This window comes from Podarcis raffonei, chromosome 1 (assembly GCF_027172205.1).
Source record: "Podarcis raffonei isolate rPodRaf1 chromosome 1, rPodRaf1.pri, whole genome shotgun sequence".
NCBI classification, from domain to species: Eukaryota; Metazoa; Chordata; class Lepidosauria; order Squamata; family Lacertidae; genus Podarcis; species Podarcis raffonei.
Genome location: NC_070602.1, coordinates 79,277,869 through 79,399,764, shown reverse-complemented (window position 1 = coordinate 79,399,764; position 121,896 = coordinate 79,277,869). Strand labels below are relative to the sequence as shown.

Sequence of the window (121,896 nt, the reverse complement as noted above, 5' to 3'; positions counted from 1 at the left end):
ATGACTAAGCCGCTTCTGACAAACCAGAGCAGCGCACGGAAACGCTGTTTACCTTCCCGCCGGAGCAGTACCTATTTATCTACTAGCACATCGTGCTTTGGAATTGCTGGGTTGGCAGGAGCAGGGACCGAGCAACGGGAGCTCATCCCGTTGCGGGGATTCGAACCGCCGACCTTCTGATCGGCAAGCCGTAGGCTCTGTGGCTTAACCCACAGTGCCACCTATTTGAAAGTCTTATTCCCTCATATGAAGCTCCCCAACATTTGAGATCTTCAGGGAAGGCCCTTCTATTGATCTCGCCACCCTCACAGGATCACTTGTGGACAGAGCCTTTTCGGTGGCTGCCCCCAGATTTTGGAACTCCCTCCCTAGAGAAGCTACACTGGCTCTCTCTCCTTGTTGCCCTTCCGCAGGCAGGTGAAGAAGTTCTTGTTCCAACAGGCTTTGAGGAATCGATTGCTTTTAATGAAAGGGCTGGTGCTATGCTGTTTTTTTTGTAATTATCTGTATGTTTTTAATGGATTTTATATATGTATATAGTTTTGTTTTTTCTGTGTTTTTAGCCTTTATTAGTTTTAATTGTAAGCCACTTTGAGTTGCATCAGGGGAAAAGGTGAGGTATAAATATAACAACAACAACAACTTTAAAGCCATGCCCCCCTGCTGTAGTATCTGCCATCCATACAATTCACTAGTACATCACTTTGTCTGCCCTCCTGACATGTGGGAGTTCTAGACATTTGGTACACTTGTAGGAGCTCTCCTTATATGCACCAAATGCACAGCTGGCAAGGGATGCAGTCCATACATCTGTCAGCAGCAGATGGCCCTGCTTACCTGGTGACACCCTGGTCTCCTGCTCAACATGTGGGAAGGTTGTTTGTAAGAATTCTTCTAAAAGGAGAGGCCAATGGATGGCAGGAAGGGATAAGTAAGCAAAGGAGCTTTGGATGCTAAGGGGCTGTGGTAAGAGATGCCAGAGAAATTGTTTGAATTAGCCAGGCATATGTTTGTCTGCAGTTCTCACAGAATAGCTTTGATCCAGCAGAGCACTTTATGGATCTGACCTTACAGTGTGTTTTGAGAAGAAGCTTTTAGGCAGAGTAACTTTTTTTTAGTTTGTTTAGCTGTTTGTTTTGAATCTGACATGTCACCCAGACAGGAAATGAGTGTAAAAGTTCCATTGGGTAACTACCCGGGCTATCACTTGTAGAAACCCAATTACGTCAGGCAAACTATGCAATGCCCTGTAAGGAACTTTGTGCAACAATGAGGAAAAGCAAACTACAGAAATATCACCTTGTGGTGAGTCTACAAAGTACTTAAGAGATTAGGAGAGCATAACCCGCGTTTTGAAAATGCCTTTAAGAAAACCAAATCACAGTAAAATGCTATGTCATGTTAAAGCCAATCAGAGTATTAAATATTAAGAAAGCAGAGCTACACAATGCAGAATTAAAACCACAGTGGGAAGTGCCACAGAACCCCACTGGAAGATGAACCAAGTAGCGTTGGTCAATTACTCATCTTACATGACTCACAGGGGTGCTGGTAATAATTTGTACATTTCCTTGCACCAGTCCCTTTGACATAGGTCAGAATTAGGAAAGGTAATGCCTGCCACTGCCCTGTACTGTGAATGAGGAGCTATTGCTGCTACTCCATAAACCCTAATACATAAGTTGCTGTATACAGTGGTCAAGGTACTGTACTGCTGAGAAGTATTGGGCCACTCGTTGGAAGTGTCTATAATGTCCAAAACCTGTATTGATTTGCCGATCCAATTTTTGTTCTCCAGGCCACAGATGCCGCTGGAAATGCTGACACTCTTATTTGCCAGAATGCAAGAGCCTTGCTGGGTCAGGCCTAAGGCCCATCTAGTCCAGAATGCTGTTCTCACACCAGCCAGCTTGAGCCACTGCCTCCTTTTGTTGTTCTTCTACCAGTTCCCTTAGCCTCTTGGGCTGTCTGCAGGCAGGGATATTGGAAAGCAGTCACCTTGGTGCTGATTTGTTGCCTCAAAAGTATTTAAACGTATGTAGGCACCACCTCACAAGGACCAGACCACCCTACACAACAGAGAGAACATTGTTGAGGGTTCAGTCCCAAGACGAGAAGCAGATGTCCCTCAGGCACTGAGCTGAGGTGTCAGAGGAAAAAATTCCAGAAGCTAAACACAAGAAGGCAAATGAGGGGGAAAGATATCTCTGTTGAAATGCCATTACGGAGACTTTCCACTCGCTATAACCACTTCAGCCCCCTTCCAGCTACTGTGCAAACACAACTGGTAAACAATGAGGCTGACTGGTAGGTCTGATGACTGTGGAAATCTAGCCCTGCCCTTTGCTGCAAGTTAGTGAAAGAGTGCTGCTTGTTTTTAAACAGGGGCCGAACTAGGCAGGGTCATTAAATACCGTATGTCTCTGCCCTTCCTGTGTAATTTATTATGATTTTTAAATGTAAGCTGCAGCAGGGCTGGGGAATTGTCCAGATTGCAGAAGGCAGAAGTAGGGAGCTTTTCCCCTCCCTTGCTGAAGTCCTTTGATGCTATTTGCATAGGGAGGGGAAAAAACCCCTCCTTTGGCGCCAGAACCAGGGGCATTTAACCTCAGGTCTAGTTAAATATCAGCAGTTCCAAAAGACAAGCAGAGACAATAAAAACAGCCGGGAGTCCTCCTCCTACTCAGCCGTTTCCTAATCCCCATCCATGTCCCTTCTCCTGCCCCCAATCCCTCATGTGTGCTGTCAGTCCCTATTTTGTCCTATAACCATGCCCAAAAGCTGAGCTCACAGTGGCCTTTCCACATTCTGCTCATTCAGGAATCCACACACTGCTCTTCATGTGATGAGGGGAAAGCCAGCATGCTGCAACTTGGGCATGTGGGATTTTTTAAAAATAAAAAATAGTTAAACAAATCGGACCGAAACAGCTGTAGAATATGCAAGGGGGTGGGGGGAACCAGCAGCAGCTGAGCAGAAAAAGCCCCCACATATCAGGAGAAAAGAGAAACACACTTCTTGGAAACAAAATCTGCCCTTTTTCCCTTATGGGGTATCCAAGAGCCTGTATAGAGTTCTTACGTGGGTTCCCTATTGGTAGGAGATTTTGTTTCCCTATTGGTTGTTGTTTTTCCTGTCTGTCAGGTTATCTGATAATGCCTTATCTGATTGCCTTTCCTGGTAGTCTTCCCATTCCTTTGAGATGGTGATTTCCCAATTCCTGAGACAATGGGAAGGCTCCCTGACCCCCCTCCCTTCTTGCAGAGAAAACATTTGGTCAGTTTGGGAGTCAAAATGGTTTCAGGTCAGTTTTCCTGTGCTGATCTATGTAAGTGCTTGGTTGGTACATTTATGAACATTTATTATATATATAAGACCTTAAATTTTATTATTACACACTCTTCACAAGGCAGAGTCTAGATAGCTTCGTCACACCAAAGAGCACAATTTGGTTAAGAGCTCAAATCTATAAAAAAAAGTCTGGGTCTCACATGCAAAAAAAGTAACAGAGTTCTTTGTCCCTTTATTTTGGCATAAGCTGTCATGTGGGAATCGCCAACGGCGTGCCCTGCAGATGTTGCTGAGCCACAGCTCTCAACCGTGTGGACAATGCTCAGGGATAAGGAGAGTTGTGAGTTCAGCAACATCTGGAGAGCAGGAGCCATTTTTGTTTTGCTTTGGCTAATGTTTATGGGAAGATTGCCAGCAGTCCTCTTTGGGAAGGGGTGAGGCAAAGTGAGGGGGAGAAAAGGGACATCATCACTCCTCACTGAAATGTAAAGTTGTGTGCTAAATCCAAGTTAATTTTTGGTGTACTAACTAAAGACAACTAATCTCAGATTTCTAGTAAGGAATTAAAGGACATTTCTTCAGTAGCTGATTGATAGGGGCCCAGACTACAGGACATTCTAGCAAGACCTATTTATTCAGTTTGCTCTAGGTTTGACATACTTAACAAAACAAAGTTTTACTCTCATGAAAAGCCTTTACGCTACAACATTTTAGAACTCCCCTGGTGGTAGGGCTCTTGCGCTGGATTATCTCCTCATAACACTAACTCTGTCAGAATAGAATCTATTGATGAATCTTGTTTCACCATTTTGGAAACATTGTTCCACATAATATACCCAATACCATATACAATTGCCAGAAGGCCCTTGGAACTGGACATCAGTGTCCTGGCTGAATGATGAGGATGGAGACGCTCCTTCAGGTATACAGGGCCGAGGCTTGAACAGGCTTTCAAGTCCCCTAGCTTGGAACACTTTGTTAAGCTAGATGATACACAAAGGCAGGGGTGGGAGATGAGTAGAACAACAAGAACAAAAAGTACTAGACTTACGGCAGGCAATCTACTGCATTTGCAGCACCCTTTCTTCCTCAGTCTATCCGCTGAGAGACTTGGGTGCCTTGTCCTTAAACCCCTTACATATTGTCGAGTCCCCTAACTTTTGGAGTCGGGAGGCAATTTGGAAATCTAATAAACTGTTGAGGACACAAGAAGATACCCATTTTGCAGAAGAAAAACTGGTGATGTTCAGAACTCCTATGTAGCAGACAAAACACCTACACATCCAAAGCAAGTAAGAGACGAAAGAGGAAGAGACAACCCCCCAACAAACATGTAACTTCCCCAAACAAAAGCAGACACAACGCTGTTCATAAATAACTGGAAGGATTGAAGACCCCAGTTATAGAGGGTTCAACAGAGTGGAACTATAGCATGGAACTTCAACCGGTGCCACGCAGTTTGATCATATTACACCAATTTTGCATCAGACACTTTAGTTACTCATTCCCAGGCTCAACTGAAAGGACTGGTACTGGCCTCTAAAGCCCTGAATGGTGTGGGACCAGGTTTGCTGAAGGACTACCAACACCAGTGATGGGGAACCTCCATTCACAGCACAATGCAAGCCCCAAGGATCAGCTGATACTTGGGTTTGAGTGTTTTGCACATAGAGCTATACAAGCCCCACAAATCAGCTGATGGTCAGAGATCCCCCCCAAAAAAGTTTTTTAAATTAGGTTTCTTATTTGCTCTTCACTGTATGGTTCCAGGGTGGGTAACAGCAGTACATTCATGCAAACAAGTAGAACAGTTTATATAATATTATAAAAACCAAATAAAACGATTTCAAGCAAAAGCAATAAGCTTCAGAAAAATGTCAAGGGACCTAGGAATAGAGTTAGAAAGCCACTACTCTCTATCTTTCACCAAAAATCATTATTCCACTCTTAGGTATATTCCGAATAAATGTGTAGTTTTACTAGCTTTCATAGGAGGATACAGTAGGAAATTCAAATCTGACTTATTGCACACTTGGCCAGTTTGTAATGAGAGTACTTCTGAGTAGTTGCACTAGGCCCCTTAGGGACTGACTGTTCCATCTGTGTGCATCTTCATACGCATTTCTGAACATGTCAGCATATATTACAAACTTTAGCTAGGTATAAAATCATTTTTTATCAGGTGATATTAGTCATTCATCGTATTATGGAGCCGGCAGACATACGGTAATTACCATCTTGCCAAGGCCCTCTTAGGCTGGCAGGCATTCATGCTGTAGCACTTCCTCAAGTCATGTGCACAGAAGCAATACTAACCCTCTGTAATTATCACTAGGAGACAGAATCACAGAGGAGCACAGTTTGAGAGAACAAGAGCTGCAAATTCAGTTTAGCAAGCGGTTGCTGATGGAAAGAGCTACATCTCACTCTTCAGAAACTCATTTGTGTGAGCGGCAGATCCTTCATGACTGGGTTGGTGCAAGGCACACACACACACACACACACCAGTCTAGGGAGTAAATGGTAGAATCATTACAGAGTTCTTTGGAAATGCAAAGGTTGGCAAAAGGACACTCAGTGCCCAGGAAGCAGTGCTCCTGTAGAGAATTGCTGTGCACATCCTTTCAAAGCAGCTCTAGGGGGAAAAGCAAAGCACCTTCAATCCTGTGCCATTACCAATGACTTCCAAAAGAGCCAGTATTTCAGTTGCATTACAACTGAGCACTTGTTATTCACCCAAAATTGTGTAAGTAGCAGAGAATAAGGAAACACATTCCATCAACAGCCTTGACTCAACACCTGCAGTCTTAATGCAGATTAAGTACAAATTACATGGGAGCCTCTGTGGTCCAATTTATGCAGACAAAAGGAATGAAAGATTTTTGTTTTGTTGATGTTAAAGGAGATTCATGGGATTAAAAAAACCACATTGTACAAAAAATATGTTTCCAGTCATCTGACAAAAGGCCGTTCTTTCAAAATCCATAGTGACTGATTCAACTTTTTCCTTCCTGCTCTTCTGGCTATGTCATTATGCCAATTCGGATTTCAGCTGACGGGACAAGATTCCTCTGACACAAGACATGAACATTACTTTGACAAACAAGGAATTGTTATGAATGAGTGGGTTGTTGCTCCAAGGCCAATATGATAGCCATACCTTCAATTTTCTAAGTCCACACGCAGATACAGAATGTAGCAAATTGAGGAGTTAAAAAGGAAGATCTCTTCTTTGGGTTGAGACCACCTGCTCTTCAAAACACCAAAAATCTGTTCCAGGACAGGGGTGTACATGTGTACATTTCCCTATGCCAGCAGATATCCCTAGTAGCATAGGGTGGCTTGCAAGCATTTGCCCCTGAGGGGGATAGAAGTATGTTTGCCAATGCAACACAAGAACCACCTGGCTCCTTTTGCCTACTAGTATCACACAGTTGCTAGTGCAAGAGGAGTCTGTGACAGGCAGCAACCACAATCTGCACAGTAGGCTACTGGTTTTTTAGGCAGAGGTGATGAATGCATAATAGAGAATGCTGGAGAACTTACAATTCCAATAGAGTCCCCTACTTCCAAAACAAATAAAGCAATGAAAATTACCGTATTTTTTGCTCCATAAGACACACTTTTTCCCTCCTAAAAAGTAAGGGGAAATGTGTGTGCGTCCTATGGAGCGAATGCAGGCGGGAGGCTCTGCTCAGCGCTCCCTTTAAAGAGCCGTGTGGAGCGTGTGTGCGGCTTTTGGGGGCTTTTCCCCGAGGAGGAAGAAGGACAGCTCTGCTCAGAGCTCCCTTTAAAGAATTTTTTTTTCTTGCATTCCCCCTCTAAAAACTAAGTGCGTCTTATGGTCAGGTGCATCTTATGGAGCGAAAAATACAGTAGCTACCAACTGATTGATTAATCTCAAGGCTCACTTTTATAGCATGACCAGTAATATAATATTAGTCTGGATTCACAACTTTTCATCAAGGTTTGCCTAGCAACACAAATCGTGTTTAGCTACCTTCTGTGCCTAATTGCTGTTTTGGACATTGAAACTGAACCCGCCTGCTAGGACAGCTCTGGGCTTGTCTCTTCCAAGGAAATGGCCTTGGCATCCTCATGTCGGATAATCTTTGCTACCAAGACAAGGGCATTACTTCTTGTCCTTTAATACAGCAGTCCCCAGAGGCAGTTTCAAATAAGAAAAAACACATTTGTTGCAATTATCACTTTAAAACCCTAAAGCTAGCTACCTTCATGTAAATAAAGCCAAGGCAATACTCCCATTAGACGGAGCCATGAAAAGTGAGTTTATGTACTGCCTTTGTCAAGATGACAGATTTCATCCTCCTCAAAATTTCAGAAATAACCGTGTGAGCTGTAACATCCCTTGGTTTTACTGCCTTTCTAGGAAAGTCATCAAAATATCTGTCTTTTATTTACTTGACTGCAAATGCATGTAACCTTTGTATGTCACACTGAAATCTAATTTTCTGAAGAAGTGAATCTGCGTTCTGATCTGGGCAGGTAAAAAAGGCTTGTCCCCAAACTACCGAAAATTTGAGAGGATAACATTTGGGAACTGTGTGCTAAAACTAAAGGATGGTAGTAGTTACATAAGACCAAACCCACTTTTTTTTAGAAAGGAAGAGGAAGTCCCATAAAGTATTAATATAGTTTAGTCTGGCAGTGATCCCTTTGGTTCATACTGAGCAAGAATTTAGTTCACATCATTCTTGCCCATTTGTTTACTTGTTCAGTTATTCCAACTACTGTCAGCTTGTTTTTTCAACTGCCCTCTTTCTCTCTCACCATTAGCTTGGAAGAACCATTTGTGCTGGTGTGAAGTAAGAAACAGTTATAAACAGTCTATTAGGACCTGAAGGCACAATGGGAAGAGATAAACCTAGCCGTATTGAAGTCTACTACAACCTCTTTCTTCATCTTAGTTGGAAGATTCGGTAAACACCTGCACCTACAGGGAACCAGGCAGAGGGCCTTCTTGGTAGTGGCGCCCGCCCTGTGGAACGCCCTCCCATCAGATGTCAAAGAGATAAACAACTACCTGACATTCAGAAGACATCTTAAGGCAGCCCTGTTCAGGGAAGTTTTTAATGTGTGACATCTTTGTGTATTTTTGGTCTTTGTGGAAGCCGCCCAGAGTGGCTGGGGAAACCCAGCCAGATGGGTGGGGTACAAATAATAAACTTATTATTATTATTATTATTATTATTATTATTATTATTAATTATTATTATTATTACATCCAAAATAAGCAAAGCAAAATTGCCCTGGTTATTTGGTTTTTTTAAAAAAAATTCTTGACAGTTTCAGCATTTAAACCTTTATTGCACAAGATATAAAACATTAAAATACCTTACAGATGCATTTTACATAGACATGACAGACAAAAAACAGCTGAGCGCCATAAGTGGTTCTACACAGCTTCAGTGCTTCTTCATACTGTTAGAGGCACGCAATGCTGCTTTGGTACCTGGAAGAGGTGGAGACTGCCAAACAGCTGAACTTGTGCGCTTGAAATACCTCGGCTTACTTTTGTAGAAGATAGCTTCTAGTTTAGGACTTAAGATTACTCCAAAGAACTTGTTGATGTCTGGAGGGTTGTAGTATTGGTATGTAACAGCTTCATTAAGCTGAAGACCTGAGGAAACAAGCAGTTATTCTGTGAGTAATCCTTCAAGTAGCAACACATCTCCACTTGAAGCACTTCTACGTAGGGGGAAAAATGTGAAACCCAATCTATGAGTGGACTCTAGCCAGCAGCTCAATTCAGCTGCAGCACTCAACGGATCTAGGTATGGCTCGGCCTACATACGGAATACCTCACTGTAATTATCCAATAGTCTCCACCACACAAGCAGACTTATCATTTTGATTCAAAAAACCCCAAAGGAATTAAAAAGCAAGTTTGTCAGATGACCAAATAGAGGCAGGCCTGTAGAACAGAAATTATATTTCAAGCTGGGCAAGTTGGCTACACGATGAATCCCGCCCCCCCCCGTAAGATTTTATTAAAGCTTTTTCACAATACAAGAAACTAAATAAAAACAAAAACAGAGGAAGAAAGAAGAAAGTGCAGAGTCTTCTCTCAAAGGTAGTTCTTAACCCTTGCCACTCACAGAAAGCCGGGACACCCCCCCCCCAGCTCTCACCTGGGGCTTTGCCTTTCTTCTCCCAGTCTCTCACCCCGGGAGATCTTCCCTTCCTTGGATCTCAATCAGGGTCCTTCGACCAACCATCCACCATCCAGAAAGAGCATCTCATAGAGAGCAATGAAGCCTACATTGACTTTGCTCTCTCCGTAAGGTTGTGTAAAGGCTCTTGTGTTACCATCAGGGTCTTGTAGCAGAACTGAGCTCTGAGAGATTTGTTTATGTATTTATGTATTAGGACAGATCCAGCAAAAACCGAGAGGACCGTCAGAATCTGAAGCAAGAACCCTGTAATTTCAGTGATACCATTTTGCGGCCACTGAAAACTTATTCTTACCAGTGGCCCATGCAGGGATGGGTTTCCTGGGCTCGCTTTCGTCATCCGTGGAGTCATCGCTATTCAAGTCCATTCCATAGTCATTGTGGTTGACTTTGAGGGACTTGGTACCTTTCAGACCTTGGGGGCTCATTTGACTAGAGCGGCCAGCAGGAGATTTCTGTAATAAAGACGAGACCTGAATGGATTGGTTAATGTTACAGGTGCAGCAATTTGCCAACAGGGCTCTTTGGCTATACATCTTCCAGTTCCAATGTTTCGACCTGTGCCTTTCAAAGTTTCTTATTATGCAACCATCTCAAATGACACTGTGGATATGTCCTCTGGGATCATTAATCACTATGGAAAGCTTATGATTACCATACCTAGAATATTTAATATGGAAGATGGATGCTCTAATGAGCTTGAAGTTTTTTATTTTATTTTCAGTAATGTGTGTATATTATTATTGTTTATTAAATTTATATACTGCCCTTCATCCAAAGATCTCAGGGTGGTTCACAAGATAAAAAAACAGAATACAATCACAAACAAATAGTTAGAAACAAAGCAAAGCAAAACAAAAACACTCATCCCAAATACATTTAAAAGGCCATAGAATATTAATCAGCCCAAGACCTGGTTGAAGAGAAACATTTTTGTCTGGAACCTAAAGATATATAATGACAGTGCCAGGTGAGCTTCCCTGGGGGAAGCATTCCAAAAGCAGGGAGCCGCTACAGAAAAGGCCTGTTCTTGTGTTGCCACCCTCCAGACCTCTTGCAGAGGAGGCACACAAAAAAGAGAAGAGAAGAGTAGTTTGGGATTTGCTATCCTGCTTTATCACTACCCGAAGGAGTCTCAAAGCGGCTAACAATCTCCTTTCCCTTCCACCCCCACAACAAACACTCTGTGAGGTGAGCGGGGCTGAGAGACTTCAGAGAAGTGTGACTGGCCCAAGGTCACCCAGCAGCTGCATGTGGAGGAGCGGAGACGTGAACCCGGTTCCCCAGATTACAAGTCCACTGCTCTTAACCACTACACCACACTGGGCCTCAGATGATGATTGCAGAGGCCAGGTTGGTTTATAATGGAAGAGGCAGTCCTTCAGATATTGCGGGCCTGAGCCATTGGTGGTACACTCCAAAAGATAAATAGCTAGGGAGATGCTGGTGACTGCACCACAGTACTAAAAGGCACCAGCTATGTAAGTTTCTAAAAATTAAGGCCTGAGATTGGTAGTTCCAGTTTGTGTATCAGAATATGCCACCAGGGAATGGGTACTTCAAGAATGAATACACGAATATACATAATGCAAAAGCAGCCAGTTACATTATACATCGGAACTGAGCTTGTTCCAACATGCTGACACTTTGAAACACCATGAAGTCTAGAACTTCATAGACACACAAGGGCATTACTATATATAGCACTCACAGCTTCCTCCTTAACTGGCTGAAAGAAAATAACTCCAGGTCTAACCAGAACAATGCTGAACTGCATTTTTGCTGGCTTCTAGTAATCAATCCTTCTCCTGCGCTTTTGTGAGTTATTGGAGCTGCACACCAGATACTCACAAGGCAACATGGAGGGATTATGAAGCTTCACCTCCCTCATTCAGGTTGCTGCCAGGCTAAATGGAATAGCATACTGGTAAGTGTGTGTGTAGGGTGCGAGACACCATTGCTCCAAAGTAACCCCCTCAGTATTAGGAAGCACTGCTTCTTCTAAGTCCTTCCTATGGTGGTGCTACAGCCAGTACTTTTTTTCCTTAAAAAATGTTTATGGGTTCTCTCATTTTGACTCAAGAAAATCACCATTTTATAGTTCAAATTGGGAAAAATAAATACAGTAAATGGACAAAAGTACAAAGATTCACAAAATATTTAGGGGTATGCGTCCCCCCAGAAAAAAGGACTGACAACAGCCATGGAAGGCTGCCCTTTACAAATATTCCCAGTCTTCTTTGATAACGGCAGTCAAACAGTTTAGTTCTTCATATTCTCATGCCCCCTTGTGCTCATTTGTCAGAACTGCAGCACCTTTAGAATTCATGTCCGCCTATTGCAGCATAAACAGCTGTAGGTTTCTTCCAATATGTATTCAAAAGAGTGTTATTTTCGATGCCTTGTCTCCTTCAAAGAGGAAGGAAGTGTACAGCCTCAGGAAATGCTTAATGCAGCATCTGGGTCACAAAACTCACTCAAAACCCTATGCCAGTGACAGCTAAGCTGCTGTGCTAGAAGGTGTTGGTAGGGTGAGGGGAGAAGAGAAATAAAAGGTCCCCAAGTTGGAGGCATTTAACATTCAGCAATATACCACCTGGCTGTTCTTGATCTGCTTTAATCACAGTGTAGGCCCTACTGATGCTTTGAGGTACACTACACAGCAAGGATACACTGCAGGACAACTGCTTGCTCTATAGCCAACAAGTGAGGGGAACTGCAGAAACAGACACCGCCCCATCCCCAAGTGCTTACTTAAGAGGCAAAGGGAAGGGAGGGGCAACAGAAGGCAATTTTGGACTGCGTCTGCCCACTGCTCAGGGCATAGGCAGAGTGAATATATCTCCGAGCATAAAACGGAGGACTGCTTTTAATTTCAGTTACTGAAAAGGTGTCACAAGTTTGTGAGATACTAATGGACATCCAAGTCACTTTCCAATTCAAAGCCCAGGTATCTGACCACAGGCCTCAACTATCTATCGCTTACCTGGGCAGTTATATTCAACCATTTATTAGCAGCAGGAACTGTGTCCACCTGCACAGCTTTCTTTTCTTGCTGCAGCTCGTCTAGGCGGGTAGAATTCTGTTCATCCTATTGGCAAGATCAGATTTATTAGCTGACCATTCTACAATGGTCTTTGATTCCATCCACTTCACCCAGTTGCATTGAAATTTAGTAGGGTTTAAATTGCATTGAAATTTAAATTGCATTGAAATTTAGTAGGGTAGCCTCTTCACTAGAAGGCAATAGCAGCTATTTTTTGTAAAGATGCAGAGGGTCTTCGAAAAACAAGTTTCTTTTCAGAAAAATCTATTAAGATGCTCCACTAATAAGTCCATTAACTCTTCCCACCTGCTCCCCCATCATCAGTGAAGCATAATTATGATTGTTACCTTTCCCCTGGGTGACTCCCCAGACACCCATCCCATTCCCTGAAGAACAAATATAAGTGTAAACTCAGTTCTCTTGTAGAGCATATCGTGCAAAAAATGTGCACAAACTTACAATCTGGTTCAGTATGGTGGGAACATAGCTGCACAAGATTAACCCAACACTTTACAGAATTTAAATGGTGTCAGACAAGCAAATACTCAATTCAAGCAGTTCCCATCAGCAGTACAAGGGTCAAGTTGATGTCCTGCATTTTGAAAATGCATCTGCTAAAATTAGAGGGCTTTGTTTACATAGCTGCTGGCAAGTGGGGCTTTATGCACACCCCCACTTCAAATCCTGGCTTTCCAATTCCTTGGCGTACCTTCAGATTTTCTTCCTCTTCTGTAACTACTGCTAGCTCCTGGGGTCTCACCAATTTCTCTTTATCATGCTGTCCATGGTGTCTAAAAAGGGAAAGGAGAGCATACATAAACATGTTTACTTGTGACTAGATTACTAGCAAGTGTGTGTTAGGACTGCAGCTTTAAGCAGTTTCCCTTAATTACAAAATGCATATATTACCCCAAAGAAAGCCATATGGTTTTAGAACTGGCCCTTTTACACACAATTTTGGGAAGTCATCAGAATTGCATGTACACCATTCCATCAAGTGTCCTAGGGTCATCCAACCTTGTAACCGAGGAAGCAAAGTCCTCACCCTTTCCCCTGTTTTGTGCAATTGTGCTCCAGCATTTTCTTAATTTCTCCAACGGTCTTCCACTCTCGAAGTTTGTGCCCTTCATCCTGAAACAAGGAGTACAGAATCAGCACCCACCATAAACATGAAGTGCAGGCAGGGAAATGCCAAGTCCCTGTAGTGCAACGAAGAGAACTCTGCCCCATTATATTTAACTGCTGCTTATGTACACAACAGGAATTGTATTAAGAGAGGTTTTATTGTAACAACAAGGTTTATTAAAAAACTAAATAGCCAAGCAGAATGCTTTAGAAACAAACCAAGCAGTTCAGACAATACTTCTCAATTCTCACCCATACGTGCAGCGAAAACCGCAGTGGGACTTGGGTGCTTTTTTCATGGCTCCTCAGGAGATACAGAAGGTAATGCCTGAGCTAGCGGATTTTGCATTTAATATCTCTGAGGGCGTGTGGTAACGGTATTACCCCTTACCCGCATGAATGCTAGGAAGCTAGATGCAGACATTCGGGTAGGTTTTAAAAACCTACATATTCTCACCACCAAGAGTCCTTCCATATTTTGCTCACTCTTCACCCCTTCTGACAACTCCTTATGGCCTGGCTTTGTTAATAGGAACCAACAGGTCAGCGGAGATTTAAATGCATCTTCCTCTTTCCAAGGAGACCTCCAGGGTTTGATACTTCAGGCAACAGCAAATGCACTTTTCAGGATTACAATAAGATGTTGCTCAGGAGTTGGACTATTTCAGTCTCCAGAATGCAGGGCTTAATCCTCCGCCTCAGTTTCATTCTCTTCTATACACCCTTTCACTTGACATTCAATACAGTGCTCACCATCTGAAGTACCTTCTGTTTTCGCGCTTCTGCTTCCCCCATTTTCTTAGTAGATATTCTTTTCTTGGTCTTTTCCTCTGCTACTTTCTCTTCCCGCACCTGTGTGAAAGATCCTTTCATATTTTAGTTTTCATATTTCAGACCTCAAGACCATACTGAATAACAATTCATATAGTATCTGGGGGGGGACAGAATTCTTTTTTATATATATATAAAACATATATATATATATAACATATATATAACACATATATAACATATATATATATAACACATATATATATATATAACACACACCAACTACTTTGAACCGCAGAATGTTAAGAGAATATATTTGACGTTTCCTCCAGTTAAGAATTGTCTTTTTTAAAAAATAACATTTTATTGATTTTCCAAAAATAACAAAAATAAAAAACCATAAAAAACAACAACAATGCAAAACCAAAACAAATTGACTTCCCTCTAATCCCTTCCTTGGTTCTATTATTTGTCAAGATACTGCTTGTCCATTGTTAAGTTTATAACATATTTAAATCACCTATTATCCATTAAAACCCTGCTAATGTATCCTCCAGTTAAGAATTGCCAACCCTACATGCCTGTGAAGTACTGATTTGAGTTTATGATCTCAGTGCCGAGTACCAAGTGCGATCCAGAAGTCAGTGCCAGACCAGAACTGAAGAGACCCAGGTTCAAATCCCCACTGGGTGTATCTCATGAGGTGACCTTGAGCTAGTTGTAGTCTCTCAGCCTCCCTGGCCTCGCAGGATTGCCAGGAGCAAGGCTAGGGAACCAAGTGCCCTCCATATGTTCTTGGACTGCAACTCCCATCATCATTACCTTGGATCACACAGGCTGGGGCTGATGTGAGTCAGAGTCCAGCAACATCTGGGCAAAAGTTCTTCAGCTCTTGTTAAAAGGCCAAACCAAGAGTAGCCAATGTGGTGCTTTCTGGATATTGTTGGACTGCAACTCCCATCAGCCTCAGTCAGCATGGCCAATAGTCAGGGATAATGGGAGCTGTATTCCAGCAACATCTGGAGGGTACCACATTAGTGACCCCTGGATTACATATACAGTGGTACCTCTGGTTACGTACTTAATTCGTTCCAGAGGTCCGTTCTTAACCTGAAACTGTTCTTAACCTGAGATACCACTTTAGCTAATGGGGCCTCCTGCTGCTGCTGCTGCGCTGCTGGAGCACAATTTCTGTTCTCATCCTGAAGCAAAGTTCCTAACCCGAGGTAACATTTCTGGGTTAACGGAGTCTGTAACCTGAAGCGTATGTAACCTGAAGCGTATGTAACCCGAGGTACCACTGCATACAAAGAATTAACGTTGGGATTGGTAGCCTATTTAATAAAACATAAAACCACATCTCTCAGAATGGATGACACAACATACCAATAGGAATCCGCTTACATGCTCTGACTACTGTCATTAAAAGGCTAGGAAGAAAATGGGACAATCTCCCACCTTCTCGCTCCTTTCTTCATGTTGAGATAACTTCTGCTCCATTCTCCTTCTCTTTTCTTCCCCCATCTGCTCCACCCGTTCTCGAGCTTGCAGTGTCTTTCTTAGCCGTTCTTCCCGCTTTCTGTGAGATACAGAGAAACAGGTGTGTTTATAGTAGAGTTTGGGGAACCTTAGGCCTAGCACAAGCCCCAATTTGGCAAGCGATGCTGCTTCCCCAAACCACATCCACCAAGCCCATACCTGACATGATATGTGGTATCAGGTATGGGGCAGGCAGGGAACGCGCCACAGGGAACCTTAACATGCACTCCCAATTGTTCATTAGCAAGGAAGGCTTGCTATCATGGCCAATCAGCCCACTGGAAGTGGCTGCAGTACAGAGCTCCCCATGGGGAACTTGGTAGTGCTGCCAATCCTTGTAGAAAGCAGGGCTTGAACCAGCTGATCAGTGGTAATTTTATTATTATTACTATTACTATTACTTTTATTATTATTTACTTATATCCTGCCCATCTGACTTGCTTGACTTCAATTTTCCTTTGTTAGCATGCTGTACCACCAAGGAAAAATGGTTCATCTGACATCATAGTGATCTCAAGTGATTGAGTTTCCCCCACCCCAATAAATATAGATGAAATAGATTTTCAGTGCTGTGAAGAGTTTACACCCGTACGTCCTGCCATATTTGAAGAGAGTTCTCTCTTCCTTTGGCATGACCTCCCCCCACAGGCCACCTATGGTCCGCCTGCCCATCACCTGATGCCACCAGGCTGCTGATTCTTCCCTAGCTTGCATTCAAGCTGGCGATGCAAAGGAAGAATCAGGTCCTTGCTGAGAGTGCACTCCTGAGTCGCCTCCTTCCTTTTAGCTGCAACATGAATTTCCTCAAGATGGACATCATATGCCAGGCTTGGGAAAGGTGGTGTAATTTGTATAAATGGCCTGCCATGGCTAGCTTAGACTGCAGGCTGGACTTCTCTAGGTGAATGGCCCCCAGTTATCCAAACGGGACTGAGGGTGAACAGCTACCTACAGCCTTATCTCTTCTAGTCGCCGCTTTTTTTCTTCCTCAACTTTCTGCTTCCTCTGCTGCTCAGCTTCTTGCTTTTTCCGCAAACTCTCAAGACGCTGTCGCTCCTTTGCCTATGATGTGTAGAAAGTTTAGATTACTTCCGGTTGTGGCAACCATTTATTATTATTATTATTTACTATTTTTATTTATTATTGGCCCACTAGCCAACAAAAGCAATGTTTTCTCCAACCTCACTACCACGAGTTAAAGCCAGATCAGTACACGTAGCTGTACTTAGGTACGTGAAACACCAAAACCTTCCGAAAAGATCCATATGCAGCTAAAATGGGTAGTGCATTTAGGGCAGTTAAGTCTTTAAAAATAAATAAATTCCCAGGCCACAAAATGAGAAAAGTAGTTACTTACAACAAACTCTCCCTTTGGTAGGATGAATATGAAAAGGAAAGGAAAGACAAGTTACTTAGTTTCCAAGTCTAAATGCTAACTAACCAGTTCATTAGAGTGATTCAATAGCAGTTCCTTCTGCCTTAGTAAAGGAAAGGCTTGTGAGAAGATGCAAAATGGCCCCGGGGCCCAGCAAATAACCTCTTTACCTTATCAGTAATAACAGAGGAGAGATGAGGCAAACAAATCCCAATTTGCTGCCTTAAGGCTATCAAAGATCCCAAGTTCCACAGCAGGAATGGGAATTAAATTAAACCAAACCAAAGCTGGGAAGTCCAACAAGCTTAATTTTGAAGAGACTTCAGCCATGCTTCAGATAGGACAAAGGGCAGAAGATGATGGCTTGGTCTGACTGGTGACCTCCCAAATTGGTTTCCCCAAGAGTAAGGCAGACCAATCGAACCCACATGCACAAGTGGAGGAAGAAAATTCTCTTGCTGGTATGCGCTGGAAATTTCCCACGAGGCCACTTACAAAATGACAGTGCTAGCCCCAACCTCACATCTCTCAGTGTGATAAAAGGATGCCTAAGCCCACACTCTTAGTTCACCAAGCCCAATCCAGCTGGCAGCAGTTCTGCAAGGTCTCATGCTGAGGTCCCTTAGCCCTGCTACGCAAGGTAACTGCAGCTGCCAGGAGCTCAGTGTGTAGCAGACTTTTAACTTGAGCAGCATCCTTGACACTTACCTTGGAGGTAGGCTTACTGGGGGTGCCACGTTTGATGAGATTTTTCATGACACTATTGTGGCCTGCAGACCCTGGGGATTTGAGTAGCTGGCTCTTCTGTATTGTCTGGAAGAAGTTTTTGAAAGGCCGTGCGATCTGTCGGAAGAGTATGGATGTTCTTAGCGGCTGGCCAGTGATGTGGCATCAGAAAAGGGCCATTATGTTGTCCTTGGCATTTATTTACCTTGCCTGGGCCAGATAAGGGCTTGTTTGCAGGAGATGTGGGTTTGTGACTAGGAAGAGAAGCGCCTCCATCCTGTGTCTGCTGGGCAGCAGGCAGCTCATCCATTGCTTGTTTATAACTCTGGCTCCTGAAAAGAGCATGAAGTGTACAGTGGTACCTCGCAAGACGAAATTAATTCGTTCTGCAAGTTTTTTCGTCTTGCGAATTTTTCGTCTTGCGAAGCACGGATTCCCATAGGAATGCATTGAAAAGAAAAAGGAAACAAACTTGCAAGACGTTTTCGTCTTGCGAAGCAAGCCCATAGGGAAATTCGTCTTGCGAAGCAACTCAAAAAACGAAAAACTCTTTCGTCTTGCGAGTTTTTCGTCTTACGAGGCATTCGTCTTGCGAGGTACCACTGTATACATAGCAATCCCAATTACATAAATTATCCTTGTTGTCAGAGATCTGAAGACTCCCAACGATTCAGCAGGATCAAAAGGTTTTGGGCCTCTTACTCAATGTCCTTTTAGAGGTCAAGGTGCCCTATAAGCTCTCCAGTGAAGCTCAAAGAAAACTGGGGAGGGGATTACAGAGGAAACCACAAAAACAAAACAAAAACCTAGCAAGCACAAGAAACAAAAAAACCCTTCTATATATTTTTGAATCCAAAATTTCGGACTCTTCAGATTAGAGTAAAATAACACTTTGATATAGTAACATGTTCAAGAATATACAGTTGTCCTTGGAAGTAGAACGGAATCTGTTCCAACTTCCAAAACGTTCGGAAACCAAAGCGTGGCTTCTGATTGGCTGCAGGAAGCTCCTGCAGCAAATTAGAAGCTGTGGAAACCCCGTCAGTTCGCAAACCGGAACACTCACTTCTGGGTTTGTGGCGTTCGGAAGCCAAAACATCTGAGTACCAAGGCATTCGGGATTCAAGGTACGACTGTATACTGTTATGCCACATGGTTTCATGATAGCCAATTTTGCATGACACTTCCAATTTTGTGTCAATGTACATAACACGTGTTAAGCTTACCCAGCTATCCAAATTCCCTCTGATCTGTTATACTAGGAGATGTTCATTATGGAGCTTTTACCAGTAAAGATAATGGACTGCATACTATTTCTAAGTCCACCCACCTGCCAACGGTGACCCACTGAGTGGGGGGATAAGAAAAGAGAGAAGAATATGGCTAACTGGCTGGACCCATGCTGGAAGAACTCATCTCCCAGAACAAAGGTAAGCTTTCATCAGATATACTTGTGCAACCAATCCCTAACACAAGGCATCATAATACCTTCCAGGAGAACTCTTTCTACCTGAAACAAACTTTTGGTAACTGCATTGACTGGAAACCGAGGTGGATTAAATCAAAGCTGAAAGGAAAAAAGAGAGGCCACACCAGATTATGCTCCCAAAAGAAAACATACCGTATATTCTGCAATTGCTCATGGGGACAGTTCTGGGCTGAATAGTCAGCTCCACAGACCTGGGTGTCAGTAATTTTAGTTTCAGCTGTTTCTGTGGAGAAGGCACAATTAGTTCAATGAAGGGTATTTTCCTGAAACAGTATCACAAAACCCACCCTCAACTGATGGCAGCTAAGGTTAGGTGGAAATCGTACCATGGGCACAACGTGTACTCTAGACAATGCTAACCTAGGCATAGTAACACTATGCCAAGATTCAGGTCTCTTGTGCCTCAATCCTTTCCATTGGAAAGACAAGATGCTAAGCATTTATGCAGGTTAACTTATATGACAGTTCCCCTTTATTCTAAACTTGGAAACACAACCCATATAATTAAAATTCTAAAGAAACAAAAATAGATTTTTAAAATAAAAAGAAAATGATTCAAACAATGCTATAGTGGGTTGATGGCAACTTCTACTTTCATTTGTTTCACAAAGTCCTATGCTGCGCAGGCAGCTTTGATTGCATGAAGCTGTTTACCTTTACTGAATGATTCCCCTTGCTGCATCTCAAGTGGAACTGGACTTTGCAGAGTGCAACAAATATTCAGACTAGGTGCACCCAGAGCACAAGTCATATTTCGTAGTGTGTTCAAAGCCTATAGGAAAAAACAATGTTTTAACACACAGTGACAGTCTTTCCACAAGGTTGAGCAAGCTGAATCCTAGATGAAGCACATACATAACTTTTATTAAAAGGTAAAGGACCCCTGACAGTTAAGTCCAGTCGCGAACGACTCTGGGTTGTGGTGCTCATCTGGCTTTACAGGCCAAGGAAGCTGGCATTTGTCCGCAGACAGTTTTTTCCAGGTCCTGTGGCCAGCATGACTAAGCCGCTTCTGGCGCAATGGAACACTGAAACCAGAGCAACTCACACAAACAGTAAAATAAGCACATGCCATTTTTTACGTAGAAAGATGAAAGAGAGAGAAATATTAAAAGGCTATTTCCAAGAAAGCAGCTATATAGCACCCAGTGAGGGAACCCAACTGAAGTCAAGGAAATATTCAAACACCAGAAGCAGGAGTCTTGGGATCAGTTTATACTATTAGAAGATCAAATAAAACTTTCTTAGACTAGTACTACAGGCAGTGGTGTCATGGGGGACTAAGAAGAGAAGGCATGCTTATTCAATTGCTCTCCTAAACAAAGCCTTCCTCCAATATCTGGGCAAAGGCTTCAGTGTGGTCATGTAGGTTGGGCCTACCTGGCTTAGAAAAGACACGGTCAGAGATATGTAAAGTTGAAAGGGACCACAAGGGTCATCTAGTCTAACCCCCTGCAATGCAGGAATCTTTCACCCAACACGGGGTTCTAACCCAAAACCCTGAGATTCAGAGTCTCATGCTCTACTGACATAGCAGGGGTGGTGTCTTGTTTTGGCAAATTAAGGTGAAAAATATCGCAACACAGTAGCAGCCGGCAGTACAGACTTAATTACTTGCATTAGTTAAGATGGATAATGTCTGTTCAGTTGCACAAGGGGTGATAGTTCTATCTTGACACAAGAAACTATGTCCCTGCAATGAGATACTTTTACAAGTCTAATCTGACACCCAAAACAGAAAACGGGGGTGGCAAATAAAAACTTCTTCCCAAGACCACACACAAGTGTTAAGACTCGGAACCTCCAAGAGGCTCATGTCTAAGGCCCTAATTTACCTCTCTACCCAACAGATACAACACTTAGTTTTCCTCTGCATTTTGCACAAGTCTCCAAGTTTTGTTTGGATGCCTTTTAACATGGAGCATCTATCACTAGCCATTCTGACAGAACTAACTGGCCGGTCCTCTGATCCAACCGACAGATTCGTACAAGATTATGAGGGAAAGTGATCTGAACTAAAGCAGGTGCAAGGAAAGAGCAGGCAATTCACCAGGTGTAACCCAGTGGATAGCTTATCAATACCTTACCTCACCGGTTTCAGCATTCTGTGCCAAAAAAGGCCTAAAGAGAGGCATTTGACAAAGCGTTACCCATCCCAACAGAGATCAAAACAATGGCTGAATGAGCAGATTAAAACCTTAAGGCACTTCCAAAGAACAACTGACGGGCTACTTGAACAAAAGTTGAATCTTCTGATAGAACAAAGCTGAAAGAACAGCATATTGTGTCCCCAGGTCTAGCAATCTACTTTTTTATGCCCTTCAGGGTACAACATCAGAAGTTTAAACTGAACATAAGGCTCCAAGGAAAGGTAAAGACTTTTTGCAGAGCCACTGGTCTTAAAGTGGACAGTAGAAAACAGGAATGGAGAGCATGTAGACCTCCACATGTTGTTGGACTGTGGCTCCCATCATCCCTGACCACTGGGCAATGCTGGTTGCAATTGATGTTGCAATGACATTAGGAGGCCCACAGGTTCCCCAGTCCTGGCGTAAAATGACTTTAAGCTATACGTTTATTAGGAGCCTCATAGTTGCCAAGGGAACAATGACCAATCCTTTGGTCAAGTGTGCCAGAAACACATCCAAAGTGTTAAATAAGCACCATTCAAGCATATATCACAACACATATGTATGCAATGAACCTCTTTATACCCTGGGAACATTTTACCAGTAGATTCCTGAGCTGAGGAGCAGATCGCCACATAAATCTGGGAAGGCGAGGAGTATAGGCCAGACAACTAGGGCTTTCTTGTCAATTAGGACCAAAAGCTCCCTCTGCCACTTGTGACCTTAGTCAAGAACCAAAGTGCAACAGAGCCTTGAGACTGAGGCTACTCCCAGTCTTTGCTCTTCCACTGTAAACTACAGACAGAACTGCAACTCATTTCCCACATTATGAGTATTTTTCTTCAGTGTACATTCCACTAGGATCCACCCACACTAGAGGGCATGACATAGATGCTGTGGGTAGGGTGTTTGATGCTCAACACACATTAGCAAAACACTTGTGATAGGTGCCATTTTATGACCCTGTTTGTTTGTTTTGTTTTAACTGCCACTAAGAAAATTTTCCAGGTAGGGGTGATTTTGGGTTTGGTATTTTTTTTGTAATGAAAGAGATATAGTGCTAACACATCACTATGCTATACTGTTAACATTTAAAATCAATCAAAAGAAAAACATATTTCCGTGATTTCCATTTTAGCAACCTTTATCATGGCACTGGTCAGAAATTTGTTTTTTAAAACTCTTTTTATTATTATTTAAAGTTAAAGCTATAGTAGAATCTTCCAAAGGGCTTTGATTTCTGTCTGTTTGCTAAAGCTTGCTCACCTATGTTTGCTGGTTTCATCATCTATGAATATATCAATGGAATTGTGGCCTGGAGAATAAAAAAGTTAAAGAAAACCATTAGTTGAACAAATGCTTGAAGGGTAAAAGTGTGGTTTGCTTCTATTCCTCCCATTAGCAACTCTGTCAGTCTAAGAGGCAGAACTTTAAACATATCAACAAGTTCTGCTACAGTGAAGGGTGTATGTGTGTGTATTCTCTCTGGTGTGTGCACATACACATGGACAGAATTAACATACCAGCCCATTTGCTACTTGTCTTCATTCAGCACTTTCACTGTGCATGACAAAGAGCATAGTATGCCACAGGTTTTATTAAATCAGTGTTAGTTAAGGGGAGATGTGAGGCGTGAATTATTAAGGAATACCAGTGTACTTTTCAGCGTAGTTCCTAGCCTGAAAAAAGAAGGCAAATACACTGTGTGTACCAGGGTTAGATATCAAGGGTTAGATGAAGGCCCTCCAATTAGGAAGTGACCCCGCACTTTCTATATAAGCAGCATATTGGAGATGCCAATTTCTTTCCCATATGTCACAAACTTAAGGCTACATATTGACAGCTTGCAGAGCCTTACATCCCAGAAGTGAACTGAATTGTCTTTACTTACAGCTTACTTGGCTAGAGGTAGATGAGGAGTCCCAAACTGCTTTCTTCTGAGCAACGCTCTTGTGGATGGATTTCCGAATCATGCTTTTCCTTTTGTTGGCTAGTGAGTATTTCTCCGCGAGTGACACCCGCCTGCTCTTGCGAGGTCTATTTGGAGGGGGGTGGCTTGACTGAGAGTTTGCAGAAGTTCCAGTGTTGCTCTTTAACCCTCGGGAAAACTCTCCCTCGGGCACCATATTAGTGACTAGTTCTTGGGCAGGAAAGTCTTCAATTTCACACATTGCTTTTTCATTCAAAGAAGTGTTTGGAGTGGATGTACGCATTGATCTGACAGCATCTTTTTCTGTGTTTCCCGGATCAGTTGTGTCTGTCAGCACCAGCGCAGAGCTATTTGCTACACCTACAGCCTCTGTAGCCCCAGGCCTAGCAACTGAACAGCCACTAGAACCCACAGTGATGATTTCAGGGTCTCCATTCATCTCCTCATTCAGTTTTCCTGATAATTCACTATTTTGGCTACAGTCAGTACCAAGTGCTCCACCACCTGCTGGATACATAGTCAACTTGTCACACTGTACTTCTGAAGTTGGTTTAGCAGCAGAGCAGGCCGCAAAACCAGACATGGATCTTGCCATCCCCACATCAATTTTTTTCAGTTTCTCTTCACATGGTGACAGACACTGAGAAGGTACTATCTTTACACTGCTTCGTCTTCTAGACAGTCTTAAAAGAGAAACAAGCAAATAAACTTATTGTTAAAAAAATTTAAAATCTAAAAAAAAAATGTTTATTCTAAGTTAAGCCACAGGGTGGCACCAGATACTGGGATTCAAATTTCAGATATTCCACAGAGCTTTTCTCCACTAGAATTGAGTGTGACCACACCAAATCCCTCCATTTTCTTTGTAGTGTTATAGACAGAATAAACCTAGAAATTAATGAATGCTAGGATTTTGGTTATTTGTGGTATGAAGGGAGAATGCAAGCTGCAAAGGAATTCCTGGGCTGGCTTATGCAAACCAGCCTGGCTGTGAGAAGAGGAGACTTGCTAGCATTACAAAAAGGTGTTGAGGGGCCACAGAAGGATCCTTTGGCCTGGGGAGTCAGATGTCACAATGGTTGCCAGGGTAACTGTGAGGGGCCAGGAAAGGGGAGTTTTGAAACAGGGGCTTCTGGGCAGAAGGAGGAGGAAGTAAGGCTGAGATCCACCTTAGAGAAGGGGACGAAAGGTCGCCTGCAATGCCGTGGGCCATGCTGTACGATCTAGACTCCCTCTATGCAGGCTGAAGGTGTAAATAGGCAAATAAACCCTATTTCTTAAAGCATGACAGTGTCTGCCGTGTCTTCCATTCTCCAAAGGGACACAGACCTTGCATGTGTGCCTGTGGCCCCATGCGCTCTTGCCACTGCTTGGCAGAGAGAGGGGCAGGCACTGGGCTTTTGTAACAATAGGTTACTCCATTGAATAGTCATTGTCCTTATTAGGTGCCGAGCAAAGGGTAAAACTAAGGCTTGATTTAAGCACTGTATGGTGCCAGCTGATGAGTATAATCTTGAAACAGAGAGAGGAACATGATATTAGCAAAACCTGGGGACAACCACTTTAGCAAGTTATAATTCAGTCCTAGGCAAGTACAGAATTGATATAGCTCTTTTAAATACACATAGATGAACATCTAAAAATATTATATCTCTGTGACCTCTGACTGCAATACCTTTTTCTAGTTATTTCCTTATATTCATCCTTAAAACATGAAGATCGTTTCTTCTTCCGATACTTCTTTTGAGAAGGCGTTTTGGGCATCAGCTCAGGCTCAGCACTGAAGTTGCTATTAAAAACAATCTACTGAATAATTGAACTGAACCAAAATCAAAAATAAAGATTGCAAGTTGCATTCAACGTTTGGCATACTCAAGAGGAAACCCACTGAAATTAATGGACATTACTAATCCATTGCTCCCAATAGGTCTAGTCTAGCCTCAGCAAAGTTTAGTTGGATTCAATACTATACGCTGGTCCCTGTTTCAGAATAAAATCTTAAATATTATACTGCCATTCTAGCAGGCCAGAACATGTTGCAATACCAGCCAGTTGATAGTAAAAGAATATATTCATATGTATTTATCACAGTGAAAGCCACTGAATCCACATGCAGAAAAGCCCCTCAAACAGTCAGTCCTAAACTTCTGATGCAAATACCCAGCTTACGCCAGGAGCAGAATAAAGCAAAAACAAAAACAAAACCCACATGCCAGAGAGACAGCTTTGGTTTCCATCAGACTGGTACTCTGCATTTTTTAAATCTCTTAAGAATAGTGCAGAGCTTATGGCACTGGTGGAAAAAGTCATACTCCCCTTTTATAAGATGCTTGGGATTCAAGGGTCAAAGCCTAAGCCCACCTATCAAACATCTTCAGGGCTTCGTCCTCGATTTCCCGCAACCACACCAAGCATTTATGTTCAGCATTGAACAAGAATTCTGTGAACTTCCGACTACAGACATCTAGAAGATGAGTGGGGCCTCCTGCCTCAGCCATGGCACTGGTTAAAACAGGAGAAAAATACATTAATCATTGCATTCTGCATTTGATTACATAGTGATTTCCTCCTAGCAGCAGATAATATTGACAGCCAACCAATTTTCTTACAAACGTGCTTGTCTGAGTCTACTATGGAAACTGAAGCTGAGCGAGCACGCTAACACACCAGCAAGACAAATGAAGAGTAACCATCAACTTATACATATGTAATGTTAAACAAATTACATCATGCAAAATCAGTAATAGGGAGAAACTAGGAAGCCAACGCTGCCCGGGTTTTCAATACGGTTAGGAACGGTTACTTTTCAACTAGCCTGATTAGATTTTGCTTTTAGAAGAGTTAGATTAAGCGCCATTACGTTTGCAAATTGTTTAACTCCTTTGCTGCTTGCCAGGGGCTGAATGGGGAGAGAGCTTCCAGGCTAATATAAGAAAGGGAAAAGAGGATGAGCGCAAGCCGCTCCCTCCCTACCAAGATAAAGGAGTCGAGCAAAGCTAGAGGAAAATGCTCAAAACCTGCTAGTTAATAGCAAATCCAAGGAAACAAACTTAAGTTCTCCCTTAACTTAAGTTCTCCGTCGGCTGCCCAGAAAGAGACAAACTGCAAACCCTGCACCCTGCAGGGAGCACACCTAAAACTTGCACGGTAAGTGCCTGAATTCTTAAAAACAACACAGCAGAACGCCCCCCGCCCGCCTCAGCGTTCGAAGCGAGCGCCCGCCCCCTCACCCCTTCTGCCGCGCAGCTACGTCGCGGCTCAAGCGCAGAGAGGGCGGGTTATACGGATAGACGACGCCTATTGGCTGCAGCCCTTGTAAGTTAAATCTTAAAGAGGACGTTGCATCCCCACCCCTTTGAACATCAGCCGGACCGAGATGAACAGGGAGACGGACTCTTTCCTAGTCTGTCAAGCCCCGAACTCAGATTTTTTAAAATAGTACAGACTGACCATTCCTTTGTTCGATGACGGGACTATTTGCTTATTTTTGAATTTTGATGCGGGGGGCGGGGGAGGAATGAGGGCACAGCTACTTATTGGAGACAAAGGAGAATTCTGGGACTTTATGGGAGCTGGGACTGGGCAGCTGGACCAACAAAGAAAGGAGGTCGGGCTCTTGTAAGCTCACATTTGTGTCCGTGCGCGATGGAAAAGAAACGAGAACGTTGTCCTACCAATGCAAACGTAAATATGTCGGGGTTGTTAAAGCCCTTTTAAAGTGCAGCGGTGGTTTTCTTCCCAGACCTGCCCCATTTTTTGTTATTTTCTGCTGAAAACTCCCCAAAAGCCAACAGCCTCAGGTTGCAGCAAGCACGAACGGCTACCTCCGGTTTACCCGCGCTGATGTTTAAAACCCCCGTTTGAACGCACCATTCACCTCCACGCGCCCGCCCTCTCCCTCCCTCCCTGCAGCACGAAGCGGAAACTCAAAGTCAGACAGTGAGCCGGTGGAAAGACTTCCGAGCCCTTCCCCTCCTGGCTCGCCCAGTCGCGTCTGAGCCAATAGCAGGCGCCGCTCTGAAAAAACGCGCTTCCCATTGGAGCGCGGCGGCGGTGACGCTCTTTGAAAATAGGAGCGGGCGACGTGCCTGACGTACCGAACCCTGGGCGGTTTTTCTCGCTTGGCGTGAGGCGCTCTCCGGCTCGTGCGGCGGCCGGACAAACGGGACCTGCGGCGGAGCGACGGGGGCCCAGCCCAAGTGAGTTTACAAGCCGTTGAGGGGGAGAAAGGGGGCGCGAGGGGAGGCTTTCGGAGGTCGGTCTGCTGGGGACACCGGCCGTTGCTCGGCCGGCTGCGGCAGAGAGCCGGGGAGAGGGTGTAGGTGGCGTCTTGGCGGGCGTGGTGGGAGTCTGGAGCGGAGGGGCGCCTGAGGAGCCTTACAGAGCTCTGCGCGCGTGGGGCGGGGTTCAAATGCGGCCCTCCAGGCATCTCTACCCGGCCCTCGAGGCGTCATCCATTCCGCCCCTCTCACTGACTCTCGTCCATGGCCTTTATGCGTAACACCAGTGTGCTACTGACCAGGGCTTGTGTTTGGGAATGGACAGGAGCTTACAAAAACCTGTTATTTTTGCATGGCTCGAATGCAAATTGGTGCGCGAAGAGGTCGTAGCTGCTGCTGGTGCTCCGCCTCCTTTTTCCTCTGGTCGCTGCAGGATGCTCTCCTTGGGCTTAAGTAGGTTTCCCCACCCCCACCCCACCATTCACCTCTACGCGCCCGTGGTGTTTCCCCAGAGGGGGCTGCAAAGGCAGAAGCATCAAGTGGTTATCCGCGTTGAGATTTTTTTTAAAAAATATAAAGTGGTATCGATATATAATAATAATTATGTCTACTCAGAAGTAAGCTCCACCCAGTGCAGGGGAACTTTCTCATGGGTAAGCGGGTCTTTTATAGGGTTGCAGCCTGGGAACAACTCGGAGGGGATGCCAGGCTGCTTGGCGACTCCTTCGGGAGCTGGTGGGCTGATGGTCAGACCAGGCTGCGGGGAGGTATTGTAAGCATACGCAAGTTCAGGGGTATTTACTCTCCATCAGCTCGTTCTCAGTAGCAAGAGAGTCCCTTAGTTTCCGTATTTGGCTGCCAGGTACCGTTTGAATTTAGCAGGGCAAGCCCGAACAGGAGGAATGGGAGGAGAAAAATTGAGATATCAAAAAGGCAGAGTGAATTTGAAGTTAGAAAAAGTAGCTTCCGTATAAACCATTATTAAGTCTCACTTTCCTGGGGAAATTGGAATCATCCATAGAAATAGAGAAAGCTAAGTTGTAAGGTAGTTTTACAACAATTCTGTAGCATTTTCCTATGGCTTGGTGAAGATTAACATACTTTCTGTTAAGAAAACGTCTCTCAAGTCATTTCCAGCACTCAGCTTCATGCCAAGGCTAGCATTCCTTTGATTTGCATACAGAGTGATTGTGCTTTTCAAAAACTGTTCTTTTAAAAAGTTTGCATATTAAATAAGATTCAGACTAGGAAGAATGGGGACTCCTGTCTTTTCTGATTGACTGCTTTTTTATTGGGAGGTACCTGTTCCCCAGTTCATTATGGTAGCACCTGAATTTCTCCTTTGATTACTATTAACTGCTCCCATTTCAACTGTGGAATAGGTTTTATCTATTTAAAATATAAATTTGTGGGTATGTGTGTGATGTTTTTGAATTTCTGGGAAAGCGGAAATGGCAGTAAGGAGGTGGGTGGAGGAGAAGCATGCAAAATGGCCATAGGGAGGGGAGGAAAAGCTAGCGTTGAAGGAGGTGTAAAAGTGGAAAGTGTAGTGCAAAAAATAGGTTGAGTGCTTGCTTAATATCCACTGGATATTAACATCAGGAGGAGCATTTATGAAAAAGACATTTGCACAAACCAATGCTAGCTAAAAACTGAGATTATTACTGCATGTATCTTGTATGTAAGTTTACAACTTTGCGCTACAATTGTGTGTGTCCTTATTCAGAAGTAGTTATGTGTTTAGTGAGGGCCTTAATACTCAAGCAAGTGCATTTAGACAGTGTTAGAAACTCAAAAATATATACTAGGCACCAAATGGTTCCTTAAACCAAGGTTACAGGCACCAAAATGGAATGCCCAACTACCATTTTGGGTAAGACAGCTCTAAAGTCTTTCAAAGGATTGGCTGGCTGTGATTATCAGTGAAACATCTGGCTAGTTCTGATGACAAACTTGAGCTAGGTTCAGAACTTTGAGAACCTAAAGAAGAAAAGTCACTTTATCCAGGGATAGTCCACATATATATGGGCCTATTTTTCTTAACAGTGACACAGACCATTCATAACATAATATTTTTCACATCTGTGAGCAGGGCAGTGTGGTGGGGTAAGTGGAGGCAAGCTACAGCAGTTAACTACAGTGGTGCCTCGCAAGACGAAAAGAATCCGTTCTGCGAGTCTCTTCGTCTAGCGGTTTTTTCGTCTTGCGAAGCAAGCCCATTGACGGATTAGCGCTATTAGCGGCTTAGGAAAAGGGGGGGGAGGGGGAAAAAACTGCAGGAACTCGCAAGACATTTTCATCTTGCGAAGCAAGCCCATAGGATATTCGTTTTGCGAAGCACCTCCAAAACGGAAAACTCTTTCATCTAGCGAGTTTTCCGTCTTGCGGGGCACCACTGTATAGCATAGTTCACCACTCCTGCTCAGGCTGCACAGCAAAAGCATTTTGGTTCCTGAAATTCATTCTGATTGTACAGATAAAATATAACTGATAGAATTCTATAGGATGTGGTATTAGTGTGTGGAAACAGTCAAGATCCAAAGATCCCCAGACATGCACCTCCAGATGGTGGCGGTGTCAGGTGCCATCCTGGCATCTAGGCATCTTCACTTGGTCGCAAGTGGCCAATAGGTGCAAAATGCTCGGCGCCTGACTAATTTTGAACACTGTAAATTTGTGTCTAACTTGGAGCAAGACCAATTTTACTTTGTGGCATTTAGGGACATGGGATTGCAGCCTCAGGGCTGTGTCACACATTACAGAAGTATGCGTTCCTCCTGTCCCAATGCATATGTGACAACATGTATTTTTAAAAAATTAAAAATGATGTATAGTTGGGTGCCTACCCTTCTCTCTGCCGAATGGTGGCAAGAGTCCATGGGGCTCCAGGCACTCACCCAGTGTCTGTGTTCCTTTGGAAAATTGAGACATGGCAGAGGCTGTTGTAGCTTTAAGAAATATGGTTTATTCACCTATTTACACTTTTAGTCTGCATGGAGGGATTCCAGACGTTACAGCATGGTCATTTCAAAAGGAACTTGTAGCCCACAGCAGTGCAGCCCTGGAGTCCAAGGCATCTCTCCAACCCAACTCTGCAGATAGCCCACCCAAAGATAGATCCCAGCCCTCTTCCTGCTTCTTCTTCCCAGTACCCAATGCTACCAGGTTCCCTTTTCCTGTTGCCTCAAACACAGTTGCCATGGCAGCCTTCCAAATATCTTTCTCTGTTCGCAACTCTGGACAGGTGTTTTTTTTAGTAGCCCTAGCTTGGCCAGGTCATTTTGCATAGGCTAGCTCAGGAATTTCTCTGCAGCTTATATTTCTCCCTTCACATTCCAGTAATCAAAATCCAACCATTTAATAATTTCTAGGGTATAGTTCCCCACCACCACTATAACAATATTTAATGGGAACATGTGAGAGGTTGCAGCAGTTGAGACACTGGCTGTCTGAATATATTTTTTGCAAGAGATGTGTAGTGAAAGCCACAGACCCCGCTGCCTTTTGCTCACTTCCGTTTTTAAGATGTAGAGTGGCCTTGAGGTACAGGAGGCAGGCAGAAGGTTGAGAAAACCATTTGAGTTTTGCAACATGATGCTGTTTTACATTGTTGCAATATACTTCCTACCATTTTGTGGGGAGATCAATGGATTTTTGTTTTTTGTGTCTCGAGCAAGAAGTCTCTTTCATTTTTGCAGGCCAAGCCATGTGGAAGATGGGGAACCCAGTGATGCCGGAAGAACGTGCAAGGAAGAAACTTGCTGAATTTCTACAAAATATTGACAACAATGACTGTGTGTGGATGGATGAGATTATTGAAGAGGCTAAAAAGATGTTTATGAGGTATGAGCAAGAGATCTAGAAATGGTGCCCCAAAGCATGAGTTTTTTGTTCTATGAATCCATTGAAATCACAACAGCCCATAAACTGTGTATATACCATAGGTTAAGACTAGGTTTGTCACCCATGCTAGATTAATTTTAAATAAAGGCAACGGTAAATATGCAAGGAAAAGATATTTACTTTATTTATTTATTTATTTTACAGCCCACCCATCTGGGTGTCTTACAGCATATCTAAAAACATAATAAAACATCACATATTAAAAACTTCCCAATACAGGGCTGACTTCAGATGTCTTCTAAAAGTTGTGTAGTTTTTTATCTTTACATCTGAAGGGAGGGCATTTCACAGGGACGGTGCCACTACTGAGCAGGCCCTCTGCCTGTTTCCCTGTAACTTCGCTTCTCGCAGTGAAGGAACCAGCAGCAGACCCTCGGAGGAGGACTTTGGTGTCTGGGCTGAGCAATACGGGTAGAAATGCTCCAGGTATACTGAACCACCCTGAGACCCTTGGGTATAGGGCGGTATATAAATTCAAATTATTATTATTATTAATACTGGGACAAGGCCATTTAGGGTTTTAAAGGTCAGCACCAACACTTTGAATTGTGCTTGGAAACGTACTGGGAGCCAGTGAAGATCCTTTAGGACCAGTGCTATATGGTCCCGGCAGCCACTCCCAGTCATCATTCTAGCTGCCGCATTCTGGATTGGTTGTAGTTTCCAAGTCACCTTCAAAGGTAGCCCAACATAGAGCACATTGCAGTAGTCCAAGCGGGAGATAACCAGAGCCTGCACTACTCTGGCAGGACAGTCTGCAGAGAATGCTTCTGGTTGGATGTTAGCTGGTTGCCATAAGTCAGTGGTGTCCAAACTTTTTTCAAAAAGATTTGATGAAGTGAAGGGCCGTGAGGGCCGAACAAAGTTTTTTTAGGATTGAAGTTGTTGAGCTTTTTGGTTTTACCCCAAAACAAGATTACATACTTGGAAGCTAAAGCTACAATTGTAGGTCATATAATTCTCATATGCTATATTATTAGAGAATATGTTACAGTATTAATGTGTTTTCTCATGTGGGAGTATACAACAAAGTGATTACTCCGTGAGATGTAGTACAGTACAGAATTTTATTGTATCAGGCTACCATCTTATTCAGTGTCATTAGTCTCTGGGTTTCAGGAAGTTTGATGCTGTGCCAGGGTCAGAATCCAGACTGGCTTTGGTAAAAGAATCCCAAGCTGCAAACAATAACCTGAACTTCAAACAATGTTTTTTCCTATTCTTTACCAAAATGAGAACTTGAATGATGAACTTTGAATAAAAGTGGGATACCTGCAATTTTAACCTGTCATCAAGCCATTGCTTCTGAGGAAAATGTTGACATTCTCGGTCTCCAATAGCTTGACCTCTGTAGGAATCGATACCTTGATTGTTCCAATCCTACAGCATGAATTGTGTGAATTGGTCTGAAATAAGAAATTGCCATTCAGTGAGTAGTTGGCAATATTCCTAGGTAAAGGCACTTGGCAGACCAGAATTTAAACTACTGCTCTTATCTCAAAATAGTGGCTCCAGTGATGAACCTGAGCTGATGCCAAAAACACCATCACAGAAGAGTCATAGGAAAAAGAAGCGTTTTTCTTCTGTTAAGAATGATCACTTTGCTACAAAGAGGTAGGGAATGTATTTGTGGGCTAAGTAGCAGGGAATAATCTGGAAGATAATGTTTAAAATTCCTAGTTGTTACTTCAGGAAAATGTCTAGATTGGGTTGCAATGTTTATTTGATTAGCTAAATATGTTTTGAAGATTTTAAAATGTGTCCTTTTGTAATGAGGGATGGATTGTAAATGTTTTTTAAAATTAAAAATAATTACCGCCAGGAGATCTCCACACAGTACCTCACAAAGCACAACAAGGATAGGCCTTTCCTAATTCCATCTACCAGGTGTCCCAGGACTGCAAATCTGAAAGGAATCCCTCTCTCTATCCCTGTCCATCACCCAGTCTCTTAGTCTGTTGTAAGCAACATAGTTATCCTGAATCAAAAGATAAGGTATAAATCTTTAAAATAAATATTGATTCACAGTAATTTCATCAGCCCAAGGTTTGAATGATATATACCGTATTTTTCGCCCCATAGGACGCACCTAGACTTCCCGCCGGGCTCCCACGGCTTGCGGATATCTGCCTGAAGCCCAAACCAGGTCGGGGAACAGCGGGATGGCGGCGCTCCACCTCCCCGCTGTTCCACGAGCTTGTGGGGCTGGCGGCGGGGAGAAGCGCTCTTCTCCCCGCCGCCAGCCTTCAGACCAGGTCCAGGGACAGCAGGAAGGCGCGCTGCGCCTCCCCACTGTCCCCGGAGCTTGTGGGGCTGGCAGTGGGGAGAAGCGCTCTTCCCGCCGCCGCCAGCCTTCAGACCAGGTCGGGGGACAGCGGGAAGGTGCGCTGTGCCTCCCTGCTGTCCCCGGAGCTTGTGGGGCTGGCGGCGGGAGAAGCACTTCTCCCCGCCGCCAGCCTCCAAACCAGGTCGGCGCGCCCCGGGCTTCGGTCTGCAGCCTACTGCCCGCAAGCCTTGCGAGCCCGCGGGAAATCCCACCGGGCTTGCAAGGCTTGCAGATAGCTTCCTGAAGCCTGGAGAGCGAGAGGGGTCGGTGCGCACCGACCCCTCTTGCTCTCCAGGCTTCAGCGAAAGCCTGCATTCGCCCCATAGGACGCACACACATTTCCCCTTCGTTTTTGGAGGGGGGAAAGTGCGTCCTATAGGGCGAAAAATACGGTAAGTGGTAAATTGTTGATGTAACATTTCTCACTCAGTTTTTCTAGGATTTTTCAGTTCAGCTACGCTATTGTCCCTTGCAACACCAAATTGGTTTTATGACTCCATTTCTGCCAGCTTTGGCATGCAGTGAGCTTAGTCCCCATTGCTTTCCTTACAATGTGTTTCTTTTATCAGGTTGTCAAGAAGAGAGAGTACTCGGTTATTTTCCAAACGGATTACCCGAAGTCGGAAAAACTTGGAAATTAATGTAGAGAATGCCTCCCCTTGTCATCGTGTTACTAGATCTCGGGCTGCCTCATCTGCCAGCGTCTCAGATGCTCCTCTTAAGAAGCTATCTTTCAATTTAGCCAAAGATCGGTTACCACTAGTAGTAATCAGTGCTAATGAGAGGCGTAGTGCAGAACTGCAGGCAAAAAAAGTGGTACCTCAGACAGATACAGCTGATTTGACTCTTAAATTATCTGAGGAGGGGTCTCCTATAAAGAGATCACCTTTGACCAAAACTTGCCTTGTGGCGAAAGAAACTCCTGAAGCCGAAATAAAAGAGGGACGGGGAATATGCAAGATGAAAATAGCAGAAGTACCCGGTGCCGCTGAAAACAAAGAATCCAGCACTCAGAACCAAGAACCAAGTGCCCAGAACCAAGAGGACAGCTGGGCTTCTGAATCAGAGGCTGCTCAGAAGTTAAACCAGAGCTCACAAGCACCCACTACTTCAAAAGCAAACTGTCGCTCAGTCCGCCTAAGCAGGACCTCCAAGTCCTCCAGAGCCTCTATGGCTGAGAGATACTCACTCAGTACTAAAAGGGAAAGAATGATCCGGAGATCTAGTCGGAAGTCTTTGTCAAAGCGGAAAACATCCCAGCAGTCATTATCTGCTAGGCACGAAAGTTGTAAGTTTCAATAATGTGAGATAAGAGTACAAAAAAAGTGTTGCTGTTTTTAACTTGTAGCAGGCTAGCTTGATATGAACTGCAAAATGCTTCCAATATTTAAGATTTATTTCTTTATTATTTTGGTTAGGCTTCTTTCCACTCTCTTGATAACCTCCTTTGTAGTTCCCAATAACTCAAGGCAAAAGTAAGGTTTAAAATTGAAGGTGATGTATTGGAATAATTTTACTCTATACTCAGTGAGACTTTGTCTTGAAACACCTGCTTCCTATTTTTTAAACCTATCCTAAGTCATGTGGTGCAGGCCTTAAGTACATCTAGGGGAAACCTACTGCTATCATTTAGGTTTGGGGGCACTTAGCAATAGTTGGTTCTTGGGATAGGTGGATGCTGCCAAAATGTCCCATACTTGCTGCCCATCAGTTGCCAGCTGAGAAGGTAGGTCTTCTGCCAGTTTGGGGCGATGCATCAACTTTGTATCTCAGAGGAAAGTGATCCAGAGACATGAAGCTGCTGTGGAACAATCACTGCCAGGTGCTTACATAAATGTGTGCATAGCCAGAGGCTCCAATGAGGAAGAAGAAGAAGAAGAAGAGTTTGGATTTGATATCCCGCCTTTCACTCCCTTTAAGGAGTCTCAAAGCGGCTAACATTCTCCTTTCCCTTCCTCCCCCACAACAAACACTCTGTGAGGTGAGTGGGGCTGAGAGACTTCAGAGAAGTGTGACTAGCCCAAGGTCACTCAGCAGCTGCATGTGGAGGAGCGGAGACAGTGAACCCGGTTCCCCAGATTACGAGACTACCACTCCTAACCACTACACCACACTGGCTCTCCAATGAGAAGAGGCATGGTCATAAAATGTTTGGGATGCCTGCCAGTGATGTGTGTAGATTTGTGTTAATTTGTAACCTGCTTTGGAATTAGCATGTGCAGTGAATAATGGGCAATAAACATTTTAAATAAAAGAAAAATAGTGGCCACCAGGAGATCTGTATACACTGCCTCACAAAGCACATCACAACATCCTACTCTCATCCTCCAGCTACAAAAGGAGCACCTGCATTCTGCTTATTGCTTGCTGACAATTTTGTGATGTAGGGAAGCTAATGCATTCTGTATATGCTACAGAAAGTAGTCCTGGAGTATAAATTAACCATTGTCAGGTGTCTGTCTGAGAACGTGTTTCAGACTCCTTTCCAGGCGGAATTAGCGAAAACTTTTCCAGTCACAGCAAATGATTTTTCCAGTACTGAAGATTTTAAAATTTGAGCACTTGTCCCTTAGCCCATGGTAGATCCCAGTGGTGCTTAAGGAAGTCCAGGATGCTGTTATATATTGTGAGGTGCAGTGTAAGAGCCAGGATGCTTCTGCGGATGTTTGACTTTGTTGGAGATGTAACCTCATGTCTCTTCTCATTCAGGTCATGTTGCTGTGGCTGAAGAAATTACTGAATCTGGGTGAGTTGGAATTAGAATCTTAGATTATTATTTTTTAAAGTGATGAATTTAGGAGACGTGGCTAACTGAGGAGCTAAATGGTAGCATGACTACCACAAGAAGATAAACACATCAAGTGGGCTTTTAAAAAGCGATTTAACATACAGCAGTTTACAGCTCCAATAAGGTAATGCTCCGGGGACTATAAAGTCCAAAAAGCAAAATGCTAAAACTTGATTTAAGGGAGGAAGCATCTGTTCTGAGGGCTTGGACAAGGCCTCAGACTCTCAAATGGCACATCAACAAAAAGGCAGGAGCTCAGCTTTCTAAATGTGGGATGATAGAGTCTCATATGCTTATATAACCTAAATCCAGCAAGTGCTAGCTTCAGACTGGGGAACTACTCTAGCCCCCTTTGAAAGATGGTTTGACACGCTATCAGGAACCTTAAAGAAATTTCCAAAACAACTAATGAAGCTGTGAATACAGCCCTTGAAAACCAGTCTGAAATTCAATTGCTCCAAATGACAACTGATTATCTATCACTTAGGCTAGAAGAATAGGTGGAAAAACCTTAACATTCATTATTTACCTGAAAAAAGAGGGAGGGGGAGGTATGGATGCATTTATAATCAACAGGACCATGAATCTCACTGTCTCCAGTGGATTTAGAGTGGGCTCATAGACTCCTGAGCAAGTGAAACTCCAAGAGACTCCAAGCCTGTATTCTTGGCAAATTATGTTTACAGAGTTCACTATTTTATTTATAGATCTGGTCAAAGTCTAGGTACTTATTCTGACAGTACAAGTCTTACTATTCTCGACCCTATTAACAGCCCCTCATGGTAGTTCTGTCTTTTCCTTCCTTTTCTTTTCTTTTCTTTTCTGCCCTACTGAACTTCCCTCCACATTATGGTAGAACCTTATAGATTGGTGAAAGTGCAATCGCTTAATGTAAAAGGTTCAGGTGCTGCTGTTAAAAGAGCAGAGGTAGACTCTATCTCGCAAAAGGAAGGAACGGACATTATGCTTTAGGAAACTCTGAAGCTGGGTAAAGATTCCACAAAAGTGGACTTGTACAGACCAATAGCACTTATAAATGTGGACGCTAAGCTTTTCGCTGCCATTATAGTGAAGTACTTGAATGTTTTTATAACCGCCTACATCTCCCCTGACCGGCCATGCTTCATGCCATTTTGAAGCATTGCAGGATCGGTAAGAAGGTTTCTTGATATAATTTATGAATTGCAACCTAAAGAAATGCCAGTATTGTTACTTTCCCTGGATGCCTTTAAGGCCTTCAATACAACATACCCATCTCCCTTAACTGTTCCTCATAAGGCTTGGTTTCCAGACCATTTATCATCTTGGCCACCCTCCTCTGCACAGGTTTCAAGTTGTCAGTGACACCACATACACAATGTATTTTTTGTGGAAATTGTATTAAATAACTAGACTTGTACCCAGACAGAAGAGAAAGGAAGTGGTGAATCTATTTTTGAAAGCATGACAGCAGTGAGGTGTTGTATGGGCTTTCTGTAGTCTAGTATGAGCTGAGGCTAGAGTTCAGCTGATAGGTTGATAACTTCATTTCATTACTTCAATGCATTTAAAGATACAATGAAATGATAAGACCAATTAAAATTCATGCTGCAAGATAGAAGCATGAAAGGAATTTGCAAAGTTTTTACTTTTAAAAATATGCATACCTTTTCTCTCTTAGATTGATGATAGAGCCACCATCTCAGAAGGTAAGTTCTAAAGAAGACTAAAAGAAGTTTAAGGCCACAATCCAATACCCATTTACCCAGCAGTAAGCCCCACTCAACTCTATGTGACTCATTTTTGGGTAGAACTGTGTGGTTAGCAACCATCCAGACTCAAGCAAGGGGGAGTGTAATGTGCATGGAAGAGTTGGATGGCATTCCATGGTGCATCTTCAGGGTACATCTGTCCTGCCTCCAGACCTGCTCAACACTGACATGCTGGATGAGATGTTTTGACAGTAACTGCACGTTCAGACTTAATCTGCAGTCAATCCTTTGAAGTTCATGATTGCATCATTTGAGCCTGCGCATGTTGGATTCCACATTAGTGAACCTGAGTGCTGTCCTAGAATGCCTTCTTTCCTATGGCTCTCACTGAAGTGCCAACATCATTTTTAGAGATACTCGAAGGGGCTTAGTCTGCCTAACATTATTTGTGCTAAATCGTTAAAGGGCCCACTTAGTTGTCTAGTGATTACACATCTATGGGAGGGGCTTGTACTGAGAAGGAATTTGCCTTTGCTGCAGGTTGATGAGAACCCTCGCATGTCCCTTCGTTCTCACAAGGCCAGTATGCAAGCAGTTATCAAACCTGTGGAACAAGATGGAGATGACAAAGGTCAGTATACTCCTTGGCTAAGTAGCAGAGAAGGTCAACGGTGAGTTGGATAGAATGTATTTTGAGGAAAGGCAAGTTTACAAGCCTATTATTTGCAAGATGCTCAGTTGCTCAAGCAAAAATAATGACTTGACTGGCCAATGTGGTATAGTAGATGGTGTATTAGTGTTTGACTGAGAAGTCCAGGTTCAAATCCTAGTTTGGCCATGAAGTTAATGAGGTGAGCTTCAGCCAGTTTTCTCTTGAACTAATCTACATTGAAAAAATGTTGTGAGGAAGCACTGTATGCTGCCATGAGGTCTTGGAAAGGAAGGGTCCTATAAAAAATCATAGCAAACTTGGCTATGTCACATACACAGGCATTCAGCTGGATCTTTCCTCCACTTACGTTTGAGTTGTCCCCCAGCTTGTTTCCTTGCCCTAAGCTCTGGAGTATACTAAGGAGCCAAACGAGCTCCATGAAGTGGCGCTCAGGGGTGATCATGTTAAGAGCCTGAGCCATTCAGATTTCCAGAGGTCAGCCAGAGCTTTGACAGGAGCACACGTCATATCAGCCAGAAAATCCCTTGGAGCAACCTGGAAACCTACTGGATCCATCAGCTTCCAAGGCCAAACCATCCTCATAAATCTCAACCGGAAGTGATCTGACCATGACAAGGGACTAATGTCAATATGCCCAACTTTCAGATCAACCTCTTCCTGCCCAACTGAAAAAGGGTCTTGCGTATGTCGGAAGATGCCTGCCTGCTAGGCAGGTGCTAGGTCCCAAGAGACTCACAGAATGTATTCCTGCATATTTGCTGAATAAGGATGAAATCTCGTCATGTATTGGCAATATGCTTAGTCTAAAGTAGGTTTCACCTTTTGCTGTTCAGTATAAACTTGGAAAGCAAGTGAAGAAACCCATCTGGGCTTCCATTAATATGCATAAGACAGGCATACCCAAGAAGTGCTCCACCAAGTCACTTCTGCAAAATCCAATTACTACTATTCTGTTTTTAAAGAAACATTTCATTAATACACAGCCCAATGTACTGAGTCTACACAAGCTTGATTTGCTACATATTGAAATTCTAGAAATCAGAATTATGTCTATAAGGGAAGTACCGTATTTTTCGCACCATAGGACGCACTTTTTCCCTCCTAAAAAGCAAGGGAAAATGTGTGTGCGTCCTATGGAGCGAATGCAGGCTTTCGCTGAAGCCTGGAAAGTGAGAGGGGTCGGTGCGCACCGACCCCTCTCGCTCGCCAGGCTTCAGGAAGCTATCCGCTAGCCGTGGGAGACCCAGCTCTCCCATGGCTAGCGGAGCGCTGCATTAATCCCGAAGCTTGGGGCGTGCGGAGCTCAGCGTGCGCCAAGCTTCTGGGTGCCGGCAAGGTCTCCGCTATCCGTCTAGACCTTGCCGGCACCCAGAAGCTTGGGGCGCGCTGAGCTCCGCAGCCCCAAGCTTCGGGATTAGCGCTCCGCTAGCCGTGTCTAGGCTGCGGATAGCAGCTTGCTTCCCGGAGCGTCGGGCGCCCTGAAAGCAGAGCGCCCGGCGCTTGGGGAACACATCCGCAGCCTAGGCAACCCTGCGGGAGATCCCGCAGGGATGTCTAGGCTGCGGATAGCAGCCTGCTTCCCGGAGCGTCGGGCACCCTGAAAGCAGAGCGCCCGGCGCTTGGGGAACACATCGGCAGCCTAGGCAACCCTGCGGGAGATCCCGTAGGGATGTCTAGGCTGCGGATAGCAGCCTGCTTCCCGGAGCGTCGGGCGCCCTGAAAGCAGAGCGCCCGGCGCTTGGGGAACACATCCGCAGCCTAGGCAACCCTGCGGGAGATCCCGCAGGGATGTCTAGGCTGCGGATAGCAGCTTGCTTCCCGGAGCGTCGGGCGCCCTGAAAGCAGAGCGCCCGGCGCTTCGGGAACACATCCGCAGGGTGGGGAGCCCTGCAGGAGTTCCCCGCAAGGCTCCCCATGCTGCGGATAGCAGCCTGCCGCCCGGCGGGCGGGGCGCCCTGAATCAGAGCGCCCCTCGCGCCGGGCAGACATCCGCAGCGTGGGGAGCCCTGCAGGAGTTCCCCGCAAGGCTCCCCAAGCTGCGGATAGCAGCCTGCCGCCCGGCGGGCAGGGCGCCCTGAATCAGAGCGCCCCTCGCACCGGGCAGACATCCGCAGCGTGGGGAGCCCTGCAGGAGTTCCCCGCAAGGCTCCCCAAGCTGCGGATAGCAGCCTGCCGCCCGGTGGGCGGGGCGCCCTGAATCAGAGCACCCCTCGCGCCGGGCAGACATCCGCAGCGTGGGGAGCCCTGCAGGAGTTCCCCGCAAGGCTCCCCAAGCTGCGGATAGCAGCCTGCCGCCCGGCGGGCGGGACGCCCTGAATCAGAGCGCCCCTCGCGCCGGGCAGACATCCGCAGCGTGGGGAGCCCTGCAGGAGTTCCCCTCAAGGCTCCCCAAGCTGCGGATAGCAGTCTGCCGCCCGGCGGGCGGGGCGCCCTGAATCAGAGCGCCCCTCGCGCCGGGCAGATATCCGCAGGGTGGGGAGCCCTGCAGGAGTTCCCCGCAAGGCTCCCCAAGCTGCGGATAGCAGCCTGCCGCCCGGCGGGCGGGGTGCCCTGAATCAGAGCGCCCCTCGCGCCGGGCAGATATCCGCAGGGTGGGGAGCCCTGCAGGAGTTCCCCGCAAGGCTCCCCAAGCTGCGGATAGCAGCCTGCCGCCCGGCGGGCGGGGCGCCCTGAATCAGAGCGCCCCTCGCGCCGGGCAGATATCCGCAGGGTGGGGAGCCCTGCAGGAGTTCCCCGCAAGGCTCCCCAAGCTGCGGATAGCAGCCTGCCGCCCGGCGGGCAGGGCGCCCTGAAGCAGAGCGCCCCTCGCGCCGGGCAGACATCAGCCAGCCCCACAAGCTCGGGGGACAGCAGGGAGGCGCAGCGCCACTATCCCGCTGTTCCTCGACCTGGTTCGGTTTCCCTGACCTGCTTTTGGGGGGGAAATAAAGGGAAAAATTTTTCCCTTTATTTCCCCCCCAAAAAACTAGGTGCGCCCTATGGTCCGGTGCGTCCAATCGTGCGAAAAATACGGTAAATAGTATATTCCAGAGCTTAGGGCAAGGAAACAAGCTGGGGGACAACTCAAACGTAAGTGGAGGAAAGATCCAGCTGAATGCAACCAAACAGTGCTGAGGGTTCATCGTCAAGGCTACCTAGTGACAGTGAAGGCAGCAAAGACAACATAATTTGCTGCCTCCATTGCATCCTCTTCTGGGTAGTGCAGGACCTTTTACATTCTGGCCCAAAGGAGGTGGTGGAACCAACAGTAGCTGACAGTGACCTGTTTGCAAAGCATTTTGGGGATAAAATCTTGACTGCTGTTACAGCAGATGAATCTCATGGGGTGTCCAGAGCACTGGCTAGTCCTATTGTGTTGTATGAGTTTCAGTTGGTAAAACTTGAGGATGTGGACAAGGTGCTTGGATTGGTCAGGGTGACATTAGGGCTCTTACCCTTGTCCCTCTTGACTGGTTAAAAACTAGCAGGGAGGGGAAAGCTGGCTGGGCCAGGGAGGTGATTAATGCCTCCTTGCGAGAGGGGGCTAGTCCCTGCCTACTTGAAGGAGGCAGTGATGAAACCACTCCTTAACAAATCCTCCCTGGATTTGGAAAATCTAAGTAACTACCAACCAGTTGTTTGTGTCTCTTTCCTGGATCAGATCCAGGCGCTTATGCAGGAAACTGATTTTCTATATCTATTGGGGGTTTAGGCCCAATTTTGGCACAGAAACTGCTTTGGTTGCCCTGTGTGAGGACCACTGTCAGGAGAAATGTTGTCCCTGTTAATTTTCTTTGACTTCTCAGTGGCTTTCAATGCTATCAACCATGGTATCATTTTGGTGCAGCTGCCCAAGCTACGGGTGGGTGGCACCACTTTGCAGAGGTTTTGGTCCTACTTGGATGGTTGTTCCCAGAGGGCATTGCTTTGGGAGTGTTCATCAGTTCCATGGAGCCTTCAATGAGTGGGAGCCTTCTCAAGGTTTGATTTTATCCCCTGTGCTGTTCAACATCTACATGAAACCACTGAGTGGAGTTATCCAGAGGGTTGGAGTACACTGTCAGCAATATCCTGGTGACACACAGCTCTACTTCTCCTTTACATCTGGAGGAGAGGTAGTGGATGTGCTGGACTGTTGTCTTGCCTTAGTAATGGACTAGATGAGAGGCAACAAACTGAAGCTCAATCCAAATAAGACTGAGACACTGTTAGTGGGCAGTTCCCTAGACCAAATGACTAGGATGTTGCCTGCTCTTGATGGGGTTACACTTCCTTTGAAGGAGTGGGTATGGAGCTTGAGGGTGCTTCTGGATCCATTCCTATCTCTTGAGACTCAGTTGGCCTTAGTTGTGCGGAGTGCCTTCCATAAGCTTCTGCTGGTGGCCCAGCTGTGCCCCTATCTGGACAGCGACTGCCTAACTACTGTTGTCTATGCTCTGGTAAACCTCTAGGTTAGATTATTGCAGTGCTGGACTGTCTCTGAAGATGGTTCGGAAACTTCAGCTAATGCAGAATTCAATGGCATTGGCTGCCATTTAGTTTCTGGGCCCCATTCAAAGTGCTGGTTTTGACCCATAAAGCCTTCAGCAGCTCAGAACAGCAATACCTCAAGGACTGCCTGTCTCCATATGAACCTACCTAGACCCTGAGATCATCCTCTGAGGCCCTTCTTTATGTGCCTCCACAAGAGGTCCAGAGGGTTACAACATGAGAATGGTCCTTTTCTACAGTACTGTACTCCCCATTTGTGTACCTCAAGGAGGTACAGTTGGCACCTTTATTATACACCTTTAGGTGCCAGGCGAAAATGTTTCTCCTTAACCTGGCCTTTGGCTGATTACCACCGATTCCCTTTTAAATGTTTTGTGGAAAGGGGGGGTTATTGGTTTGTTTCTGTTCTTATTTTTATTATGTATTTTGCCTTTTTTATATTGTAACTTTATGGTGTGAACTGCCCTGAGATCTATGGTATAGGTCTAATAATCATAATAATTAATAATAACTCTGCCCTGACAATTATAAGTATTCATCCATTTGTTGACTAAACAACTTTGGCTTCAGGCCTTTGCTACATGAAACACTTTCACCATCACTAATTGTAGCTCTCTTTCTCTTTATGCAGGGGGAAATTCTGAAAGGACTGATGAGGTGCAAAAGCAGCCCCAGAGTGCTAGGTATGTTTTCTTCGGACAAAACCTCCATGGAGCAAAACAAGATGATGATATCTGAGGATTAAGTGCTTAATTGTTCTGTTTGGTTGACACCTGTATGCAGGTTGAAGGTGCTAGGATCTAAAAACAGTGGAAGAATGGAAGGAGAGGAAGTGAAGGGAAGATACAAGATGGGTATTCTTACAGTTTTTTTCTCCTGTGAGGAGAGAGAGGATTTTCAGAGAAGACTGTAAGCATCATGAGAATAGGAGAGCAGGTCCATTGGCTGGTTGATGGGTAGCTCCTATGTGAGAGGATAGTTAATTAAAATACTTAACTGAGCAGCTATATTTCTTCTGGCCTCAAAGGACCCTAAGCAACAGAGAATGGAGCCAGAGTCCTGTACTTCCCATGGTAATTCTGAGACAAGGAGGTGGTTGATTTCTCTGCTGGTGCATCCTATGAAATGAGCCCTGTATTAATATTTCATATTTACAGGAGGAAGCCAAGCTATAAAAGAGCAGTTTATGAGCAAGATGAAGGACAGCACTCAGAGGAGGACTTCTCCCCTGCAAGGAAAAGGGCTGTATCTCCTCAGTGCCCTGCCAGCAAAGTAAGTCGAGAATTCCATCTTTGGGAGTGAACCAGGTCCCATCATTTGCCTTCCAAGGACTGATCACTTCCTGTATTTTTCAGGTTGTCCGTCCTTTCAAGACATTCTTGCATACAGTGCATAAGAACCGAGTGCTCATGATGACCCCTGGCTCTTTGAGTCGAAGTGCAACCATGAAATCATTCATCAAACAAAACACTCCTATCCAGGCCACTCCCCAGGTAGAGTGAAGTCCTGTTTTGTTTTGTTTTGTTTTGTTTTGTTTTGTTTTGTTTTTAAATCCATGTATACCACCTTGAGTTCCTAGGATGAAAGGATGGATGTAAATGTAAGAAATAAATTGTACAAAAACGTCACATGGGCTTAAGGGAAGGAGGAGCTGTAAGAGTAAGAGGGCTTAAGAGACTGAAAGGACTGGCATTGGATTGGATGAGAGCAACATTTCTCCTTTGCGTTGAGCTAACCAGCTTATGTCTTTGACTACAGGTTGTGAATTACTCCATCCCCACTCCATAGCTTAACTTTTCAGTGATATTTTAGCATAAGTTTATTGCATGCTATTTGGTTAAATCCATTACTTCTTCTTGGGTTAAACAGGGCTTGACTGGTGAAGCATGGCAGATTGCTGTTATTTGGTGAAGAGAGTTGAATAGGGCAAATCCTATATCAACTAGTGGTCTAGTCCTTTTGTATTGTTGGCAATGAAATACTGATAATTTGGGTGCTAACTTCCAAAGGCATTAATTATTTCTCAATCTTCTCTTCGTACAGCGGGGGTTTGTTGTAAGTAACAACATTTGGTCTCACAGTAGCTGTATTTGTATATCATTAACATGGTGTGTTATCTAATGGCATTCTTAACCTGCATAGTGACTTAACATTGCTTCCTCTTTTTAAGGTGGAATTCTAGCATTTTATTTAGTGCTTATTAGGGTAATCTTACTAAAAAGTAGATAATGGGTAGTAGCACTGTGTTATTTTGTTTCCTGTAGTAAGAAAGCCACAACCATTTCAAAACACGATAATCAATAACTGCCATTCCTTCTCTTGAATGTCTTAACATTTTTTCTGTTTAATTATTTTAAGTTTAGAATAAAGTGCAAAAAAGAAACTAGATGCATTCTTAAGATCTTGGTTCAGTTTTCATTGGTGGACTTGGCCTTGGCTCTGGTGGTCCAGAGCTTTTTCACTTCCATTATGCACACTTACATGGTATGATCATTGAATTCAGGGAGACTTCCTTCTAAACAGGGATGCCTATTTTCCTCCTTCCTTATGTTTGTTAGAAAGTAACTACATAGCTTAATTTGGGCAGATTAAAAGGCTAAGGTTAGCTATCAGCTTCGTTTTTTTCATCTAAGGCAGTAGATCAAACTTTTTTTTTTAACCATGAGCTAGCCCAATCATATTGGCTGCTGCATTTTTATACTCCTTACAAGTTCTATTAATGCATGGATATTGACAGAAGTACCCAAAATGAAAGAATTTTTGCAGGTGTGTTGCTTCTGTCAATATTGTGTGATGGTGATAGTGGAAATAGCATCTGCTTCTATGTAACTGAAGGCAAAGGAGCCCTGTCTTGTGCTGGATCTACCTGTCAAATCACTTGATGGCTTGTCTGAGGTCTGGGCATTTCTAGACTGCATGTGTATTAGGAAGTGTAGGGTGCAATACTTCAAGAAGGCAGACAGAAATTACCAGTGTGTTGTTGCTATGTGATTATTCCTACCCAATCCACCATAAGGTGCATCAAAGCCTTTCTGAAATAAGTAAAAGATGCATGCTCTAGGTCTAACAATGCATTCAAGTACTATAGAGAGTGTTGTCCAATCACTAACTGTTTGCTGTGATTTAGCTGGGGGGGAGGGAAGAAGTGTAGAACAGGCATTGTGAGGGATTGAGCAGTTCTTGCCTATCTTGCTCTTGGGAAAAATTGGTGGCTAAATTTGTGCTCTCTTTTTGTAGCTACTACACTTTCACTACAAAGGATGTTTTCACTGTTAGGAACATTTGCCACAGTGGAGAGAATAGTTCCTTCCAGTTCTGTTGCCTGTCTTCTACCGGGGGTGGGTTTCCGTATTACAGTAACTGTTAACAGACACATCATTCTATTCATGTGTGCTAATGAACTTCCGTCCCTACCTAGCAAAAGGAAAGAGAACGGTTAGAGTCTCAAAGAAAGAGGGAGGAAGCAGAACAACTAAGGAGGCAGAAACTGGAGGAGGGGAAAAAGCAGCGGCTGGAGGAGATAAAGCGGTATGCATCCATAGACATCCTTCCAGTTACTCCTTTCCTAGTTCTGCCTTGGAGCTTTTTCTAACTGAACTCCTGTGTGCCATCAGGAAGCGCGAAGATCGCCTTCGCAAGGTGTTGCAGGCTCGGGAACGGGTAGAGCAGATGGAAGAAGAGAAGAGAAGGCGGCTTGAGCAAAAGCTTGCTCAGCATGAGGAGAAAAATGAGAAGGTGAACATGAATATGGCCAGAGAGCATTTTGGAAACGTGTGTTCTTCAGAGTTTAATTATCTATTTTGAAATCCTAACCACTCTCATCAGGGGAATATGCCCCATTGTATTCAGTAGGACTTAGTTTCTGAGTAGACCTGGTTAGGATTGTGCAGATAGTCTTATCAACCCAACAAGTCCCTACCTCCGTGTGTTTGTCTTGTGAAAACAGTGAAGGGCTTAGAGTGTTTGGTACGTTATAAAGGACATATCTCTTATATTACTGTGTTAGGCTTATCTTGTTTTTAAAAGAAACATGACCTGTATAATGACATGATATACACAACCTATTGTAGGTGCGTGAGGAAAAACTGGCAGAGGACAAAGTTAAGAAGAAGGTAGCTGCCAAGAAGTTGGAAGAACTTGAAGCCCGGCGGAAACAAGAAGAAGATGCCCGTAAAAAAAGAGCTCTGCAGCTGGTAAGGGCAGGGGTGTGGGGATGGCTGGCCATGTAGGACAGTAGGCACACCCCTGTTGAGGCTAAATTCAAAGCCATGTAGCTGCAGGACTTGAAGAGGCTACTCTTTCAAGTATTTCTATGTCTTTCATGGTCACCAAATCTGTAGTGATTTTTAAGGTAACTGCTACTTTAGCATAGTATATAGCTCCAGTTAAGGATCTTAAAAAAATAAATAAATGTCTGCCTCTTCATCAAGCTTCAGAGGTTGACAACTTGAAGGGGAAACTTTACTAGAAATCTAAGTCTAGTTCATAAGTTTGTCTTGCCTGAAGTATTCACTGTTGCTATTCACCTATGAAACATAGGTGAATAGCAACTGAATACTTCAGGGTGGTTGTCCCAGGTGGAGTTGAGGATTTGATTCATGCCATGCAGATGTTTATGCATAATCTATATGACTTCACTACAGCTCTTTAGGTCATTATACTAAGAGGAGTTGGAAAAGTTTTTTGTTTTATAAGGAGGGCCCTGCTGGGTCAGATCAAAGGCCTGTCTAATCCAGTATCCTTTCATCCCAGTGGCCAGCCAGATGGGCGGGGTATAAATAATAAATTTATTTTTAAAATATTATTATTATTATTAGTCCCAAAGCAGGGCATGAGTGCAATAGCACTAGCCTGCTGTGCTTATCTTTTCAGGAGGAAGAGCGAAGGCACAAGGAGCAAATGCAGAAAAAAAGGGAAGAAGAGGAACAAGAAAAGGCTAGAAAGATTGCAGAGCAGCATCAGTTGGAACTAGAAAGGGAGAAAAAGCTGTTTGCTGAGAGAGAACTAGAGAAGAGGCGAGAACAGGAGAGGCTCCAAGCACAGCGGTAAGAACAGAATGACTGAGCAACCCACTTGAGAAGGCTTCCAGTCACTCAGCACAGCCAGTCCATATAGGGCAGAGTGAAGACTTGCTCCTCCTGGTCTGCCGCTGATGCCCTGCCCCCTTCAAAGGCTAATACTGGCCAGTTTAAATTTTAAAAAATGGCAGATGATCCCATCATCCCCCACTGCCAGTCATAGCTGAAGCCAGCAGCTAGCACCAAAGGGAGGATGGGGCTGCTCTCCCACCCCCAGGGAGCTGGGCCAGGCCGCAACAGTCGCCCACCCCATGAAAGGGTAGGTGTTCTTTTCACCAGTCTAAAAAATATGGCTATGGATGAAGCTGTGAGGGGGGAATGATTTGAGCCCCAAGGTGTATGCCACAGGCTGTTGGGAGTGCTGCCCAAGATAATGCTGGGTGTACAGGTCATGCTTAAGGTCATGATCCCCTTCTTTCTTTGGATGGTAATGAAGTGTCTTTTGTCTGCAAGGGAGCATGAACAGAAAGAGAAGGAGAAGGCTGCTCAGCTGCATAAAGAGGTTTTAGCAGCAGCCAAAGAGAAGGAGCGACTCAGAAAAGAGTTAGAGGAAAAGGAGAGGAAATTGGTAAGTGGTTCTCATGTTTCTATCACATGAATATATTCCTTATACTAAAAGGTATGTTTTCAGCTCCCCAAGTCTGGGTCCGGTTGCTTTAGGGGAAATTTAAATTGGCAGACCCTGTATGCTTCTTCCTGGAGTGCACTGTGTCATCAAGTGTAGGGTGGGAGCAGTGACCTATCAACAGCACTGTGTGGCCTTTTTGTGTTTTAGCAGGAACAGCGGCAACAAGAAGAGAAGCGAGAGAAAGCAGCTTCTGAGGCTGAGGCCAAGGCTTCCAGCAAACAACTGAATACAACAGTGGTTATCGAGGTGAGCTACAAACCACAGATCAGGCGTTGAAAGGAGCATGTGCTGCAATGCACAGGCCTACCCACAGAAGCACATTACCTTCAGTGTGCCTTGAGGCCACTTAATAAAGGCTTTGAACGTAAAGTCCCACATATGTTTTTCTGACCCAGTTATTTCCAAGTCTGCCTTCTGCAACCTGGAGCACTAGATTGACTGCAGCTCCCATGATAGGAGTTGTAGTCCAAACACCTGGAGGGCACAAGATTGGGGAAGGCTGCTCTTATGTGAACAGCTACATTAAATGGAGCAATATATCTTAAACCCTGAAAAGGGCAGCAGGCCAAAATCACATACTTTTCTGTAAAATTTTATTGCAAAATATTGAGGTGCTGCTCCCCACTTTGTATGTGTGTGTGGGGGAGTTCTTTTGTTGCTGACCCTATTTCCCCTTCTTGGTAAACTTACTGCATACATGTGAGAATTTTGAGAATCTTACCATCTCTTCTCCCTCACCCCCTTGGATTTCGTAGGCAGAGACATAACATGAAAGTGCAGTGGCAGAATTTAAAACACACACTCCAATAAAAGGAGGAAGTTGTGAATGAGGAAAAATATTTAGACACATGTTACACATTGGAGAATACGTACAGATCTGTTGGCAAGTGGGGTTTGCTATAGTTGGTGTGAAAATAAACTGTTAACGCTAACTGGAATTTGGAATTTTTGCGTCAGCTTCTTGCTGGTTGACAGCTGGTTATCTCAACGGAGAAAGCTGTACTGTATAAAAGAAGGGGCCTTTAAAGAATAATGATGTGGCCATTGTCAGAAAAGTTGTGCTTCTTTAACTTTGAAAAGAGATTTGTTGCTGGTGGAGCGAGAGATCAGAGGGCCTAGGGCATGATTGGTTGCAGTGTGTTTTGATTGAGGGGGGCATGCTGCTGGGTGAAGCTAGCCATATTGACTTGTAGTTTGTCAGGTGGTGGTGATTCATCATGCTCTTCTGATAGAATAAGTTCTTTCCTAAAAGGCTGTATTGAGATTCTAGCGCAGTGCAACAGCACTAAGTTGGTAAAGCACGAGACTCTTAATCTCAAGGTTGTGGGTTCAAGCTTCATGTTGGGCAAAAGATGCCTGCATTGCAGGGGTTTGGACTAGATGACCCTTGTGGGTCCTTCCAACTCTACAATTCCGTGATTGTAACTTTGCCAGCAAAATCTGGTTCTATACCCAGTGACTTAGCTCTCTCCTCATCTTCTTTCCAGAACTCTACTAGCTGTAATTCCTACCCGATGACACCACAAGGCCCTAAACAGCCCAAGATTGATGTGAATAATTATGGAATGGATTTGAACAGTGATGATTCAACAGATGATGAGAGTCAACCCCGCAAGCCCATACCTGCTTGGGCTACTGGTTTGTTTGAATCCTTTATAGCTGATCTTTCCTTATATTATTGTATGGAATGGGCTGCTTCAAGGTGTGATGGTGAAGGTGCGAAGACCACTAGCTTTTCCTCCATGAATTTGTCTATCTGCTGCTATTAGTCATGATAGCTGAATGGAACTTGTGTGTTCAGAAGCAGCATGCCCCTGAATACTAGGTTTAAAGGAGGAAGAGGCATTTAGCTGGCCACTGGATGCTGGGATAGTCGAACCTTTAGTCTGACCAAGCTTGCAATGCTGTCTACTTAATGTTTCTGCTCAAGTACTTGAGTGTTTATTAATATCTTCTTTGTTCTCGGGGGGGGGGGGGGATAACTTTTTTCAAACTTCCAGCCTGCAACTTAGGAAAGTGCTAGGAATCAGGTGTTGGTACTTCCAAGTCGTTTGAGAATATATAGCACATCATCATCTTATTTATTTATTTATCTATTTATCTATTTATTTATCTACCTTTTTATTAATACAATAAACTCACTATTTATGCACATTTAACTTAAGTGCATTCAGCTTTATACACATCACAATTTAAAAAAATTAGAAAGGGGGCAGGGTTCTAGGGAAATGAAATTGGCAATCCCACCCGGCATTTAACCCAATGTGTTTTGACTAGATGCAATTTTGGCTTTAGGGATGTAACCCTTGCATAAGTTGTGGGCTTACTGTATAGAAAAGTAGAACACATTATAAAAATTACATCCCTGTATTGATGCCCAGTATTTCTGTTCTGTAAAGCTGAGTCTGGGATATAATGAAAGGGCACCTTTCTTTTTTTTAAAAAGACTATTCAGTCCATGCTGGCCTTTTTTTAAAAAAATGGACTGTGCTAATGGAAAGTCTTTCACAAGAGCAGTGGAACGTCCCCAGTTGCGAGAAACCATAGTGCTTGAATCCTATTTGCTGGTTTCCCATAGGCATCTGTTCACTGTGAGAACAAAATGTTGGACTAGATGGGCCATTAGCCTGATCCAGCAGGCTCTTAGGTTCATTGGATGCAACCTACTATCTTTGAGTTGAGTTCTTCATGAGCATTATTAATGGCACATAAAACTTGGTTAATTGGCTTCAACTGACTACGCTGTTCTTCTTTCCCTTAGGAAATCTACTAAGCCAGGCAATTATACATCAGTATTACAAACCAGTTGACACCACTGCCCTCTTTGGAGTTGTGAAGAGCCCTAAACTAGAAGAAATATTCAAGAAGAGCAAGCCACGTTACTTCAAACGCACCAGTTCTGCAGTGTGGAACTCTCCACCATTCCCAGGTGGCAGAAATGTACCATATGCTTTAAAGATATGATGTTTTCTAGATTTCATGGATGTGTGGTATTTTTGTTCAAGAAATGTATTTCTGTTTTAAATGTTGAGTCCCTTTTTTCTTGTTTATATTAATAAATGTTGCACTTCTAAGGCAGTTTTTGTCTCTGTGATGGGGAGAAAAGAGTACAGATTGCCAGCTGAAATTGGCAAGGATGAGTGAAAATCATTTGGCCTATATTTAACTTACTGAACTGCTAGGAAGAGTCTGTGTGGTATAGTAGGAATTATAGGTTCAGATCTCTGAATGCAAGTTTATAATTTAGAGGAAACTCCTAAGTCTAATGGTCCAAGCTAGATAGAATCAAGCTGCTGATACCATGATAGATGATGCTCTGAGGCATTTCCCAAAGGAGATTATTATCTACATAAGGTCCACTTGACAAATTTTGACAGTCATTATTGCATTCTGTGCAAGGCCTTGTTACTATTTTAAAAGAACCTGAAAAAGTAAAAAATTGAAAAGGTGGAATGAAGAACAGGTTATCTTATCAAAAGAAACATGTGGAATTGATGTAAATTCTAGACGTACTCCTTTTTAGCTTTCCTGTGTCACAATTTAATTACACCTTTTTGTAAATATGATCACACTTATGTATTTAATGATAATTGAGATTTTCTTGCTGCATGAGGCTAAAGATGGAGAAGACAACAGACTGGAAAGGAGAATTCTGTTTGTCACCAGCAGCAATGAAAAAGCTGCTTTTTTCTTTTAGGAAACAAGGTTGAAGAAATGTGAACATGTGCACATATACTTATCATAAATCTCTAAACAAAATTTAAATCAAATACAGATAATCAAACTATCATTTTAACAGAATAGACAACCACTAATTAACTTTATTAGAAAAAAGCAAACCCACCTTCCCCATGTTGTAGGCCTATAAGCTTATTTGTATTCTAAAGTTATGCTGCTTCAATTTTCTAATCCTGCTTCGTTTATCAGCTTCCAGGTACCTCTTCAAATCATCGTTATTTTGTAGATCAAGCTCTCGCAGAGACTGGTTTGTTTTGAGAGCTGCCAAAAAGGCTTCCCAACATGCCTCTGTCAGTCCACATGAATCCAACCTAGATAAAAGTTCATAAGGAAATGGTTGCTGTAAATGAAAACCTCCAAGGTCAAAATCTATTGCAAATAACTCTCAGAAGGACAGTTGTCCTAGATGACTTTGCATTCTTCTAACTGAAGTTTTGACTGATTTGCTTCTATTGTAAGGAAGCTTCTCATAAGCTATTGGCCTATTGTTTTTAGTCCACCTTTGCTATCTAAATGTGAGACCCTCCCCCCAAAATGTCTGCAAAGATATCCAAGATGATCGCTCTTCCCACTGTAATGGTTTCCTTGAAACTAGTCACTTAAAAATCAAGTGTTAAAAACAAATGAACATAAAATGCAATAACAGGATCAGTTAAGGAATAACAATAAAAATACATGTTAAAATCCTTTAAGAAAATGGTTCCGAGTTCTTGAGGGCTTCATATACTTACAATCTGCCCCAGTAATAAAGTAGCAGCCAGTGCAGCTCTCCAAACAGAAATGTAATATGATGACAGGGTGTCAATCTTGTTAGTGCAGAATGCAGTAGTAGTAGTAATTTTATTATTTATACCCTGCCCATCTGGCTGGGTTGCCCCAGCCATCCTGGGAGGCTGCCAACACATATAAAAGCATAATAGCATGATTGCTAACTGCAGTTTGATGAAAAATGTTGATCCAGAAGTACACCAGATTATATCTGCTCATTTATGGAGAGTGCAGCTTTGTCTAAGGCAATTGGTCTACGTTTTCAGACACAAACCAGGTATGGCCAGGATCTGCATTGTTCTCCTGATACTATGGGCAAATAGAGCTGGGTGCTTTAGCATACTGATGGCACCATGCCCCAAATCTCCTAAAATCTGTTGGAAGCAATTCTTATCCAAACTCTGTGTACAGCTGATAATTAGTATCTTATTCCCAATGTAGTTATGAACCACTTTGTCAAAGGTTCCCATCACTGTTCAATTTGCTTTTAACATCCCTATGATATTTCAAATACTTTGAAAGAAGTACCTTAGCGAAACTATTTTGCAGTTTGGATGTTGAAGGCCTTCGCATAAGAGCTGCACGCCAGCCTCTCCCATTTCTTCATTATGGCCTAGAGACAGCTCTAGCAGGGACTGGTTTTTACAGAGAACAGAAGCAAGATTCACACAGCAAGCAGCAGTGAGATTGCAACCAAGCAAGCTGTTCAAAGAGATGAAAAATCCATTACAAAGTTATTTACATGGAAGTAGCTTTAACAGGCTTTAAGTCCAGCGGCAGAATATTTTTACAATATCTGCCTTTGCAGGGTCTATAACTTATTGCAACGAAAATAAAGTGAGTCCTGTAGAAGAAAGGTCACTTTATGTACTCATTGAGGACAGCCCCCACCCAAGATTTAAGACTTTGCATCCATTTCCCAATCTGACTAGTTTGGCTGACATTCCCTATCAGTGGTGGCTTATGATGGAAATGTCTCTGCTTGCAAGATGTGCACCTTTCCCTGGTTTTGCCACAGTCATGATTACGCTAGGCTACCTGATTAAATGGTCCCATGTTGACAGAACTACTACTGCACCTTCTCAACTAGCCTGTTAGGAAGAAGAGATATAGCAGAATCTTGCCCCCAATGTGCTGTCTCTTTGTTATAAAGCAATATGGCATTTATGCCATCTGCAAAGCGAGTCTGCTTAGAAATTTGAGCCTGCTTATGGGGTGTATTGTCTCTGACAATTATTCATTTTATTTCTATACCACTTTATATTTGAAAGAAAACAATCTGGTTTGCAACACATTAAAACATTAGATAAAGCATTATTGGAGAAAGTCAAATATAAAGTATACATTCAAAGCAACATAATTAACAGGATACTAAAATATTACCTAAAGATGTCAAAATAAAGCATTACAAAGGTCAACAACGGGATGCATATTTAACGTAACAACCAACCAAAAAAAATTCTTAAACATTTCAAAAGAAAACATAACTAAAGGAAGTCAAATACAAAATGCACATTTAAAACAGCATAATTAACAAGAGAATGAAATCTCAAGCATTGAACATACCTGTTGCTGCCAATCCTGCAAGGGCAGGTGGTGGCTGTAGAAGCTCAGGCTTGCTGACTTGGGTCTGCACTAAGAGACAGCCAAGATAGTCTCTATATGGTTCTGCTGTATTATGTCGTAGGAATGCCAGATCAAGTGCCTGGAGGTCCTAGTCTTTGACAAAAACTCAAATGATGTGTGATTTTCTCCATTACAGCTATATTCCAGAGTGAGCAGTACCAAGTGTCCAGTGTAAGAGTTGGGCTGTTTTCTATTGAGCTGCAATTACTATTTCATGCTGCCATCGTATAGAAGACCAATTCTTTTGACAATACATTTACAGTGTATCATCAAAAATCTTCAGTAGCATTAATTTCAGGCAACAAACAATAATTTATTTAGTAATATTTGCTATTTTTGTCAAAATTGAGTTGGGGCAATGTGTACTGTGCTTAGGAGAAAATCTATACCGAGCCAGGCAATTCAGATGATGCTAAGTTTTTTTTAAAAAAGCCAGTGGGGGGCTGTGGCCTCCAGAAGCTGTTGGACTACAATTCCCACATCCCTAGGCATTGGCCATGCTAGCCAGTGCTGATGGGAGCTGAAGCCCAACAGTACATGGAGAGCCACAATTTGCCTATGATTGCAATAAGCCATTGGTCACTTACCTGAGTACCTGCAGTTGGCAGTCTGGATGCACCAACATTTGGCAGAGCTCTATTAGTCCAGCATCCCCTATATTGTTAAAGTCCAAATAAAGCATTCTCAGGTTCTGGTTTTTAGGAACAATAGAGGCTAATTTCTCACATGACTTGGGGCTGAGGTTACAGCAACGTAATCTGAAAGGTTTAAGTGTTCAAGAGGAATTAATGATGACAATGTATTCAGTAAGTTGACTGTGTTTCAAAAGTAGGTCACATTTTTTAAAAAAAACCAAAGTAGAAGTCCCATTATCTTTGGCATTTTCCTTATCTGTAGTGCTTTGTTTCCTTTGTCCTCAGAAAGTGCATTAGAGATGGGCTGACTAGCACAGTGAACAATATTCTAGATGTGGTTGCTATGCCAAATACTTAGATAATAGTATACATATTTACTAATGTGTTTTAATTTATTTCTTATTCCAACCACTGAGTTTGCCATCACATTGACTATCCACTTACCCTCCAGTGACTCAGAAATATAGATCAGTGGCATGGAGATTTGCAGTGTCAGGACTCGGGGCAGAGCATCACAGACTACAACTATGTCTTCCAACCAGGCTGGGTATCCTTTGGCACAAGAAGGCCATTTTGGATAGCAACCCTGGCAAGTGTAACCCAGGTTCTGCCCTTACGATTTTGATAAAAGGCACCTATGAGTACTCGCCTCAGTGTCTGCAGTTTGCAGTTGGGATGCTTGAGTGCTTGACAGAGTTTGATCACTCCCACTTCTCCTAGGTCGCTTTGCTGTAAGTTGAATTCTCTGATGTGTTGATTCATGGTGAGGACAGAGGTAAGAATCTCAAAGGAAACAGCTCTGAGATTACATCGCTTAAAACTGAGGAAGAAATAGGGAGTCAGTCTTCCCTTTCCCAACTCTTTGCAACTTCTTTGGGATAAGCTTTTAGACTGTAGGAGCCAAAGAGAAGAAACACCATGGTGCATCTGCAGCAGCGCAACCAGATGCCTTCATCTGCTGCAACAAAGCACGTCTCTTCTGCATTGGTCTCTACCGCCACAGCAGGCACTGCAACCATCCAACAGCTTGACCTCACCCCCAAAAGTACACTCCTCCATTGTCTCCCTAGACAGATGGGTGCCAACAGGAAGTGAATCATACTAAGGCCCACGCCTATACTTTTGACTTTTAACTAGATTGACATGGATTGGCAGTCCCTGATAACAGACTTCTCCTTTTTAAAATCAGCTTTGGAAATGCAATCTACTCACTTCAGTAGTGACTTTAACTATTCATGTGATCATCAACAGAATCTCCTTGCACATCAAGGGAAAAGGCCAGGCTGCATAGCCCTATCTATTAGCCAGAGATGGGGCATCTGCAGGGAGCTGGCTTTCCCCCTCCCTCCTCAAAAGACTCTTCTACTCCAACTTCCCACTGCCTTCATATAACCAGAATGTCACACCTTCCAGTCCTCTAGATTTGACTTGCTGCACATTTGTCCAAAAAGTTGGCTGCTGCTATCTCCAAACAATAAAAAGGCCTTTACAATGGATGCTACTTTAAATAACCTAAAGCTGCAAACCTAAGAAAAACTATTCCTATCCAAGGTAACAGTTGCCTACAGCAACCCTAGACTTCTATATGGTCTCATATATATTATTTTTAAAATTGCATTTATTTCCTGCCTTAATGGTGTTAAATAGAGAGCCATGTACACCACCTTCAGTGCCTCCCTCCACTCTCAAACTCTGTCCGTTGAAGATGAAGGGCTGAAGGGACATTCCAGTTGCATTTAGCAGAACATACTGAAAGGCCTTCCTGGGGGTGGGAACCCTAGTAATACAAGCTTCCAGATCCTGAGGAGGCTTCCAGCTGAACAGGCTTAGAATCTCCATACAGTCATGTGGAGAGATGCTGGGGTGGGCGTAGTGTGTACAGCCCTCCCAATCCCTATCTGGTTTGTGTTCTTGGGCATTTGGCTGAACCCCCGACAGGGCTGAGGGCATCTGGGCCCTGGGCATGCCAACGGAAAGCTGCGTGAGATGAACTAAGGCAGAGGTGCACAGGACATGAAAGAACAAAAGTATCATTGCCAGCTACATACCAGATCTCTCTTACATTACACCTTGGATCCTTCAGTCCTTCAAATAGGAGAGGCAGGTTTTCATCCACTCTTCCATTAAAATATAAGCTAAACAAAATAGAAAACTGTGTGTTGGATATGCTATGCAATTGGATCATACAGCTGCAGCAGACAACATTGCATCATGACCTGTGAAGTTGTAGGGCCTGACAAGATGTCTCGGGAAGTGTGCTGTCTCCCCGGGGCTAAGATCCAAGATGTAACTGAACGACTGCAAGGAATCATAAAACCCACTGACAAATACCCCTTCCTCTTGGTTCATGTGGGAACCAATGACACTGCAAGCAATAGCCTCCAGAAGATCAAAAGAGACTACGAGGCTCTGGGCAGGAAATTGAAGCAATTAAATGCACAAATTGTCATCTCATCTGTCCTCCCAGTTGAACGACGTGGCCCAGGGAGAGAGGGAAAAATAGTGGAAGTGAACAGCTGGCTTCGCAAATGGTGTAAACAGGAACGGTTTGGATTCTTAGATCACGGACTGCAGTTTCTTGAAGATGGACTTCTGGCAAGCGATGGGCTGCACCTCACAACGGTTGGGAGGAATGTTTTTGCCAAAAATCTCAGAAACCTCATCAGGAGGGCTTTAAACTGACTAATGTGAGGGAGGGAGACAGTGCTCCTGAAGGTAGGAGTCTATCAATTGATGAAGATGATCATCCAAATGTCATAGACCAAATGGAGCAAACAGCACGCAGACCTAGTGGTGGGAGGAAAAAATCCTTAAATAAGAGACACGGGGGAATGATTAATGGACTTCAATGTCTGTACACTAATGCGCAAAGCACGGGAAATAAACAAGATGAGCTTGAGCTCTTGGTACAGCAAACTAAATATGACATAATTGGCATCACTGAAACCTGGTGGGATAAGTCCCACGATTGGAATGTAATAATGGAGGGATACAATCTATTTCAGAGAAACAGACCAGACAAGAAAGGAGGAGGAGTGGCGTTATATGTCAGGGATGTGTATACCTCTGAAGAGATCCAAGATTTAGAACCTCAAAGCCAAAGTGAGAGCATTTGGGTCAAAATTAAGGGAGAGAAGAATAACAGTGACCTCATTGTGGGAGTTTACTATAGATCCCCAAGCCAAACGGAGGACATAGATGATGCCTTCCTGGAACAGATGGCCAAGCATGCAAAAGGAAGGGAGATAGTAGTAATGGGGGACTTCAATTACCCGGATATTTGTTGGATGTCAAACTCAGCCAAGAGCATAAGGTCAAACAGATTCCTCACTGGCCTTGCAGACAAATTCATTGTCCAGAAAGTGGGAGAAGCAACAAGAGGAACAGCCATTTTAGATCTGGTCCTAACCAATGTTGATGACCTGGTTAGTGGGGTAGAAGTGGAAGGATCATTAGGCGCGAGTGATCATGCTCTTCTGAAGTTTACTATACAGCGGAAAGGAGCAGCCAAGCATACTAGGACTCAATTTCTTGACTTTAAGAAAGCCGACTTCATAAAACTTAGGGAAATGCTGGGTGAGATCCCATGGACAGTAATACTAAAAGGAAAGGGAGTTCATGATGGCTGGGAGTTTGTTAAGAAGGAGATAGTAAAAGCACAACTTCAGGCAATACCAATGAGACGGAAACATGGAAGGTGCCTAAAGAAGCCAGGGTGGCTATCTAAATAACTTTTAACTGAGTTAAGATTAAAAAAGGATGTGTACAAAAAATGGAAAAGGGGGGAAACCACCAAAGAGGAATTCAAACAAATAGCCAGCACGTGTAGACACAAAGTCAGAAAAACTAAAGCACAGAATGAACTCAGGCTTACTAGAGAGGTTAAAAGCAACAAAAAAGGCTTTTATGGGTATGTTCGTAGCAAAAGGAAGAACAAAGAAACAGTGGGGTCACTCAGAGGAGAAGATGGTGAAATGCAAACAGGGGACACAGAAAGGGCTGAACTCCTCAATGCCTTCTTTGCCTCAGTCTTCTCCGATAAAGAAAACAATGCCCGACCTGAAGAATTTGGAGCAAATGATTCAGCAGAGGAAACACAGTCCAGAATAACTAAGGAGATAGTACAAGAATACTTGGCTAGTTTAGATGTATTCAAGTCTCCAGGGCCAGATGAACTGCATCCAAGAGTATTAAAAGAACTGGCAGATGTGATCTCAGAACCACTGGCAGTCATCTTTGAGAATTCCTGGAGAACAGGCGAAGTCCCGGCAGACTGGAGGAGGGCAAATGTTGTCCCTATTTTCAAAAAGGGGAAAAGAGAGGACCCAAATAATTACCGCCCAGTCAGTCTGACATCAATACCAGGGAAGATTCTGGAGCAGATCATTAAGCAAACAGTCTGTGAGCACCTAGAAAGGAATGCTGTGATCACCAATAGTCAGCATAGATTTCTGAAAAATAAGTCATGTCAGACTAACCTGATCTCATTTTTTGACAGAATTACAAGCCTGGTAGATGAAGGGAACGCAGTGGATGTAGCCTACCTTGATTTCAGCAAGGCATTTGACAAGGTGCCCCATGATATTCTTGTAAAGAAGCTGGTAAAATGCAGTCTTGACTATGCTACCACTCAGTGGATTTGTAACTGGCTGACTGACCGAACCCAAAGGGTGCTCATCAATGGTTCCTCTTCATCCTGGAGAAGAGTGACTACTGGGGTGCCACAGGGTTCTGTCTTGGGCCCGGTCTTATTCAACATCTTTATCAACGACTTGGATGATGGACTCAAGGGCATCCTGATCAAATTTGCAGATGACACCAAACTGGGAGGGGTGGCTAACACCCCAGAGGACAGGATCACACTTCAAAACGACCTTGACAGATTAGAGAACTGGGCCAAAACAAACAAGATGAATTTTAACAGGGAGAAATGTAAAGTATTGCACTTGGGCAAAAAAAATGAGAGGCACAAATACAAGATGGGTGACACCTGGCTTGAGAGCAGTACATGTGAAAAGGATCTAGGAGTCTTGGTCGACCACAAACTTGACATGAGCCAATAGTGTGACGCGGCAGCTAAAAAAGCCAATGCAATTCTGGGCTGCATCAATAGGAGTATAGCATCTAGATCAAGGGAAGTAATAGTGCCACTGTATTCTGCTCTGGTCAGACCTCACCTGGAGTACTGTGTCCAGTTCTGGGCACCACAGTTCAAGAAGGACACTGACAAACTGGAACGTGTCCAGAGGAGGGCAACCAAAATGGTCAAAGGCCTGGAAACGATGCCTTATGAGGAACGGCTAAGGGAGCTGGGCATGTTTAGCCTGGAGAAGAGGAGGTTAAGGGGTGATATGATAGCCATGTTCAAATATATAAAAGGATGTCACATAGAAGAGGGAGAAAGGTTGTTTTCTGCTGCTCCAGAGAAGCGGACACGGAGCAATGGATCCAAACTACAAGAAAGAAGATTCCACCTAAACATTAGGAAGAACATCCTGACAGTAAGAGCTGTTCGACAGTGGAATTTGCTGCCAAGGAGTGTGGTGGAGTCTCCTTCTTTGGAGGTCTTTAAGCAGAGGCTTGACAACCATGTCAGGAGTGCTCTGATGGTGTTTCCTGCTTGGCAGGGGGTTGGACTCGATGGTCCTTGTGGTCTCTTCCAACTCTATGATTCTATGATTCTAGGGTGTGTTTTACACAACCCCTCCAGGGCACGGAGCAAGATTGTTGATCAAGAGCTATTTTTAGCCCTCAAGGATAAATGTTGACTGTGCTCAGTCTGGGTGAAATCACTTCTGAAAGAGGTTGGCATTGTCGTAAGCAACAGAAAGGCACATTTTAGAATATGAAAAGTCAAATTCACATTGAGCGAAACTTTCCCTTGATAACCAAAACTAGGACTCATTCATGAAGTATGCACCAGCAAAGCTGGGTTTGCCACCAAGTATATGCTCAAAAGGGAGAGATGGCCATGAATGAACATGTACAATATAAATGTTTGCAAACACCTGTTTGTTGCATTCAGTTTGAGCTTTAGCAACTAAAATTTTATGTGCCCTGGCTTAACAAAATGGGGTCTTTGGAAAAATCTGTGCCCTAGATTCACTGCTACCCATGCTCTAGTTCCCTTGAACATACCTACATACAACATAGAATCTTAAATCTGGAACATTATTTGGCTTTCAGAGAATTACACCTTTTCTTAATTGTTTTTTTTTTCAAACACAGATATATTTAATCATTTTATAGACCACTTGGTATACAAAACAAAACCCAACCAATTGTAAGATACAGAATATAAATAAAATTAAAATACATATTGTCAATAAAAACCCAGAATCAAAATTCTAACACAAAACACTCAGCACAGCAATCTAAAAATGAACACTCAAGAAATTCCTGAAAAAACACATTTGTTTTAGACGCCTCTTAAAAACGCATCTCAGTTGATGCCTCTGAGATTGCACAGGGGAGTATATGCAACTGTGGGGAAAACATGACATGACAACCTCGTCTCAAGTTGTTCAGGGCTATATTTGTTTATAACAGAACCTTGAACATGGCTTAGCACCTAAAAGGAAGCTAGTGCAGTTCCTCTGACACAGGTGTTATGTGTGTATAGATAGATACCCCACTCAGTACCCTAACCACTGCCTTCTGCACTAGTTGCAGCCTTAAAACCAAGCCCAAAGGTACCCCCATATAAAGCACATTATAGTAATCTAACTATGAGGTTGCCATTGCATGGGCCATAGTGGTCATAATATCCCAGGAAAGGGCATCATTAAATGGACCAAAGTTTTGGTTTGCACTTTAGCTAAAAACAAAAAACCAAAAACCCTTAACTGATCTGAACAGTGTCTTCTGATGGGTTCACATACCTTGACAAAAAAAGTAGATATCCAAGATGGAAGGACTGTTCTTTACGACAGTGTCTCAGGCAAAATGAAAGAACCAGAGAGTTGAATGCGTTCCCTAGGCAGTTATCGTACAGCTTAATCTCAGGAATACAATCCATTGCTCTTCCCACAAACTCTTCTTCTTGAATTTCATATAAGCAACAGAATATCTCAGATTGCTTTTGACAGCTCTTTGATGCCACCTCAGCTTCGATCCACTCCAAAAGCACTTGTTTTGTTTCTGAACAAATTTTGCAGCCTAAACTTTTCTCTATGGTTTTCTTCCTTTTCTCATTTAAAAGACCAAACAGAAAGCGGACTGTCAACACTAAGTACTCATTTCCACCTTCTCCAAAATCTTTTAGCAACTTTCTCACGTCGTCATAACAGCTATCTGATTTGTCGGCCATTTCTGGTATTTCCTCTAGCACGTAGGACAAGGCTGCAAAAAACTCTTGGAAACTTAAGTGGATGAAGCTGTAGGCAGATTGGCAATCAATATCTTGCTGGAAAAGTTTCTTGTGAAGGAAGAGTGACCGGATGTCAGCCTCCTTTAAGCCATGTTTTTGGAGGTCATCATCCTCAAAGAGTATTTTCCTTGTCAAGACTCCTTCTCTGGCTAAGAGACAAAGGTTTTGGAAATGTTTCTGTTTACCTCTTTCCAACACTGGACTGTGATCTCTGAGTAAGCTAGTTAAATAAAACATGTATACACAAGTAGTTGTTTTTGAAGTCTGCACGAGATCTTCTCCTCTATCCATCTGTTGCTTCAACACAGTGCAGATGATCCAACACACAATGGGGACAAAGCACATGGTGAAGAGCATCTCATTTGCTTTCACAACCCCAAAAGCTTGTACCGCTTGCCTCTCATTCCCAAAATACTTGTGGAAATACTCTTCCCTGTCCTTCTCAGAAAACCCCAGGATCTCTATGTAGCGGGGATACTTCAGACACTTCTGCAGTTGCTCCAGAGCAATTGGCCTTGTAGTGATGATTAAATATGATTTGGGAAGAATGCTTTTCCTGACTAAACTTCTCAGTACAACTTTCACCGGCTTCTTTTGACTAGGATCGAAACACAGATGTTCCTATTGGATTCTAAGGAAAATTTCAGTTCATCAAGACCGTCGATTATGAACAGGAGCCTCTCTGGGTTTGCAAAAATATCTTCCAGGGGAGCATTTCTCTCAGGACAGTTCCAAAAGATTAAATCAATCAGACTCTGCTGCTCAGTCATCAAGTTAATTTCTCTGCAGTTTATGTAGAATGCATAATCAAACTTGCCTTGGTAGAGTTTGCCAACTGCCCAGTCCAACATAATCTTCCTCGCGGTCATTGTTTTTCCAATCCCAGCAGGTCCTTGGAGCACGACAGTTCTAGGGTTCACTCTGTTATCGTCGGGATCAAATAAAGCTGCAATACTACCTGGACTGGCTTGCTTGCCCATCATATTGGCATGTTTCCTTCCTGTGGACATAATTTCATGCTGTTTCTCTTCCAGCAGGCAATGTTTCTGAATGATCAAGAGTTGGGTGTATCTTCTGTTTAGGTTCACCCATTGACCAAGGAGGGCATTTTTGTCTTGAATTACTTGATATTCTTCCCATACATATTCCCTGTATTTAATCCTGTAATCTAATAACAAGAAAGAAAGCAGTGGGGGAGAGTACATGAAACAATGCAAACGAAACGTTTAATGATATAGTTCCCAGGAGCAGACTTTTGATCTTGGTTTGGGCTTCCCGCAAATGGACTCCCCCCCCCCCCCGCAGACACAGACATCCACAGAGGTAAAATGCTCCATTTGGATGAAGTGGTTTGAATTAAAACAATTTCAAAGAGCTTCCCTGATAATCACTGATCAGCTACTCAGGAATGTCAGCAACTCAGGAATATTAAGTTCTTGATTATTCATCTGTGCCTGTCCCACACCTGGCATCACATATGATTTCAGGTGTGGGGCAGGTAGAAAACAAATTGGGACCCTACTGAGGCCCGTGGATGCTGGGCTAGATACTGGACTCAGATCCAAGACGCTTGAGTGCTCAAGCCCTAACAAAGGAATTGCCAACATATTACCTTCCTGATGCTGTTGCCAGCACAGTTAATTGTCAGGGATGATGGGAATTGTGATCCATCATCTGGAGGGCTACAGATTCTCCACTCCAACCCCAATACCTTACTGTGGCTGGAGTCTCTGTACAGGGCTAGAAGGTGGGGTTAGCTGCCTTGTTTACCTGGATTGCAGTGGCAGGCAGGCAAGTCCTGAGAGGCTGCATGTAGGTGTGGCAAGGGTGTGACCCATTATTGAAATGGACTGCTGGACTAGGTGGGCTTTTGCTTTGGTTCAGAGAAGGCCTGCCCTGCCCTTATATTTCTATGGTCTGCTTGTACACAGGGAGGAAGGCCTCAGCACTCTACCCTCCATATGCAAACAGGACTCTAGATCATTTCCATAGAAAGGAGTGCTGCTGCCCTTTATATATATATTGTGCAAGACCATGTTCACCACTTTAATGGAATAGCAACCACTCAGATCCAACATCCAAAATCATGTGCATTCAGCAGCTCTCTCAAAATACTTTCAAGTGAATCAGATTTGCTAAGGTGTTAAACCCAAACTTCTAAGGCTTTGATAAGAGGAATGACCTGCTGTGGGTTTTATGTACCTTTTGGTGATATCTCCAGTGCTTTCTGACCGGACACCAAACCTGAAAGGAGAATTGAAATTGTTCTTAGAATACCTGTTTAGTTTAGTGTAATCTGACACATGTATATTATTCACAGAGGGACACCTGGTGGCCCAAAGAAGGATTATCTCAAAATGCATTGGGCTTGAAATAAATCTTTCTTCAGGCATCTGGAGTTTCTTCCTTTCTCTGCCCCCCAGCTTAGGCTAAAAGACAATGTATTCCCCAAAGCTATCTGGTAAATGTAATAGTTGAGTCCAACTGAGATTCTCACATACAAAATCAATGTTGCAACCATTGCAGTGGTGTGCTGTAGTAGATAATTCTGAGCAAGTTTGCCAGACTCAGTACAGTAAGTGTAAACTCTTTGTACATAATCATTTCATAACTCTTTTCTAGAAGACACTTGCACTCTGGCAGAAGTGGTAAGTAGAGCTAGTTGGATCACCTGTGTTAAGCACAGCTTGCTCATGGAGATGCATGGAGGGAAATGAGTTGCAGGTTTTCTCAGAGTCCCTTACCTTTCTCTTTCTCTTTTCTGAGTTTAGCAGCAGACTCTTTCTGATTAATATCCGAGAGCACTTGTATGGTTACATCTATTGCGTCATCTCCACCATAACACTTGAGCAGGAGATTCTTGGTGTCTACCCTGTCCACGTTCTCTAGCCGACTTCGGGGAATTATGAAACGCTTTCCTTCGAGGTCTGAATAGGAGAGCTTGTCTTTAAACCTTTTGAAGTCTTCCTGAGAAAGGTCATCGAGCACAAGTAAGAGCAGGTCACTGATTCGGCTGCTTTTGTTTCCCATCGTTAAGCATCAAAGAACTAAACTGAAATATAAAGAAGCAAAGTACAAATTTAATTACATAATTTAAAAGGGAAATTTAAAATAAACATGGTGGATGCGATTAGTTGCCTACAGAAAGGAAAATAAATGGCTGCATATCCAGTGCTACACTCTCAGACTGGGGAAACTCACTCTATACTAATGTGTGCATGTATACTTGTCTATGTGTGCACTGTCTCTGTTAGTTTTGAGACATCAGAGTTATTTTTTGGAATGTTTATTTTAATATGAATCAGTTTATAAAATGCAGTGCTCACAAACTGCTCCAAAATTGCATACCTATGCCTTGAACGCTGCTACTACTACAACTAATGAGGATTATGGTGTTTGAAAATGCGTTAAACACTGCAAGGAAGTGAAAGGGGCTACTATGAAGGCTCTACCCAACTCTTGACACAATGTAGTTTTAAAAAATGTTTAAAAATAGGATAGAAACAGGAAATTTAAAGGAAGATGTTTTAACTAAGAACATCAGCAGGACAGTGATGCAAGAAAAACTGCTTACAGTCTTCAAGCAGTAGCGGTAGTTGTGGCCACCAGAGAGCCAGGGTGCTGAGGATCAGCTGCACAGCTGGCTGACGTCAGTAATGGCCTTAGAGGTTTCAGTTCACATCACGAGTCAATGGTGATCACTCCTCGTGGCCCTCCATGGGCTGCGAGGAGGTTCAGGCAGGGGAAAACCAGGATTTATGAGGTATAAGCCCTGCTGGCAATGTTCCCCAGTGCGGTCTGGGGAGTTTACTGCATCCCACTGTAAGCCCATTTCTGCCAACTTGAAAGGCAGAGCAGGTGTGACCTGGCAGTGTGTCCCTGCCATGGACGAACCTCCGTCTTCGGCATGGCTTGTGGTTGGTTCCTCTATAATTAGGACAACTGGCATTAATCAAGAGGCGCTCCTGGCCCACCAATTTCAATCCTAATTCAGTGTCTTTCTTTACTGCATTTATACTTCCCACCCCCCTCCTCACTCCCCAGTGGCCTCCAACCTGCTGCACACGAGTCCGCAACGCAGAGACAAAACGAGACAAGCAACAACCCCCTGCTGAAAGCAAAGTATAATTAAACAATGGAAACATAAAAATAAAGAGCCATGACTGTTAAGTATATGAAACATAATGAGAACATTGTAGAACACTGTAGGGCGGCTCATAACTCAATGGGAAAGTGAGCTAGGTACTATAAACAACATTAAGATGACTGATGTGCTCAGTGCCTACTTTCACCATATCTGAGCTGTGCCCTCACTCACTCAAGATGGGGCATCTGACAGTGGTATTTTCAGGGCAGCACAGAGGTCCAGGGCCTGTTTAAAAGTGTGGCACTTACTATAACAGCTACAGTGGTACCTCAGGTTACAGACGCTTCAGGTTACAGACGCTTCAGGTTACAGACTCCGCTAACCCAGAAATAGTACCTCAGGTTAAGAATTTTGCTTCAGGATGAGAACAGAAATCGTGCGACGGCAGCAGGAAACTGCCCCTCTGGCCAGTTTCATGACCAATTGTCTAGGGCAGCGGTTCCCAATTGCGTAACCCACCCAAGGGGTCTGTGGCACCATCCACATAGCAAAAACTACCATAGAGTTATCAAAATTTTCAAAAGGGGTCCATGGCTTGGCTTTTGAAAAATGGGGGGGGCACAGTACTTAGCTAATTGGGAACCACTGGTCTAAGGCACAGTCATTTCTGATATCTAGAAATGTTATATCTTTGTCATTACTGGAACTCACACCTACCCAGTCTGTGTGGGAGTAACTGAAGTCACTACAGCCAGTGCTCCCCCCCAAAAAAAATGTTTAGGGGTACTCTTATTTTCCTACTCGTGTTGAAATACTGCCCCTCAATGAGGCCAAACTTAGATTCACAAAATGTTTAGGGGTATGCATACCCCTGCGTACCCCCAGAAAAAGCACTGCCTACAGCACTTCCTCCTTTAGATGCCTTCCTAATTTCATTCTCCATCTCACAATCACCCTGGGGATTTTGGACAGGCAGACAATAGTACACTCCCAGTCCTAAATTACTCTTGTGGCCTGATGTCAACACCCACAAGGATTCCATGGGGAAATCTGTCCCTTTTGGGATTTCTAACATGGTGGATTCTATGTTGTCTTTGACCTACAGTGTGAAACCACTCCCAGTATGCTCTTTCACCGCGGTCCCTCCTGTGGAGTTTGTCTTTAGAGAGATAACCATGACCCACTGGTTCTCTTCCTTCCACAAAGTTGCCATTATGCCTACTATATCTGTGTTCTTTACTTTTCCAGAAACTGTCTCACCTAGACAAAAACTAATGACAATGTGAGGCAATAGAATATTTATTGATACTTAACTCTAATACTTAACCTTGAACATCTGTAAATCTAAATCTATAGGCATTTATCAGTGTTCAGTCCTATTCAGGATATTTCGCCAAAGTAGCTGTTCCATTTAAAAACAAAACAACAGCAAAACTTTTCACCAGAGTTAGGACTTCATATGCAAAGCCCCATTGAAATATATGGGAATTAAGTTATAGGTACAGCTCATTCTTAAGGCGCTTGTGAAGAAGTTTCCAAATAGCAAACTTCATAGATCACAGTTGGCCTTTCATCAACACTATGATTAAAACCGGCAAATACTGGAAGATAATAAAGAAAATTATGTACTTACCATTAGTTAGCAAGGATAATGCTGTAAGAAATCTGGCTATGCCTTGGATTCACTTGGATCCACTTTCTGAGCATTCAGAGGAGATTCCTACCTTAGACCCCCTGAAGAGGAACTAGGAAACATTTACATCATACTTGATTGTTGCAAAACTGTCAAACCCAAATCTTTCCTGTTTTCTGAACTGCCCTAAATGCTGTCTGACTGATATAAAAGGGAATGTGTGTCTTGTTTAGTGTTGTTCCAGTGTGTGCTCAGTTTCAGTAAAAAGAAAATACTTCTCTATTCTGTGAATTTTACTTCTTCGACTTAGCAATTGCTTAATGGAGTGTGTTCCCACGGTGCCTGTTGTCTCCTCAATTATTACTCTTTTGGCTTCTGAAAGTTCCAGGAACCTGGGGTCCTTTGTGGGCATGCACACAGATGCATGTGTTTTGTCTGTGAAATTGCACAGCAATACATCTTACCAAAGCGAACCTTTCAAAAATGTCCCATAAAGAACCAAATGTTCATTAAAAAACAATAATTCTTTATTTATTTACCACTTTTGCGTAAAAAAGAAGTTTCAAGAGCCACTAAATTCTTCCAGCTCTGTTCTTTTCTGGCCATGTTGCTGTTAATTGATTCACCGTTTACATCATTAGCCAAGTCCTGCTGCTTCTGCCCGGAGAGCTTTCCTAGGCAAAAAAGAAGCCGGGGGGGGGGGGGCGCTAAAGAAACGGGGAGATTCTTTTTTCCACTCTCCATGTGTCCAGCACAGGGATCCCCCCCATCAAATAGTCCATGGATTCGGGAAATCCAAATTAATTGGGCAGAAACTTCAGGCTTCCACCTGGATGCTCTGTTTACAACATGTAAAACATACACACACAAAATGCATCAAATCCACTTTAGACTGCCATGTGTGTACACCCTAAGAGGAAAAGAACAGCATAAAACCACATGCTACTCAAGTGTGTACCCAGAGAACTGTATTCTGCGGGTGGGTGGTGGTTGTTTTAATGTGTGTAGTGACATTTTGCTGGGTGGCACCTGTGCTTCTATTTGCTAGTCACCTAAGCACAACCCGGGACGCGGGTGGTGCTGTGGGTTAAACCACAGAGCCTAGAGCTTGCTGATCAGAAGGTCGGCGGTTTGAATCCCTGTGACGGGGTGAGCTCCCGTTGCTCCGTCCCTGCTCCTGCCAACCTAGCAGTTCGAAAGCACGTCAAAGTGCAAGTAGATAAATAGGTACTGCTCTGGCGGGAAGGTAAACGGCGTTTCCATGCGCTGCTCTGGTTTGCCAGAAGCGGCTTAGTCATGCTGGCCACATGACCCGGAAGCTGTACGCCGGCTCCCTTGGCCAATAAAGCAAGATGAGCGCCGCAACCCCAGAGTCGTCCACGACTGAAACTAATAGTCAGGGGTCCCTTTACCTTTAAGCACAACCAAGCCATCTTGTTTCTAACAGCTCAAATGATAATAATAATAATATAATAATAATAATTTATTATTTATACCCCGCCCATCTGGCTGAGTTTCCCCAGCCACTCTGGGCGGCTCCCAATCAGTGTTAAAAACAGTACAGCGTTACATATTAAAAACTTCCCTGAACAGGGCTGCCTTAAGATGTCTTCTGAATGACAGGTAATTATTTATCTCTTTGACATCTGATGGGAGGGCGTTCCACAGGGCGGGCGCCACTACCGAGAAGGCCCTCTGTCTGGTTCCCTGTAGCCTCACTTCTCGCAATGAGGGAACCGCCAGAAGGCCCTCGGCGCTGGATCTCAGTGTCCGGGCTGAACGATGGGGGTGGAGACGCTCCTTCAGGTATACAGGACCGAGGCCGTTTAGGGCTTTAAAGGTCAGCACCAACACTTTGAATCGTGCTCGGAAATGTACTGGGAGCCAATGCAGATCTCTCAGAACCAGTGTTATGATGTTGCGCAAAACAGCTGTATTAAAACTCGAACTCAAATTGGTCCTTGTTGGGCTACAAGGCAGGAAAGGGCGAAGGAAAACAGTGCGTTTCCAAAGCCCTCTCCCCAAATTGCTGCCTGCCTCTTGCCTTTACTGCTTATGTTCTTCTCCAAACAGCCCTCTGGCTCTCCATGTGTGGAGGTCTGGATTTCAGCTCCTCCACACACATGGGAGGTTGATGGCAAACCCAAGGCAAGGCAGCGTCCTGGGTTAGTCACTGATGACCCCTTTTCCTCTCCTAAATAACAGCAAAGAAAGAGATTTCTAGAAAATGGGCAGAGGGGACCTCTCAGGTTTCATACATTTCATTCAGAGGAATAGTACAGCCCCTCAACAGGATTTCCTTCTTCCATTCAGTCATGCCTGCAGTTTTGCCTGAAATCAGAGGAATATTGCAAGCCTTGTAGAATGCATGCCAGTTATTTTCAGCCCAGAACAGTAGGTTCCCTTCTGGAACCTTATCAGCAAAAGTAAAGCTGCCCCACACATTTTTACTGAAAGCTCTGAGTCTGAGGTCCCTGCTTGGGGGCACCAATGAAGGCCTTTGTGGGTGCCCAGGCATCCATGAGCACAGCATTGGGTGACTCCTGTCAGTTCATTTGAGGCCAGTTCATATATTTACTCAGCTCATCAGTTCTCTTTGCTTGGGGGAAGAGTGGGTTGGGTAAGTACATGAACCAGACCATAAAATCTTTTCTGCATACTTCCTAATTCTCAGGTGGATACCGTTGCATAATAGGGGGAGAGGTTTACTCCATTGTTCATTTCAGTAGATTTCCCTGTCAATATTTATTAAAATAAGAAGATAAATGTTGCAGAAAGTGATTGAACTAAGACTGTTTACGATTTGGCGGGAAGTCAAAACCAAATGTTAAAAGGGCAGGTCATTTTGCTGCCAACACCGTCACTAAGTGCTAAGCTCTTATACCGTTAGGAATTAGCACTGAACAAGTGCCAATAAATTATTTGTTTAAAGTCATCTTAGTTTCCCTTTAATGGTGGGCAGTGGTCCACTAGAACAGTATTAATAATTTCATAATTACTGAAAACATGAGTTATTGGTTAGAAATGAACTGGTCAAATTCCTATTAAGAACAATGTAACCTTTCAAATGAAGAAATTTGAGTTTGACAGAGCTAGAAATGTCAATTTATAACCCCAAAGGGTTATTTCTAGATTCGCTTAACCTAACAATAGTAATAATGTTTCTGGCTAGTAACTGTCAGTACTTTAACAACTTAGCCTAATTTTTTAATAACAGCTGTGATTATTGTACCCTGGAATGCTCACCATTTTGGCTGATTCAAAAGTGACTGCTGGAGTCTGTCCCTGGGTCATTCTTTTAATGGATAAACCCACAATTAAAGGTTTTTATATATTTAATAAAAAGTCACCTGCTTCTCCAAAATTGCCCAAACCAGTTTTGTTGTTTTATAGGTTCTTCAGCTGTCACTACTGACAAATTTTATCTAAAACAGAGATTAAGGCTTGTTTCTGCGTTATTGGTCATACCTGAACTGGACATCAACTTCTTTGGCACTAATAAGCTTTTCAGTTCCTTTTACATTTTAATGTGATCCTACATAATTCATTCTTCTTGAAACAACATGCTTCACTTCTCCAGTTTGCGAAATATTCATTATCGTTTTGCATTTGTGCATAGCAGGAACAAGTGGCTTCTATGGGCCACTTCATTCTCATGGGAACAAGATCAAAGAGCTATAGTTGTACTTTCCCCCTGCCCCTGCTCTGGGAACCTACTTCATGAACAAAGATGGCTTGAATTACATTTCTGAAGAATTTATTTCTGTAATTTGACACAAATTCAGCTGGGTGGAAAGCCAGCAGTCTCCTATATATATTTAAGCTTGGTCCTTAACTTTCCAAAGGAAGTCCATTGCCTTTTGCCTTCTGGTACGCAATAGACAACCATCTCCACCATGAAGCTGACAACTGTATTTGTCCTGGGCACTCTGTTGGTTTGCTGTTATTCAGGTGAGTTGCTTATTATAACAAGACATTTTTGTCTCAACGGACCTTTTGGGGTAAGTATGGATGCTTCCATAGGAAAGAGTTTCATACTGGACAATTTCATACTAAACAGATTTCCTTATATACCTAAAATTTGTAAGTCATTGTTATTCTGCTGCTCAAATGAGTTTTCAGTAGCAGTATAAAGCTGCCTAGCTGCCAGGCTTCAGGGAATCCAATCCCCCACCCTCCTGGCTGGCAATCAGAAATGGGAAAACAAGAAGTTCTTACCATGGTATTTTATTCAATATTCACAGAGAGAGACGGAGGATACCGCCTCTCAGATAATGGCGTTGCTCCGAGTAAAGTCCCACCCCTTCTGTCTCTCCTATTATACATCATCCCTGTGCTAGCTGATCTGTGCTTTCTGCCTCTGTGCTTTCTGTTATCCTAATCTCAATGCACGCCGGGACCTGGGAGAGGAGGGGTCAGGAATGCTATCTAAAGACACTGAGTCTGTCAGCTGTCTCTCTCCTGGTGCTTCTTCTTCCTGCTGCTCTCCCAATATTTCCCAGCTTCTCCCCTCTCTAGCCTCTGAACTATGACCTTCTGCAAACCACTATTCTAAATCTATACTGTCCTCCTCTTCTCGGGAAGGTTCAGGAAGAGGGTGGGGCGGTCCCTACCATTCCTCCTCAGTCCAGTCCCTGACACTACCCCCAAATGCATTTCATGGGCCAGTCTCTCTCTCTCTCTCTCTCTCTCTCTCTCTCTCTCTCTCTCTCTCTCTCTCTCTCTGATGTCCGTATGGTTGGATGGAGCCACGCTCCAAAGTCAGCTTTGCTTCAGCTTACCCTGATAGCTCTGTGGCAGGATGGGTGCACCAGCAGAGCCAATCCAGAGCTTCCATTGGCATACCCATGCGGCTCTGACCTTGCCGCTCCCTACTCTACCTCATCCTAGCCTCGCCCAGCTAGGATGCAGTGACACCAGTGTTAGGAGGATGGCTCTGCCCACTCACAATTCACAATTGCTTATTAGCATCCAGTGTTGTGGGTAAATGGATCTGGGCTTATGTGCTCATTTTTGCTCATACAGCTTTCTTTGGACATATGTGGGGGGAAAGTATTTCACCCTGCAGGTATTCTGGGTAAGACTGTTATGTTTATATGCAAAGGCTAGCCTGCACCAGCTGCTTAGTACTGGAGTTATTTAGAAGACAACTTGGTCAAAACAGAGAGAGTGTCTTGCAGAGCTGTAAATAGCTCTAGTCTTTTGTTATCATTACAGTGAATCTACCTGAGAGAGAGAAAGCTAGAAGTCTCCTACCCCAAGGGTGACCCCAAAAGATAGGGTTGGGAAAGAATAAGGATGTGCACACATGTAGTCTTTGAAACCACACAGGGGTTGGTTTTTTTGTACATAGCAGTTTGCAATTGTACATACCTTAATGCAATAACATCATACAAAGCTGCAGCTACTACCCCTGTTGTCTGTACACACAGGTGGGCTTGTTTTCAAACTTGTGTGCAATGGCGTTCTCTATTTCACTCAGTGTTGGAACAGACCATATACCATATGTACTCAAGTATAAGCCAACCCGAATATAAGCCGAGGCACCTAATTTTACTACAAAAAACTGGGGAAATGTATTGACTCGAGTATAAGCCGTTTCACCACACCAGAGGCTGGTGGCAGCAGTGGCGGAGGAAGAACAAGCAGCCTGAAAGGGCTGCTTGTTCCTCTTCCTCTGCCGCCAACAGTGGCAAAGGCGGCGGAGGAGGAAGGAACAGCCCGAAAGGACCCTCACTCAAGTATAAGCTGAGGGGGGCCTTTTCAGCATAAAAAATGTGCTGAAAAAGTCGGCTTATACTCGAGTATATATAATATACACATAATAGCCTTTCAAAAGAGGGGATGGAAACCGGTGTGTTGATATGCTGTGGATATATTCTAGTATACAGAGGAGGCTAAATGACTGCACTGCTTCTTATTTTGCCTATTTCATTCAAAGACAAGTTAAATATGATGAGGGCGAGTGGCACAGCCCTGCAATGTCCATAGGGCTTCCCCAATAGGAGAAGGAGAGCTGAGAAAGTGCTCTCAGTGTAAGCATGTGGGCAGCAAGCGCTTGAGAAGTGCATTATCAGTGCAGAACGGATTACAACTGTTCCAGCAGAATGTGTTCTGGATCAACGAATAATTTGGGACAGGGATGACATGGCACCTGTATCCAGCACTGAATGTACATAATCATGCCATGTTTGCACACCCAAAAAAGAATAGGTGAATTCTGTGTGAGAGTCTCAAGAGGATTTTGGTGGTATGGTGAGGAGGTTAAGAAGACTGGTGCCTGGATCTATTTCTGGAAAAGAAGATCAAATGTGTCCTGGACACCCGGCCTCCCACTCCAAGTTCCATTTTATGGACATGACTGAAATAATAAAATCCTTGTCATTCAGGGTCATGGAATCTGGCATGCTGTTTCATTTACTATCCCAGGGAGCCAGTTAGCAGGTGAGAAAGTAGAAAGCTGACAGATTCACAAAAGTAACAGATTAATAAAAATATTTTTATCTGTTATATATTTGGTTTTTATCATGCACTCATGCACTCATAGTTTCTGCTTAACTTGAATACCCTAGTCAAAGCTACACTACCTGCATTTTGCCATGTGACGTTTAACTGGTTCAAAGCCTGCTAACTTTTATCACAATTCCGATTTCCTCACTCAAAATCTAATTTTCAAGCATTTTCCATTCCTTTCCAGCTACTGCTATCAAAACTTGCCCCGTTCTTGTTGATACCCTCACAAACTTCCTTTTTGCCTCGCATGATGACTACATGAAAGCAATTGATCGCTTTGCCACCACCGAAGAAATGAAGAAAGCTGCTTCTGTGCTTAAACAATGTGCAGTCGGTCTTCCGGAATCCGTTCTAATGGCAAAAAGCCAAGTGCTGGTAATTATTTTCACACACATATACCCAACAACTAAATCACAGTTTGGGGCAAATTCACAAATGCACATTCATTATTTGAGGACTTGAAAGTCTAAAACTGCTATGACAGATTGCCTCAAGTCACCACAGACACAATATGTTTCAGTGGAAGTAGGCTCTGAGGCCTTGTTCAGATATGGCTGTTTATCACATCATGACTCCAGCATAAGCTGGCTGGGTGTCTATATGAGTTAACTGTATTGTTTATTTTTCATTCAATAATAAATACTAAAGTCAGATAATAAAAAAGAACCACACAGAGAAAGTTTAATTAGATAGCAAAAAGGTTGTAATAAAAGCAGAGAAACACCAAGAATTAAAGCAACCCATCAAAAGTTCAGAAGATTCAAACTGTCTTCATCTGTTGCCTAAAAATTAGAAAATTGGCACCAAAAGTGTATCTCTGCTAGGAAAGAATATTTTACAACCAATGAGCATAGCTGTCAACGTTTCCCCTTTTTAAAGGGAAATTCCCTTATTCTGAATAGGATTCCTTACAAGTAAAGAGAAAAGTTGACAGCTATGCCAGTGAGGGTTTCCAGCCCTTGGGGATTGGTAGTGAAGGGCAAAAGCTCCCACATTAAAGAAGCACATTCAATCTCTGAGATTAGGGCAGGAGTTGTCAACCTTTCTGGGCTAGAGGACACATTCAGAATTTTGAGAAAGCACAGGGTTCTAGTTATAAAATGGCTGCCACATGTAGAAGAGCATAAAAAGAGAGAGGACACAAAATGGTACAGAGCTCCTCCCCATCAGCCATCTCCATCAGTGGAGGAGGAAAAATCACCTATATTCGCCCCTACTGCACTCGCTCACAGAGAGAAGCTCTTTGCACCTCTCCCCTGTTCAGCACAGATGGGAGGGTGTGTGTCTAATCCTGGCATTCACTGAAATGTAGCATGTTTAAAGGGGCACGCATGGTCCATCTTGGAGAGGTTGAGTAAGTGCAAACAGGAACTGTGCAGGAAAGGCAAACAGTCTCTCATGCATTATAGATTTTTGAGGGGCTATTTACTGAGACCTTTTGCAGGCATCAAGCCCTCAAGCACCATGTTGGCTAACCCTGGATTAGGACAGCTTAGACATGACCTACCATATCAGAGACAGATATGATTATATGATTAGGTTTTATCCTATTCTCCATGTGAATTACAGCATACCTTTCTATTGGTAATCTTTGTTCCAGTTAAATATCCTGCATGAATGTGAAAAGCCGCAATTGCTGCAAAACTGAAGCTTTGAGGAATTCTCCTGGTCCACCAGCCCCAGCTAGGACAGGAACCCATGGTGATCATGCTAGCTGTTGATTGTGATTCCCTTTCGCCGATCTTCATCCTGCTGAAACGTATATTTGCTTTAAAGCCGTTCTTTTCTCAAATGATCCCGCTCTTCAAGATCAGGCATCTTCACAGGCTTCTTTCTAGTCACTTCTTTCCTTAATAAACAAAAAGCATACCAGTGGCGTAGTTTGGAGTGTTTTTTTTTAAAAAAAGAAACAACTGATAACAGCTCATCTCTTCCAGGGTTTCCACCCCAGTTTGTATCCATAGTGCACGCTAACAATTCATTAAGTTTAATAACTTTGATTTTCTAATTTATGGTTTAGGTTCATACGTTGTGCTTTGTGTTGCCCCCCTCCAATAGACAAAGCCTTTCTTGCCTGAAAATCATTTTGTGAATTTTTTCCCAACTTGTCTTTAGCCAACCCCACTCCCCATCCACCTTCCTTTCATTCAGCAGCCTGCCATGTCTACCCATCCTTCCCTCTCATGCTTTCCAAGTGCAGCCAATCCTTGCAAGCCATTGCTACCAAGGCGACACATGGCCCAGATCATGCATTAGTCACACTTGAACTTTACAGGCACATTAAATCTTTATGAATACACATTACCATGGATGCATGTTATTTTCAAGATCATGGGCCCAGGGTTGTGATATGCCACAGGGATGTTGCATTGTGCTACAGTTTCTGGGGCAATTCTGCATTGCTGAATTGGTTTATTGTTACAAAACACCAAAATGCTATCAGAGAGGAAAAGGGACACGAGAGTGAAACTGCCAAAACGATAACAGAAAAATTGGAGTAAAACTTGGGCAGATAGTTCAAAAACACCACACTGCCTGGACCAACAGCGTACTTGCTCGTTTCTGTGACAGAGCCAAAGGATTACCCTTGATGGCACAAGTGAAATAGTAGCACCTTTCTTTCTACTTTCCTTCAAAAATATAGTTAAAATATATGAAATATGTGATATTTTATGAGACAAGCGGCAAAAGCAAGCAGAAGTATAACCATAGGAATGGCAGAAAACTTCTCATTTTAGCTATGGTTTAAATCAGAGACAGTGCCTGGCTGAAGCTAAGCAGGTTGGCCAGAACTGGCCTTGCCTCGTAGCCAGATGACCTGCCTCAGGTGGCACCATGAGGGCGGGGGGCAATGAATATATGAAGCTGCTCTCCATGGTTTCAGGCAGGAGCTTTTGCCAGCTGTACCCAGAGACACCAGGGATTGAACCTGGCACCTTCTTCATGCAATGTAGATGAGCTGTGGTCCTTCCCCGATGAATGCAGGCACTGATGCCTTAATGGGTGAGCCAACCATTGCATATTCACCTTAGCTACAGCAGAGGTAGTTCTAGGCTAGGCTTCGGGAAACAAAAGAGTAACGAGTAAGCACTTGGTTTGGAATTTTCAGTGTATTGATGGGAGATTGATTGGAAGAAACCAATACATTGAGATGCGAAGATGTTATATTGGACAGCATGCACACCTCCACGCCAATGGCAAAGTGCTGCTGGACTCACTGATCACGGCATCACTTCATAGGAAATAGCAGCTCAGGGCAATGGTCCTCAGAAGAGCACAGAGAGTTTGCCTTGGCAGGATAATCCCCTAGAGAATGCCTGAGGAAGGTGGCTCTATTTTCACTCCCCCACTTCAGATGCAAGCCCTTCATCAAAGTGCTCATAAGCAAATATTTGTTTTAAAGCACTGGAGTTTGATCCCTTAATAACATGCAGTGTGTCCATAAAACATTACTAACTAGTTTTCAAAGCACACCATCAAATAATGATCATGCCAGAGCCTGAATCAGTACCCAAAGTAGAAAAGTCAATATATACAAAACAAGTCCCCTAATTTAGGCAATTCCTTAATATCCAAAATGGCTTAGAAACAGAATTCACATTAGTTATTCTTGCCAGATATTTTTTTCTGTTTAGAAAACCTGTGGCCATACTGATCATTTGGATAAAAGACAATTTAGCCTGTCCTAGAATTACCTGCCCTTTCTTCTTTGTAGCCTTGAAAAACTTATGGCCAGTGGTCATTGCAAATACAATTCTGTAGTAGATTTATCAACTACAAATCATGTGCATTAAGTACAACCAGCGCTTTCTTCCTTTAAGAAAATGTTTAGGGGCACTCTCATTTTGACTCAAGAAAATCACCATTTTATAGTACAAATATGGAAAAATAAATACAGTAAACAGACAAAAGTACAAAGATTCACAAAAGGTTTAGGGGTATAAGTACCCCTGCATCCCCTCGGAAAAAACCACTGTGTACAACATATGACATGGATATATTTCATTATTATTTTTTGTACGTTTTGTATCCTGTCTTTTACTTCCCCAAGAAACTGATAGTGACACTCTAGCCTCACAATAATCATGTGAGATGGTCTGTGCTGAGTGCAGTTTCTCCAGAGATACCTCAGTCCTCAAGCCATGGCATTCCATCTGTTCTCTTACCTTTAAGCAAAAATCCACATGCATTGTCCATACAAGCCCACAGGGAACCAGGTTTGTTCTTAAACCCCTGCAATGTGCACAAATGGTAGACCCTTACTCCTTTGTGCAAGGGGAGCGTGCTAAACTCCTTCTAGCTCAGGGTTTTCCACAACCAAACACTGTCACAGCTATGCCCTGCTCTCTCAACAACCCCCCAGCCTATATACATAGTCATTTACTTCATCTGCTTTTCCTGGGTGGGTTCTGGCCAGCACAGAACAGGGCTGCTGCAATTTCTTGCGGCTCATCCTCCTTCAGAGCCACACACACACCAGGTGAATCATATAGAAATTGCCTCCAGTGAGTGTATTCTTGTGAACGCTCAGGTTCTCCCTGTTTTTCATTGGAATTGGTTAAAATATGTGTCCAGGGGAGTCAGCTACATTAGTCAAAAAACGACGATTTGAATGCGTTATAAATATGTAGCATCAGGTGGCGTCAGAGAGCAAGAAAAAATTCTATGTGATTTTTACATAGCTTCTCCCCCTTTTGTTATAACGATTTAATTTCTGACTTATTTATAGCATGGTTTTTTCCTGTGTGTAGATCCACCCCAGTAAAATGGTTTTTGGAGCATTTTTAATGTTATTTTTGCAATATGCATTTTAATGCACATTTTAACCTTCCATCCCTAGACACCCTCCAAGTAATCCTGATGTAGCATCTTTCTGCTGGCACCATGAGGAAGGCCATCACCTCTGGTGAGGATGCTGTGGAGGTGGGTGACCAATGGCAGCAGCCGTGGGCCCAAGTCACACTGCAGGCAAAGGTGGTAGTGGAAGGGAAGAGAACAGGGCTCTGTCCGCCTTCTCTGTCTTTGTGGGGCAAAGTGACAGACTGCATTAACTTGCATGGGGAAGAGGGGAGAATGTCTGCACCCTCAGAAATGGCTAGTGGGGTGGAGGAAATCTCACCCATCCACCAAAGTCTCCATTATTCTGCCTCACCAGCTCTAATGGGTAGGCATCAGCCGGTCACCCTAAAATTGATTTTAAAAGTGCATTTTTCACTCAAGCTTATCACTAACAGAGCTAACCAAAGTGACCCTCCTGGTGCCAACTAATTTGAGAATGTTTGAAGCATCTCTTTGTCTCCCTCAGATTCAATTTTTGAAGATAAGCAAACCAACAGGACAATTCCTCTCTCATCCATCTAATTCCTCCCTCGGGGTATAATGAAGAGAACAAATATGACGAAGGCCAAGTGTCCTCCTATGTCCTGTTGTGGGTGGTGTTGCTCTTGCTACCTCCTGTATATATACATACACACCTGCGCTGTGCAGCTCACCATCACAGACAATTTCCCTGGTAAGGTAATCCATACACAGAGTGTTCTCCGTAATCATGAAGTTGGCGCTTGTCGTTCTCTTCATCACCCTGGCATGTTGCTGCTCCTCTGGTAAGCATCACTCATGATTAGCATTGCTATTGTTGCACTTTTATTGTTGTAATCTGCTTTGGGATTTGTTTTTAAATGAAAAGCGGTATGAAATGCTTTTAAACAAACAAACAAAAAATAATGCTCTTTTTTCCTCAACACACTGAAGAAGCACAAATGACCTCATTCAGCACAGTGTTTTCAGAGATGGCATTTGCAAATGAAGTACAGTAGGGGAAAAGAACTAAAAAATCTGGGCTTTAGGCATCTGACTTAGGTGTGTACTCTGAATGTAATATGTGGAAAGGGGGCAATTGTGGATACGGGGGGGGGGGGGCAATTGTGGACACCGCTGGCAGGTGTTAATGTGACTTCAGTGGAACATTTTCCAGCCACTGTGATTGTGGAAATTCCTGGCTCCGTCACTGCCAGCCTCAGGTAGGCTTCACTTGCTATGTCAATGTGAAGGATTGCTTCTGTATTGAAGGAAATGTTTGGTGAAAACTGATCCCCAGAGATGCAAACTCACCACTTTGTTGACTAAGTCTCAGTAAGTCAAAGTGCTGGTGCCCAACAGCTTGCGAAGGTTGCTCAGTATTTGCTAGCTGCTTGGAAGAACAGTTAGGCTCCAAGGAAGCACGGGAGAGGGGCTTGTGGGATTTCCTGCTTCATGGGTCAAAATAATGTAACAAACCTTGAACAACATCCACCCTTGAGTCTGTGAAGGTATCATTTACCACTCCAACTCAGGTTAAAAAACAACAACGCAACAATATCTCAAGGGAAGAACTTTCAAAATTGTTACTATTGATATTTTTGCATTATGAACAACAACAGACCAAGTCTGTGGTGGTAGTTCCACACAACTGGGAAGTGGGGCCTGGTGCCTTGTAAATATTTAGGATTATATAGTCTGAGTAAATGGCATCCAATTTAGATCAGAGCTAGTGCATTCTCAGGTGAGTCCTTTTCCTTCTAGCCAGCTATCACACAAGGTTTTTTATGTAAAGAGTTTTTAAACATTCATTTAATTTATTGAAAAATCCATTTTGATTTTTTGTTTTGCTTTTTTCTAGTTTCTGCTGATATGTGTGATCCTGTTGATGAATTTCTGCAAGCAATGCTGAATAAATCAGATGAAGAATTTAAGGAGATAGCTGAAAAGTATGCCGAGGACGACCATGGGGTAGAAGCCTCAATGAAGTTAAAAAAGTGTGCAGATAAACTGTCAAGCGAGCAAAATCCTGCTTACTTTAAAGTGGCGGTAATTATCAGTTTTGCCATTTTCTTTTCTTGTTTTTTGCAGCACAAGCCAACAAGCAGATTCAGGATTTGCAATCAATCTTTGTTTTCCTCTCTGTTTAAAAAAGTTATATTAACACACAGATCAAAGGTCATAAGATATAATATCCTGGTCCAAAAAGCACTCATAAACCTTGTCCTGCCTTCTTCCTCACAGAGAACTGTATCTCAATTGTTATGGTGTTGTACCTGAATATGGTTACAATATAAATAAAATTTGAAGCAAGCAAGCTAGTCAGGTCAGGTCAGCTGACCTAAATTCAACTATGAGCCAGTTTTCTCCCGTTCAATTGCTTACATGCCATTGGGCCATTTGCTCCCAGTACACCTGAATCACCCAAAAGTAACCAGAGCTGCACTGTGTACCCATAATCCCCTGCTTCTTTGTCCCGCAACACTCTGTATTGACCTGGATTTCATTTGATTTCAGAAAAATGTAATGGCCAAATGCAAAGAAAGCTGGAAGGAGGACTGATCCATGGATGAATCCAAGCTGATTCCACAGGCTGACTACTAGCATCAGTTGCTGCAAAGCAACACTCATTGATCCATTCTTCTACTTCTTCTGTACTGTCACTATTCCATCCTGAGATTTCTCTCTCAATCTGGATAGTATTCAACAAATACTATCGAGAACCTAGAGAAATCTCATCTGTTGTTCTTGAATCATTCATAATCAATAAACTCTCTGCCTTGCATTTCTGTGCTCAAGATTAATTTTTGAGTGTGTATTAACTTTTGTCACAGTTAATCCAGAGACTTCATTGGGGATCTAGAATTCTAGAAGGGTGACATAACTTTTGTCAATAAAGGATCACTAAAGATTCAGCATTGCTATATTAAAGAATACCATGTTGGTTAGAGGTGGGGGAGTTGTATTATACCTCTCTGAATATTCAGAGCAGACTCTGAATAGTCGGTCTGCTGCAACATTCAGGCACATATGAAAAGGACTTTGGGGTTTTAACAGACCACAAGAGTCAGCTGTGTGATATGGCAGCTAAAAAAAGCCAATGAAATTTCTAGGCTGCATCAACAGAAGTGTAGTGTCCAATTGCAATAAATCATGGTACCACTGCATTTTGCTTCGGTCAGACCTCAGCCTGGAATACTGTGTCCAGTTCAGGGAACTAGAGTTAAAGGAGAATATTGTTGCACACCACCCCAATCTCCGAGCGGTACGAGATTCCAGGGGTTCCAAGCACTTACCCAGGGTTCGTGTTTCCTTTTGGAATGAGGCACAGTGGAGACTGTGGTGTCTTTAGGCTATAAGGGTTATTTACACATACATACAGCCTGATCCTATGATGGAGGCATTCACAGCATCAATACCCTAAAAGGGACTTGTTTCTCCCATAGCGACAGCCTTGGATCGAAGCAGAGATCTGGCATGGCGCTCTCTCTCTGCTTGCTGCATTGCTCACAACACAGCCCTGAAAACTCTACTCCAAACTCTGGCTTTGTCTTTTGCAAGAAGAGCCCCCACCTTCGGAACTAGGGTCATCCAATGAAGCAGAATGGTAGAAGATTCAGAAAAGACAAGAACTACTGCTTCACAGAATGGAATTCATTGATGAAAATGAAGCAGAGACGGTTACTAATTTAGACAGCAGGCAACCAATAGTGACTAATGTTGGCTGAACACAACCTTCTGTACCAGAGGCAGTATGCTTCTGCATACCCACCAGGTCTCCCCATTTGAGCCATGAGGCCATTTCAGCAAGCCACACAGACATTAAAGTATAAGCGTGTCCATAAATTTAAAAATGGCAGAAGCCAACCTTTTAACAAACACAGAATAAATTCAATATTACAACAAAAAAAAAACCACACAGAAACCACAATTTAGATTTAAGTTACTGTCTTTTTGGCGATGATTGAAGATCCTCCTTTTCTAATAAGGACCAATATACACTGGTCAGTTAAAACATTAAAAATGCATTATAAAAATGAGACATCAGAGGGCACCATAGAGCACTGATCCGTTGTCAATGTAAAATTGCATTGAGAGCTATATTATGAGGGTTTTTTAAAGCATTTTTACAAATCAGTGTAGTTCCAGCCTAAATCTCTGAAGTAGATTTTTTTTATCCCAATCTGTATCTGTATTGGATTTGAAATTTTTGTTGTTGTAGTAGTAGTAGTAAGTAGTAGTTATTCATATTTATTTGATTTCTTACCAGCCCTTCATCACAATGTCCCAGGATACAATCTAAAAACATAATGTTAAACACAGTTTTTTAAAAATAGTCACAAGAATAAAAGTAAAAATAAAAGACCCCTGGATGATTAGGTCCCGTCAAAGGCGACTATGGGGTGCGGTGCTCATCTCGCTTCAATAGGGTGGATCAAAAACACTTTCCGGTTTTATGACAATCAAGTCATATTTAAATCATGTGAAATAAATAAATTTGTATGTGTGTGTGTGTTGTAACAAATGAGATGCTGTGGGTGGCAGTACAAAATGGCTGCCATGAACAGCAAAAAATTGGGGACAGTACTCCATATCAGTGAGTACCAAAAAACCCCAAAAACCAGCTGTGTGTGTGGTATCAAAGGTCAGGAAAACTGATGTGTCTACAGCATATGACTGAAACTACACAACGAAGGTGTTAGGCACATATCTGCAGGAAGAAAATCACAACAATTAAGAATTCATAATTAAAAACAGTTAAAATCAAACCACAGTCTCAGGAATAGGGTGAGCCCAGAAAACATACATATCAAATGTCAAAAGGGTAAAGAGACGTGTTGTTAGCATTCACCAAAAATTGTACATGCAGGTCCCACTATCCAAACACAAAGTGTTCTTAGGAAGTCATTTGTTATGTGAGCTTTTACTTAAAAAGTCAATGATTTCCAATTATTCCTACAGGGAAATTTGTGACTATGGAATTTGGACCCCAAAATGATGGGAAAAAACAAGAAAACCCTCTGGACAAACAAGGAAAGAATGCATGCTCTCTTATTTGTCCAATCTCTGCCCCTCGCCCCATGGTTTATGGCAAAACAGTTGCAACATACAAAAAAACTTAAGAATTCTTTTTGTTTACAATACTACGCAAGGGTCTGGCTGTTGGGATATCTGAATCTGTGGTGTTATAGCGAGGTTTGGGTAATAACAACTCATGTTTGAATAAGTGAATTTTCGTATAACAAGTGTTTGGATAGCAGAACCTTTGCGTGTATAGCAAAGATGCCAGACTCCCTTCTGTGGTCAGGGATTTCCACAGCTTATATGTTTTGATTGTTAAATCACTACCTATGTTTCATGGGTAGCAATTCTTAAGTGAAATGAGTAAACTGGCACCTGAAGGGTAGTATAGAAATTTAATAAAGAAAGAAAGAAGCAAGCCACAATGTGGTGCCAGACATGGGGACAATGGTGTGTCACTTGGTAAAAAATGCCATCTCTGGGCAACAGGCCTCCTCAGAAGCAGAAAGGGCGCTGGGTGGTCACTTGAGGGTGCCATATTGTTAGATGGCTGAGGAAGGGGCTTTGGTCCCTATCCAATGCTGCTGTTCCACTAGCACAGCAGAGCTTTCCTCTCCTCTCCCCTGCAGCCCACCGCCATCATAAGCTGCTCCACAGGGTTGGAAGATCCTTTAGAGCAGATATTGAAGGTGCACAGGTTAATGAAAGGGAAGTCCTGCTCTGTGAATAGAACCTGGGTTGCCATATTTCAAAAGGAAAAACCAGGAACTTTTTTTTTCTTACATAAACACTGAAGAAATGTGAATTTTCAATTGTCTTGCCTAAGCTCCAGGACCAAGTGCCACCTTTTGGATGTCAATTCTGCCTTTGAAATCCCAGTAATATCCAGGGAAATCCGGACATTTGGCAGCCCTAGTAGAACTCCATGCATGTCGCGTTGGATATAACCGTTTATCCCCCTCCCCCGCCCACTCCTAATACAGGTCCTTCATTCGACTGACAACCTTAATAACACAGAGATATCGCCAACTAGATTTCAAAGGATGCCATCCAAGCATGAAGAAGGGAAAACATGCCTGAATCCAAATCAATCCCAAAATCATAAAAGTCAATAGATACAAAGAGATCCTATATGGTAGGTAATCCCTTAATGACCTAAATTATTTAGAAGTAGCATTTATATTAGTGATCCCTGCCAAAGACATTTTTGACCGTTAATAAAGCCCAAGGCTATCCTGGTCATTTGGAATTTAGCCTGCTATGGAATAGCCTGCTTTTTCCTTCCTACACCCCTCCTTGCCGCACAACAACCATCTGCTGGTTGGATGCCTTGAAAATATTTTGGTCACTAATATTTGCAGATTCCATGATTGTGTCCTGCAATTCTTAACAAAAAATGCTCCCTGATCCAGCAGGATTTTTCGCACCACTTGTTTATTTTCAAGCATGTCCATTGCCTTCAAATGTCATTTTCAATATCACCCAATCACCCATTATACATTTGGAACATTGCTATCTTTAGAGACAGTTTTGGAGAAAATCTAATCCAAGAGAGGGTGGGAGAGTGGGAAAAAAATTACGGGTGTTCTGGATTGATATTAAAAGAAACCTTGATGAAATTTCAAACCACAATTTCAATCTGAATCCCATAGCTATTTTTAAAGGAAATTTCATAGAAGTAGTACCACCTCAAGGACCTCCTCTCCACATATGACCAGACCCTGCAGTCATTACCTGAGGCCCTTTGCATACCTTCTCCATGAGTGGCCCAGAAAGCGGCAACACAAGAACAGGCCTTTTCTGTGTTGGCTCCCTGTTTGTGGAATGCTCTCCTCAGGGAGACTCAACTGGCAGCTTTGTTACATATCTTTAGGCACCAGGCAAAAACATTCCTCTTTTCCCAGGCCTTTGGCTAATTAAACAATCTGTGTGTGCGAGGGTAATTATTTTGTTGTTGTTGTTCTGGTATGTATTTTTATGATTTTATATTGTAAACTGCCCTGTGATCCTAGGATGAAGGGTGGTACAGAAATTTAATAAATAATAATAATACCAACATGCTATAAAATAGTGGAAAGTTTACCAATTATAAATAGCAAAGCACTGGGATGGGAGGTGGGAACACACACACACATAAAATCTGGCACAGGATACTAGGGAACAAAATATCCTGTGAATAATTGTGGGAAGGTACAGTAAATATGATCAACTGAAAATCTGGTATAAATTTATTTCATACTGGAACAGTGAACTCAGTCCAATAATACTGGTAATGCATGTTGAGAATGTAAGCAGAAATGTGAGGCAACGATAACTATAGAGAACTATAAATGTGGTAGATCCTTCTCTTTTAAGTAATATTTCAACAAGGAACTCTTTGGAATGGATAAATATGATTCCTGATAACTAAAGTATACAATTTATGGTTCCTGGTAAAATGAAATGTGTTATATTTTGTCGCTTAAATAAATACATATTTTTAAAGGCACTGAGTGCAAGTCTCAGGGCATCTGAAACAGAGCTAGCAGCTACACACCTTGTATGTAAGAATTACTTCCGAGAGGGATCGGTTGTGAGGCGTTTTTTCACATTTGCCTCCTGTCCTTCACCCAAGTAACTCAGAGCCACTTTCTAGCTTCACAATAGGTTAGCTATGCCAAAAGGGTGATTTCCCCAGGACTGTCCTGCGAGCTTCATATGTCAATAGCAATTTTGCATATGTGGTGGATTTTTTGTTTATGTTTTTCCTGGATATATGTGCAAATATGAATAAAAATTTATAAAAGAAAAAAAAGCAATTTTGCATATCCAATCTCAATATTCCAGCTGCCTTACTTTTTCAAAATTCTTATGTACAGCATATCCTCCAACGTTTATCCGATGAAAACAGGAATGTCCCATTCCATGATAATTTTACTTTTTATACCCCACACATCTTACTGGGTTGCCCCAGCCACTCTGAACAGCTTCCAACATATATAAAAACATAATAAAACATTAAACATTTTTTTTAAATCCCTATACAGGATTGCTTTCAGATGACTCGGGAGTCAAATAACTCCATACCCCCCAACATTTCTCCAATGAAAATAAGGACATCCTAAGGAAAAGTGGGACATTATGGGATCAAATCAGAAACGGGGTCTGCTTCTCTAAATCAGGGACATCCCTGGAAAGTAGGGACACTTGGAGGGTCTGTATACAGTGTGCCTATATGCCTACAAGGAGCTGACCTGGGCTAGGCCCCTGCAGTTCACAGAAGTGGTCAAAATCTGTCTTGCAAGGAAGTCCCTTATAGAGCACATCACAGCAGCCCATACTCTGGCCACTAATTTTGCAATATGTGAAGCCACTCTCCATCTCCTTCAGATCTGATTCTAGGACTGAAATGTTCCAAGAGACACTAATCAGTAAGAGAATTCCTCTCTCGTCTATATTTTCTCTCCCACAGAATATAATTTTTAATGTAAAATGCTCAGAGAACTTTGGTTAATGGGCAGTATAGAAACATAGCTGTCAACTTTTCCCTTTTCTTGTGAGGAATCCTATTCGGAATATGGGAATTTCCCTTTAGAAAGGGGAAACGTTGACAGCTATGCATAGAAATGTGCAAGGATGGCTGCAATGCTAACTCCACTTACCTGAGACTTGGGAGTAAGCACCACTGAATTCAGTAGGACTTACTTATGAGAGGACATGGTTAGGTTGCCCCGTCAGTAAATATTTTAAGTAAATACCAGGAGAAATGTAAATAATGTCATGTGTGCTACTGTGTCATGTTGTGGGTGGAGTGGTTCTTGCTACCTCCGCTGTGTGTATAAATAAACACACACCCCAAACAGTTTTGCTGCATATTGGAACCATACTGGGATTTCTTCTCCACCATGAAGCTGACACTTGTCCTTCTGCTCCTCGCCCTGGCATGCTGCTCCTTGGATGCGCATCACCATGGTAAGCATCACTCCTCTGGTAACTATCACACTTAATGGCTCTTTGCCTCAAGAAGCAAAAATAATCCAGTCTAATGTCTTCAGGTATGGCACCTACAAATGAGATGCAGGAGAACTTCAGCAAAATCATGAATGCCCGTACCTGACACTTCAGGCATACTCTCCTGAGGTAGCTGCAGTGGCAACCAGGGGCCCAGGATAAAAGATGGTCTTTGGGGACCCTCCACCAATGCAGCCTCCTCCCCTAATGCTGTCTGTCGTGAACATAGTATATTTGGGTAAATGGAATATCAGCACAATACCAGGGACGCGGGTGGTGCTGTGGTCTAAACCACAGAGCCTAGGGCTTGCCGATCAGAAGGTCGGCAGTTCGAATCCCCAGTTATCACTTAGTTTTTATTTACTTTTTAAAGATAATACTAAAGAAGAGTGTGTGTGTGTGTGTGTGTGTGTGTGTGTGTGTGTGTGTGGATTTAAAGTGTTTTTAACAGCCTGTTTGGGTTTTTATTTTCCTTCTTCCTAGATTCCCACAAAACATGCAAACCTATGGAGAAATTTCTAGGTGCAAAGTTTTCCGGAACAGATTCTGAGTATATGGAAGAACTTGAACGTTATTCTGACAATGAAGATGGCATCCAAGCTGCAATGGAAGTAAAAGAGCTGATTGAAACATTTTCAGATGAGAAACGTTCGGAATACTTGAAACTTCTGGTAATTTTAAGCATTGTCCTTTTTCTTGCTGGCTTTTTGTGCTTCTAACTCATAACAAGAGACAGGGGGAGGAATGTGATTGCCAAACAGAATGATCTCCTCTCTCCTCCTGCCGCAGGCTGTTCTGGGGGTTCTCCTGATGTCCCAAAAGGGATTGGGGGGTAAAAGGGGAGTCATACTGCACTAGTGGGAGCCTGTGCACTGACTTCTGCTAGCAAACTGGGTTAATTGAATCCAACCCAGGATATATATGTTCCCCCCCAAATCTATTTTTTTTATTTCATTTTTATTTATGAATTTATAAGAGTACAAAATACAGAATTGAAAAATAAAAGAAAAAAGTGAAAGAAAAGGAAGGGGGAAAGGGGGGGAGATACATTACATCAATCCATAATTCTATTTCATCGACTTCCCATCGACTTCCATGGTTCCCTAAAGTTTCCCTTTCCTGCTGCATATTCTATTTTTTCTAACTATTTAAACATTCAAATACTTCCCAGTATAAACTATAACTGCTGAGCTTACTCCAAACTGACTAAAGTTCTAACATTTTTGCAATGGTTTTTTAGGTAGTTTACAAATGGCTTCCGTCTCAGGGATGTATATGTTCTCACCTATCCCACAAATTACAGTCTTTTGGTTTTAAGAGAGTGTTTTACCCTGCAGATTGAAAGTCATATGACAAAATCTGATGCTCTAAAATGGTTTTAAATACATTGCCTGACCCCAGCACTCTCCACATACTAATTTACATCCACAGCACACGTATCTGTATTCTCTTTTCATCCCAGATAAATGTTTGCATGCCCAGGCAGATACCCCTGACCCCAAGAGCCATGAATGACTCATGACGTGTTATGGGATTAAATTGACCACAACTTTATTTAAACTTTCAGATGTAGGAAGACCTTAGCTTAGGCATTGGGCATGTATCCCTCCCAGTCCCCAGCTGGGGATCCGGAGCACATCCGGGTAATCAGATCTGTCTGGGAAGTGGGCTGGCTCTGGAAGACATTTGTTTACGCAGTGTCCACCACCATTTCACCGCAACACTGGGGAGTGCACTGACAACTTTTCAGCTTATGGCCCTTTAATGGGAAACCCTGGGATCGCCGCCGCTGAGGGGGAGCATCACCGCTACACCCCCCCCCCATATAGGGAAGATAGACTAAAGGATTCCACCCAAGGCCTAAAACCTCCAAAGTTGTGACATCTGCTACGGGGAAGGCGAAACTTGCCAATGCAGGGAAATTCCTTCCCGGTCCCTTAACAGCAACCATCCTAAAACCATAGCAGCACGTGAATACCTGTAAAAGAAGTTAACCTGTAATAAAAGAGCGTTAAACAAAGGGAGGGTAGGGAAGGTGAAGGTGAAGCTCTGGAGCTGACTGTGCGCTCTCAGGTAGTCTCCACCCCTTTTAACTACGCAAAGAGCTCTGCCTCCCCCCACCACAGATAGGTTTATTAGAACTGAGGTTTGGTGGGAACCTCAAAGAGCTGTGACGTGGGGAGGTGGACCAGAAACTTCTGCCATTGTCTCAGGGATCAGGGTACTGCGTGCGGCCATGCAAAGGGCGCCTTCCGGTTGATGGGAGAGCGGTCATTACGCAGGTTGCCTATGCCATACATGCGAACCAAGGTACAGAGAGGAGGCAAATATACCATCCCATGAGGCAATCTCCTACTGTTTGAGAAGCAGGCTGATGATTAATTCCAAGACACAAATACTTTTTCTTCCAACACCCTTGAGTTGGCTCAACTAGAACTCCCTCAAGCCCTGTCTACCTCACCCCTTCCCTTCCTCCTCATTCATAAGGATCCCTGAAGCCTCATGGCCAATAGCTGTGCCTCTCCCAGCTTTACATTACCTTTCTAATCTCCCAGCCATTCTTCACCAGCAGGCCCTGCTGACAAGGAGAAAGGCAGTGGTACGGCCCTTGGTGGTCCTTCAGATTAACCCTACTACAGTTTCTTTTCTTTTCTTTCTTTCTTTCTTTCTTTCTTTCTTTCTTTCTTTCCCTCCTGTATAATAAAAAATATCTAAGTGGTGAACAAGAGTATATGAAAATATGTACATAAAGTCACTGGAGCTACATTGCATAGCTGTGATTTCTTTCTTCATTGTCATTCAGCACTCTGTACTAACCCGGATTTCATTTAATTTCAGAAAAACTTAATGCACAAATGCAAAAAAGACTGGAAGAACTGATCTTTGGATGATGCTACGCTGATTCCACAAGCTGACTACCAATTCCTGAAATATCATATGATTGATCCATTCTTCGATTTCGCTTGTACTGGCCTTGTTGAAAGAAACTCCCTGTGGGGCAATAATCATTATGCAACAGAAAACCTAGAGAAATCTCATGTGCTGTTCTGCAATCAGTCATATTCAAATCTTATTAAACTTACTGCCTTGCATTCCTTTGCTCAAGTTTCATTCCTGTAGGCTGTTAAATGTGTGCCATTTGCACTGATCTCTTGAGATTTGCTAGAGCCAGCCAGAGACTATGTTAGAGCAGAACAAGAAATATTCTGAACAGCAAGTTGCTGGCCCAGCTCTTAGGCAGTTGTGCTTCCCTAACTTCCAAACCATTTTTGTGGGGGGGTGGGGAGAGTGGCTAGTACTAGGGACAAAGTGCCATAATGATCAGTCAGATACACTGATTCCAGAAAGTCATGGAAGCAGGTGGTAGAGTTTATGGGCCCCAACTTTGATCCCAGGAACAGGAATGCAGCTGATAGAGTTGATATGCTCACCTGTGAATAAATGTCTACACCCCCCACACACACAAATGTGAGTAAATGCGCTCGCACGCTCATGATACTGACATGTGCTAGACAGTCAGGAGCTTATATTACAAGGTTAAAGGAAGGCAGCAAAGATAAGCTAGAGGAAACCATTCATTTGTCCACTTTTTCAAAATAGACAAGACCTTTCTGCAGGCAATATGATTAGCCCAGGGATGATGAACAAAACATTTCAATAAGGAACAAAGACTGCCAAATGCATCATGTGACTCTAGTCAGTGGCCTCATCTGCACAATACAATTATAGCACTATCATAACACTTTAACCGTTGTGGCTTCTCCCAAAGAATTCTGGGAAATATACTTTATTAAGGTGCTGGGCACTCCTTCCTCCAAGCAGCCCCCCCATCTCTAGACCTTCTTTCTTGCCAAACCACTGTAATTGGATATTGCAGAAAAATGGATTCAGTTTAGTCCCACAAGGCTTGCACTCTTGTTTAAGAAGTCTTACGGCAGCATCTTGCACTTCTCTGAACCTGGTAGGACTCTTAACATAACGTAAGAATATAAGATGATCCTGCTGTATCAGACCAATGGCCCATCTAGTCCAGCTTGCTGTTCTCACAGGGGTCAACCAGGTGCCTATGGGAAGCCTGCAAGTTGGACTTGAGCTGGACAACAGCACTCTGCTCACCTGAAACTCCCAGCAACTGGGATTCAGATGTATGTTGGCTCCCAAGGTAGGACAAGGCCATCATTGCTAGTAGCCACTGATGGTCTTATCCCCCATGAATTTGTCTAATCCTTTTGGAAAGCCATTCAAGTTGGTGGCCATCACAGCCTCTTGAGGGATCAAGTTCTGCACTTTAACTATCTGCCCTGAATCTTCCAGCATTCCGCTTCACTGGATGCCCATGAGTTCTAATGTTATGAAAGAAGCAGAAAAACACTTTCTCCATGTCATGCATAATTTCTGTCACATCACCTTTTTTCTCTGAACTAAAAAGTCAAAAATTCTGCAGCGTTTCCTCACAGAGAAATTACTCCACCTTCTTGATACTCCACCTTTTTGGAGCCCTTTGCAAAATCTTTTCATGCTAATGACTCTGAACAATCTATTATCTTCCACAAACTTGGCTACCTCACTGCTTACCCCTAACATTTGTATAATGGTGTTTTTATGATATCAGCAGTTTTATTTTTAATTCCTTTTCTAGGGATCTTCTGTTGTGGAGGTGGGGGGTGATTAACAAAATCAATCCTCCTGGCAATATCTGGGAATATCCCCTCACTCACGCATTTTAGGACATTCCATACCTTTCCTCAGCAGAGTTTCTTGTTCACTGAGAAAAATAAAGCTGAGGTATATGTAAACTCAGCTTTAATAATAAAGAAAACTGTAACAAAAAAACATAATGAAAGAAACTAAATACGACGACATGAGGCAAGTTTGAGGCAAGAAACAAGAAGAGACAGTTGGTCCCTCCTAACTGAAACTTAACGGAACACACTGAAGGGAGGGGCTGATTCTGGAGCAGAACACACAAGCCCCTCCCACCAGATACCTAGCACTCTACTATTCAAATTAGGCCCTAGTGTTTTTCTTACATCTTCAGCATGGGATTTGTCTTTCCACAGCTGCTACACCCTGGGTCAAATATTCCTTCAGCTACTACCCCAAAGTCTCATTCCTGATCAGTCACTGCCAGTTCAGACCCTATGAGTGTATATGTGAAATTAAGATTATTTTTCACCGCAATATGCATCACTTTACACTTGTTTACCCTGAATTGCATTTGCCATTTACTGCCCATTCCCTCAATTTGGAGAGGCCTTTTTGGAGCCCTTTGCAAAATCTTTTCATGCTAATGACTCTGAACAATCTATTATCTTCCACAAACTTGGCTACCTCACTGCTTACCCCTAACTCTAGATCACTTTCAAACAAGCCAAAGATCACAAGTCCCAATACCAATCCTTGTGGGATTCCACTTTCCACATGTCTCCATTTGGAGGACTGTCCATTGATTCCTGTTCTCTGTTTTCTTAACCAATATCTGACCCACAAGAAGACTTCTCCTCTTATTCCATGACTGCTAACCTTACTAAACTTTTATGAGGTACCCTGTTAAAGGTTTTTGAAAGCCAAGGTACACTACATCATTGGATCAGTTCTATCTATATGCTTGTTGACACTCCAAAATAAATCTAATAGCTTCGTCAGAAAGGGCTTGTCCATGCAGAAGCTTCTTGATGATGTACAAACAGCCTGCCTGTCTCTCATAAGAGTACATAAAAAGGCAGTGCCTATCCCCAGAGAGGCATAATACCCTCCAAGCAGCAGCATTGGGGTAAAGTGGCTGTAGCCTCCTTGTATTTTACTGATCTACTCAGTAAGCATGACCAACAGACAGGAGATAGGAATGTTGTATTCCAGAAACATCTGGAGAGCCATAAGTTCCTTATCCTTGACAAGAGCTCCTGAAAAGGTTTTAAGGGTTGATCAATCCATTAATCCACCTGATAGTATGCTTGTGAGCACGCCTCTTCTACAGCACACGAAGGTGCAAAATTTGCCTCAGACACTTAATACCAAACACACAAAGCTGCTTTGCACAGGTTCAGATCATTTTCCATCTAGGCCACACAGACGTATTAGTGTAAGCACTAGATTGGCTCTGCACAGCCCTGACCTCACCACCACCTTCCCCTTCCAGTACATAGAAGTGATGCTACCTCTGTCAAATGTTGTTGTTGCAGCTCCACCCAACCAGGTGAGCTGCTCTTGATCTCTCATAATAGTATACAGCATTTTTAAAATGGGTCAGATTTCTTTTCATGGTAAGTCTCGTGATTATTATTTTTTAAAATCTTTGGCCCTTTTCACTTTGTTTTTAGCTAAGGAATCTTTCTGCCCGTGTCAGACCTTTCGCCCACAGAAAGTTATAGTACATTCCTCCACACAAGGAAAAGATAACAAGGAAAGAAAAGGAGAAGGATATCAGAAGAAACCTAACTGGTTAGTAAAGATAATATTGTCTATACTGTCTGCTTATGAAATGAATGAATGAAGATGATCTGGAAAATTGGGGGGAGTGCATAGAATTCAAAGCAGAATTCATAGTTAGCCTAGCCCAAAGACAATAGGTGGTATCCAATGAAGTCGTTCCATCCGTGGCGGAGCTTGGGGCCTCAAATTTCAGTGGAGCCCTGCGCAACTTCAAAATTCAGCACCCTCCGCCTTTCGTGCTCCATTCTAAATCATAGTTGTGGTGTCCCCAGCATTGCCACTCCCCTAAATCCATTCCATTAGGACATGAATAAGAGAAAACACACAGGCCTGGGCACAAATCAATATGCAAAGGAGAAATGTCAATATATACACATTCTTCAATTTAGGTAATCCCATAATGACCTAAAGAATTTAAAAGCAACATTCATATTAGCAATACTTGGCAAAGTCAAGATAGTTTGGACTGTTTATAAAACCTCAGGCTATACGGATCATTTGCATTTACCTTACCCTGGAACAACCTGCCCTTTCCATTTTTGCCTCCATCAACCATTTGCTCTCTATAACCTTGAAAATCTTACAGCCACTGATCTTTTGTCCTGAAATTTCCTTTGCATATAATTGAATGCACATTTATATATTTATAAAGTGGTTGGGGTGCGGGAATCAAATCAAAGACACAGAATGAAAACCTGAGTGTATTTGTAATTGATTTAGCAACTGCACACAGGGTCTATTAAGTATAACACTTGAGAGAGAGAGAGAGATTTTGTTTTGTTACGTTCTCGTCCCCAGAAACTCAGTGTGGCACTCGAGCCTCACAATACCCCTTTGAAGTACGCTATACCAAGAAAGAGTGATTTTCCCAGGGCTACCCAGTGAGCTTCATATGTGAGCAGGGATTTGATGCATCGAAACTCAAGAGTACAGCCATAACTCTCTCTTGGCTCTCTTGTCTTCTTAAATCCTACGTACACTCTGCATATAGGTCAACAGGCAGCCACACCTGAGCCTCCTTGTGCTGTAGGAATTGATCTTCGTCTCTCCATCTTGCCAACCTTAAGTTTAGTTCACCCCATTTCCATGGCATTTTTCTTTTCTTCTTTTAAAAGCTGCCACAAAAATTCAGGTAGATGATATTCTGTATCAGTTTGCTGACAGACTGGCTCTTTCCCCCATCTGCAGTGCAGACAAATAGTCAAAAATTTGATTTTGTCCCCTCAAGGAACGCTCTAATAGGGCACACCGCAGTAACCAACCCAGTGCACGCTGAATTTTAAATGCACACAGCAGCTCTCCGTCTCCTTTGGATTTGATCAGAAATGAGGAGGAGAACAATGTGAATAAGGGCATGTGTTGTGTTGTAGGCGGAGCAGCTCGTGGGCACATAGAGCTATATATATAGATGCCTGAGCTGCGCAGCTCAGGATCCCAGATAGTTTTGCTGTGGGCTGCAACCCGTCTGAGAATTTTTCTCCATCATGAAGCTGACACTCATCCTGCTCATCGCCCTAGCATGCTACTGCTCTACAGGTAAGCATCACTACTGAGACTTCTGGCTCCCGGTTTCAATAGACTCAAGAAGCAAACATTTAGTAGTATGGCATAACATTTCCAGAGATGCCATTTGTAAATGAAATACAGTAGAATCTCAGTGAAATGAACTTCAAGAGCTGGACATTTTAGGCAATGAGACATCCTGGACCAGCTCTGCAGGGCCTCCACTCAAGTGCAGCACAATGCAAAGCAGGCTTACTCAAAAGTAAGTCCTGTTGTGCCCAATGGGGCTTTCTCCCCAGTATGCTTTCTGTAAGATTGCACAGGCCACAGTTAGGGATACTGGAGAATTCTGATGGAAATGGAAGCAGAAATCACCACTGTTCACTTATTCATTCCACGTCTGGAATGAAAATCAGTTGATTGAACGCAATTGGTATAAGCTGTTGTCACTTTCAGTCTGGAAATGTTACATGATTGATGAGCGCGCCCCCCCTGCATTTGCCCCGTGTTTCCACTGCATAGAAATGAATGAGGTGGAATAATGCAATGGCAATGTAATTACATAATTTACATAATTATGTAAAATTTGTCATATCGGACAGTGAGACGAGTAACATAGTTTCTGACAGAAACGGTGCTTTCTTACATCCCTAGTGACAGTACTGAACTCTAAAAAATCATTATGGCAACCAGATGCAAAAAAAAAAAGAAAAGAAAAAGGACAAGGCTCCTGTACCTTTAAAAATTTCAACAGGTATAGTTTGGCATGGGAGGTGCATCTGCAGAAATCTCTTTTACACAGCTGTTAAAAGGTGCAAGAGCCCTGTCCCTTTTTTGAACCTCGGCACCCTAAAAATCACTGAAGATGATAGTCAGTGAGTTTAAGTGGGCTACAACAGGACTCAGTTTGATCTAGTGATATGTGCATTTTATGGTAAATTAAGATGCCATATTTATGGCCTCCAATTTAGAAATTACTCGGCTGTGAAAAGGCCAGTTTTGGTTAGTGCTACACAGAGGAAGTATAGTATTTCCCCCCCTGCATCTACGGACCCCAGGAAACATAGCACCCTCTGGTCAGGGCTGTGTGTCCCTGACATACAAACATGGTAAGGAAAGAACATTTAAACCATCCTCATGTGGTGTCAGCACAAGAAAGTGCTTTTCCTGTGGAGCTTTCTTGCAGAGAAATGGGCATCCAAGCTGGAGCTGGAGCTCAGCTGAATCATATTATTTCCATCCAGTTATCAGGTGATTATTTCTTTTTTCTAAGATGACAATAAAGAGTTTAAATAAAACATGTATAAAGTATTATAAATTCAGTTTTTGTTTTTGTTTTGTTTCCTCCCCCCCCCCCCCAGTTTATTCTGAGCTATGTCCTTCTGTCGAGAATTCAGTGACTGCATTCCTTTCTGGAACAGCGGATGACTTAAAAGAGGAGCTTAAAAAACACGTACCTCGTTCAAAGTATGGGATAACCAATGCACAGAAGGTGCAAAGTTGTACCCAGGATGAATTTACAGAAAAGGAAAAAGAGGGGTTATATGATCTTGTGGTAATTATCTATTTTGCCATTTTTTTCTTGCCTGTGTTTGGGTATTTATTATACCTTGTCTTTCATCCCGACAAACTTTATTTGCAGTCTGCTATTTAAAAACATTATTTTAGCATGCATATCAAAGGCCACAAGTTAATATCTGATGATCTAAAAAGGTTCTAAATTCTTTGTCCTGCCATCTATATTACCAGAGCCTTCTCCATATGTCAGAGACTAATTCAGGTCATACACTAATAACTTTAGTTTAATATGCATGCAGCAGGCCTGTGCCATCATATGGAAGACCCATCTTTTCCAACCCTAAAGCTGCCCAATTGTTCTGATGGTTGAGCCAAGTGAATTGAGGCACAGATAGAAGGCAAAGTTGCCTTTTATTGACTTTCAGTCATTTTCACCATGGCATGATCTTCTACTGTTCAGGAAGCAGGCTGTTGAGTAATGCCTGCCAAGAACCAGCTAGCCCCAACCTTCCTCATTTCCTTTATTGCCTGTACTTAATTTGTTTCATTTCATTTCAGAAAAAGATGGTTGACAAATGCAGCAGCGACGAGTAATTTTGATCTATGGAAGAAGTCAATCAAATTCCACATGCTGACTACTGATATTGGTTGCTGGAAAATATTGATCCATTCTTCTATTTCTTTGATCCTGTCATTGACGTCGGAGCTCCTGCCTCCCTTTGAAGCAATAATCATATGCTGCAGAAAAGCTAGAGAAATCTCCTGCCAGTTTCTTCAATCATTCCTACTTGAATCATTATTAAAACCCGTGATTTGCATTTCTGTGCTGAAGATTCATTTTTCAGTGTGTATGATAAATGTCACAGTTAATCCAGAGACTACTTGAAGGATCTAGAGAACAATTCTAGAAAGGGAATTTAATTTTTGTTGATATTTATTTATAAAAATATTTATATACCGCCAACTCAAAGCAGGGTAGAGCAAAAGATAAAATGAAATGAAATAGTTTATTGTCACTTGTACAACTTGTATACAGTGAGATTACACGAGCACCCCCCACTCAGCTCTCTTAGTCTTAATTCCCCTCGTTTACTGATGCACACCCACCAAACCCAAAAGTCAGTTGCCCTGTTGTTATCTTTTCATTCAGCAGCCTAACAGCCCATGGATAGAAGCTGTTCTTTACCCTGTTGGTGTGACTAATCATGCTTCTATATCTTCTGCCCGAGGGCAGGAGATCAAGAAAGTACAGGCCAGGGTGTGAATCATCCCTGAGAATTTTCCTTACTCTCCTGAGGCAACGTTCTTCCGCTGTTTCATCCAGCGGATTCACGGGACAGCCCATAATGTCTTGTGCTGTATTCACCACCCTCTGTAGGCACTTCCTATCAGTTGATGTCAAACCAGCGTACCACACCGTGATGCAGTATGAAAGGACACTTTCTATTGTGGACCAGTAGAAGGAGGTCATCAAATGTTGATTGACATTGTTCTTTCACAATAGTCTGAGGAGATGGAGTCTCTGTTGGGCTTTCTTAACCACCTGGGTTGTATTGATTTTCCAAGTAAGATCTTCACTGAGATAAACTCCTAGGAATTTAAAGGAAGAGACTCTCTCCACACAGCCCTCCTCGATGTACAGCGGGGCTAGTTCTCCTCTCTTCCTCCGAAAGTCCAACACTATCTCCTTTGTCTTGCTGATATTAAGGTGCAAGTTGTTCCCTAGGCACCATGTAGATATTTTTTGGACCTCCCCTCTATACGCTGATTCGTCTCCACCTGTTATTAAACCCATTATGGTGGTGTCATCTGCAAACTTAATAATTGCAGTAGATGGGTCAGATGATGAAAGGACACTAAAGGATTGTAGGGGTCCGCTAATCGGGCCCAAGCTGCCTTGGTCACTGAAAGGCCAATAAATGCCATAGACAGTCCTATAATTACTCGTTTATTCAGCTGAGTAAAACAGAGCAGACGAGCCACACTCACCAGTGTGATGGTGAAGCCATGCCTAAATAGCCTTTGTTCATACTTTTTATAGGCATCCCCCCTGCCTTTCCCCCTTTCGAGGTTCCTAGTGCTGATCAAAACGGGACACCCTGCCTGGAGACCTTGAAGGGAAGAGCTTCCTGGCAGAGGGGCGGTTTTCCGGAAAATCGCCTAGCAACATTATCTGGTCTTTAATATATTTGTGGCTCACCCTCCGAAATTCTAAAGCAGACAATTTCTTTACAGAAGCAAAATGGCATCAGTTAGGCTAACCAAAAAACAGGACAAGAACAGGCCTCCGTGGCTTTTCCTGAGACCTCACAGGATAAAATACAATAAAAACAATAAATGGGAAAGGGCCAGCATTGCCGTATCAAAGGATTCTGTCTGAATGTGGTGTTGTTTAGTCGTTTAGTCGTGTCCGACTCTTCGTGACCCCATGGACCAGAGCACGCCAGGCACCTCTGTCCTCCACTACCTCCCGCAGTTTGGTCAAACTCATGCTGGTAACCTCGAAAACACTATCCAACCATCTCATCCTCTGTCGCCCCCTTCTCCTTGTGCCCTCCATCTTTCCCAGCATCAGTGTCTTCTCCAGGGAGTCTTCTCTTCTCATGAGGTGGCCAAAGTACTGGAGCCTCACACAACTCTAATACAGTTTATAACCATATTCAGACTTATGCATCCTGCAAATGACCTGCTTATCAAGCATTCATTCTAGTTTGCTTACATAAGCAACAGCACCCTCTACAGTGCAGTTCATGGTTGGCACAGCAAGTGGGAGCATAGCAAACAACTTAGTCCAGCCCACTCTGTGGAATGGAAAGATGAAGCATGTTTTTGGGGGGGGGAGGAAAGAGGGAAGATGCACACCATCTCCCACCATCACCCTGCCTTCTCACCATCCAAAGACACCATCCAAAGACACATTCAGTCAGTAAAAAACCCAAAAACCTCAAGGAGGCTGCAAAGCAAAACTGGAGGTGGGGGATCTGAGCCCCGACAGAGAGGCTTGGATGGCTGTATCTGGTCCCCAGAGCCCAATATTCCCTCTCTGTGCTATAACCCAGCACCCTTAACAGAATACAGTTCCCAGGGAGCTGCCATTTTCTGTTTCACCTCAGGCAGCAAATTGTCTCGGAGGGCACATCTGGAGGGCACCATGCTGGCGACTCCTGCCCTATTGGATTTGCCAAGTTTTATGCTGGGTTTAATTGCTTTAGTTGTTGTGCTCTATGCTGAAGTTAGTTGTTTTTTTATTGGGCTTTTTTACTTTCTGATTTATTTTAAGGTTTTTAATAATAGTATAAATGAAGTGTAAAAATGCAGGCTAAACCAGCTTCCTGGCCAGGAATCACCTGGGGAACCATGTGGCTCTGAGAAGTGGACAGAGACAGGAGAATTGGCAAGTTTTAAAAATTGGGCTTGAAATGCCTGAGGCAGAAGGTGAGGGGCTGCATTTCCAGGGACTTGGGGGGGTGAGAAAGGAGGGGTCAGAACTTCATGTAGGAGCTGAAAGGCAGAACTATCTTGGCTGCTGGCTGGAGAGGCTGCATCCCAGAGGCTGAGGAAGATGGCTGGCTGCTCTGGACTCAAGATGGCTGAAGCTATGAGAGCAGCAAGGAGAGACACCCTGGAGATGTAATGCTGTGTACTCCTCCATCCTAGGCTCAGGTTGTAAATATGTGTTATTAAACCATGTTTCTTTAAAGATACTAGCCTCCTCTGTGCCTTCATCTGCCCAATGCAAACACAACCCTGGGTAAGTGCCTGGAACCCTGGAATCTGTGGAGATTGGGGTAGCGTGTAACAGTATTTTATATCTAAGGTGGCTAAGTTCTGTTAAGTTGTGGGTGAACATATCAGACAACACAGCGATTCTTCAAACAGCTCTTGTTTATTCACAGACCAGAACAGAACTGAACTGAAGGGTTCAGCCAGCCTGCTTATATAGAGCTCCACTACAACGCAACAGCAACCACTTTCTGTAACTATCCAATCACTGAACGTCACTTTCAATCCCTTATTTGCATATGTGGACCTGAGTGAAAACTATCTACAGTATTACCCCTGCTGGCCAAGGGTGAGAACTTCAGTACATAACAAGTTCCATTAGCAATACTGTCTGTTTTTACCGGAAACCTGAGGACACCTCTGACTCTGTACTATAGCATATCACAAATTATAATCTCCATGTGTTTCTAATTACTCCTACATTTTACAACACATGAAGTGAAGCTGTTTCACATATTGCAAAATCAGGTGGTAAGTGAATGGAAGGCTTAGCTCACAATTGATCTTGCCCCTGAAATTAGGGAAGTCCAGCAACTATTCTGTTCTATTTTGACTTCTTTGTGTTGGGTTAGTTAGTATAACCCCTTGCATTGGGCCAATGATCTGCAGAATTATTTCAGATTGAAGATGAAACTCTTACAAATATCACCAGCCGTGTAGTGTGGCATATTACAAACACCCAAGTGACTGCTACGAAGTCAGCTTTGCAACCAAAACGTTTGTGCCCTTCCCAGCAGTTCAGTGGGTGAGCAAAGAGCACTTGTCATCAAGAATACACAAAGCAGATTTTGAATGCAAGGCAATGAGTTTAATGAAAGAGGAAGTTTGAGTGATTTGGAAATATTATAGGAGGTTTCTTCAAGTTTTGTAGATCATGATGGATGCACTCTAAAGGAAAGATGGGGCTCCTTGATCCGTGAGAACGAAGGGATGCAACTTGCAGTTGGCTTTATCTGGCTGTTGACCTGTAGGTTGCTGTAGATTTCCTTTGAAAACTGAAGCTACTGGATTGAGTCGCAGTTCTTCATCACATTCCTCTGAAATTGAAAGAACAGAGGAAAGGTCAGGATAAAGTGCCAGTGTCATTCCAACCTAACAATATGGGCTATATATTGTCTGGAAAGATGATTAAGTTTTTATAAAAGTTTTTACATCCTTACTATACTGGTGCTAGCCTTGATCTGAGTGGTATAGGAGCACCGTGCCTCTTCTTTATATACTAGAAACCAGAATACTACTCACACTGATATCCACCTGTTACTTTTCAATGGAATTCTGTTTGTGCAGCAGGGCTTCCCCTCCCCCTCCCAGCCCACTCTCAAAATCTCTTCTGAAGGATCCTCCAATCCTCTGGAGAAGATTTTGAAGGCACGTGCGTGGTGGACTACAGGGGAGAGGAGGGAAGGGGGAAGTTTTGTTGCACAAGTGGAAATCTTCTGGACGGGCTGAACAGCAGCTTAGATACAACCCAAAGACTCATGGGTATTCACTGGCATTATACCAAACAAGGGAGTCAATAGGCTGGTCAGTTGGGAAAGAGGACGGGACTCCTGTATCTTTAACAGTTGTGTAGTAGAATTTCTGCAGCTGTAGCAAGTGACAACTGCTGGAATTCCTTCATCTAAACAATTATTATAGGAGCAGGAGCCACTCCCCTGTTTTTCACCTGGTGGCCACCCTAGTTACACCTCATGAGCACCACTTTGTCCGCTGAATTATACGAAGGTAGGACCTTCAGTCATAATTAATTCAATATTGGTATCTTTGTTTAGCTCAGTGGTTATCAAACTTTTGGGTCACACACACACCCAGGTCCCATGAACTCATTCCCAGCATCCCCTATAAAAAGCATCATTCCGAACACGGCTTTGCACAACCCACTAAGGAAGATAAGAATGCAATAAAATTCAAAACAGTGACAGTGACAATTAATTGCACAATTATTCAAAATAGACTGCTCCCTGCTGAAAGGCCCATTTCCACCTGGCCTAGGGGGCGGGGCCCGCACTCACCCTGAACAGCTGAAAGAGGCTCCCAGGAGGCCACTGGGACGCTGCTGGAACAACTCTTGGGTTGGGGCAACTGGCTAAAATGTTTTAAATGGCTCTAATGGTTGCTCTGCTTCATTTTTGTTGGGTTGGTGTTGGTTAAATGTTTAGTTGTTTTTTAACATTTGATATTTTGTTGTGTTTTATATGTTGCAAGCCACCCAGAGTGGCTGGGGAAACACAGCCAGATGAGTAGGATATAAATTAAAAATATTATTATTATTAAAATCCAGTTAAAACTATTTAGTTGAATTAATTCAACAGTGGAACCTCTGACTTAGCCAGTTATCTCATAAATACACAATTATGCTGTACAAGTAGTCCACCACCTGCAATATGAAGGTTGAAATGTGAATTTAAAAGTGAAAGGATTGCATGCATGCGTGCAAAGGCGTACCTAGGCTCCCATGCACCCTTGGCAAGGAGCTATATAGGTGACTCCCCATCCCCACCACCAAATCCCTTCCACCTTTGGCAAGGAGATGCATCAGCACCTCTGAAGCCAGGAGAGAAAATGAACTACGAACTCAAAAGGTTTGCTTTTTGTTGCCTTTCACCCCCCATCGCTGACTTCCCCCATGAACATCAAGGTTAGGGTGTGTCTGCTGTGCCTCCCTTTCTCCTCCTCCTCCTCCTCCTTCATCTGTCCGTCTGCCTCCCTCCCCACCCCAGCTTCCCATGGTAGAGAGTGGGAACAAAACTATTTCTCCTTCTCCCCAACTCCCCACAAATGACTTAGCTTAATTTTCTAGATAGTTGTAGCAAAATATAATTACCACCACAGGAAGCAGAGTTGCTTTTTGCATAAGGCTTAATTCGCCGACACATTCTTTCAATTTAAATACAGCATTCTTGGCATCACTGTCCTCTGTGTGCTTAGAAACTTCTTTCTCAACTTCATCATCTGATTTAAAAAGCACCGTTTTTACGAAAGACTTGACAGGCTCACAGATGGAGAAAGCTGCATTAAAGCAAAACAAACAAACAAAACAAAAACACTAAATAGCTGGCGATTTAAGAAATAACTTTTCACATACATTTTATTTCAGATCTTTGGAGTTTTAAATGTATAATGACAATAGTAACTGGGAAGAGTGTATGGCTTGATTATTTTTATTTATTCCTTGTTAGATTTATATACCGTCCTTCAAAAGATCTCAGGGCAGTTCACAAGATGAAAACACTAGATAAAGGCACAAATAAATAGTTAACACAGAAACAACAAAACCTCCCACAAACACATTTAAAAGGCTGTAGAATCTTATCAGGAACGGGGAATGAGAAGAGAGAAATATAAAAGAAAAAACCTTTTCCGCTTATAGCTTCCTAATAAGCAAATTCTGCCTAAAATGCAGAGGCTGAGTTGCAATATCTCAGTAGGAACACAGACAACTGCGTTACACCAAATCAAGCCACTAACTAACTTAGCACGGTCTACACTGACTGGCTGTAGCTCCGCAGAATTTCAGGCTAGGAGTCTTTGCCAGCCCTGCCTAGAGGTGCTGGAGACTGAAACTGAGACCTTCAGCATGTAATGCAAATGTAGCAAGGTCCAAACATCCATTAGATATCAGTAGAGAATGGTGTCCATGATTGCCAGTTGGTTATGCTAAGCTCTGCGTCTCCCTGCCACCGTTTTGCGACTGGTTCTGTCCCTGCACCACCACTTTGTGACAGTAATTTTCAGCCATGTCAGGTGGGACTTGAGGGGTAGAAGGCTTGAGAAACCCTGTTCTACAGTGTTTTCAGGCAGAGAGTCGTGCATGGCATTACGAATGCTTACCAGAGTTGCAGCTACATGCCAGGATGAGGAGCAGAAAGAGAAGGGTTGGCTTCATAGCAGCAAGGACCGCTTCCTAGGAATATTCGAAATGCTTTGTGACTTCCTTTGGAACCTAAGGCGCACAGCCGAGAAAGAAGGAGATATATAAGAGGCTACAAGACTGACTCCTCCCTCAACAGAGCATGGCAGGTCACCAGACTTCCTTTGCGCTTGTCTTCCTTGCGCATTTCCTTAGCACAGGCAAATATGCCCTCCAGCCAGTTTCAGATATGCAAGCCTCTGTTCTGTTCTCCGAAGCTATGACACGTTGAAGAGTTCGAGGAAACCAATCAGCCACAAGGACTGCCATCTGCACTGGCAACAGCCATGACCAGACGTAGTTGCACACAGCATAGAACGAGTTGGAATTTTTCTAAGCCCATTTTAACAACAAGAGCTGTTTCATAGACCCCCAAGAGAAATAACAACACCAAGATCTGCTGAGTTGGGTTTTCTCTAGAATCCTTGTATCTGATATATTTCAATAAAATGTCATTCACTAACTCTATCAACAATAAAGCAGGAGCATAGAAAGGATAATGTTTTATTTCAAAAAATTTATTGGGAAAGCAATGGCAGAGGTGAAGAAATCAGTACTCTTACCCAATCATCTTTAAGGCATCTAGGACAATACCAAACCTAACACACATTCCTCTGACACTTAGTAGGCTTCATCCACTCAGAAGACTACTACGCCTGCAAATTTCATCCAGTTTTGACACATTAAACCCATTTGCTGATCTCTCCATTATAGTTGATGGGGAGACAGCTGAAGCTTTGGAAAACTAACCGAAGCAAGGCTCCTCTTCAGATCTTAAATTAAGTTTGAGGACATTACTAGGCTTCAGCCTGAGGCTCCAAAGTGGATTCTGAACCGAGTAATTTGTTTTTACACCCCTAATCTGTATGCAATGGGAAATTTGTTGTGACAGACACTACAGTTGTCACCTCTGTGTTCTTTTTCCTGGAACTGCCATCATTTGTTTACTCACTTTCTATGGGGATTCATACAAAGCAGTTGCCAGATCGTTGCATTCTTATATTTTTTGCGGGGGTCTCCTATTATTTTTCAGACCTGGGCTTTTTTGGTGACAATTTGTGTTATAAAATACAATCACAGTAAGCAGCTTGTCTAATCTGAACAGAGAAAACACTCTCAAGGCTTTTAAACATTAGTGTGCCTTTAAACAAAAGCTTTCTGTCTGAAATCCAGGACACACGTTGATGGCACTGGTCCCAGCAGGTGATTGGGCTGCCATGGCCCTGCTGCTGCCCCATCCAGGTTCTGAGCAGTGTCAGGAGAACGGTTCCACGACTCCAGCGGACCCCACTGCCACCTAAGATGTTATCAATGTTCTTAAGGGAATAAAATACGCCTATGGAAAGACCCCCTAATACAGATTTTGTTTTGGATTTGTTTCTATCATTAAGGGATTTCCTTAGCTATTGACATTTCTTCTCTTGATATTGGCATGCGGTTTCTTTTCTGAAGGAGCAGTTAATTTAGCCACAGGCATGCTTTACTTTTATTCCTGGTTTTGGCACGCTTTGAAATTCAGTTGCTAATTGTGCCAAACTACTGCACCACTAGTTAGTTAGTTAGTTAGTTAGTTAGTTAGTTAGTTAGTTAGTTAGTTATTTACTATTGTATTTCACCCTTCCTGCAAAGGAGCCCTGTGCTGTTCACCCTAGGGGCTTGGGGTGTGTTTTAAGGTAAGTGCTTTCCAACCATTGCAAATGCTTTTATTTCTAAGTATTTCAAATAAAAGTTTGCATTGGGAGATACAAAGGTGAACAACATCCTATATGCAAATAGGTGTAATTGTGTTCTTATGGCCTGTAACACACACACACACACACAGAGAGAGAGAGAGAGAGAGAGCTGTTCTCTCCAGCATTTCCACCAACATGGAAAGAAATTTATTTCCATCTCCACCTTGTTGGCTACCTGCCTGCTACAGTAAAAGATGTGTAGAGTGTTGCTGGACTCACCCATCAGAAGGATCACCTAGTTGGGGGGGGCGAGAATGTTTGCATCTGTCCTATTGGTAGATGACTGATGGAGAAGATTTGCCTCTTAATTCGCCTCCTCCTTCAAATGCTACTCCATCATTGAAGTGCCCAGTCTGAAGCCCTTAATCTCTCTCTCTCTCTCTCTCTCTCTCTCTCTCTCTCTCTCTCTCTCTCTCTCTCACACACACACACACACACACACACACACAGTGAACAAAATGGAGGCAGCTAGTACCAGTTTAATTTTCCGTGAAGGCCATAAAGCAGAAATGAGTGAAAGCACACATGCCTCCATCCAAATCAATTCCCAAAGAAGAAAAGTCCATGTATACAAACTAATCCTTTAATTTAGGTAATCGCTTAATGACCTGAATAATTTAGAAGCAGCAGTTGTGCTATCAGTTCTTGCCAAAGTCAAGACATTTGTGATGGTTTACAATGCCTAGGATTATGTTGATCGTTTTTTATTTACCTTGCTATGGAATAATCTGCCTTTGCCTCTTCCCCTGCCCAGTCTCCAACCATTTGCTCCTTGTAACTGTGAAAATCTTACAGCCACTGATCTTTGCAAACCTCATGACCCTGTTCACCAGTTCTTAACACAAATGCTTCCTTGCTATTTATACCCATTAGTTATCTTGGCAGGGGTGCCAACTTGAATAAAATATTGGAGGGTCCAGATAAGCCCTTCCTCTGACCCTATCCACCTTAGGCTTCAAGCTTGTTTTTCCCCCACTCACCCTTGGTCACCTCCAACACAGGAGAAGGAAACTAGTAGGCTCTGGCTTGTCTGCCCCCTGTTCTTTTCTGTTCCCCATCATCATCATCATCATCATCATCATCACCACTGCCACATCATAACCATGAAAACCTTATGGCTATTGATCTTTGCAAAATCTACCATCCTATTCTGCATTCTGACGCAGTCGAAATATATATTAAAAAAATAAAAAATTGTCCAGTAGCACCTTAGAGACCAACTAAGTTTGTTCTTGGTATGAGCTTTCGTGTGCATGCACCAGAACAAACTTAGTTGGTCTATAAGGTGCTACAGGACATTTTTTTTTTAATACATCCTATTCTGCAGTTCTTAATGAGCACTAACTCTCCCTGATCTCACTACCTTTCCAGCAACACTAACTTAAGTTCATTCATTCCTAATTTTCTATTGTCCTCATATTTTGTTTGTATACCACCAAATACATATTCAGATAGTTATTTTCTTTATACAGAGTTTTGGAGGAAATCAGAGACATGGCGTGCAAGCCTGAGCACATGTGAAACTGATTCAGCACTTGCAAACCATGGACATGAAAAATGAAAACATTTCAGGTAGATATATTGTCGCTTTTCTGACAGTTATAGCTTGGTTTATACATTAAGAAACTCGCAGGAGTTTCTAAGCATTCCATCCTCACCATAACCCTATGAAGTAGATTATGCAAAGGCAGGGTTGTTTTCTCTGAGTGGCAAAGTGGTACAGTTAAGTAATGTTAGGCTTTGGACTTAGTGGTCCGATAGCACCCCCTTTCGATGAGCACATGAACTACTTCAGTTGTGAACCACACAGTTAACATTTATTTCTTCCATCTCCTCCTCCACCACCACCAATTCCACAATTTAAAACTGCTTCTACATTCATGATAAACTTAAGCAAGCGAAAAAACAAACAAAAACTGTTTGTCAACCCTGATTTAAAAGAAAAAACAACTATGAGCACCTGAAATTTCACACTTTAAAATCATTTAAAATCATAGCAAAACCATGCCTACAAGAATGAAATGGAGTCTGTTGCCCTGCTGCTAAATACACATAAATGGGAATAAACACTATTTTGTTCTAAAAAAAAGAGAGAATAAAACGTGATTATGGGGCGGGTGTTAAAAATGAACATCTGTAGCCATGCACATGCCTGGTTGGCTGGCTGTCCCCTAACTATAGAATGTATTTAAAAATAAGAAGGAAAAGATGTTAGCCTTGGTGGGCTCCAACATGTCCATGCTGACCCAAGTGCTGATGCAGGGCCTGTTTGCCTCTCCTTGTATCATCTGAACTGTCGCTGTGGTGTAAACCACAGAGCCTAGGGCTTGCCAATTGGGAGGTCGGCGGTTTGAATCCCTGCAACGGGGTGAGTTCCTGTTGCTCGGTCCCTGCTCCTGCCAACCTAGCAGTTCGAAAGCACATCAAAGTGCAAGTAGATAAATAGGTACCGCTCTGGCAAGAAGGTAAACGGCGTTTCCGTGCGCTGCTCTGGTTTCGCCAGAAGCAGCTTAGTCATGCTGGCCACATGACCCGGAAAAACTGTCTGCGGACAAAAGTGGGCTCTCTTGGCCAGTAAAGTGAGCGCTGCAACCCCAGAGTCGTTCATGACTGGAGTTAACTGTCAGGGGTCCTTTACCTTTACCTTTACCTAGGGATGCAGGAACCTGGACTTTGACCCTGACATCCAGCCCTTATTAAAGCACTGCTTAGAGGAAATGCATTACCAAAAATGAGGACAAAAGAGAACATTGATTTGCATAAAACTGGCACATCTCAGCTTCTTAATAACCTTGTGAAGTAAGCTATGCAAATAAAGAGTAATTTTTTTGCCCCAAACCTGCAGGTGAAGTCCATATGTGAATGAGATTTTCCATTCATAAATGTACATGGTAAACACATACCTAAGTATATGAGCCACGTGTCTGAAATAGTGCTCTTGGATACCCCATAAGGCAGTGGTGTCCAAACCTTTTTTCAAAGAGGGCCAGATTTGATGAAGTGAAGGGTCATGAGGGGCCAACCAAAGTTGTTAACCTTTTTTTAGGATTGAGTTGTTGAGCTTTTTTTATGATTTTATCCTGGGAAATTAACTGCCGCTGGGGCCTCATTAAACCAACCGGCGGGCCAGATTATGCCCCTGAAACGGACTTTGTACATGCCTGCCATAAGAGTGTGTGTGTGCAGCTGCACTCAAGCACAGTACAGTCTGATGGAGATTTGCCCAGCTATGAGTTCTGTTGTGTTCCGTGGGGCTTATTCCCTAATTCCCTTATTTTCTTTTGTGCATCTCTTTGGCAAGCCACGAGATGGAGCTCTAAGAATCATTGAAGATGGTCATTGTTACTTGAGGAGTTATTATTTGCTCCCTAGTGACCATCTGGATCCTGTAGCAACTTCAGGTATTGCACTTAGAGTAGATATCACCCAAACCTTGTGGAGACCCTTGTAAGAAGAACCTTTGCTTGACCAGAGGAAGCAAAATGCTTTAAAGTTCCTACTTTCCTGCCCAACTCCAAGCAGGAATAGCACCCTCCCACCAGGGCTGCATCACATGTCTTTGTCATGCAAATGCATCAAGCACCGGAATGGGTTTACCTGGCTTGAGCTGTGCTGCCTCCAGAGGCTGGGGGAGCTACGGGGCTGCCCAGCACATAACAGCAACACTGTCACTGTGCATGTGTCTGCTTGCATGCAAGGGGGAGGCAGAGGCTGGTGGCCATAGGCGCCGACTCCATGGGGCTTGAGGGGGCCCGAGCCCCCTCAAAAATTCGTTTGGGGGGGCTCCGCCCCCCCAATAATCTCCGGCGCCCCTCCAGCAGAGCGCCATCGCCGCCCCTCCCCCAGCCCAAAATGCACAGGGGGGGCGGGCTGCATGCCTCCTGCCCTCCCTCCCGAGCAAAAGCTCCACCCAATTTCCTTTGGAGCTGATTAATAGGCGCAGCACGCTCTCCCCTATTCGCTCACGAGGAGGCGGCGCCACTTTATTTGCATATTCATGAGCTTATTTATTATTCATGAGCTTTCCCGGGCCCCCCCAATATTTTTTATAAGTCCGCGTCGCTGCTGGTGGCTGCACCCACAACAGCACCAAATGCTGAGGAAGCAATTGCTGCTGTGGGATCTATCAAGGGCAGTCTGCTCTGGGCACCCAATACTCTGGAGCTGGGCTTGTGTCCTTTAGTATATCAATGTGAACCCATTGTCACTTACTATTAAGGGACGGAGGGAATGTTGCCCTTCTAGATTTGTTCTCCAGATCCCCAAAAGTAGCCTCTGTGACAAAATGCATTCATCATACAAACTTAGAAATGAATCCTGAGCACAGGAATGCAAGGCAGTGATTCGAGCATGAAAGATTCAAGAACATGGCATAAAAATTCTCAAGGTTTTCTGTAGCATAATCAGGGTTTGATGTAAGGTTTGATGAGGCCCTAAGCTACTGAAGGTAATGGGGCCCTTTATATGTCCAGCTGTCCTTTGTCAACAACAAATTGTCGCTTTTTTTGTGTGTTGAATATATGCTATATGAAAATTTATGGACCTCATAGGTACCTAAAGCCATTTGCACATAACAAAATATGTATTTTATCAAAGTAATTATTGAACTGAAATACAATTAAGGAGAAGTATATTAATAGTGAAATACAATTAAGAAGAAGTATATAGTTTTTGGGGCCCCTAGAGAGTGGGGCCCTAAGCCATAGCTTGTTTAGCTTATACATAAATCCAGCACTGTCTGTGACAAAATGCATTCATCATACAAATTTATAAATGAACCCTGAGCACAGGAATGCAAGGCAGTGATCTGAGCATGAAAGATTCAAGAACATGGCATAAAAATTCTCAAGGTTTTCTGTAGCATAATGATTATTGCCTCACAGGGGAAATGAAACTTCTTCATCAATGACAAAACAAGAGAGGAGGAAGAAAAGAATAGATTGATGAGGAGTATTTCTCCGCAACTGATGCTGGCAGTCAGGATGTAGAATTATCTGGGCTTCATCCAAAGATCATAATTCCTAGAAGGCTTAGCATTTTTCCAGCACTTTTTCCTGAAATGAAATGTAGGTCAGTACAGGGTGCTGAAGTGTAAAAGAAGCAGGAGACAAAAGCACAGAGTACTTTTTGATGAACAAAAGTATTAATAAGCTTCCCCAAAAGTATGAGATTGCATCATGGCAGATAAGTGGAAATAATTAATATCTTTGCCTTCTCTTTGTGACTTGGGACACCTGCCTGAACTATTGGAACAGTTGGCCAGCTTTAGTGTGGGCATACGTGGGTTTTCCTCATAATTTTATAGGCATACTGTGTAAATTGAGAGATTATGCATAGGAATTTGTGTATAGAGAGGGCTGTTTGACTTTTGATCTCTACCATAATGTTTATTACAAACAGACTGTACATAAAGTTTGAAAATTTTGAACCTTTTTGTAATCTTCAACTGGGGAAAAAAAGCAAGAAAAAAATGACAGAATTACCACCAGTGTCTTGTAGCCATTTTTTTCCTCCTGTGACAATTTGTCGACGCTCTGTTTCAACGTGGTTACAGCAGTTATTGCAAGCTTTGAAGCAGAGTATTTTTCAAGAGCACTCTTCACATCGGACTCTGATCCATGAAGCATTAGAGACATAATATCTTGAACAACTGCACACTGATAAAAAGAAGCTAGGAAGAAAAAATAAAATAAAAACCAAACAGATTTTTTTTAAAATGCATGCTTTATTTAAACCCTTTGTGGTGGCTCACCTGAGAATGCACTACCTCTGATATGATGTGGATACCAATTATAACTCTGTAGACTTGTGGTGGGAGAAACACTTCTTCTGCTGACACTACATGAGGGAAGACTGTAATGCTTACTCGCTCATTGCTATGATTGCATGCCAGAGACATGAAGCCATGATGAAAGGGTGGCACACTCACTGGAAGTGGTGTATTCAGGAAGGACCAGTCAAACATTAAGCTTCCTCTACGTAGCACTGCCTCCCCCCAGAAAACACAAAAAACACTTTGGCCCAGCTTTCCTGTGAGCTGAGTAACTTCTAAACAGGATCCCACTGAGTACGACACTGGAGCTCACCACAGAATGCAGATGTTACTACTAGAGCCAACATAAACTGGCGGTACCTCATGTAACTCACTGACTGTCACCTGCACAGATCTTTCTGAGCTCCATCCTGTGAGCTGCCAGGCAGTAACACAAAAGCAACTAAACACAATTAGTAAACACAATTACTAGGGAGTAAGCCTCATGAAGCACAATGGGATCTGCTCCTGAGAGAACTTGGGTTGGGTTGTGCTTGAGTGCAGGGCCCTCTCAACAGTTAGTCCAGGTGAACTCCTTGTCTCCTTGTTCTGGGCACTGAGAGGACCACCCCATTTTCCTGAAGTAAGTAGGTGGGTCATAGTGCTAGAATACTACAACCAGCCTTTTTCAAAAACTATTCTTTCTTCTCCCTGAACCCACACACTTCTTTCCTTCACGCTCCTTCCACTGTCACAGCTCCTCTGAACCCAACTGTTCTCCCAGATGCACAAGCAATCCTTGCTAATCTGCATCAACACAGTCAGAGCGAGTAATTTCATAGAATCAAGGAATTGGAAGAGAACCTGAGGATCATCTAGTCCAACCCCCTGCAATACAGGAATATGCAGCTGTCCCACGCTCTAACCATCCAGGCTCATAAACTTGCTCCTAGCAGTATCCATAATTGACCCCTTTCCACATATCAGGTGGTTTTCAGCACTAGCTCTACTCAAAGTAGAACCATTGAAGTTAATGGATAGGATGAATTTAGGTTCCTGAATTTCGGTGGGTCTGTGTAGAACTCAGCTGAATACAACTCTTTGCATTTGGCCACCTGTGTACCTACCTTTGGGCAGGTGGTACCGTTTGCCTGAAGAGCCTGATGCCTGAAGGGTCCTGGTTTTGGAGTTCATTTCACTGAGGCTCTCTGGCACTTTGTTTACAAATGTTGCTTCTGAAGACACTACACTGAATTGTTCTATTTTTGCTCCTTCAGTTTGTTGAGGAAATGAAGGCCATTAGTAATGCTTACCAGAGGAACAGCAACATGCCAGGGTGATGAGCAGAAGGACAAGCACTGGCTTCATGGTGGCAAAGAACGCCCTGAATATGGGTTACAATAAGCAGCAAGCTGTTTGGGATCCTGGACTGCACAGCTCAGGTATATATATGTACACACACACACACACACACACACACACACACACCTGATAGCAAGACCTGCTCCGCCCACAAAATGACAAATGAGGAAACTTGACCTTATTCACCTTGTTCTTCTTATTTCCTGAGGGAGAGAAAAGATGGGAGGTCTGATGTCTCTTGAGGGAGGGGAGGGAATGAAATTCAAACATTGTAAAATTAATAGATAATGTGTAGGTCACCGTGGCATGCCCTGTAAGGCATTTCCTTGCAAAATAAGGACAGATTTCCCTCCCCCCCCAACCCAAGGCAAGTGCATCTCCCTGTGGACTCAGGTGCAGAATATAAATGGGGTTTTAAAATGCAAGAGGGCAAAAATGGTGTTATGAAGTATTTAATCTGAATGTGGAAAATCCCTGCTCACATATGGAGCTCTCTGGTAGCACTGCCATTCTTCTATTTGAAAGACTGCCAGAGGACAGTCTGCTGTTTGAAGGGTTTCCCAGCTTAAAGATAAAACCCACGGAAGCCATAGAAGAGAAAGCAGGGGTTTTGAAGCACCTGTCAACAGTTACTTATCCATTTATTTTATGTTGTTGTTGCTGCTGCTGCTGCTGTTACAATAAATTTATGAATCACCTTCTAGACCACCATCTCAAGGCAATTTACACATTAAAAAACCCAGTTAAAAGCACAAAAGAAAATACATTATGATAAGGAGCCATTTATCCAGCTGGGAAAGCCCCTTTTTCCTCCAAGGAACTCAAGACAGCACACATGTTTCTCCCCATCTGCATTTATTCTCACAACAACCCTGTGAGGTAGGTTAAGCTGAGAAACAGTGACTGGCCCAAGATCACACAGTGATCTTTATAGCTCAGTGGGGTTTTTTGACCCAGCTCCCCCAGGTCCTAGTCCAACAATTTAACCACTAGAGCACACTGCGAGCACACAGCACTTGTAGAGCAAGCACACCAAACACCTGGTTAGTGTCTAACCCCTAGGGTGGAATTCATTATAAGGTAAAGGTAAAGGTACCCCTGCCCGTACGGGCCAGTCGTGTCCGACTCTAGGGTTGTGCGCTCATCTCACTTAGGAGGCGGGGAGCCAGCGTTGTCCGCAGACACTTCCGGGTCACGTGGCCAGCGTGACGAAGCTGCAGCTGGCGAGCCAGCACCAGCGCCGCACACGGAAACGCTGTTTACCTTCCCGCTATAAAGTGGTACCTATTTATTTACTTGCACTTAGGGGTGCTTTCAAACTGCTAGGTGGGCAAGAGCTGGGACCGAACGACGGGAGCTCACCCCGCCGCGGGGATTCGAACCGCCGACCATACAATCGGCAAGCCCTAGGCACTGAGGTTTTACCCACAACGCCACCCGCGTCCCTCGGAATGCATTATATTTCCCATTAAATAATTGCATTTATTTCTAAATGCGTATCTATATATATAAATGAGCATGTCCAAATTTTGTGTGTCTTATTTTGACCTTCTGATGCATTTTCTCTTCTTTGGCTATGCCTACGTGGCCATTTATTCACTGGATAGTCCTGAGAAAACAACTCTCTCTTTGCATAGCCTGCCTGCCTGGTTTAGGAGGCTGGAATGTTAACTGTGTATTTCTTGGTGGAAGGAGAAAATGTGCAGGTAAAGAATGAAATGAAATATGTCACTTTCGCAAGTCAAATTTAATGTGCATTCTGTGCAGCTGAGGAACCTGATTCAGATGCCCTTAGATTTGCACTTTGGTGTCCTTGATTAGTTTCCCCTCCATAATTCTCTTTAAGTGTAGTAACGTTCTATATGTGTACTTCATTATTTGCATATATAAATAAAATCTGAAGACAATGCATCTCAATACAGTGGTACCTCGGGTTAAGTACTTAATTCGTTCGGGAGGTCCGTTCTTAACCTGAAACTGTTCTTAACCTGAAGCACCACTTTAGCTAATGGGGCCTCCTGCTGCCGCCGTGCTGCCGCCGCGCGATTTCTGTTCTCATCCTGAAGCAAAGTTCTTAACCCGAGGTACTATTTCTGGGTTAGCAGAGTCTGTAACCTGAAGCGTATGTAACCTGAAGCGTATGTAACCCGAAGTACCACTGTATGTGTAATTTTGAAGTTGGAAGAGTGATGTTGACAATATTGCTGGATCAGGCAGTATTTGTGTTAGGAGCTGCACAACAGAACTGCAAACTTTGCAGATCAATGGCTGTTAAGTTTTTCAATGTTACAAAGAGCACATGCAGGTAGGGGAATGGGATGGAAAGAGGCAGGTTATTCCACAACACAGTTAATTTGCCCTGTATCCAAATAATCAGTATAGTTTAGGGTTTTATAGAGTTTCTGAATACAGTGGTAGGGACGCGGGTGGTGCTGTGGGTAAAACCTCAGCTCCTAGGACTTGCCGATCGTACCTCGGGTTAAGTACTTAATTTGTTCCGGAGGGCCGTACTTAACCTGAAACTGTTTATAACCTGAAGCACCATTTAGCTAATGGGGCCTCCTGCTGCTGCCGTGCCGCCGGAGCATGATTTCTGTTCTCATCCTGAAGCAAAGTTCTTAACCTGAAACACTATTTCTGGGTTAGCGGAGTCTGTAACCTGAAGCGTATGTAACCTGAGGTACCACTATACAGGGCTAGAATTGCTAACACAAATGCTGCTTCTAAATCATGTAGGTTATTAAAAGATTTGCATGTATATTTTTTCCTATTGATTTGTAGTCAATATTGTTTCTAGAATTCCATCTCCAGGGAAGTTTATCTGGGGCCTTCTGCATTGTTATTTTGTAGGTACCACGTTAATATACATTTTATTTTCTCAGGCATTGGTGTGTGTTTTTTAGCTTCTTTTACATATGATAGAAATGGAAAAACTGTTTTAAACACGGAAACTAAATTATCCATTCTGCTGAATCTGGGAAATTCTTATATTTTAACAGCTTTGTACTACATTCAGTAAATATGAAGGGCTGGATAAAAGCAAGTTGAGAAACCTGTCATCAGTCACCCAGGGCAAAAACATGCTGTTCCATATCAACTGTTTGTCTAGCTCATGTCTAGACTATCCCAATTTGGGGACTGTGGGTGTGTTTCTTCAAAGCCTCCCTTCAGCCATTTCTCTAATCCCAACCATCCTCTCCAGAAACAGCTGTTCTTTTGTCGCTGGGAAGAGTTTAAAGGCCACATGGACCCTCTACGGCCACATGGTATGACCCCTCTACGAGATCACCACAAGGCACTTAACCAATAGGAATGCATCTTCAAGGTCTCCATTCTGAGTCAGGCTAAGCTCCATTTTGCCATGTGTGTAAGCCTTGTGTGGAGTTTCTGGGACCTTGTGTGATCCGTCAGTCTCCCTCCACCTGCTGCTGAGAGCTTTGGAATATAGGGACGTGCCCTGAATCAGGCTGTAAAGGAACCTCTCTACCTCAAAGAAATGGTGGGAGAAGCATGGGGTGCTGATCGTATGGGATGTTGAGTACAATGTTAAAGTCCTGTTTCGCTTTAAAAACCATGTGCACCTTTCTTCATCTTGGGGGGTACATAGCTGTGTTTTCACTCTCCCCAGCACCATCTAAGCAGAACCAGAAAAACACTTTGCTCTTCTCTTTCTCCAAAGTTGCAATATGAGTGTGGGGGGACAAGACCCTTAAAAACAAAAAATGCCGCCTGCTAGCCTGCTTGTCTCGTTTTGCAATGAAATATCCATACATTTAAAGGTTTTCTGGTATTTTCATAGATGCATAGTTCAGTTTATCTATTCTGAACATCTTTAAATGAATTTTTCTCAGGCAATTAAGTGGTTGCCAAAGTACAGGCATGCCTCGTTGTATTGCACGTCGCAGATATTGCTCCTTACGAGGATGGGGGTGCAACTGCAGGCAGCCCAGCCATGTCCAAGGTAAGGAAATCCCCCCCACACACACTCTGCACCACCATTGCCCCTTTTCTGGCCACAGGAGAGGAGTGGGTTGGTGCTGGAGCTGTTTTTCCCCCTCCCACCTCTGTAGCCTCGAGGGCCTGAATTAATAGTACAGTGGTACCTTGGGTTACAGACGCTTCAGGTTACAGACGCTTCAGGTTACAGACTCCGCTAACCCAGAAATAGTACCTCGGGTTAAGAACTTTGCTTCAGGATGAGAACAGAAATCGTGCGGCGGCAGTGAGAGGCCCTATTAGCTAAAGTGGTACCTCAGGTTAAGAACAGTTTCAGGTTAAGAACAGACCTCCGGAACAAATTAAATTCTTAATCAGAGGTACCACTGTATATATAGTGTAAACATGACTTTTGGATGCACTGGGAAACAAAAAAAAAGTGTATCTTTATTACAGCACTCGCTTTGTTGTGGTGCTCTGGAACTGAACCCACAATATCTCTGAGGCAGAGGCGCCAACTTGGGCCCCAGTTTGTGGGTGCCCAGCGATGTGCTCAACATGATGTCATGACATCATTTGGCACATGCGTGCACATGCGTTGCTTGGCCTCTGCTTGCAGAGAACACAACAAAAGTGTTTGTTTTTATTAATTCCTTCCATGCAGCTCAAAGTGACATATTTGGTTCTCCTCCCCGTTGACCCTCCCAACGGCCCTGGAAGGTAGGTTTGTCTGAGCTGCAGCAACTGAATCAAGGATAGCCAGTCAGCCTTTTGGATTGAGCAGGGACTTGAACACCAGCAAAATCAGGGGTCCCCAACCTGCAGCCCATGGGCCAGAAGCAGCCCATGGAGGCTGTTTAACCAGCCCACGAGCCGCCCCCAAACCGAGCCGTCCGCTTGGCAAGTCTCCACACGCTGCACTAAACTGGCGCAGCGCAGGGACTCTCTTCTGCGGCGCCAGAAATCGCTTCTGCGCATGTCCAGACACTGGAAATAGCTTCTATAAAGGCACAATTTTAGGCATCTGGGCATGCGCAGAAGCGATTTCTGGAGCCGTGAACATGCGCAGACGCAATTTCCGGCATTGTGCTGCGCCGGTCCAGCCCACAGAGGATCTCCACGGGAGTGATCCGGCCCATGCCCGGTAAGCCTTGCCGACCCCTGAGCTAAGTATATAAGAACCATTGCAGGATCATATCATACAACAGAGGGTCATCCTGCCCAGCTGCTGAATGCATTGTCTTAAATTATTATTATTATTATTATTATTATTATTATTATTATTATTATTATTATTAAAAATGCATCTATTTTTATTTTTATCCTGAGGTACTGCAATGGAATAATTCAGAGGCTTCATACCTGAGCAGTACAAAATTGATAATATTGGCTGCTTCAATACGAGAGCCTTTTACTAGTGCTGAGGCACTATTTTTCCACAATTAGCTGCATGTGAAATATAAAGTATAGCTAGAAGGGAAAGTATAGTGTTGCATTAATCAGCCGATGGCCAAGATCCTGTTTCATAGCATCAGCAGAAAGTCTCTGATCTGACTCTTGCGTAGAAATAAATCCTCTTCACCACAGTAAATAAGTTTTTTTTTAAAAAAAGCTTTACTTGCAGAACTTGGTTTCTAAACATTTAGCTATAGACAATAACTGTTACAAAGCAACAAAATGGTATGTTGCATGTTAGCTATGGGTTTCAGTCTTTTAAAGTCCAGTAAATCTCTCCCTCTGACTCCAGAGTGAGTGCATGCTGTTTAGAAACAATAACAGCCAAAGAAGTCTTGTAAACTGCCATGCCATATTGAGGGAGGAGTCAGTGTTGCTGGCTGGCTCCTATATATTTCTCTCGGCTGCATGTCTGAGGTTCCGAAGAAAGTCACAGAGCATTTTGACTATTCCCAGGGAGCACTCCTTTGTCCTTGCAGCTATGAAGGCAGCCATTGTCTTTCTGCTCCTCTCCCTGGCATGTGGCTGCAACTCTGGTAAGTATCGCCAATACTGTTTATGTCTCTTTAAGATGGAGGTAAAAGTGTGATCAAAACCAGAGATTGGCAGTGAAAATGAACAGAACCTTAAGAAGAGCCAGTCTCTTCCCTCCTTAAAACTTGAGGAAAAACCACCATTTTATCCTCTCGACAACCCTATGAGATAGAGTGTGTGAGAAAGCGACTGCCTCAACATTCACACCATACAAGCATTATGATACCACTTTAAACGGTCACAGCTTTCCCCAAAGAATTCTGGGAGCTGTAGTTTATTAAAGGTGCTGAGAGTCGTTAGGAGACCCCACTATCCTGCACAGAGCTACAATTTGCAGAGGTCCCTTGGGGAGAAGGATTAATTGTTAAGCCACTGCATCGCTGTTATTAATTTTACACTCATAAGGCA

At 43.3% G+C, this 121,896-nt stretch overlaps 6 protein-coding genes across 8 annotated transcripts; 3 read left to right on the top strand and 3 right to left on the bottom strand.

Annotated features, from left to right (window-relative positions):
* Positions 1-8,598: 8,598 nt before the first annotated feature.
* On the bottom strand, positions 8,599-26,158 carry LOC128417601 (inner centromere protein A-like). The gene is made up of 18 exons (XM_053396506.1): positions 25,977-26,158; positions 25,291-25,404; positions 23,577-24,298; positions 22,952-23,000; positions 21,644-21,677; positions 20,211-20,328; positions 19,689-19,779; positions 18,273-18,399; positions 18,050-18,184; positions 17,324-17,335; positions 16,919-17,028; positions 15,886-16,006; positions 14,410-14,508; positions 13,577-13,662; positions 13,241-13,322; positions 12,472-12,576; positions 9,781-9,940; positions 8,599-8,932 (listed from the first exon to the last, which is right to left on the bottom strand). The coding sequence occupies exons 1-18, from the start codon at positions 26,141-26,143 to the stop codon at positions 8,718-8,720; spliced, it is 2,547 nt and encodes an 848-aa protein (XP_053252481.1). The 5' UTR covers positions 26,144-26,158; the 3' UTR covers positions 8,599-8,717.
* Positions 26,159-27,627: 1,469 nt separating this feature from the next.
* On the top strand, positions 27,628-52,466 carry INCENP (inner centromere protein). 2 transcript variants are annotated; one of them, XM_053396219.1, is made up of 19 exons: positions 27,628-27,814; positions 31,534-31,678; positions 33,245-33,352; positions 34,634-35,352; positions 36,774-36,810; positions 38,513-38,540; positions 39,084-39,174; positions 44,318-44,369; positions 44,844-44,958; positions 45,042-45,179; positions 45,730-45,741; positions 47,105-47,214; positions 47,301-47,421; positions 47,757-47,879; positions 48,559-48,731; positions 49,218-49,332; positions 49,540-49,638; positions 50,880-51,030; positions 52,154-52,466. In XM_053396219.1, exons 2-19 carry the CDS (start codon positions 31,542-31,544, stop codon positions 52,354-52,356), a joined length of 2,532 nt encoding a protein of 843 aa, XP_053252194.1. In that variant the 5' UTR covers positions 27,628-27,814; positions 31,534-31,541; the 3' UTR covers positions 52,357-52,466. The 2 variants fall into 2 exon arrangements, with proteins under 2 accessions (XP_053252194.1, XP_053252203.1); XM_053396228.1 differs by lacking the exon at positions 45,730-45,741 and having other exon boundaries at positions 27,630-27,814.
* Positions 52,467-52,900: 434 nt separating this feature from the next.
* Positions 52,901-69,876, bottom strand: LOC128410602 (NACHT, LRR and PYD domains-containing protein 3-like). Its single transcript, XM_053382489.1, is given in 11 exon segments — positions 52,901-53,441; positions 54,427-54,600; positions 56,112-56,282; positions 56,604-56,613; positions 56,699-56,979; positions 58,208-58,294; positions 63,041-64,145; positions 64,148-64,696; positions 65,731-65,772; positions 66,273-66,580; positions 69,249-69,876. Coding segments are annotated over 10 exon segments (2,892 nt in total). The 5' UTR covers positions 66,559-66,580; positions 69,249-69,876; the 3' UTR covers positions 52,901-53,254.
* Positions 69,877-81,252: 11,376 nt separating this feature from the next.
* Positions 81,253-83,343, top strand: LOC128417579 (uteroglobin-like). Its single transcript, XM_053396445.1, has 3 exons — positions 81,253-81,364; positions 82,420-82,607; positions 83,076-83,343. The coding sequence occupies exons 1-3, from the start codon at positions 81,310-81,312 to the stop codon at positions 83,118-83,120; spliced, it is 288 nt and encodes a 95-aa protein (XP_053252420.1). The 5' UTR covers positions 81,253-81,309; the 3' UTR covers positions 83,121-83,343.
* A 14,051-nt stretch (positions 83,344-97,394) lies between these two features.
* On the top strand, positions 97,395-99,841 carry LOC128417584 (major allergen I polypeptide chain 1-like). Its single transcript, XM_053396459.1, has 3 exons — positions 97,395-97,538; positions 98,867-99,060; positions 99,582-99,841. Exons 1-3 carry the CDS (start codon positions 97,487-97,489, stop codon positions 99,615-99,617), a joined length of 282 nt encoding a protein of 93 aa, XP_053252434.1. The 5' UTR covers positions 97,395-97,486; the 3' UTR covers positions 99,618-99,841.
* A 13,171-nt stretch (positions 99,842-113,012) lies between these two features.
* LOC128417588 (uteroglobin-like) lies at positions 113,013-115,650 on the bottom strand. 2 transcript variants are annotated; one of them, XM_053396472.1, is made up of 3 exons: positions 115,329-115,650; positions 113,933-114,120; positions 113,013-113,503 (listed from the first exon to the last, which is right to left on the bottom strand). In XM_053396472.1, exons 1-3 carry the CDS (start codon positions 115,393-115,395, stop codon positions 113,480-113,482), a joined length of 279 nt encoding a protein of 92 aa, XP_053252447.1. In that variant the 5' UTR covers positions 115,396-115,650; the 3' UTR covers positions 113,013-113,479. The 2 variants fall into 2 exon arrangements, with proteins under 2 accessions (XP_053252447.1, XP_053252458.1); XM_053396483.1 differs by having other exon boundaries at positions 115,515-115,650.
* Positions 115,651-121,896: the final 6,246 nt, after the last annotated feature.

What these genes read in the sequence shown, in the direction of transcription:
- INCENP (XM_053396219.1), top strand. Translation starts at nt 31,542, where the DNA reads ATGTGGAAGATGGGGAACCCAGTGATGCCGGAAGAACGTGCAAGGAAG. An exon ending in ACAAGATGGAGATGACAAAG is followed by an intron (nt 39,175 to 44,317) that starts GTCAGTATACTC and finishes CTCTTTATGCAG; the next exon opens with GGGGAAATTCTGAAAGGACT. An exon ending in ATGAGGAGAAAAATGAGAAG is followed by an intron (nt 47,422 to 47,756) that starts GTGAACATGAAT and finishes AACCTATTGTAG; the next exon opens with GTGCGTGAGGAAAAACTGGC.
- LOC128417579 (XM_053396445.1), top strand. Translation starts at nt 81,310, where the DNA reads ATGAAGTTGGCGCTTGTCGTTCTCTTCATCACCCTGGCATGTTGCTGC. An exon ending in GGCATGTTGCTGCTCCTCTG is followed by an intron (nt 81,365 to 82,419) that starts GTAAGCATCACT and finishes GCTTTTTTCTAG; the next exon opens with TTTCTGCTGATATGTGTGAT. An exon ending in CTGCTTACTTTAAAGTGGCG is followed by an intron (nt 82,608 to 83,075) that starts GTAATTATCAGT and finishes ATTTGATTTCAG; the next exon opens with AAAAATGTAATGGCCAAATG.
- LOC128417601 (XM_053396506.1), bottom strand. Translation starts at nt 26,143, where the DNA reads ATGTATTTTTCTCCTGTTTTAACCAGTGCCATGGCTGAGGCAGGAGGC. An exon ending in GCCCTGAAGATGTTTGATAG is followed by an intron (nt 25,405 to 25,976) that starts GTGGGCTTAGGC and finishes TGTTTTTAATAG; the next exon opens with CAACTTCAGTGCTGAGCCTG. An exon ending in GATGAAACCAGCAAACATAG is followed by an intron (nt 21,678 to 22,951) that starts GTGAGCAAGCTT and finishes GCCTCTCTTTAG; the next exon opens with GCCTTTTTTGGCACAGAATG.
- LOC128417584 (XM_053396459.1), top strand. Translation starts at nt 97,487, where the DNA reads ATGAAGCTGACACTCATCCTGCTCATCGCCCTAGCATGCTACTGCTCT. An exon ending in AGCATGCTACTGCTCTACAG is followed by an intron (nt 97,539 to 98,866) that starts GTAAGCATCACT and finishes CCCCCCCCCCAG; the next exon opens with TTTATTCTGAGCTATGTCCT. An exon ending in AGGGGTTATATGATCTTGTG is followed by an intron (nt 99,061 to 99,581) that starts GTAATTATCTAT and finishes ATTTCATTTCAG; the next exon opens with AAAAAGATGGTTGACAAATG.
- LOC128417588 (XM_053396472.1), bottom strand. Translation starts at nt 115,395, where the DNA reads ATGAACTCCAAAACCAGGACCCTTCAGGCATCAGGCTCTTCAGGCAAA. An exon ending in ACGGTACCACCTGCCCAAAG is followed by an intron (nt 114,121 to 115,328) that starts GTAGGTACACAG and finishes TTTTCTTCCTAG; the next exon opens with CTTCTTTTTATCAGTGTGCA. An exon ending in ATGGCTACAAGACACTGGTG is followed by an intron (nt 113,504 to 113,932) that starts GTAATTCTGTCA and finishes ATTTCATTTCAG; the next exon opens with GAAAAAGTGCTGGAAAAATG.